Source organism: Heloderma suspectum, chromosome Z (assembly GCF_057233095.1).
Source record: "Heloderma suspectum isolate Gila_16-S chromosome Z, 16-S_ref, whole genome shotgun sequence".
Classification (NCBI taxonomy): Eukaryota; Metazoa; Chordata; class Lepidosauria; order Squamata; family Helodermatidae; genus Heloderma; species Heloderma suspectum.
The window spans coordinates 4709749-4851418 of NC_139476.1; the positions used below are offsets into that span (position 1 = coordinate 4709749).

At 46.4% G+C, this 141670-nt stretch overlaps 6 protein-coding genes across 21 annotated transcripts; 3 read left to right on the plus strand and 3 right to left on the minus strand.

Annotated features, from left to right (window-relative positions):
- The first annotated feature begins 16524 nt into the window (after positions 1-16524).
- Positions 16525-37693, plus strand: LOC146333529 (tumor necrosis factor alpha-induced protein 8-like protein 1). Of its 4 annotated transcripts, none has more exons than XM_084825685.1 (2): positions 16525-16796; positions 33734-37687. In XM_084825685.1, exons 1-2 carry the CDS (start codon positions 16721-16723, stop codon positions 34297-34299), a joined length of 642 nt encoding a protein of 213 aa, XP_084681811.1. In that variant the 5' UTR covers positions 16525-16720; the 3' UTR covers positions 34300-37687. The 4 variants fall into 4 exon arrangements, with proteins under 4 accessions (XP_084681811.1, XP_084681810.1, XP_084681812.1 ...); XM_084825684.1 differs by having other exon boundaries at positions 16640-16820; XM_084825686.1 differs by lacking the exon at positions 16525-16796 and adding an exon at positions 18292-18625 and having other exon boundaries at positions 33734-37693.
- Positions 37694-40891: 3198 nt separating this feature from the next.
- MYDGF (myeloid derived growth factor) lies at positions 40892-50887 on the minus strand. Its single transcript, XM_084825689.1, has 6 exons — positions 50696-50887; positions 45944-45994; positions 45312-45373; positions 44521-44602; positions 43990-44062; positions 40892-41465 (listed from the first exon to the last, which is right to left on the minus strand). Exons 1-6 carry the CDS (start codon positions 50861-50863, stop codon positions 41386-41388), a joined length of 516 nt encoding a protein of 171 aa, XP_084681815.1. The 5' UTR covers positions 50864-50887; the 3' UTR covers positions 40892-41385.
- Positions 50888-53836: 2949 nt separating this feature from the next.
- Positions 53837-67802, minus strand: LOC146333531 (procathepsin L-like). 9 transcript variants are annotated; one of them, XM_084825680.1, is made up of 10 exons: positions 67754-67802; positions 64166-64248; positions 63782-64008; positions 62896-63033; positions 62178-62300; positions 60680-60838; positions 58024-58248; positions 56593-56752; positions 55450-55564; positions 54674-54956 (listed from the first exon to the last, which is right to left on the minus strand). In XM_084825680.1, the coding sequence occupies exons 4-10, from the start codon at positions 63022-63024 to the stop codon at positions 54857-54859; spliced, it is 1011 nt and encodes a 336-aa protein (XP_084681806.1). In that variant the 5' UTR covers positions 63025-63033; positions 63782-64008; positions 64166-64248; positions 67754-67802; the 3' UTR covers positions 54674-54856. The 9 variants fall into 9 exon arrangements, with proteins under 9 accessions (XP_084681800.1, XP_084681806.1, XP_084681808.1 ...); XM_084825682.1 differs by lacking the exon at positions 67754-67802 and adding an exon at positions 66719-66853; XM_084825681.1 differs by lacking the exon at positions 67754-67802 and adding an exon at positions 66638-66702.
- Positions 67803-83013: 15211 nt separating this feature from the next.
- Positions 83014-101514, plus strand: LOC146333532 (cathepsin L2-like). 3 transcript variants are annotated; one of them, XM_084825690.1, is made up of 9 exons: positions 83014-83163; positions 83781-84005; positions 85558-85689; positions 87324-87446; positions 88458-88613; positions 90239-90463; positions 91550-91715; positions 96225-96315; positions 98732-101508. In XM_084825690.1, exons 2-9 carry the CDS (start codon positions 83955-83957, stop codon positions 98829-98831), a joined length of 1044 nt encoding a protein of 347 aa, XP_084681816.1. In that variant the 5' UTR covers positions 83014-83163; positions 83781-83954; the 3' UTR covers positions 98832-101508. The 3 variants fall into 3 exon arrangements, with proteins under 3 accessions (XP_084681816.1, XP_084681818.1, XP_084681817.1); XM_084825692.1 differs by lacking the exon at positions 96225-96315 and having other exon boundaries at positions 98732-101514; XM_084825691.1 differs by lacking the exon at positions 83781-84005.
- LOC146333533 (cathepsin L-like peptidase) lies at positions 93761-117248 on the minus strand. Of its 3 annotated transcripts, none has more exons than XM_084825694.1 (8): positions 117188-117248; positions 114810-114941; positions 114306-114428; positions 112479-112634; positions 111319-111543; positions 108866-109031; positions 107871-107979; positions 93761-94336 (listed from the first exon to the last, which is right to left on the minus strand). In XM_084825694.1, the coding sequence occupies exons 2-8, from the start codon at positions 114936-114938 to the stop codon at positions 94309-94311; spliced, it is 936 nt and encodes a 311-aa protein (XP_084681820.1). In that variant the 5' UTR covers positions 114939-114941; positions 117188-117248; the 3' UTR covers positions 93761-94308. The 3 variants fall into 3 exon arrangements, with proteins under 3 accessions (XP_084681820.1, XP_084681819.1, XP_084681821.1); XM_084825693.1 differs by lacking the exon at positions 93761-94336 and adding an exon at positions 105418-106390; XM_084825695.1 differs by lacking the exons at positions 93761-94336; positions 114810-114941 and adding an exon at positions 105418-106390.
- Positions 117249-129319: 12071 nt separating this feature from the next.
- Positions 129320-130249, plus strand: LOC146333534 (vomeronasal type-2 receptor 26-like). The gene has a single exon (XM_084826367.1). It carries the CDS (start codon positions 129320-129322, stop codon positions 130247-130249), a length of 930 nt encoding a protein of 309 aa, XP_084682493.1.
- Positions 130250-141670: the final 11421 nt, after the last annotated feature.

Below are 141670 nucleotides of genomic sequence, written 5' to 3' on the forward strand. Positions count from 1 at the left end.
TCTCTCTCTGTCCATGGCTGGGTGCTCAGGACCCCTCTCAGCTGGCCAGGAACAGGCTCCCAGTACGGCGTCCTTATTTTTAGCCCGTCAATCCGAACAGATCACATTTGGTGGGCCCGCATCTGCCAAAACAGGTGTACCAGCTCCTCGGGACGCAGGCATGCCAGTTTAGATATTTCCTTCCTGACTGAGCAGGGTCTGATCTTTCTTCCTCTGCTCACACACACATGCAAACACGCACACACGGCACCCTCTCTTCCCCTGAATTATGGACGCATTTTCCGATGTAAAGTGATATCAAAGCGACAAGGCAGCCGGTGGGGGACGCGCAGGCAAGGGGGGATGTCTGTATTAAATTGACAGCGATGAGACAAGAACACGGGAGAAGAAATAGAAGATGTTTTTTCCTCCCTCTCTGCTCCAATCGCCCCAACCCACAGCCTTACGAAACTGAGCAGAACAGTCTTTCTGCAGCTGTAATGAGCTTACGAACCGCAGGATAACTCTGTCCCCTGCTGGTGGCTTGGCTCCATTTAATATTTCTTTAGCATTAAAGTAGCTCAGAGGTGGGAAAACGTTTTCCCATCAAGGGCCACACTGCAGGGCCGGCCCTACCATAAGGCACAGTAAGGCAACTGCCTCAGGCGGTAGCGGCTGCAGGGCAGCAGAAGGAAACCCCCAAGCAAGTCCTCCTGAGCCCCTTGGCTGTTTCCCTCTCTCAGAGGAGAGAGTTGTGTGTAGAGATGCTGGAGAAATCTGCACCGGATTCAAATGAGTTTGGATTTCTATAAATCCAAGATATGGATCCCACTACAGACTGGCTTGTCCGGAGTCACATGGATTCTGTGGACTTGCAGACCAGTTTTCCCCTGGGGGGTGGGGATTTGCACTAGTGTACATGAGCGCAAGGATACACTTGTGCAAGTGTGCATTTGCAAAGGGGAACAACATTCTCATACATCACTAAAAAAAATCTGATTAACTCAGCTAATGTGAATTACCACAAGTAGAAGGAAATTCTGGGGGAAACATCAAATTCTGTCAGTGAGCGGACGATGGAATGAAAGACGCTTGACAATACACAAAACACAGACATAACAGATTTGACGAAATCTGTACATTGTAGCTGTTGTGTGCGCCACACACAGTCTGTTCTACACCCTCTAAATTGTTGTTCAGTCGTTCAGCCGTGTCCGACTCTTCTTGACCCCATGGACCATGGCACGCCAGGCCTTCCTGTCCTGCGCTCTCTCCTGGAGCGTGCTCAAGTCCATATTCATTGCATCGGTGATGCTATCTAGCCATCTCATCTTCTGCCATCCCCTTCTCCTTTTGCCTTCAATCCTTCCCAGCATCAGGGTCTTTTCCAGTGACTTTTCTCTTCGCATTTGGTGGCCAAACTAGCAAGTTGCTAATGTAACTTTGCTAATTTGCCCCCTTTTTTCTCTCTCTTTTGTCCATCCCTTATCTCTCTCTCTCTCTCTCTCTCTTCCCCCCACCCCATCTCTCTCTGCCTCTCCCTTTCTGACACCTCTTTCCCCTTTCTTGGGATGGATGAATCTTTCTGTTTCACTTCCATAATGTTTGCAATTTTTATCACCAAGGGGACATCCCTTCATTCCATCCCATTTCTTCATCCCATTGTGAATGTGTTTGTTTTTTTAAGTCCCTGCTAACATTCGTACGCTAACATTCATACACACAATGCTTCACACACAATTTTGTATGCAATTTCCCCCAATATATGCACATAGACAGTTTGCAAGTGCTTTCTCCTAAGAGATGCCTCTTTTGTTTTGTCTGCTTTTTGTACATTTCTCAAATGAATGCCTTTTTCTGTATGATTTTCCCTAATGTGTGCATTTTTGCTTGCAGGGTTGATCACAAAATTTGAAGGAGTGTGAAGAATGAAGAATAATTGTGTTCCATTTCGCATGTTCATTTGGCAAATGCAAATTAGGATGGCTCACATTAAATCGTGAACCAAACAAATTTCTCCCCTATCCATGATTCACTCCAGGTAAGGGGCTGCTTGCTCGTATATTTGGAGAGACATGGGTTCTTCTTCATTTCAGGCTATCCGTGTGCCACAATTGGCTACTACAGATTGTCAGGTGGGCTAGTGAAAAGTCTCCTGGCATGGTGAAGGATACAAAAATCAAATCAAATGCCTCAAAGAAAAAGTGGAAGGCAGGTTGCAAAGTAGCCCCTCCAGAGGAGAAGAGAGTTCCATAAACACAATTAAAATTGTGCCAACACTGAAAAGGGGGAAAACACAGTTTCCTTCCCCCACCCCTTCTTCCAGTTGACCCTGAACATCCCATGGCTATTGAGCATACCCATCTTCATTGGGGTGTGTGAGAGAGGTGTTGCCCCCTTAGGGATGCTTTCAAGGACATTTCAGGTACTCCTACAAATCTCCAGATGCTGGTATTTCCCTCTTGTTTCTTGGTGGCCCCATTTTGCTTCTAATTCTATCAGCACTTAGCAGCTGATTTGGCTCTTAGAGGGAGTGGTCCCTCTGGGAATGGAGGTAGTCATATAGCTCTTGGTGTAGACCACCCCTCCACAAATTTACCTAATCTTTTTTTTCCTTTTTTTTAGCCATCTGAATTAGTTGTCATTGCCACACCATGTGGTAGATTTTCCATAACCTAATCCCCTGTTTGGTGTCTGTTCTGCATCTACTGCCCAATGCTTTGGGAGGATTCTAGTCTTGGGTCTGTTTATCTAACCTTCTACCCAGAAGGCCACACCCCTTTTCCCAAGGCCACACCCCCTTTCCCCAACCACCAGTTTTTTGGTAGTTCCTCAGTTTTTGTGCACTTTTTTCCCTTCCCGAAAAATTGAAATGCCTTTCCTAAAGCTTAACTTCTGGCAGGAAGAGCTTCAAGCTAAAATAGGCTGGGGGGGGGGGTATTTCAGCCCCTCCTCTTTTCTTTTGGCCATGCCCAGTTGACCTTCAGCCCCACCCACTGCTGGAATGTGACCCCAAAGAGTTTCTAAAATTGAATTTGTTCCTCAGGCTGAGTTTCCCCTCCCAGCTCCACACAATGCTTAATTTTCTAATGCTTATGACCCACTTTTCTTCTCTTTCCTTCCTGATAATGGATAATGCCCTTGCCGGTTTGAAATTTTGGTTGATTCCACTTGGGTCCCCATCCATTATCTTGATAAAATAGTTAAGAGCAGAGACATCACACTGACAACCAAGGTCCGCATAGTTAAAGCAGTGGTATTCCCCGTAGTAACCTATGGCTGCGAGAGCTGGACCGTAAGGAAGGCTGAGCGAAGGAAGATCGATGCATTTGAACTGTGGCGCTGGAGGAAAATTCTGAGAGTGCCTTGGACTGCAAGAAGATCAAACCAGTCCACACTCCAGGAAATCAAGCCAGACTGCTCACTTGAGGGAAGGATATTAAAGGCAAAACTGAAGTACTTTGGCCACATCATGCGAAGACAGGACACCCTGGAGAAGACGCTGATGCTAGGGAAAGTGGAAGACAAAAGGAGGAGGGGCCAACCAAGGGCAAGATGGATGGATGATGGACTCGACCTTGGGGGAGCTGGGGGTGGCGACGGCCAACAGGAAGCTCTGGCGTGGGCTGGTCCATGAAGTCATGAAGAGTCGGAAGCGACTGACTGAATAAACAACAACAACCCCATCCATTTAAAACTATCAGTAACCCTCCCCTCCACACCAAAAAAAGAGTAAAGATCCAACCCAGGTGTAGCTATTTTAGCTGATAAATAGCATGGTTTAAGTTCATAATCCGGGTATAGCTTTGTGGAACAGATGGATGACTGTGCAGGAGGTCAGGAAAACTGTTGACATGGATGGCATTTTTAAGCTCCTTCTTGCAGCTCAGTTTCAAGCCCAGTGTCGCTTCTTAATCTGCCCTCTAATCCGCTATAACCACCCTGGCTTTAATCCATTTAAAACTCCACTGCTCCAAATTAGGGGGGGGTGTAAAATGGTCTCCATGTTAGTTGTGGGGTCAGGGAGTGGGATAGGGGCTAAGAAAGCCTGTAATGTGGAAATAAAGAGAGGCAGGGATTAGGAACATAGGAAGTTGCCTAATTATATTGCCTAAGACCCTCGGTCCATCTAGTTCAGCACTCTCTACATTGCAAGGAAGGAAGTCCATGGTTTCAGACAGGGTGTCTACCTGAAGACATCAGCGACAGAGCTGGGGGCTTTCTACATGAACTTACACCAACTTTGTAATGACAACATTAGGGATGTCGGAGAAATCTGCAACTAAATCAAATGGGTTTGGATTTCTATGAATCTGACCTGCCAATTCCACAGCAGACCAGTTTTCCCCGAGTCGTGCAGACTCCATGGACTTGTGGACAATTTTTTTTTAATTTGTTGGAATTTTGCGCAAATTTAGAAATAGAAAAATATCTTTTTTAAAAAACCAGAAGTTGCTTAAAATCTGCATTTCCCCATAGGCTAAAATGTGAAAATACACATTTTGGAGGGATTTGTGCATTCGGGGGAATTTGCACTTTTTCGCAAGTGCGTGTTTGTGCCCGTGCAAATTTGTGCCAGTGCAAATTTGTGCCAGTGCGATTTGTGCAAATTCGGGAAATTGAAAAATCCAATTCTGTCAATGAACAGTCAACCAACGAAAGGCATCTCACAATCCATGAAACACAGATGGAATGGATTTTACACAATCCGCACATCCCTAGAGAATGCTCTGATTTAAACCGGTCCTTTATTCGGAATCATGAGAACTGGGATCGTAGATGATTTTTCAGCTCTTGCAAATGAGAGCTGGGAAAGAAAGAGCACCATCAGAGACCCTGGAAGGGTGCGGTCAGTCAGTGTAGATGGTATTAAGTGAGGTGGATCAATTACTCCAGCGTCTTGCTTCCCATAGGATCTAATCCCATTTGAAGCCATCATGGGAGTAGCAGATCTGTTGGCTTCCACGTATGGTCTACTTCTATACATGTAAATCTTATACACTAGTCTTCCCCAGCCTGGTGCACTCCATATGTGCAGTTGGAGATGATGGGAGTTGTAGTCAAAAGCATTTCGAGGACGCAATGCTGGGAAGACTGTGCTGTACGCTCAGTGTTGGCTCTTGGTTTTGGAGGTCCCTTGGGCAAGACCCCCCACATGGGTCCCCTCCCTCAGTGAGTCCCCCTTCTCACCACCATTGTCACCAGCTGCTCTTGCTCGTCTTCCTCTTCCTCATCATGCTTGCTTGGCAGGCAGAGAACCAGGGAGCAAGCGGGCCACAGCATCTCCTGCTCTTCACCACTGCCATGATCTGGGCCAGCGCAAGAGGCAGGGGAACAAGCAGGTTGCAGTGGTGAAGGAAGTGAGGCAGGTGGCTACTAGGAGGAGGGGCTTTTCTGCTGTGGCTCTCCAGCTGGGGAATGAGTTCCCTAGAGAAGTTCGCCTGGCACCTACATTGTTCTCCTTCCGGCACCAGGTGAAGATCTTTTTATTCTCCCCAGTATTTTAGCATGTTAGCTTCCTCATCTTTTAGCTCTGGTGTTTTAAATCTGTATTTTAAATCTCTGCATTGCTGCTAGGTGTTATTTTGGCTGTACTGTTATTACATTGTGGTTTTAACCTTTCATATTTTATATTGTTTGATGCTGCACTTTGTGGTTTTAATGTTTGTGAACCACCCAGAGAGCTTCAGCTATTGGGAGGTATAGAAATGAAATAAATAATAAATAAGTAAAGGAGAAGGAGCAAATGCAGAGGGGGATTCTTGATAGCAGACCCCTGCTGGGGTGTGTGCTGTCATCAAGTGCCGAATTGTGCCTACCCTCAGCACCAGCCCTGTATATGCTAATAGTGAAGTCATCCTCCAAGTGTGCCACCTTATGTAGCTGAAATGGGCGGCACCATCTGCATACAAGAGGGAGGTATTTAAAGGCCAGGTCAGAGAAGGGAGCTCAAAGGTTTGCAGAAGTACAAAAAAAAAAAAATCTTTAGGGGAGAAATCCCAAAAACAAGGGGAGAGGACCCAAAAGAGTCCAATAGGGAGTGAACATACCCAGCGACCACAGAATGCTAGCTGAATGGTTCTTTTCAAGGATGAGGGGGAACGGAGTGGAGTATGGTGCAAAAGCTTCTTGGCTGGCTGGAACCCTGAACAGGAGCACTTTACACTGCAACATTTTGCTGCAGGATGGAATATCAAAACTAGACAGATAAATTTCAATATTTTTGTCCAGGGGTTATGCAAGGACAGAAGTGTGCCAGTCTGTTGCTGTTGTTCTTAGGCTCTTCTGCTCACCAACTCAGGAGACATGGTTGGAAGAAAAAAGTTCTACAAGACCACCACCTGCTGGTAAGAATGGTTAAAAGCGCTCATGCAGGCCCAGACGCCCACGATCCAAGCATTCATAAGGCTACGATGCTATGTGCGCTTACCCAGGAGTAAGCGGCAATGAACAAAGTGAGACTTTCTTTTGAGTAGACATGCACAGGATCGCAGTGTAAATGAATTGATGAAGGTAAGGCAGAAGATGGGGAGGGAGCTAAACGCACCCACATTTTGAAATTTGCATCTTGGCCTTAAAGCAAGGATGTGGAAAGGTTTTGCTTTCTTTCTGTAGAGGGCAGCATTGCCTAGGGGATAATCTGTCACAGTGAGTGAGCAGGGCTGAAGTCAGCAACTGGCATGGCCAGAGCCAAAAGTGGGTGGGACATTCCTTTTATCTCTGTCTCTCTCTTTCTGACACCCCCTTTTCTCTCCCTTTCTTTCTGACAGCCCCTCTTCTCTCTCCCTCCCTCCCTCTCTCTCTCTGCCATCCCCTTCCCTCTTTTTCTCTCTCTCTCTCTCTCTTCCATCCCTTTCTCTCCCCCTCCCTCTGTCTCTTTCTCTCCCCCAGTCTCTCTTTCTGACAGCCCCTCTTCTGTCTCTCTCACACACAGAGACACACATTTCTCTCTTTCTGTCTCTGCCACCGCCTTCTCTCTCTCTCTCTCTCTTTGCCATTCCCTTCTCTTTCTGTCTCTGCCATCCCCTTCTCTCTCTTTTTCTCTCTCTATCTTCCATCACTTTTTCTCTTTCCCTCCCTCCCTCCCTCTCTCTTTCTGTCACCCCCTTCCCTCTCTGTCTCTCTCAGTGATACAGCTATGTCTGCACATCGGGAACCTGTAAGTCCACAAACCATCCCCCCCCCAATGACCACCCAGAGAGCAGCAGATGCTGGGTGCAGTGAAACATCAGAATTTGGGCCACCACAGGCATGCCGCTACCCACTGGGCCTAATGCAGCTCACCACAACATCCTTTCTGTCTTCTTTTTAAGTACATTTTCTAGTCTGGGGTAGGGATGGCGGAGAATTCCACCACAGATTCCAGTGAGGCCGGATTCTACAGAATTCTGTAGAATCCAGCCACCCAGAATCCGTGGCGGAATGGCTTCCTGCCCCCCTGCCCCCCCCCTTGCGGAATCCCCCGGGATGGCACTTACCTGTGGCAGATGCGGCAGATGCGGCGGCAGCAGCGGTGGTTCCGGCCGCGGCAGCTGGCCGGCCACCACCGGGCTGCTGCGGCCGCCATTGCCATCCCTCCAGGCTGCCATGATAGGCTATGTAAGAATTTACATGGCCTATTACGGCTACCCCCCCCAAAAAAAAATGGTGTACACAAATGGCGGCGGCTAAAGTGGCCACCATTTGCGTTCCCTATTTTTCGCCATTCTAGCCTACGTAAATATTTACGTAGGCAATTACGGTGAAAAAAGGGAACTGCAAATAGTGCCCACTACGCTATTTGCGGTTCCCTTTTTTTTCGCCGTAATTGCCTACATAAATATTTATGTAGGCTAGAATGGCGAAAAATAGGGAACGCAAATGGCGGCCGACGTAGCCACCGCCATTTGCATACGCTGGTGTTTTTTTGGGGGGGGTAGCTGTGATGGGCTATGTAAGAATTTATGTAGCCTATCACAGCAGCCTGGAAGGATGCAAATGGCAGCCGCTACAGCAGCCGCCATTTGCATCCGCAGCAGCCCATCTGCGGCCCGAAGTCCGGCTGCGGACGGACCTGGCCAGCTGCAGAGCTGCCGCAGAGCAGAGCCAGCTGGGCAGGATTCCGGGGGGTGGAGGACCGGATCGCCTCCCCCCCAGTCGAGGATTCCAGGGGGAGGGACGGAGAGCCTCCCCCCCACCAGCGGATGCCCCAACCAGAACAGGTAAGTGATTCGTACATCCCTAGTCTGGGGGTGGCCGGCTGGACACATCTGCAGTTCCAGGTTCCCAGTTGATGATTTCTAATTGTTTTCAAAATAGGTTATCCCTTTCTACCACAAAATGGCACTCACTCCTCACGAATTGTGCATCAGGGGCAGCAGAATCAAATGCCATGCTGTTCCTGTAGTTGTGCTGATGCCATGATTTAAGGGGATTTAAAATGTGAAATTGCACATGCTCAGAGGATTCCCTTGGGGAGGGGGGAGAATAAAAATCAGGACTGGCAAGCTGTTTTTGTTTGTCTTTGCTCTCTTTGAGTTGAATGCAAGGACGAGCAAATGGGGGCTCTGGGGCCATTGTCAACTGCCCCACCCAGAATCCTCCAAGGGCCACACCACCAATGCAGTCACCCACACTCATACACACTTCCTCCCCCCACCATCCCGAAATTGGATCATTATTGCTGGGTGGAGGAAGAGGTCAAAACCTCATCTTTCTCCCAAAGATCATGATGCAAGCCGCTGGGGTGGGAGTGGGGCCAGGTGGGGTGGAACTCTTTAATTAATTTAGGGTCCTGATGCTGGCTAGGGAATGCTGGGAGTTGAAGGGCTTTTTTCTGCCCAAACATGCATAGGATCTCACCCTTAATGTGCCTAGGGATGTGCAAATCAGCAAAGCCTGAGCTCACCAAATTTCTCCACATTCCACCTTGAACCTCATTGTAACTTGAGTTCGTATCAGATTGCAAGCTGTCCCCACCCCTTTTTGTATGAAAATCCGTGCGTGTTTCCATGTGCATTTTTCCAAATGTACGCATCAGTCGTGCGCAACTTTGAAATGTGCACATTCTTCTCCCATTGATTTCAGTGTATCTCTGCGCATTTTTCACAACTGCGCATTTTTCCATGCACAGTTTTCAAATGCACGCATGCTGTTGGATGCCATTTTTTTAGGTCCACAAATCACTCTGCAAGCTCAGAAATGTACTGACTTCGACAGCAGATTGCGTCTGAGTCTGTGTTCGGTCTAGAAGGTGCAGGCAGGGTAAAATCCTGATAAAAAATGAACTGAAATGAATTTCTCATAGATCCCTAAATGTGCCCATGCAGTTGAGGGCTGCAATCATCAGCCACTAAGGGCAGAATTCCCTAACTAGCACATAGCTTTACAGCCCATGCATTTTGAAGCCGCGAGAGGTTAGTAGGCAAAGAGATAGTATTTTATACCTGCCTATTGCCATGGGGCAGACCCCCACAGGTGTCAGGATTCCCTTTTTGCCTGGCTGAGAACTCCAAGAGCCAAATCAACACTCAGACCAGAGGCCGCATTTCCAAGGCTGCATTCCATTAACCTGAATGAGGCATACAGATGCAAATTGCTAGAGACGCACAAACAACAAAAGAAAATAGCCTTCAAGGAGTTCGAAAGGAAACTATGAAAGTTGATCTCCATTTGGGGAAAAAGGCAGCAAGCTCTCTGAACTTAAGGGGTGGGAGGGGAAGATTATTAGAAGACATTAGTTCCTTCTAATGATTAGCCAAAATCTGCTTCCCTGAATTTCGGAATCTAACACAGCAGCGGGCCACTCCGTCTGCCCGGAGGTGAGGGGGTTGACCCTCTTTCAGCCCAAGGGCCAAAAATCATTTTTGGAGAAGCCCTCAGGAACACATTCCATTGGCGGGTGGGTTCAAAGGCAAAGGGGCTGAAGGGACTTGGTATCATTGGAGGCTGGGGGCTCTGAATTTGGTGGGGCTGTGAATCCATTCTGGGTTTCAGTCTGAACCACCCAGAACTCTAAAGGAGCTATTCAAGTGGCTGAAACCATTTGGGGCTTAGGACTCAGCACTTTAGACAGCTCCTTTAGAGTTCTGGCTTGTTTTGGTTGAAACCCAGAACGCATTTACAGCCCCACCGAAATCGGAGCCACCAGCCTCCACTGTTTGGTGTTGGATGTTACCAGATGGCTGCCTTTACACTAAAGAAACCCCCTGCAGTCCTCCTGCTTTTGAGCCTTTCTGTGTTTACAGCGGGGCCCCAGACAGCGATCACACGATTGCTGAGAAGGGAAGCTTTTAATTTCCAAGGTTCCATAGAGATCAATGAAACAGCGCCATCTAGTGGCTGTTTTAATAGTATAACAATACAGCTTAAATAGATAGTTCATTATTTCTGGATTTTTTTGAGATGGAATAACCAGGAAATACTTCTGGATGTGCCCTGGAGGGGGACAATGTCATGAAAAGGACCCGCACAATTCCATGAGTGAGCAATCTCTGTTGCAGGATAAAAGCTTCATGTGAAGAAGCCCCCAGTCTTTACAGGATCCTGTACGGTGTTTTCCTGTAATGATCCAGTGTTTTCTCTCTCCCCACCCGCACATAATAAGCTTGTTCTCTTCTTGCCTGGTGCCGCCTCTTCCTCTAATCGCCCTGCTGCCGTTTTGCAGTTGAGGCAAGAGTTGAACTCTGGACTTTCACCTCGTCCTGTCAGCACTTCCCCCACTTTGCAAGGTCCCTGTTGTCTGATGAATCAATTGGTCAACGGGCTTTAACTGCTGGCCTGGGGAATTCTTTTGTCTCGAGTGCATTTGCAACAAAGGGGAACACTTTACAAGGCTGCACATTTTGGAAATCGCCCCTTGTCTGTTGATTTGGTCCGTAAGCCAGGGTGGTGATGTTTATTCTGTGGGCAAGCGACAGGATCCGATGGCATGGCAAGTGACAGCATGCCACCACGTTCTTAAGTGCTCAGGTCTTGGGAAGGAGGAGTCTGTTGTCCCAATGCTTCCTAATGTCTCCTAGCAGCCACCTGAGCAAATGTAATGGTCAAGAGAAAGTGAGAAAGGATCTGCAACAAAAGGTTGCAGTGCAATCTTGCCTCCTAGATTCCTGGCAACCTGCCCTCCTCCTGGATAATATACGCTGGAAGGAGTTTGAGCAAACCAGTTCACTCTTCCTCTGCCCCTCAGTTTTCCAGTTTTCTTTTCCAACATTCTTTGGCCACAGAGCATGTTTGGTCTTCACTGGACTGTGTTTTTCCCCCCCTCTCTCCATTTTTTGTGCCCCTTGGGAGGGATTTTGTGGGGACCAGGGTAAAATAGATTTTTAAAAAACCCTTTTGGAAACCTTAGGTTTCCCTGAGCATACTGATGCCCCACTCTTGTTTCTCCCAGCCCCATTTTGGCCCAGTCCTGTTGGCTCACACCACTTGGGTTCACTACTAGAGGGAGTGGTGGATGGAGAGGCGGACAGACTGAGAGCAGAGCACAGCCCTTGTCCATTTCAATGTGGCTCACAGGGCTAAATTTCCCAGCCAACCATCTGTGGTGTGGCTAATTTTAGACCCTTGACTTAACAATCTTACACTCCCCTCAGCCCCATTTAGACTGTCATGTGTATTACTTCAGTCATGAAGCGCACAGCGGACATTTCTCTTATCCCATCCACCCACCATTCCATTCATCACAACTCATTCTACATTCCTGATACTTTAGAGCAACGAACTTTTTTCCAACCCTGATGGGAAAGAAAGAAAGAAAGAAAGAAAGAAAGAAAGAAAGAAAGACTCTAAGCATGCACGGTCTTGTATTTTAAACTCCCTTAAATCATAGCACCTCTGGAAATAAAATGGACTTTGCTTCTACTGCCCTGATGCCAGAATGTACTGATTCAGGAATAAGCACCCTTTTGTTGAAAGAAAGCATCACATATTTTGAAAGTACAAATAATAAAATCAGCGTCTGTAAATGAGCATGTGCTTTGGAGGCCCTAGTTAAATCCCAGCTGTACTATGTCAGACTGTTCCCCTATGGACTGTTCTTCCATCCTTAAGATCCACACACACACACACAAATCTACCAACTAAGCATGGATGGGGAAAGAAATGTGCTTTGTCGAAGGTTATTAAAAACTTAAGAACCCCAGAAGAGCCCTGCTGGATCAGGCCAAGGGACCATCTAGTCCAGTATTCTGTTCACACAGTGGTCAACCAGCTGCCCACGGGAAACCCACAAGCAGGACATGAGCACAACTGCACCCTCCCACCCATCTTCCCCAGCAACTGGTGTACATAGGCTCACTGCCTCTGATACTGGAGGTGGCACATAGCCATCAGGACTAGGCGCCATTGATAGCGTTCTCCTCCAGGAATTTGTTTAACCCTGTTTTAAAGCTATTCAAATGGAGGGCCATCACTACATCCTGTGGTAGCGAATTCCATAGTTTAACTATATGGTATGTGAACAAGTCCTTTCATTCATTCATTCATTTAAAATATTTGTATATCGCTCCACATCCAAAGATTTCAGAGTGGTGAAAAGCAGATATGATAAAAGAATAAAAACACCATGTTAAAATAATTACTATTTAAAAAAAGAAACAGAGTTCTGATAAAACCCGTCCTGAATTTTCTCAACAATCAGCTTCATAGGATGACCCCGGGTTCTAGTATTTTGAGAGCAGGAGAAAAATGTCTCCTTATCCACTTTCTCCACACCAGGCATCATTTTGTACACCTCCAGCATGTCTCCCCTTTTTCCCAGCTGTTGTAACCTTACCTTATAGAGGAGTTGCTCTGCCTCCATCCCCTTGATCATTTAAGTTGCCCTTTTCTGTTGTTTGTGTTTTTACATCTTTCTTTACCAAATTTGTACCCCCATAGTGTTTCGAAGTTCTGAAATCCACATTTTCGTGAGCTTTGCGATGCAGCTCATCTCAGGGGAAAGACGTGCCCCAAATCACAGGTTAGGGGGAAATGAGTGCAATTGAGGGGGTGGGGTGCAGAAAATGACATTTCAGCCATCTAAAGGATAGCCATCTAAATAGGTGCCTATTAAAGAGCCATCTCTTCACCCAAGCCTTCCCTGAGTATTTGCACTGCCCATTTAGTCTTGCTTAATAACAGTGGCATAGCAGACAATTTGAAAGTGCAGATGGTCATCCTGATGGTCCCCAGAAGCACGCCCCCAAGGCAAGGCCAAAATTGCAGGCAGCTGCATACACCCATACCAACAAATCAGTTCTAGCAGTTTTCGACTCCACCAGGAGCAGGTCTTTGGCAAAGCAAATGGGTCTTCATTGCCCAATGAGGACCAAAATACTTCTCATTACGACAGGGAACAATATTCATTTCTCCCCAAGCTACTTTGAGAATCGCAGCTGAGCTCACAGGGAACAAGGAAGTCTGTTGGGGATGGCACATGACGTTAGCATCCTTGCTAATTAAAAAAAGCACTGGGGCTACCTCACTGTGAGGCCTGGGGCCACCACACCACTGCTTTTTTCATTCTTGCACTTTGATCTTTGGTTTTAAGTATCTTAAACATTTTAACTGACATGTTTTATTTGGTGACCCTGATGCTGGGAAAGATTGAAGGCAAAAGGAGAAATGGGCAGCTGAGGATGAGATGGCTAGATAGCATCACTGATGCAATGAATATGGACTTGAGCACGCTTCGGGAGAGAGCGCAGGACAGAAGGCCTGGCGTGCTGTGGTCCATGGGGTCACGAAGAGTCGGACACGACTGAACGACTGAACAACAACAATTTCCATCTCAGGTTCTACAAAGCACTTAGCGATATCTTTAGAGATGGTCAGCAGTAGATAAATGGACTAAATAAACGTGTAATAAAGAAGTGGGGGGGCATGCATACGTTTAAACATCTGTGTAAATATGTGACTATTAAGGGGGAAAACATGCACAAAAAATCTATATACAGACTACAAAAAAGAAAAAAGAAAAAAAAAAGAACATTGCACACCCATACAGAAATGGGATGGAATGAGCCTGAGTTCCAAAAAAAAAAAGGACCATGTCAGCAAAGATTGACAGATCCATCAATCCCTACAACATAGCTCTCTGAATGCCAGTTGCCAAGTGCTTTGGGACTTCCTGGAGGCATCTGGGAAACAGGATGCTGGACAAGACCAACAGAGTTCTAGTGGTTTCTCAGTCACCTCCAGATTTGCTCTTTCCTCTTTGTAAAGCTCGGAGGAAAAGAAAGCTCCCCCCTGCCCTCAGCAAGCCACACGTGTGGGCCCCTGTGAGTGAGAAAGAGGAAGGAGCAAGAGAAGTACATAGGTTGGCTCGGTAGCCTGGAAATGCCATCATTTGCCACGACAAAAAAAGATGGGAAGGGGAAAGAGATAAAAACGGAAAATAACTGTTATTTTAAAAGACGATATTGCAGGGGGCAGAGATATTGTCAAGCAGCAGAAACAGGAAAGAACAAGACTGTTTAATGTATTTAGAGGGCGTCGCAGAGGCCTTTTGCACTGTGTCCATGAGAAAATCATACTAGCAGCACTTTTCTTTTTCTTTCTTTCTTTCTTTCTTTCTTTCTATTTATTTATTTACTGATTTCAAGTATTTTTATCCTGTTCCTCAGCCAAAATGGCTCCCAGAGCAGCTTACATTCAAACAGTTAAACGTGATGGCTGTTGGCTGCAGGTTTACGAGCTAAAAAGACATGGCATACAAGGAAAAAGTGATGGTGGGGGAAGAGGAAAAACCAAGTCTTTTTGTTTGTTTACAAGTAGAGCTGGTGGAAAACCCCTGCTTGGCCATCTCACCTCCCTGTTACAGCCTGCTGGAATGGCTGCCAGTGGCAATGGCTGATGAAGGAGGACCCTTCTTGGGTGGGGGGGGGGGTCTTCACCAGGCCTGGTGGAAGGGCCCCACTTCCCCCTTTCTTCCGCCATGGTGCTGAGGGTCAGCTTTCAAAACTTAAATCTAGGACTGCCTTCCCCAACCTTGTGCCACTGGAGGCTGGTGTCTCTGATTTTGTTGGGGCTGTGAATCCATTCCGGGTTTGAGTCAGAACCTGCCAGAACTCTGAAGGAACTATCCAAAGTGCAGAACCCTAGCCCCAAAATGGTCCCATTTCTATCCCACCCTTTTCCCTCCAAGGAGCCCAAGGCGATATACATGATCCCCTTCCTCTCCATTTTATCCGCACAACAACCTTATGAGGTAGGTCAGCCTCAGAGTCAGGGACTGGCCCAAAGTCACCCAATGAGCTTCGTGGCCAAGTGGGGACTCGAGCCTGAGTCCCACTCCAACACTCTAACCCAGAAAATCAGGCCCAGGGGCTAAATCCAGCCCTGCTAAGGTTCCATTCTGCCATTCCTGGATTCCTCAGATGTTCATATACCCTTCCTCAGGACCCACTGCATTTTGCCCAACTGCCAATCATTTCCCCAGCAGGTTATTTTCCCCCATTCTAAAAGGCTGAAATGCCTCTCCTAAGGCTTAGTCACTGACAGTAAAAGCTTGAAGCTAAAATAGGCAGGTATTCTTGGTACTTCAGCTCCGGCCCCTTTCTCTTTGGCCCTGCCCACCACCAGAATGCGGCCCTGAGAACGTCCGTGAAATGGAATTCAACCTTCAGGCTGAAAGAGATTCTGCACCCCCATTCTAACCACTATACCACGCTGCCTCTCTAAGCTAGAGGGACTGATGGGCTGACAGAAGCACAAGGCAAGAGAGAGAGGGGAGGGGCCATAGCTCAGTGGTAGAGCCCTTGCTTTGCATGCAGAAGGTCCAAGATTCGATTCCTGACATCTCCAAGTAGGGCTGGAAAAGATTCCCATGTCTGAAACCCTGGAGAGATGTTGCCGTCGGTGCAGACATACCAGTGGTCCAACTAGCTATAAGGGAGCTTCCTTCATTCCTGTTTAAATGGCCCTTTCTTCAGAGCCATGAGGACTGGAGTCATATTCTACTTTGAAGAGAAGCACCGTAGCTCAGTGGCAGATCCTCTGCTCTCAGGTTTAATCCCCAACAACTCCAGGCCGGGCTGGGAAAGATTTCCATGTTTGGAACCCCGGAGAGCCGCTGCCAGTCAGTGCAGTCATCAGTACTGCACTATTTATTTTTATTTATTAAATTCCTTAATCACCCATCTGGCCGGACACCCGGCCACTCTATCAGACCAACGGCAGTGTCATATTTTCCTATATTTACATGTCTTTCTGGGGCATCTCCGGTGAAGAGAATTGGTGGCAGGACGGCTGTGGAAAACCTCTTTCAATCTTCCTGCGAACATGGAAAGCTCCCAGTAGTCAAGAGCCTCTTATGTGCTTATTACCTCCCAAAGAAATCCTGCCTCCCTATGGGGAAAAGGCATTCTGCAGATGCTCAGCGGTACTGTTTGCTTTAATGTGGCTTGCATGCTGGGGGCAGGGAACAAAAAAATAGTTCCTGGGGTAAAGAACTGCAGATTTAAAAGCCTTCATTCCCAGTCTGCAAAGCTGGAACAATGACGACTTTTCCCTGCCGCCCCCAGAATGAGCCGACGGAGACGAGGCAGGCACATCCCAGTTCTATGAATGTTTGTTCTCGTTGCAGAGCCGTGGGAGAGGAACGGGTGTGCAAGAAAGCCTCAGGAAGGGGCAGAGAGTGGCCCGAGGCCGGCTAAGCCGAGGAAGGAAGCGGCCGGCCGCAGAAGACAAAAAGGGTCACAGGAGGGCCTTGACCCCTGGTTCGACTGTGCTTTGGCGCACGGCTCTGTTTACGGTGCAGCCGGTGGTGCGGAGAACCCAGATGCTTCTGGCTCTGCAACTCGAGCACAGCTTGGAGAAGAGAAACAAGCACCCGCGCTGTTCTGCTGGAGGTAGAGGTGCGCGCCTGGTTCGGATGGGAGGTGCGTCGTCTGTGTGTGTTTCTTATTTCACTGTTGGTTCGGATGCTTCCAGATGCTCCCCACCCAAAGGCGCAGTGCAGCTGTTCTGCTTTTCCATCCTGAACAGAATTTTTCTGCTGTGCAGAAAAAAGACAAAACAAGAGTTACAGATTGATCATGGTGGCATCTGGATTCCCTGTAAAATTTCATGAATGGGGCGGGTCAATCGCATAATAAAAGCCTCAACTGGAAGCTGTCTTAGGGTGCAATCTTATGCATGTTTAGACAGGAAAAAGTCCTACAACTCCCAGCAGCTAAATAACTAAGTAACTAAGTGACTAATTGACAGACTAACTAATTCACTGTTTAACTTAATTAGTTGGTTAGTCTATCACTTTAGCTGCAATCCTAGGCATGCCCCTGCCAGCATGTTGGAGTTGTAAGACTTTTTCCCGTCTAAGCACATATAGAATTGCACCTTCAGTTAAATGGCCAGTCAATCAATTAGTTAGTCAATTAGTCACTTACTTAGTCAGTTTCTTAGTCATTCCCGGAGCAATCCTATGGCCGCTAGACAGCGGCTAGGCAGCCATAGGATATCTGGTTTTGCAGGAACCGACCTCGGAGCCCATACTCCGAGGTCGGTTCCCGGAGAACCGACCTCCCCCCACTTCTGCGCTGCCTTGGACAGCCATGTGCCTTGGACAGCAGTACAGGACAGCCCCGTGCTCCCCACTTGCAAGAGGAGTGTGGAGCGGCTGGGGGCGTTCCAGGGCGGGGAAGGCGGAAATGCCGGTACGACACATCCAATATGTCGTACAGCAGCCTCCTCCACCACTCAGCCCTCCCGCAGCTAGACAGCCACAATCAGCTGTCTAGCCAAAATTGCAGGGTGGGAGGAGTGCGGAGGGAGCGATCCCCTCTATGCTTCTCCTGCCCTGCTTTGGACAGGCGGTCGCCTCCGAGTTTGGAGGCAGCCGCCTATCTGAATAGGACTGTGCCTTTAGTGACCAGCAGCATAGTCCTATGCATTTGTACCTAGAAGTAAGTTCCATTGAGTTCTGTGAGACTTGCTCCCAGGTAATTGTGCACAGAACTGCAGCCTTAGGCAGGTTTCGATCCCACAGCGACAGGGAAAGAAAGAGGCTCACTTGTGTGCAGCCTGGAGAAACAGCCCAGGATGTTTTTTTCTGGCCTTTGCCCTCTCTGATTTGATGGTGGGGGGCTTCCTTTGAGCACACTGCCTTTCAAAGACAGAACAGGAGCTGTTTCAAAGAATGGCTTTCTCTCTCGCCTTTCCCCATCAGATCTAGACTCGGGGCCCTCCCACTTCATCAGGTTCCCATTGGCTGCTTTGTAGGTAGCCGTGCGCTGCGGTTGGTTGCCAGAGCCGTCACCCTTCTGCTCCTCCCCACCCACAGCCTCAACTTCTGATTAAATTTGAAACTTTGAGTGTATGTTTTAAAAGCATCAAGTTTCACCCTTGAACTGAAGAGGCAGTGCGGGTTTCAAGCTAGCAACAATCCGTTTAGGAGAGATCTCAGCATACAGCCGCAGGAAACGTCCTGGGCCTCTCCTTTTGCTTTCTTTGAGGGTTTGTTAAAAAAAAAAAAAAAATTAATAATCCATATATCGAGATCGCTTGCTATATATTATGCCAATTTATCCCCTCTCTTTAATCAGCAAAAAGGATCTGCCATTTTCTTTCCCAGAGTTTTTTGGGGGTGTTGTGGAGGGAAGCAAATAGGTACAGGGTCTTGTAGCTAATCCATGCTGTTTGAAAAAAGGACCGGATCCCTGGCACATCTCTGGATGCTGAAGATCAGGTAAGGCGCTGGAAGGAAAGGAATCTGGGAAGGGGTGGAGATGGTTTCTAATTCAAAAGATGCTGTAAGGCAGGGATGGGGAACGTGAGGTTCAGGGGACCAATTTGGCCCAGCTGCCTCTGACATTCAAGCTAAAATATGTGGAGGGGGGGGTTGTATTTTTGGCTCCACCCCTTTTGCTTTTGGCCCTGCCCTCTTCGCCTGCAGTTCTGCCAACCACTGCAATGTTGGCCCCCCAAAGCCTTTCTGAAACAAAATGCAGGCCTCAGGCTGAAAGAGGTTCCCATAACAGGAGGTTTGTTACTTACCCCTCCGCATTTTATTAGCTCAGGAACAAGTCGCCAAAGCGTTGCTGTTTTATTTTTGCTTTTGCTTTCATTGGTTCCTGTCTCTCTGCTTTCTATAAGATACTGTTTCGTTTTCCAAAACAAAGGAAGAAACACACAGGAATATGCTTCAGAACAGAGGGTGACCCTCAAAGCAGTCTTATTTCCCCCACCCCTCGGTATGTTTAAATCAAAGTGTGGAAATAAAAATTGAGTTTTGCTTATACAGAAGAGGGGGAGGAAACTTTTATTCTCTGGCAACTCAGGTTGCCAGAGAATAAAAGAAGAGCCAAGAAGGGTACATCTGAGAGGATGCAAAGTGCCCCGAATGAAGTAATTCCTCTTTTCAGTGTCACAGCCTCAGCCCTTGAAGGCATGAATGAATGGAGAAAAGGGCCTCTGGACATGTGCTTTTCACCCCTGAGTGCTTTTCACCCCTGAGTTCCCACAGCCAGATCCTTGAGTCTGGTATTAAAGGGTGGGGGCATCCAAACTGGAAGGCAGCCCTTCCATGCTGACAGATCAGTTTTATTCCATAATAAGAGTGCCTCTGAGCATGTGCAGGGCGCAACTCCCCCACCCCACCCCCCAGGGCGAACCTTTTTGTGCCAAAAAAGAGACCTAGGAGTCAGTGCACCTCTGAACGTACTTTGCATGGCATTCCTTTGTGAAGAGTATTAGCTTCTGCTGACTTTTTAATCAACAGGACATGAATGCTTCAGAGCACGTGCAGTTTGTCTATCCCCCTTTGATGGGCTGAAAAAAATCTTTTTAAAAATCAATCGACGTTACAGTGCCTCTTCGCATGAGTCTGCCATCACCAGTTTATACATTTCTTTTTTTACTCTGCAGCGGTCTTCCGTAACATGGCACCCTCTAGATGGTGCTGGACTACAACTCCCTTCATCTGGCTGGCCAAGGATAATGGGAGTTGTAGTCCAGCCCCATTTAGAGGGCACCACATCAAGAAAGAAGACTGCGCTACAACACAGAAAAACCCTAGCAGGAGCATATGTGAGTGGGCGACAGAAAAGAAAAAGAACATTGTGGGGCCGGGGAGAATAACATACCCAAAGAATCAACACCTGTAACAACATGCTCATAAGATTCCTGGTTCGGATGATTGTGGCTTAGAAGTAAACACTATTTCTGTATGAATTCCCCCCTTCTATTTGCCCGAGCATGTAAGGCAGACATACCAAGCGTAGATAGCACAAAGGGTGAATTGCTACGTAAGCAAGCAATTTTTTTTTTTGCTGCTGTTCTTCCTCCTCTGGGCACATATCTAATTGTTTGCTGATGAATCAGGTCATTGCTTGGAGTTATTCTTTCTGCCGGGATTGTCCCTAGATTCAAAGGGCCAACTTCCGGCTCGATCTTACGCATATTTACTCAGTATACATCACATCATGTATACATCACGTCAGTATATGTATAGGGTTGTGGTCTGATGGCACGATCTTACATTATGTGTTTGCTCAGAAAGTTAGTTCCACATGCATTGTATGGGGGTTACTCCCAAGTAAGCATGACTGGGGTTCTACTTTTTTATTTATGAATTTATAAGACCTGACTGCCCCAGATTACGCCCCAATGGCAACTTACAATTGAGACTTTAAAACAATTTTAAAATTTTAAAACGGCCTTCCCACCAGATGTTTGGGACTACAGTTCCTAGCATTCCTGATGCATCAGCTGGCACTGATGGGAGTCAAAGCACAAAATATCTGGGAGACACCAAATTGGGGAAAACTGTTTTAAAACATCACAAACCACAGAACAAAGAGCAGGACAAAATCCTTAAATCAGAGCACAGGGTTTAAAACAGCCATGTGGAACAAAAAAATGTTTTAACAGGCCCATCTAACTTCCTTAGGGAGACAGCCCTGCGTGCAGGCAAGGATTTCAGCCTTAGTGATTAACTTTGTCCATGCTTAAGAGTCAACCTCGCCTTTATGATATGCCCTGAGCGTAGGAAACTGTGTCGGGGCCTAAGCCACTGTGAAAGCTTAGCCTGGCGTTCACTTTTATTCTCCTCTTACTGTTCCCCCTTACCAATGAGCATCTATACCCTGATGGTTTACTTTCTCAATTGGCACATTCTAATCTCTGCTCGGGGGGCTGATCCTTGGTGTGGGATACAGAGATCAAATGCTCAGGGAACTGAGCTGGCCTCCGAAATGAACACAAGTTCTCACGGCTCAGGAAAGTTGCAGGCAGCACAGTGCCGTTTTGCTGCCATTATTTATGGGCCAATTGGAGAGGGCACCTAAGATTTGCCCCACCTGGCGTAACTAATTGGCTCATTATTACTGGCGATATTTACACTGCTCCAGAGCATGAGGGGCTGCACTCCAGTACAGCATCTGCTTCCTTTGGATGTGACCCTGCCTTTACAACCCAGGCTGGGTTTTCTAGAAAGCTCAGCCTCTCCAGCAGCAAACCTGCATCTGACCACATTCACACAAGCACTTCACTTCTCTAGGTGTTCTCTTAGAGTTCACCAGCAGTCACTGCTGCTTGGAGACCTGATGCTAAGCTCTTGATTTCTAGCCAGATCGAGCCACGAGAATTATATTTCTGCATCCAACCAAGGAGCCATCCATGCCAGCATATCCTGTTTCCGACAGCAGTCAGTTGGGTGCTCTGGGAAAGCTCAGGGAGGCTGGGGTCTGACGGACACAGGGAAGGAGCTACTAGCAAAACCTCCCACCCCCTTGATTCTGGCCCCTCCCCTTAGGTTTCACTCCTTCCCCCAGAGACCTTGAGAAGGAGTTTTAAAATGCACCCTAAAACATCTGAGATGTGGCTGGCCACACCCATAGAAGGGGGATAGCTACCCCAAGGATAAATGTTCTGGAAAGCAACCTTGGTGTCTTTCTTTTCTTGGTCTCCTCATTATGCTCCACTCCCCATGCTCACCCCCTCACTCCCCCCCCCCCGCAAGTCTGCAGGCTGACCTGTAAATTATTCAAATCCTTTTTGTAGGGCTGCATGAAAAATTTATCCCATCGTCGGCCGGGCACAGTTTATGGTTGCAAAAGACCAGCATCAGCAGTTGCTCTGGTAATTGAGCCAGACATAATCGTTGTCCCTAGAAACATAAAGGGTGCCCTCACATTTCCAAAGAAATGTGAGGGGGCGGGGAAGGGAGCCATGAGCCAAGAATGCCTTGGAGGAGACACAGCTTATAATCTCTGTTCCTCTCATGGATTAATTAATATTTACCATTTATAACAGCGCCACCGGTGTCCATTGCTCCGTAAGTATAAAAAATGGGACTCAGCCTCCATGGAGCATACAATCTAAATTTGTGATGGTGGGGGAGGGGAGGGGTTGTTTGGTGGAAAGATGCACTCTGCATATACTCAGGTGCACTCTACTTGATCCCTGCACGGTTTCTAGGACTGATGCCAAGCACTGAAAGACAAGGTGCAAGCTGAGCAGCTGTGCCCCTTCTTAAATCCCACAATCTTGCCTCTTCTTGGACCATCGATCAAAAACGGTTTCCCTGCTCCCCTCTCAGAGCTATATTTGCTTGCTACCCCCTTAATTTGAGCCAGGTTTGGTCGCCAATACCCATGGAAGGGGTGGTTAGCACTAGGGCTGATAGATGGATTAAATTTATATACCACCCAACAGTTTGTTGTTGTTGTTGTTGTTCAGTCGTTCAGTCGTGTCCGACTCTTCGTGACCCCGTGGACCGTAGCACGCCAGGCCTTCCTGTCCTGCGCTCTCTCCCGGAGTGTGCTCAAGTTCATATTCATTGCATCGGTGATGCTATCTAGCCATCTCATCCTCTGCCGTCCCCTTCTCCTTTTGCCTTCAGTCTTTCCCAGCATCAGGGTCTTTTTCAGAGAGTTTTCTCTTCGCATTAGGTGGCCAAAATATTTGAGCTTCAGCTTCAGTATCTGTCCTTCCAATGAGCACTCAGGGTTGGTTTCCTTTAGGATGGACTGATTTGACCTCCTTGCAGTCCAGGGGACTCGTAAGAGTCTTCTCCAGCACCACAGTTCGAAAGCATCAATTCTTCGGTGCTCAGCCTTCCTTATAGTCCAGCTCTCACAGCCATACATTACTACTGGGAAAACCATAGCTTTGATTAGACGGACCTTTGTCGGCAAGGTGATGTCTCTGCTTCTTACTATGCTGTCTAGGTTTGCCATAGCTTTCCTCCCAAGGAGCAAGCGTCTTTTAATTTCATGGCTACAGTCACCGTCTGCGGTGATCTTGGAGCCCAAGAAATTAAAATCTGTCACAGCTTCCGTTTCTTCCCCTTCTATATGCCAGGAAGTGATGGGGCCAGATACCATGATCTTCGTTTTTTTACTGATGAGTTTCAAACCAGCTTTTGCACTCTCCTCTTTCACCCTCAACAAGAGGCTCTTTAGATCCTCTTCGCTTTCTGCCATTACGGTGGTATCGTCTGCATATCGGAGGTTGTTGATAATTCTCCCGGCAATCTTAATTCTGACCTCTGTTTCATCCAACCCGGCATTTCTCATGATGTACTCTGCATATAAGTTAAATAACCAGGGTGACAATATGCAGCCTTGTCGTACTTCTTTCCCAATTTTGAACCACTCAGTTGTTCCATGTCTGGTTCTTACTGTTGCTTCTTGACCCTCGTACAGGTTTCTCAGGAGACAGGTAAGGTGGTCTGGTACTCCCATCGCTTTAAGAATTTGCCACAGTTTGTTGTGATCCACATAATCAAAGGCTTTAGCGTAGTCAATGAAGCAGAAAGAGACGTTTTTCTGGAATTCTCTTGCTTTCTCCATGATCCAGCGAACGTTGGTGATTTGATCTCTAGTTCCTCTGCCTCTTCGAAACCCCGCTTGTACTTCCGGTAGTTCTCAGTTCGCATACTGCTGAAGCCTAACTTGTAGGATTTTGAGCATAACCTTGCTGGCATGTGAAATGAGCGCAATTGTGTGGTAGTTTGAACACTCTTTGGCGTTGCCCTTCTTTGGAATTGGAATGTAAACTGACCTTTTCCAGTCTTGCGGCCACTGTTGAGCGTTCCAAATTTGTTGGCATATTGAATGCAGCACTTTAACAGCATCATCTTTTAGGATTTTAAATAGCTCAGCTGGAATACTCTCATCTCCGCTAGTTGAGATGACAGTAATGCTTCCTAAGGCCCACTTGACTTCACTCTCGAGGATGTCCGGCTCAAGTTCAGTGACCGCACTATCATGGCTATCAGGGACATTCAGATCTTTCCTGTATAGTTCTTCTGTGTATTCTTTCCACCTCTTCTTAATCTCATCTGCTTCTGTTAGGTCCCTGCCTTCTTTGTCCTTTATCATGCCCATCTTTGCACAAAACATTCCCTTGAGATCTCCAATTTTCTTGAAGAGTTCTCTAGTCTTTCCCATTCTGTTGTTTTCCTCGATTTCTTTGCATTGTTCATTTAAGAAGGCCTTCTTGTCCCTCCTTGCTATTCTCTGGAACTCTGCATTCAGTTGGATATATCTTCCCCTTTCTCCCTTGCTTTTCGCTTCCCTTCTTTCGTGAGCTACTTGTAAAGCCTCATCAGACAGCCACTTGGCTTTCTTGCATTTCTTTTTCTTTGGGATGGATTGAGTTGCTGCCTCCTGAACAATGTTACAGACCTCCATCCATAGTTCCTCAGGCACTCCGTCTATCAGGTCTAATCCCTGAAATCTATTCCTCACCTCCACTGTATATTCATAAGGGATATGATTTAGGTCATACCTGAATGGTTTAGTGGTTTTCCCTACGTTCTTCAATTTAAGCCAAAATTTTGCAACAAGAAGCTCATGATCTGAGCCACAGTCAGCTCCAGGTCTTGTTTTGACTGACTGTATAGAGCTTCTCCATCTTTGACTGCAAAGGACATAATCAATCTGATTTCGATATTGACCACCTGGTGATGTCCATGTGTAGAGTCGTCTCTTGTGCTGTTGGAAAAGAGTGTTTGCTATGATCAGCGTGTTCTCTTGGCAAAACTCTATTAGCCTTTGTCCTGCTTCATTTTGTACACCCAGGCCATGCCTGCCTGTTATCCCGGTGATTTCTTGACTTCCTACTTTAGCATTCCAATCCCCTATGATGAAGAGGACATCTTTTTTTGGGTGTTAGTTCTAGAAGGTGTTGTAGGTCTTCATAGAACCGATCAACCTCAGCTTCTTCGGCCTCAGTGGTTGGGGCATAGACTTGAATTACTGTGATGTTGAATGGTTTGCCTTGGATTCGTACTGAGATCATTCTATCACTTTTAAGATTGTACCCCAGTACTGCTTTTCCCACCCTTTTCTTGACTATGAGTGCTACTCCATTTCTTCTAAGGGATTCTTGCCCACAGTAGTAATTATGATGGTCACCTAAATTAAATTCACCCATGCCTGTCCATTTTAGTTCGCTGATTCCCAAGATGTCGATGTTCAATCTTGCCATCTCATGTTTGACCACCTACAGCTTACCTTGATTCATTGATCTGACATTCCAGGTTCCTAAACAATATTGTTCTTTACAGCATCGGACTTCCTTTTTACCACCAGACACATCCACAGCTGAGTGTCCTTTTGGCTTTGGCCCAGCCGCTTCACTCTTTCTGGCGCTACTTGGAAATACCCTCTGCTCTTCCCCAGTGGTATATTGGACACCTTCCGACCTGAGGGGCTCATCTTCTGGCATCATCTCTTTTAGCCTTGTGATACGTTCCATGGGGTTTTCTTGGCAAGAATACTGGAGTGGGTTGCCATTTCCTTCTCCAGTGGACCACATTTTGTCAGAACTCTCCACCATGACCTGTCCGTCTTGGGTGACCCTGCACGGCATAGCTTATGGCTTCACTGAGTTACGCAAGCCCCTTCGCCACAACAAGGCAGTGATCCATGAAGGGGACCCAACAGTTTACAAGCATTGAAAAAAAACCCGTAAGCAATAATGAGATATCAACCAAAACAATAAATGCAACAATGAAAAGATCAAAATATTAAAACATTTAAATATTTAAAAATATTAAAGAGATGGCAGTAAAGTAAATAAGCAGAGCAACAAATCAAAAGTTGAATGCCTGCTTAGAGAGGAAGGTCTTAACATTACCTGGCATCTAAATGTATACAGTGAGGACACCAGGCGGATCTCCTGGGGAAGGGCATTCCACAGACCGTGGGCCACAGCAGAAAAGGCTCTTTTCCTGGTACCCACCTGTCACACCATTGTTGGCAGCGGTGGCTATAGAAGATCCTCCAAAGGTGATCTTAGCAATGGGGCAAGAATTGTGAAGTATGCATACATTGCATTCCCTCAATGACATCAACACAATTTGGAACCGCCTAGTTTGGAAAGCCAATTTGCCTTCATTGTAATGCTCAAGTGTATTATGAATCAAGCATCATTTCCTGCATACTCTGGCTCAGAGTATAACCATTTCTGCTAATTTACCACTGGACAGGCTCTTTCACTGATGCATGGACAGAAGTTCTTTCATTTGAACCCTGTACTCTCAATGAAACTCATTGATGGTGGTGAACAACATGATTAGACCACTTGACCAGTTAGGATCCATTATCTCTATGGTTTTGTGCAAACATGCAGTCCAGATCTCAAACTCTATTTAGTTCACGAGGATATTTGTCTCAGAAGGGGGATGGTGGTAGAATTTCCAAGTCGTTCTCCATCATGGCTTCTGGGAAGTCAAAATCAAAACTACAGCTCCCAGGGGGCAATACAGTAAACACATGCACAGAGTACCATCCGTGTTCATGCACCAAGTTAAGAGGGGACTCTCAGAGAACAGAGGAGCTTTCCCACATCCTCTTCCAAGAAAAACTTGCAATTGCTGACCTCATTCTGAACAAAACCAGATTGAATGCTTGCCAAGCAAGTTCAGAATTATCAAGCTGATTCTGAACCAAGCCTAAATGAACATTGGCCAAGAAAGCACAAGATCAGCATGATGATTCCAAACTGGGTGGAACCAAATGCTTGTCAAGAAAGCTCATAAATACTGCGCTGGCTCTGAACCCAGATGAATTTCATGTTGGTCAAGGAAGTGTGGAATTGCTGAGCTGATTCCGAACTGAGCCAAAGGGAATGCTGGCCAAGAAAGCATGAAATTGCTGAGCCGATTCTGAGCTGAGCCAAATAGAATGATGGCCAACGACGTGTGTAATTGCCAAGCTTATTCTGAACTGAGCCAAACTGAATGCTAGCCAAGGAAGTATGCAATTGCGGAGGTAATTCTGAACCAAGCCAAACTCAATGCTGGCCAAGAAAGCATATACCAAGCTGATTCCAAACCCAGCTGAGGGGTGTTCATCCATCATTACTTTCCTTAAAGCATTGACTGGCCACATTACCCAGGACAGCTAGGCTTTTCTGTGGTGGTCCCCACTCTGTGGAATTCCCTCCCTGGTAGGGACCTCCACCATGCCCCCTCTTTGATGAGTTTCCGCCAGGCTTTGAAAACCTGGCTGTTCACATGGGCATTCGGGATGGGTTACAGGGGGGCTGGCTTACAGCAATGCAATTTTGTTCAGTTTATTATGTTGTATTTTGTGTTATTATTCGTACTGTATGCTGCCTAGAGTGGCCGGGTAGCTGGCCAGGTGGGCGGCTAATAAACACGCGCACACATACACACCAATATGGAATGAAAAATGAAGTCTTTGGAGGCCAGGAGGCGTGGCTTTCAGAAATGGCTACTTCCTGAATGGCTACTAGTCACTATGGCGCTATACTACTTCCAATAGCAGAGGCAGCAGGCTTCCCAGTACCGGTTGGCTGGGGAACACAAACAGAAGGGTGTCGCCGTGCTCATGTGCTGCTTCTGGGCTTTCCACGCTGGACTACAGAGGCCTTTAGTCTGATCCAGCAATGCTTTCTGATGTTCTCAAACCGCCCCCAAGCCCCCACACTTCTCCTTTTTAAAACATAAACTCCGATTGTTACTGTTCCATCAACTCTTCTGTTTTGACTTTGACGTCTACTTCAAATCCTGTTGTCGACCTCACTGCTCAAGTTATCAATGCTGCTTAATGGCACAGTGGTAAATTTGGAAGTGCAGGTACTCATCATCATGACTGTCCCGATAGCCACACCCCCAAGAAGAGTCCAAAAATTCAGGCAGCGGTGTGGGTCCCTATCAACAAACCAGCTCTCACAGTTTTCATCTCCACCAGGAGCAGGTCTTTTGTAAAGCAAATGGGTCTTACTTGCCCATTCAAGACCAAGCCACCTCAAAATACTTTGCATTACAACTAGGGATGTATGGATTTTGTAAAATCTGCTCTGTCTGTGTTTTGCAGATTGTCAGGTGCCTTTCGTTCCATCGTCCGCTCACTGACATAACTGGATTTTTCTCCAATTTCCCAAATTTGCACAATTTCCCATTTGCGAAAATGTGCAACCCCCCAAAATGCGCAAATCCCCCAAATGCACAAATCCCCCCCAAATGCACAAATCCCTTCCCAAAATGTGCATGTTCATGCTTTAGTCTATAGGGGAAATGTGCATTTTCAGCAGGTGCTTAAAAAAAATACATATTTTTCTACGACTAAATTTGCATAAGTAAACATACACACAACCACAACAATAACAATAATGGTCTGCAAGTCTGTGGAATACGTGTGACTCGGGAAAAGCCAGTCCACCACAGAATGTGCAAGTCGAATTCATAGAAATCCGAACTCATTTGATTTTGTTGCAGATTTCTCCAACATCCCTAATTACATCAAGGAACAACATATTGTTGCTGGGATAATTCCTTTTCCCCCAGCTACTGTGAGAATTGCAGCTAAGCTCAGGGGGAACAAGGATTTCTGAGGAGGTGACGGTGGCATTCCCCCTATTAAAAAAATGCCAGCACAACGTCCCTGCGGGTACTAGCTCTGCTATAGCACTGATGATGATGCAAGTTTCAGTGAGACAGAGACATACCCTGGATTGTCTGAGCAAAGAGGAAGCCCAGCTAAAACCACAGCATGTTACAAGAAAGCATGGTGTAGAATTTTGCCTGAGGGTAGCAATCAACCTTTCCATCTTCCTATTAGGAAGCACTGAACAACATTCTGGGGAGGTTAAAACACACTCACATCTGCTTATCTTTCCTCTCTTTGCATCTCTTCAAAGTCAGACATTTGCTCAGTTCCCATGTGATTAACCTAACAGTATCAATGTACATTTGATCAGACTTGTTTCCCCTTCAATTTGTTTCAAACGTTTGCTTTTTTAATGATGGGACACAGCTGGAATTTTGAGCCATCCAGGAAGGATGCCTGCTGGTTTTTTGTTTAGTCTCGCTAGCCTAGCAGAAAGGATGGTTGGAATCTGCTTGTCAAGAAAGCAGCTTTTCTCGAGGGAAAAATAATAATTTAGGAAGGCAAGTAGGACTTGCAAGTACATCTATGGCTCTAATAGATGCCAGTTAATTTCCAAAGAGTTAGAGGTAGGGATATATGGGAATGATGGATAGCTCAATAAAAATGCCAACCCAGTCAGTGGCCACTGTAAAAAAGGCAAACTCCATGTTAGGCATGATTAGGAAAGGAATTAATAAATTGCCAATATTATACTACCCTTATATAAATCTATGGTGCTGATTCTCCCATCCTTAGGAAGGCACATGTTTGTTTGCTTCAAGTTGCATAGTTAGTCAGCCAGATTTGATCAGGGCTGGGCAACCTTGAATTCACTTCATTTTCCGCAATGTATGTCCATTTAGGACCAATTGCAGATCAGTGCATAATTTTTTTAAGCTAACAAACAAACAAATGTCCGCATGTAAATTTGCATGCATTTTGTGCACATCTGTCCTAATGTATACATTTTTGACCACATTTCCCCCAATGCAATTTTCGCTAGCAACTTTTTCCTAATGTGTGCCTTTCCCCCTCTTTTTTGCAAGCTTCCCCCCACCTCATTCTCATGCATTTCTGTGCACAGCTTGCACAGCTATGTGTATTTTTTGTGCACACTTTCCCCCAATCTGGGCATGCTTCTTTTTTAGTGGAGAACTCTATCGCAAAATTCAGAAAAGGGCAAGTTTTGGTGAGCGCCAGTGTACTGGTTTATCTGTGGGAAACAGGAAGCTGCACATGATAGGAACCTTGCTCTGATCCACCAGGTCTCTTATTTCTGTTCTTGTCAGCCTCCAAGAATAGGAAGCGGGCCGGGGGGGGGGGGGTACACAAAATTATCCTCCTTGGAAAGCAAAGACTAAAGTACAACTGTTTCTGCTATGCTATTCCTCCCTCACACCAGTGTATTGCAATCTGCACTGGTTTCCAGTCTGTCTCTCTGCTCCTGTTTTATCTTTAAAGCCCTAAACCATGGGCAGGGAACTCTCCAGATGCTGTTTGTTAGTTTGCTTGTTTATGTACATTTCTGCCCAATAATTGAAGCTCTCTGGGTGGTACATAACCATAAAAAATCACTGCAGCTCACAACAGCTGTGGCCAATGGCCTTACATTGGACTCCAGCTCCCACCATCCCTGGTCAATGGCCATGCTGCTGAGGACTGATGGGAGTGGGAGTCCAACAACATCCAGAGGGACATAGGTTACCCCATCCCTGCCGAATGGCTTGGGGCCAGGTTAAAGGACGATCTACGGATGTACAGATTTTGTTCAATTTGTTCTGCCTGTGTTTCACAGATTTCATCTTTTGTTCCATTGTCTGTTCACTGATGGAATTGGATTGTTTTTTAGGGATGTATGAGAATTTTGTAATTGTTTGTTAATGTGTGTTTGCGCTAAAGTGTATTAGCACAAGGGTGCAGTTGCACAACCATTCATTTGTACAAATCCACTCCAAACCTTTTGTATATACATGTCTACAAATTCACAGAATCTGCGGACTTGGAAAAATTTGGTATGCTGCAGAAGCTGCAGGTCAGATTCACAGAAATCTGAACTTGTTTGAATCTGTTGTGGATTTTTCCAACATCTCTAGGATCATCTCCTCCTACTCCCTTCTCTTCTCTGAGGTGAGGTGGGTGGTTACTCATGAGAGGGCCTTCTCAGTGGTTGGTCTCGACTTACAGAACACCCTCCCCAGAGTTGTGATCTTCATGGCATCAGGCAAATACCTTTCAATTCTCCTAGGCTTTTTAGTTCTTTGGTTTTTGTTTTAACGTGTTTCAGATCCTTGTGGTCTGTTCCTGTTCCCTGTTATCAGTTTCACATTGCTTTTGTTCTGTGGCTGTTTAAATTTGCTTTCAATTTCATATTATGTTTTACTATACTTGTGTATCTTCACCTTTCTTTTCTGAACTGTTCAGAGAGCTTCAGCATTTTAGGGCAAGTACAGAAATGCAGTTAATAATTTTTTTAAAAAAAATTGCTTAGGTTGCCTCATTGGCCATATACCTGTCAGGCTGGTAAAGAGACACAGACCTCCCCTTTCTGCATTAAGTGGATGCCAGCAATTTTTCATTTTTATTATATATAGTTTATGAGCACCCACAGAGTCAAAACCTTGGCTTCAGCTCAAAGGGCTACCTCTGTTAAACTCAATGTTTTCATATATAATGAAACAGAACTAACAAACCCAGTGGGCCGTAAATAAAGCTGGGTGGAATGATATCACGCCTCTTAGGATTTCGCTTTTGGATTGCTCTGTTAAAGCACACTTAATTTATGAGGCCCTGTAGCTTTTCCGTTACTGGTTTCTGCACAGAACAGACTTTGGGTCTAGAAAGGCAAACTCACAGATCGGCTGTAGATACAGAAAAGCAGTGTACGCCAAAGTCACTGGGCCCTCTCCACTCAGGTTACCATGACCCCGCTGATATATATTCCTCCTCGAATAGTTGATTCAGAGTCATCTGAATTTTTCTGTGGGAATGGAGAAAGCACACACACGTTGTAGGAGTGTCCACCAAAGAGCCATCAGATTTTGCAGCTGTAGGACAGAACAGCATTTGAAAATGAGGGAAGGGGGAGCAATGGAAGGGGGTGACTATGCAACAAGGACAGAGCAGGAGTGTTGAACCTCTTTCAGCACAAGGGTTGAAGTTGATTCCGGGAAAGTTCTCCGGGATTGCATTTCAGTGCTGCTGCGCGTGGCCAAAGGCCAAAGAGGTGGGATCAAAATACCAAAAAAACACAAAAAGCAGCATATTTAAGCTGAAAGCTCTTATAGCCAGCAACTAAGCCTTAGGAGAGGAATTTCAATCTTTTAGAATGGGGGGAAAACTGCACAAAAACTGGAACCGGCAATTAATCGGTGGTCGGGGAAAGCGGGGGGCGGGGGGACTTCTGAGCAATGCACTGTACATGAGGCTGCCTTTGAAGATGGTTCAGAAACTTCTGTTACTTCAAAATAGAGCTGCTGGCCAATATGATCATGTGGTGCCAGTGCTTCGTCAGCTGCACTGGCTCCCCGTCCATTTCTGAGCCCAATTCAAAGTGTTGGTGTTGACCTTTAAAGCCCTAAATTGGCTTGGGACCAGAGTATCTAAAGGTGCATCTCCTTCCGCATTTCCCTGCTCAGACCCTTGGGTCGACTTCAGAGGCCCTCCTCTGGGTGCCCCTGCCAAAGGAAACTAGGCATGTGGCTACAAGAGAGAGGGTCGTCTCAGTGGTGGCCCCCACTTTCAGAATAAACTCCCCAAAGAGGTTTGCCTGGCACCGACATTGTTATCTTTTGGGCACCAGGCAATTTTTCTCCCAGGCATTTTAGAGACTTAGTTCTAGGTTATTATGGCTCTTTTATTGATTGCTGTGCTGTTTATTGTTTTGCATTATATTGTATTTTATTCTTTTAAATACCTGTATATTTTATATTTTTAACTTTGTTTTAAAATGGCATTTTAGTTTTTTAAGTGGTTGTAATCTGCCCAGAGAACATTAGTTATTGGATGGATTAGAAATGTCATAAATCAATCAATCCCTGGAGGGCCGGAATGGTATCACAGGTAGGGATGACTGTCACTACAAAATCTGGTTCTTTTTTTACTTGACAAGAGTTCTGCAGCATGGACAACTTGATTTCTGTTTGCGAGCTGAGTTGCAGACTTTTCTCTGAACTCCAGGAACTTTTTTTTGCACATTTTGGGGTCAGGTTCTCCAATTTGCCCAAATTTGTACCAATTTGCACAAATTGTGGTTGGATTTGCGCAAATTCAACCACAATTTGCACAAATTTGCTCAGACGTTGTGCGAATCGCAAAACCTGTGGGGGGAGGATGTACAAAATGCCCAGAAAATCCACGAACTGTTCTGACTTGCTGCAGACTGAGTTGGGTGCCACAGCGGGAACTGGAACAAATCTGGGGAAAACTTCAACCCCCAAACAGATTTGTCCAACATCCCTAACCACAGGGGGGTTGGTTTGGCCTCTGGGTCTGACATTCTACACCACTATTCTAAATTCACAGAACCTCTTTCCCCTGAAACCAGTTGATTTATCCCAACACAAATGTGTGCACATTTAACCAATGAATGGATTGATCATTTAACACTCCTAAGACTTATAGATGAAAGATTTCTTTGATCAGATTATATCACCTCACTAGAGATGTGACGGCCCAGAAAACAACGGAGTTGGGGGAATGGGAAACATAAACCCGTTCTTCCAAAGACAAAAAAACAGTCCAGGGGGGGTGGGTTCTTTTTTAAAAAAACAAATTGTCTTTGTTTTTCCCCAATTTTTCCCCCCAGGTTTTTTTTCCACATTTCCAAACCTTACTTAAAATCAATACTGAAATTTGATTACAGTTATAATAGATGAACAGTTTCAGAATAATTTAACTAGAGATCGAAAAATAATGACGTTATACTCAAACTGTGCTCTTTCCTCTCTCAGGGAAGATGGACCCCTTCAGCACCAAGAATCTGGCTCTCCAAGCTCAGAAGAAGCTCCTAAGCAAGATGGCATCGAAGAATATGGCAAGCATGTTCATTGACGACACCAGCAGCGAGATCTTGGACGAGTTGTATCGAGTCACCAAGGAGTTCACCCGCAACCGCAAGGAGGCCCAGAAGATCATCAAGAACCTGATTAAGATTGTTGTGAAGCTGGGTGTCCTCTACCGCAATGGACAGTTCAGTGCAGACGAGCTGTTGCTGATGGAGCGCTTCCGAAAGAAGGTCCACACTTTGGCCATGACGGCCGTCAGCTTCTACCAGATAGACTTCACCTTTGACCGCCGGGTGATGTCCAGCATGCTCCAGGAATGCCGCGACCTGCTGCACCAAGCCGTCAACACTCATCTGACAGCCAAGTCCCATTCCCGGATCAACCACGTCTTCAACCACTTCGCAGACTACGAGTTCCTCTCTGCTCTCTATGGGTCCTCCGAGCCGTACCGCACACACTTGCAGAGGATCTGTGATGGCCTCAACCAAATGCTGGATGAAGGCAACATCTGACCACTGCCGGATTCGCCAACTTTGGTACGCTTTAACCGAGGGAATGCTGAAAGAAGGCCATCGCATGACATGGGCAGTGTCTGCTTCGGACCTCTCCATCTCCATACAGTGCTAAGCTTCTTATGGTTCTCTTTTGGTTTGGTAATGTTTAAGAACAAGGGTTGCTGTTTTTTAATTATTATTCCTGGTTCGAATTGGTGGCAACTTGGGTTTTTTCCACTCCCGTCTCTTCCTTGACACCCAAAATGAATTGGTTTTTTCAAAGACTTTCCATTACCCCTGGACAGAAGACCCCCATCTCTAAGGCCGAGGGAGAGGGCAAATTGAGAGCAACTGTGGATTTCAATCCAATCTTATCCAGGAACAGAAGATGTCCTTTGCTTGATCAATCAGAGCAAAGATCTAACTAGTCTTTCAAGCATTTGTAGTCCAACAGTGGCCAGCCAGCTTCATGCAGACGCTGAATGTAGAGCTCCAACGTAATGATCAGGGCTGCTGATAAGACTTCTTTTCTCCATCATCCTTCCTGCTGGGTCTCAGACCAAAGATCCATTTTGCCCGGCATTCTGACGGCAGTTCCCAAGATACCTTTGCAAAGCTCACGAGCACATCACCAAGATGACACCCGCTTCCTGTTGCTTGGTCCCCAAGTAACATGGCATTTGGGGATAGACTCTCTGTCTGTGGGGGCACCATTGATACAGCATGACTAATAATATCCACGTTCACTACCCTCTTGTTCTCCTTGAATTTGTCCAGTCCAGCGGTAGGGAACCTTTTCCCTGTCGAGGGGTTGGATCTGGATTTGCCTTCTTCCAGAGGAAGGGCTCCACTCATGCAAAGTCCCTCTGCCCGATTTTTGGGGAGTCCCCCACACACACCACGGCTTGCCCCATTCAGCAGGGACTTCTGACTTTCTATCATTTTCAGGGAGCTGAAGGGGCTCCCATGGGAAAAAGGAGATGGGGAAACCCAGTTCCACTGGCACTGTTGATCCACCTTAAATATGGATCGAACCCAATGTCTGCATTACCTAGGTCAAAACCTGTCAGGGTCTACATTCCAGCAAACACCAGCAGAGCTGCGGGTGCAAGTCTTGCCTTTGCTCAGCACGCTACAACGAGGGATGGGCGAACGAGCCATGTTGAACATTGCCAGGGTTATCCGAGCATCGGATAGGCGCTCATCTCATTCCCAGTTCCCGTTTGTGATCCCTGCTCGCTCTGCATGAATGGAAAGCTTGTGCAAATTGATCAGCGATCTAACAGGAGATTTGCGCAAATCTCCCCTAATTTGCACACATTTCCTCCATTGACGAAAGCAGTGCTGGTTCGGTCTACTGAGGAAATTAAACTGGGAATCAGGAATGAGATGGGTGCCAGCCCGTGTTTGACAATTGGCAAATATTTGTGGCAGATGCTCACACTCGCGTTCGGAGCTTTGAACAGGGCACGCTCACATGTTTTGCAGCCAAAACCAATATTCTCATATATCCCTAACAACAACAAAAATCACTACGCCCTTCATGTCCAGCCTTCTCCTTCCCCACATCGTGCAAGTTTCTTTCCATCAGTGTTGTGGTTTGGGGACAGAGTGGGCCGAAGTAAATAAAATCAAAAACCTGCACAGAGGGGGTGTAGCTAGAGATGTCGGAATAATCCATCCAGGGGGTGCAGTTTGCTGAGCTTTCACCAGCTTGGCCCTCTGGACTTCAGCTTGCTTACCTGCAAGGTAGCCTGACTCGATCTGCATAGAGTCAGGCCACCTCATTGATTTTCCAGGGATTTTTTCCCCCTATCAATAGAAAGCTGTGCGATTTGTGGCTGTAAGTTGCATGATTTGTGCAAATTTCAGCTGGAATGTGTACAAATTTCAGCTGGATTTTGCACACACCATGGTCAGAATTTATGCACACTACAGCTGGAATTTGCACACATTACACAAATTGTGTCAGCGATTTACCCAACTATTGGTGAGAAGAAGAAGCAGCTACAAGAAGTTCCTGCATTTTGGGAAAAGCAGAACTGAGCAGGCAGCAAATGCAAGCAGAGCCGGGTGGGCTGCAGGGATCTGTTGGGCCCCCAAAAGGCTGGATTTTCAAAGGACAGACATCCCTAGGTATAGCCTCAGGGGAGGCAGAGAGTCTGGAAGTCTGAATTGAGAACCCTGGAGGCCTGGGCTAATTCTTTCTAAAGCACGTCATCGAATCTCCTCTGTGCTCACATCATTACACTGTGCACTCAAGTGCAATCAGCATCATTCGCACAACCAGCTGGTGATTTACATCAGGGGCAGGAAACAGGTTTTGCTCCAAGCTTTGATTCTTTATGGGAACAAAAAGCACTGGAATTGGGGGTAAAACCCACCCGGCCAGTGCTCCAAACCATGCGTGGCTCAACTTCCACTAACAAAGATTCCTTGGGGGTAACGATGACACATTTGGTTCCGCACTCGGTGGGGGGAATTCGACAAAGCACACACCCTGCCTCTACCCAAAATGATGTGGTATGTTTCACTAGCCATCTAATATGACAATGGCCTGTAACAAAATGTTACAGTGCAAATGCTCCTGGTCACTATTTCTGTTGGTAGGCCATGCTCTCATCCACACTACTCCATTCCACGTTTTTTCCAACAGTCAACATTCTGTGGCTACTAAGCATATTCAGCACTCTTTAGGTTGCTTTAAGAGGGGCTTAAGGGTTTGTTTCTTTCAAAAACGTACTTCTGCAAACCTCAGGGTTTATCCCAAGCCTCCAGATGCCTCTCTCTTTTGCGTGGGTTGTGCTATTTTAGCTATATAAGCATCGACATTCACGTGCCTGAACATCAGAAACAGAGGGAATGACTCTGCAACCCTCTCTGGAAGCAACTGTTTGAAACACAAAACACAAGGTCCGTGGAAGTTCTTTGCCACAAAAAGGGCAATTTGTGGAGACAAGATCATCATTTTCTTTCTATCTCCAGGATGACTGAAGCTCTTTGCAACTTTGGCTATGAAAAGAAGGGCTGGCGGTGTAGCCTATGCCTGGATGGTGTGCAAAAAGTAGCATTCAGTACAGATGCTGAAAATGTCAGTGTTGTTGTTGTTGTTTTAAAAGCCCCAAGTTGCTAGTCCTCAAGGCTGAAAAAGATGAGCTTCAAATGTGTGAGCATAATGTCAAGGGATGGCATGGAGGGACTTCAGGTCCCTACATAGTTCCACCCCTCGCTCTGAGAAGCAAAACGATGCAAAGCGACACTGTAGTCTAGCAGCTACAGCACCTCCAGATTGAACATAGTCTCCAGCTGGAACAGATGGGCTGGCTATTTTCTTGGATACCAAAATGAAACGAGGTGAGCGGTGGGGGAAAGGCCGTGTTTGCAGATATGAAATAAAGCAAAAACGTTTTACAAAATGGTTTTTCAGAAGGTTGTATTGGGATAGGGCCTGCTCAAGCCATTGGGCAAGAGGTGCTGTTCTTTGCTCTGTATGAAAAGATGCATACACATGCTTGAAATGCATGGGGCGTGTGTGTAGATGTATGCGCAGATGTACAGTGAAGAGGGACGTGCCCTTTGAGTTTCTGAGGAGCAAATTCATATATTCACATCTTCTAGGGTTGAGCCAAGCTGCTCAAATCTGGAGCCACGTTTGCTGTTAAAAGGCACGTCCCATTGCTCAGCAATAGAGCAACTATTTTATGTATTATTGCTGTGCCGAAAATTTCTCCCACTTTTTTATGACTATTCTCATTTAGGGAAGTCCACTGCTGTGAAATCTGCCCCTTTCTGGGCTCGCCAGATTTCTGCGCTGCCCCCAACCTGGCTTGTCTTGGCAAGCTGAGCCATGGGTTTCTTCCAGAAATCCGGGGACTTTGGTTGTTTTTTTTAAATTTCTGTAAATAACAATTTGTGCAAAATGCATTGGCGTAATTTGCATAATTACCCAAACTTTGACCGCCATTTCTGCACATTGCTATTTGCACAAACAAAAAATATCCTCAAAAATCTGTGAAATGGCCCGTCTCCATACAGATCAAGTCATGCTCACAGGAAAGTGAACCAAAGTCCAGGGGGCCGAGCTCATGAACGCTCACTTGAGTTCCACCACCTGATGAATTCCTCGGACATCCCTGTTCTCATTCAATTAGCTAGAAATGGCTCTCAAAAAGAAATTCAAAGGAGAAGAAAATTTCAGAGACATTCTCATGGGCTGGGTTTGGAGTTCCCGTGCTTACCTAACATAGGAGGTGGCCAAGGAGTTGGTGTCACTCTCCTGTCGCTGTGCAATCATCTCTCTGGCTTGGCTTCCCACACTTCAATTAATTCTATATGGTGGTAGGGATGTCATGGGTGTCTGGTTGGGGCTTGAAGTTCAGCGATTTCTCACTGGCTCAGCCCCCCAGATGCCAGTCCATGGACTCTCACACTTGCCTGACTCAGCACACGCCTAATCAGGCAAGCACGGCAGTCCCAGCTGCTCTACTAAGCCACCATTTTGCAGAAAATGGTAGCTTGTACTTTTCTGTAAGGGGCCCTTTGCATAAATGGTGGGCGTAAATAGGCCCACTAGGCCTAATTGGCCTAGACCATTGATGCCTGTAACGTTGCATAAATGGGTCTCTTTACAGCCACCATTATATAAAATAGCCTTTTATGGAAACGGCTGAGCCATGGTTTTCCACAAAATGGCAGTTCAGTGGAGCAGCAGGGACCACCCTGCTTGCCCAACTAGGTGCGTGCGGAGTCGGGCAAGCGTAGGGGTCCACAGACTGGCGGCTTGGTGGAACAGTGGGATGCCACATGCCCGCAAACTACATGGCACGCAGGGTCAGGAGGGCAGCAAGTGAGGCGGGCTGAGGTGAGTTCACCCATCCCACTGCTGTGGACACTCTCACAAATGGCTGCTGTGGGGGGCTTGCCCATTCTTAAAATGGCTGCCACGGGCGAGGACGACGACACATGGCTGGTCACAAAAACACTCCTTTCCCAAAAGGTGAACTGGTGAGGCTAAAAGAGCAGCAATTTGCCCAAGAACCAAAGGACAAGGCAGACGGCAGCACTTCTGAACCAAAATAAAGACGGCGCCAGAGGGGGGCACTTTCCTTTGGAGCATGCCAGCAGCCTCCCAGTTAAAAAATAATAATTAAAAAATAAAAATCAGCAGCAGCAGCAGCAGGGAGTGGGGTGGGCACCAAGACAGGTCTCCACAGGTACCACATGGGAGACCCCAGGCATCTAACGCAGACTATACTGGGCTAGGTGGACCCAGGGTCTGACTCAGTATAAGGCAGCTTCCTATGTTTTGGATTTGCCCTTGCGGCTTTGTTTTGGGGACATCTCCATCTAACTGGCACATTAACCTACCGCATTTCCCAAGGCCGGACCGCCCATCACTGTGTGGCAGGCAGAAGAACAAATACAGCTAGGAAAGTGCTCACGTATGTTTCAGGCATAGCTCTTAAGACTTACTTCCCTCTTCTATAAATGCCCAGCAAGAACCAGTAGGAGCAGCAGAGAAAGATCTCAGCTTTTCAACCTGTTCATAAATGATCTGGAATTAGGAGCGAGCAGTGAAGTGGCCAAGTTTGCCAATGACACCAAGTTATTTAGGGTGGTTCAAACGAAAAGGGATTGTGAGGAGCTCCAAAAGGATCTCTCCGAACTGGGAGAATAGGCATCGAAATGGCAAATGTGCTTCAATGTAAGCAGTGTAAAGTAATGCACGTTGGGGCAAAAAATCCCAACTTCAAATATAACCCGATGGGATCTGAGCTAGCGGTGACCGACCAGGAAAGAGATCTTGAGGTTGTGGTGGACAGCTCAGTGAAGATGTCAACCTAGTATGCGGCCACTGTAAAAAAGGTAAACTCCATGTAAAGCACAGAGAAGGAACTGAGAATAAAACTGCCAATATCATGCTGCCCCTACACAAATCTATGGTGCGACTACACTTGGAATACTGTGTCCAGTTCTGGTCACCGCACCTAAAATGATATTGTAGAGCTGGAAAAAGTCCAGACAACGGCAACTGAAATGATCAAGGGGCTGGAGCACCTGCCCTATGAGGGAAGGTTACAACAGCTGGGATTGTTTAGCCTGGAAAAAAAGGAGGGTCAGGGAAGACATGATAGAGATCTACAAAATGATGCATGGTGTGGAGAATGTGGATAGGGAGATGCTTCTCCCCCTCATAATACTAGAACCCAGTGGGGTCCTCCCATGAAGCTGATTGGTGGGAGATTCAGGACAGATAAAAGGAATTTTCTTCACACAGCACCTACTCAAACTATGGAATTCACTTCTGCAAGAGGTAGCGATGGCCACCCATTTGGATGGCTTTAAAGGGGGGTTGGACAAATTCCTGGAGGAAAGGCTATCAATGGCTACTAGTCCTGATGGCTATGCAGTACCTCCAGTATCAGAGGCCGTATGCCTATGTGCACCAATTGCTGGGGAACATGGGTGGGAGGGTGCTGTTGCACTCCTGTCCCACTTGTGGGTTTCCTGTGGGCAGCTGGTTGGCCACTGTGAGAAGAGAATGCTAGACTAGATGGACCCTTGGTCTGATCCAGCAGGGCTTTTCTTATGTTCTTAAGACTGACACAGGCAAACTTTAAGATATATATTCTGATTTATTCATACTTGTTGCCCTTTTTTCACCAAGGAAGAGAACACAGGGCTCTTTTGCCATGACTGAGCCAATTTAAGGAGGGGAGGCGTGGGGGATGGGGTGGCAAGAGAAACTCTTTGGTCCTAGGACATTCTGGAGGAAAATAGTATCCAATTTCTGCCATGCTCTCCAAGGCCATTGTGGGTTGGGCACCAGAGCGCCAGATTGGAAACAACTGGAAGTGAGAAAGCAGGTGGCACCCCTAATCCATTCCTGATGCTGTTTTTCAGGTTCAAGGCTGCTGACACAGTGGCACGCACCCAAAAACATCTTGACGGGAGCCTCCCAGTTTGGGATTCCAAGGCAGCATGTGTTTTGTCGAATGCCTCCCAAAGGCTCAAAAAGAGCGCCAGTAGATGGGAAAGTACCAGTATCAACATAATGGGCCGCCATATTGTCCCCATCAACGGCCCAGAAACGCTGGCGGCAGTTCACAGCTCGTCGTGGGCTGTCTTGGCTACGATTAGCACTTTGGAGAGCTCCGAGTGGAATTTGCCTTCCTTGTGAGTCACTGGAAGAGGAAGAAGACAACACACAAAGGATGAACAGAAAGGCAAGAGGATGATAATTATTAGCATTTGTAGCCTGCTCTTTAGCTGAAAAAGGCTCCCACGATGGCCTACAAAGATTATTATTAAGACAGCCCATACTTTCAGGCTTACAATCTAAAAGACATGGCACAAAAGGAAAGGAGATTGGGGGGGGGGTGGAGGAGGGAAAAAGCAAGATAGCGGAACCACTTGGGCAAGCTGCCATACCGGCCCCCAAGGCTCACAAACGGAAATGAGCAACCTGCAATGCGCGGCAGGAGATTCACCATTTTCCAGAAAACCCACATCACCGTGAGCAATACTGCTTCCTCCCCACACCACACCTGGTTTGGACCAACGGAAGCTTGGAACTGGTTTCAGGCCTCCCTGCCTCTGCTAAGGAGACAAGAGAGTAAGAATTCTCGGCTAGAAATCCTATTATTAAAGAAACAGGACTTGCAACAAATTGTTGCAGTGTGGAATGCGTCTGGTCAGGGTTCCCACCGGCCAAGCAAGCACGCCCACCACTAGGAAACTCCGTTCCAATCCCCCTCCCCCTTGGTTTTCCATTCTCAACTGTCAGTCAGCATTCTGTGGCAAGGGAGGGTTCTGCATAAGGATCCCTCCTCCTCAAGATTTTTTAATATTTCTGCAAAACTTGGGGTTCCCTCCCACTTGAGCTTCGGTGGTGCCGTTTTGAGTGCAAGAGCGGCGACACTCACCACGCGGACATCGGAAATAGAGGGGAAGAGGAGCAGAATAAACAGTGCCATGAGAATTTGGCTACTGGGCAGTACAGAAATGAAATGAAATTAATAAATAAATATGACCACTAGAAGCAGAGAACAAGCAGCTCCAGTAACTACCTTGTGCCACTAGAGGGCACAAGACGGTTAAAAACAGCACATGTATCTCCCAGCAACATGCAGAAACCATCATTGGCCTCAGGCCTCCACCATGACTAGGAGCATAAGAAGTCGTGGTAAGTAGCTCTTTCCCCAGGAGCAGGGCAGAAAGGCGACAGGCCTTCCCCTGTTTGCCCCCCAGGGGCCGGGACATGAAGTTCATCTGCCCCCTTTCCTCCAAGGAGCTCCAGGTTGCACATGTAGATCTGCCCAGTTTTTATATCCTCACAGCACCCTGTGAGGTAGGTCAACCGTGTTGCCCGAGGACGTTGGGACTTGCCGTGCAGCCTTCCCTAACTTGGTGCCCTCCAGGGTGGGAGGGAAAGAGGGTTGTTGGACTTCAAGTCCCATCATCTGGAGGGCGGGGAGTTGGAGAAGGCTTACAGGCTACAGTAGCTCATGGGTGGGCTGTTCCATTTCCCTGAGAGACTTTTCCCCCAAGAAGTTGTCTGTATAACAAAGGACAAGCCATTCTGTATCACTTCAAGACATGGAGAAAGAATCAAGATGGAGGTATAATTTGTATAGAATTCTAGAATGGAGGGGTGCCTCATAAGTCATTTAGCCCAACCCCTTTCTCGACGGAGAAACTAACTATCCCTAACAGATGTTGCCCAGCCTCTACCTGAAAACCTCCAACAAGGGAAAATGGCCCTCTAGAAAACAGATTCCACTGCCAAACTACACTTAGAGTTAAGCTCCTCCTAATATTCAGATGAGATCTACCCTCTGGTATGTTAAGCCCATTCAATCTAGTCTTGCTGTCCACTGTGGTGGCGGCAGAGAACAAGTCTGTGACCCTTCTTTTACCTGACAGCCTTTCTGGGATTCAAAGAGGGCTGCCACATTCCCCCTCCGTCTTCTCTTCTCCAGGCCAAACAAACCCAGTTCCTTCAACCCTTCTTCACAAGGGCTCCCCCGGCCCCCGCATATCCCTGTCTATTGCCCTCCTCCGAATCTGGCCCGATTTGTCCATATCCTTCTTAAAATGTGTGGTGAGGAACTGCAGGGGTGGGAAGGAGAGGAGATTAATTCTTAGATCTGCCACCTGACCATTTCAGGGGACCAGGGAGGGAAGTCTGGCTACGGACCACTCAAACTGGTCGGCAAGTGGAGCTATTTATTCATGCTAACATTTATTCCCGGCCCTCCTATGCAATGCATTTTTGGATAGCTGACTAAGTAGCTGAAGGCTGTTTATACCAGGGTGGGCTGTTTTTATGGGGCAGCCCTCCTAAAATAGCACCGGGGGACATTGCCACTGCTAATGCAAATGCAGCAGCAGGGGAGAGGTGCAGAAGCTGCCCACCCCAGTTTCAACTATTCAGTGGCTAAGCCAAGGCCAACTTCAGAACAAGACCACAGTAAAAAAAAAAAGTGCCACCAGTGGCCACACTAAGCCTGTTCCATGAGCCCAGTTTCCAAATCATAGCAAGGAAAAGGCTGATCCGTAGGAAACAGAGAGGATTTTTTTTTTACAGCCAATTTGTCCATGGTCCCTCTCTTAGCATTCATACCACACACCATGCGAGATTCCCCCAAGCAGCTCTCTGCCCATCAGAATGTCGTCAGCATCTCCCACGTCCCTTTGGTGACATACCTGCTGTTTCGGTTACGTGGAATTCCTCCTCCTTTAACGGGACGTCGCTCTGCCCTCCAACTGCAGCTGCGGACTACGGCAAGACAAAATGTGTTCAGCCAGGGCAGGGACACAGAAAAAGGTAACAGATACTCAGGGAGACATATCTAACTGTTTCCATCTCACCAAGTGTTGCAACCATTATTTGTAAACAACATAGGGAGTTGCCTTAGATTGAGTCAGGTCACTGGTCCATGTGGCTCACCAGATTGTATCCTTGGTGTAAACAGTTCTGATGATCCAACTCAGTATAAGGCAGCTACCTAGGCTTCTGAACACCCAATATTGGGGAAACTGAACACCTGCAGTTTCCCCAATAGCAACGCACAACACGTGACAGTAAACTACGGTTTGTCAGGTTGTCCAGCCTGGGTCAGTCTGCCCCACTGGACTAACAGCATAATATATTTCTAGCTCGCTTCCCCCCCCCCCCGCCACCCACCCACCCCTGCAGCTCACCTCCTCCCCAGCCAAGAATCTGACAGGACTTACATAGGCCATGCCATACTCAATCTTTGCGCCTTTCACTTCAGCTTTAAACTGGGTAAAGAATAGATAAGACTTCCCCTGGGGCCTGAAAAAGAAAAACAAAAGGTGACAGCTATGGCGTTCAGGAAGAGATTATTTACAGCAAATCGCATCATGTCAACAAGCCAGAGCGAAATGGGGCCATTCCGCCAGCCCTGCTAAAAAAGGACTGCTTCATTTTTTCGTCTTCCCCACACATCCCTTTTTCCTTGTGTGTCGTGTCTTTTTAGATTGTAAGCAGGTGGGTAGGGACTGTCTTGTTTGACTGATTGTAAGTCACTCCAGGAGCCTTTTTAATAGAGGAGCAGGATAAAAATACATTAAGGACACAATCCTATGCATGTTTAGACAGAAAAAAGTCCTGCAACTCCCAGCATTCCCCAGCCAGCATGGCTGGCTAGGGAATGCTGGGAGTTGAAGGACCTTTTTCTGTCTAAACATGCATAGGATTGTGCCCTAACTAAACAAACAAATAATATAAACAAATGAATAAAGAATGTGTAAAAGACACATATCCACAGGTTTGACAGAGTCCCCGTGGATTGGTGTGGAAGAAAATCCACTAAGGGTGGGGGGAACTTGATGGCCACAAAGTACTGACTAGCTGTTGGGGAAAGGGAGAGGCAGAAAATTAGATGGGAGAGGAGGGGACTAAGGCACAGCTGGCTGACTAAACAGGAGCATTGCACACTGCAACATTTTGTAATAGACCCCGCTTGTTCACATTTTTAAAAAGGATAGGAAATGATACACACCTCCAGACTGAGCAAGAAAACAGCAAATTGTCTTCGCTGACCCCAATGCTCATCTGCCATTGCTGGGAAGAGAAAGAGGGGAGATCTCGGTATGTGCACGAACACACATATTTCATGCCAGTACCACCACCCCTGCACTCCTTGGATAAGATGGGTAGGAGGGTGCTGTCGCACTCATGTCTTGCTTGTGGGTCTCCTGTCGACAGCCGACTGCCCACTGTGTGAAAAGAATGCTGGACTGGACAGCCCCTGGTCTGATCCAGCAGGGCTCTTCTGATATTCTTAGCAAGCAGCCAAGGATCCCCTTAGCCAAGAACACAATATGGGCAAAAGCACGCTGGGAAATTAAACTACGCATGCACGCCAATCTGAATACTCAACCATAGCTTTCTCAGCAGTGAGCCCCAAAACACATTCCACCCATCACACTACAATTACAGCTGAAAGCGTTTTTCCCCCCTCCCAGCCGAACTGATAGTTTGCTTCCCTCACATGTGTACACACAAACACTGCTTGTCAACTTTCTGTAGCTGACACCTTTCATCTTGCAGAATTTGGGCATCACTCTCATCACAGAATTCAGGCTAGCAGAGGGCTGAAACAAAACTAATCCCAAAATTGCAGCCGCTTACTTCGTTGGTTCCACCCTGCGCAGCATAGGTAAAAGTGCAGGTATAGTCTCCCTGAAAAAAAAAAAACAGAAACAAAAGCTTTAAAGCTCTTCATGTTCCCTTTCTAGCACAAGACATTCTTGGTTACAGGGCGTTAAAATAGAACATCCAGCAAAAGCAAACTATGATAAGCAACAGTTTGATTATGCGGGTGAGATCAGGAATACAATTAGGAAACATGAGCCTGGTTATTTTCTTTCTACTTTCTGTGTGTGTGTGTGTGTGTGTGTGTGTGTGCGCGTGCGCGCGCGCGTTAATGCATGTTTTCAAATGGATTGGGCTTTTCCCCATTATTTCCCCATCTGCCTAGCCCAGGGGTGGGCAGAAAATAGCTCTCCAGAGGTTTTGGACTTCAACTCTCAGCATTCCTGACCACTGGCCATGCTGACAGGGGCTTCTGGGAGTTGAAGTCCAGAGGTTACCAGGTTGGGGAACACTGACTGAGGGCAACCATGCTTTCCTCTTGTATTTTTAACCAAAAGAACACTCTCTCAGCTCAAATATCAGCAGAGGAAGCAAGAAACCTTGCTGCAGGATTTGAAAGCAAAAGCCACTCTTTTCCCATTCCTGATGCTTCTGAGATGGGGGGAGGGGGGGAATCAAGCATCTCACAGCAAAATCCTAGACATGTCTACTCAGAAGCAGTCCTATATATTTCCAAGTGTATACAGGACTGCAGCCTCAGTGAGGCTACTACAGCTTCTCCTGTAGGGTCAATAAGGAGTGTGCTACATCCCAGAGCTGTAGCATCCACATTTCTGGTGATCTCTTTGCTGCCCCAAGCCTGGGAAACCAAGGCAGCCTTGTAGGTAAGGCCCAGAAGTTACTAGCCTGAATTCTTTCTCCTTTTATTACTAGCCTCTCAGCAGTTTGAAAAGAGAAAAGCAGGCTAGCAGAAAACCTCGGAGCCCTCCATTATCCAATGTCTTACTGGCAAGAGCTAGGCAGGTTGGGAAGAGGATGGAGGTTTTTACCTCTGCTGATTAACTATTAATCAATACTTGATTAAGTATTAATCAATACTTGATACACAGAAAAATGAAATAAATGTAATAGACGTAATAAACACATACACTAAACAAAAATGAAATTTGTAAATCAATGTGCTACTTTCGAAAACATGAAACCAATGTAACAAACACATAAACAGAAACAAAAATACCCAATACATTTTATTTCATTTTTAGTTATGTATTAATCTCTTTTTTTCATTTTGTTTAGCATTTTTGTTCAGTATTTGATAAGGTGGCTGTAATGCAACCAAAACTCTTCCCCACGACCTGAGTTCGATCCCAGCGGAAGCTGGTTTTCAGGTAGCCGGCTCAGGTTGACTAAGGATGGGGGAGAATTTCTCCCTGAAACTTCGGGGGGGCCGAGTGCCAACGCATTTGGCCCCCCGAAATCGGCGGTGAAATTCTCCCCCCCCCCGCCCCGGGATGGGACTTACCTTTCACGAATGTCCCTCCCGGCAGTGGGTCCCGGCGGCGGTTCATCGGGTCTTTGTCAGGGGCGGCAGCCGGTCTTTTGACCGGCTGCCGCTGCCGCCGCCATTACAAGTGCTGTAAAAAAAGTGCAGTAAAAAAAAAAAACCCGTGATAGGCTACGTAACGATTAACGTAGCCTATCACGGCTAGATCTCCAAAGTCAGCCGTGATAGGCTACGTTAATCATCACGTAGCCTGTCACGGCTGACTTTGGAAATCTAGCCATGATAGGCTACGTTAATTGTTATGTAGCCTATCACGGGGGTGGGTTTTGGTTTTTTTTTCGCGGCTGGGTAGACGGGGCGCTTGTACCCGGCCTGAATTTCGCCAGCGAGGGATGGGGTGCCTCCCGCCCGGCCTGAATTTCAGCTGGGCGAGGCGGGGTGCCTCCCCCCCTCGCATGAACTTCAGGGGGAGAAGCGAAGCGCCTCCCCCCCCACCGCGAAGCAAGCTTCGAGGACAGGTAAGGGACTTTCGTCCATCCCTAGGTTGACTCAGCCCTCCATCCTTCCAAGGTCGGTAAAATGAGTACCCAGCCTGCTGGGGGAAAGGTAGTTAGGTCTGGGGAAGGCCATGGCAAACCACCCCACTATACAGTCTGCCAAGAAAACGCTGAGGAAAAACGGTGTCCCTCTAGGGGTCAGTAATGACTCGGTGCTTGCACAAGAGGAAACTTTCCTTTTTTTCCCGGAATTTAAAGCATGTATTTACTTCGTATTTGTTACACTTTTCTGCACGTATTACATCTATTTGTTTATTTATTTAATCCTGGTTTAGCGTAACACGTTTATTTTATGCTGTTTATTATGCTTTTATGCGTGCATTACATCTACTTAATTTTTTCCATTTGGATTTAGCATCACGTTTATTTTATTATGTTTTTATGTGTGCCATACATCTGTTCATTTATTTCATTTTTGTTTAGTGCAATAAACTCATAGTTATGAAAAATAAAGAAGTAAAGAAATAAGCAGATGAAATATATACACTAAACAAAAATTAAAATGGGCATACTATTTATTGTTTTATACTGTTTAAATTGATTTTATCTGTATGCTGCCCTGAGATTGTAATGATACAAGTAACAAAAAAGCAACAAAAAGGCTTTCTTCAGCTACGTGCATAGTAAAAGGCAGAGGAAAGAAATGGTGGTTCAGCTATTAAATAAGGATGGCAAAATGATAACAGATGACAAAGAAAAGGCAGAAGTGCTCAATTCCTACTTTGGCTCAGTCTTCTCCCAAAAGAGTGTCTATAACCCCCTGGCAAAGGCGAAGTACAGACTGAAGGGGCAAGATTGCAGCTTGAGATCGATAGGCATATGGTCAAGGAACACCTAATTACTTTGAATGAGTTCAAATCTCCAGGGCCAGATGAACTGCACCCTAGAGTAATAAAGGAACTGGCAGAAGAACTCTCAGAACCGCTGTCTATTCTCTTTGAGAAATCATGGAGGACGGGTGAAGTGCCAGATGCCTGGAGGAGGGCTAATGTGGTCCCTCTCTTCAAAAAGGGCAAAAAGAAGGAACCTGGGAACTACAGACATCGATTCCTGGGGAAATTCTGGAGCAGATTATAAAGCAATCCATCTGGAAGCACCTTGAAAACAATGCAGTGATTACTTGAAGCCCACATGGATTTGTCAAGAACAAGTCCTGCCAGACAAATCTGATCTCATTTTTTGATCAGGTAATCTCCCTTGTGGACCGTGGGAATGCTGTGGACATCATATACCTCGACTTCAGCAAAGCTTTCGACAAAGTGCTCCATGATATCCTGATGAGCAAACGAGCTCAAAGTGGGCTAGATGAAACAACAATTCAGTGGATCCACAGCTGGCTACAGAACTGGACTCAAAGAGTGCTTATCAATGGGATCTTCTCAAACTGGGGAGAGGTAACGAGCAGGGTAGCGCTGGGCTGTCTTGGGCCCAGTGCTCTTCAACATTTTTATTAATGACTTGGAGGAGGAGGTGGTGACACAAAATTGGGAGGGATAGCTAATACCCTGGAAGACAGAAACAAAATTCAAAGTGATTTTGATAGACTGGCGTGCTGGGCAGAAAACAAGAGAATGAAATTTAATAGGGACAAATGCCAAGGTCTGCGCCAAGGAAAAAGAAACCAAATGCACAGTTACAAGATGGGGGATACGTGGCTCAACAACACTGTAAGCAAGAAGGATCTTGGAATTGTTGTCGAGCACAAGCTGAATATGAGCCAACCATGCGATGTGGCTGCAAAAAAGGCAAATGCTCTTTTGGGCTGCATTCATAGAAGCATAGCTTCCAAATCCCGGGAAGTACTACTCCCCGTCTACTCAGCACTGGTTAGGCCTCATCTGGAATACTGTGTCCAGTTCTGGGCACCACATTTTAAGAAGGATGCAGACAAGCTGGAGAGGGTTCAGAGGAAAGCAATGAAGATGATCAGGGGACTGGAAACAAAGCCCTGTGAGGAGAGAGTGAAAGAACTGGGCATGTTTAGCCTTGAGAAGAGAAGACTGAGGGGAGGCAGGAGAGCGCTCTTCAAGGTCTTGGAAGGTTGTCACAGAAAGGAAGGCCAGGATCTCTTCTTGATCATCCCAGAGTGCAGGACACGGAATAATGGGCTCGAGTGACAGGAAGCCAGATTCCGGCTGAACATCGGGAGAAACTTCCTGACTGTTAGAGCAACACGACAATGGAGCCCATGACCTAGGGAGGCGGTGGGCTCCCCAACACTGGAGGCGTTCAGGATGAGGCCGGACAGCCACCTGCCGGGGATGCTCTGACTTGGATTCCTGCGCTGAGCAGGGGGTTGGACTCGATGATCTCGCAGGCCCCTTCCAACCCTGCTATTCTGTGACTCTGTGATACAGGGCGGGATAGAAACGCTTCAAATAAATAAATAAATAAATAAAAAATATCCAAAATGGAGAAAAGAACTGCACCGGGCGCGTGGCAGCAGAGCCTCGCCCCGCCCTCGCTCCCGGGGCAAGACCGCGGATGGGCCAGCAACAGATGAACCAAAGTTTCCCCAGTTGGCCACTTTCTACGGAGCGCCAGCAGGGACAGGCCGGCCCACTCGCGGCCGCTCGGGCTCGCAGAACCCTCCCGGCGCCCAATCAGAAAGCGAGAACCCTAGCCCCGCCGCCGCGCACGCCAATCAGAGCGCCGCGCTCCCGGGGGGGGGGGCGAAGCGCCGCTCAGCCAATCGGCAGGCGCCACCTCTGCCGCCCGCGTCCTTACCAGGCTCTTGGAGAACGAGTGGGCCATCCCCCCGGGCCTCACGTCGAACTCGGCCGTGCTGGGGCCTCCCTCCGCCCCGACCGCCGGAGGAAGGAGCTGGAGGAAGAAGGCGGCGGCCACCACAGCGTCCCAAAGTCTTCGGCCGCTGACGAACCTGGGCGCCGCCATCTTGGGAGCAGTAACGGTGAGGGGGGGATGACTGGGCTACGGCGAGCCGGAGCGGCCAAATCGCGCTCTCCTGCTCGCGCAGCCTCTTTACTCCGTCGCGACGCCGAGCAGCCATGTTTAAAGCGGGCAAAGCGGCGTTCCTCTGGGGCTGTTAACCCTTTAGTGCCGCTTTTCCCGACGTGGCGCCCTTCCGGATGTTCTGGATTACAGCTGCCATCCACGGAGCTGGCTGTGGAATGATGGGAGTTGTAGTCCAGCACATCAGAAGGGTGGGGGAAAGCTGCTGCAGGCTGCAGTTCTTATGCTCACCTCCCTGGGAGCAAGTGCCATTAAGTACAGTAGGGCTTACTTCTGAGTAGACCTGCATAGGATGGGGCTGTGAGTGACTAGTACGCACCCAGCTACCTGGTTTAGAGTAATCGGCCTGCCCCGTTCTAAAGAAGCTCATGGTGGGTACTAGCATCATCATTATTAGGTCTGATTATGGAGAGGCAGCGTGGTGTAGTGGTTAGAGTGCTGGGTTAGGGCCAATTGCTTTCCGCGCTTGAAGAAGTTTTTCCTCAAAGCAACATAAAACAGATACACCCAGCAAACTGGAAAACGTCCAGATAGGTGTTTTTTTTTGTGTGTGTGTGGCTGATCTTAGAACATTAGTAATGTTGCCCTACTAATGCAACATTATTTGATTTCCCCTTTATTGAAAGCACATGGCAAATTCTACACTTAATCCTTTGAATAAGTACACCTCGCTCTTTATCATCCAAACCTCCTTTTTTTCTCCCCCTATTCTGTTCGTTTTTAGTGGTTTACAGTGCAGTCCTATGCAGGTCTATTCAAAAGCAAGCCCATTGAATTCAAAGAGGCTTACATCCAGGCAAGTGGGTAAAGGATTGTAAGACAATATCAAACATCATTTTCTGCAGTGTTTTTGTTTGTTTGTTTTTGCTTTTAAACTCCTCTATTTATTTTGTTTACTTACCTTGCAAACCTATACATGTCTATTCAGTGGGAAGTCTGGGGTGAGTAATTTAATTACTCATTACATGTTACTGTCCTTTTTTCCGTTACGGGGTACGGCGGGTAGTAGCCGATGTTAGTCCTACATAGAGTGACTAATGCAAGACTCAATCGTTTCAGTGGGTCTACTCTGAGTAGAACAAACACTGGATACTGCCCATAATTGTTCTGTACCATTCTTATATAAGGGTACAATTCTATGCATGTTTAAACGGAAAAAAGTCCTACAATACCCAGCATTCCCCAGCCAGCTGGGTGTTCCTTTTGCTGTCATAGAATTGTACTCTCTAAATGACATTTAAAAAAAATATTTAAAGGTGCAATCCTGCGTATGTTTAAACAGAAAGAAGTCCTACAACTCCCAGAATGGGAGATGTAGGACTCCTTTTTCAGTCTAAACATGCACAAGATTGCACTGTAAAAGAGTGTTGGACTAGGGATTGGAGAGATCCAGATCGACTCATTGCCTCTGTGAACCCAAACCAGCTTCCTGTAGGGACAGTGCTGAGAGCAAGATGCAACCCTCCTTTGGCTGTCCCTCCCTGGGAATTCAAAGACCCACAGTGGTCCAAGATAGATCTTCATGCCAATAGCAGGGGAAAGGGGGGGTGCCTCTCTCCATCATAAGCCAGAGCCATCCAGATGTTTTGGATGATAACACCCATCTTTTCTAACCATGCTAGCTGGGTGTTGTAGCCCCAGACATCTGAAGGGCACCTTGTTGCCCACCTCTGTGCCAGAGGGTCAAAGGCATATGTAGCAGCTTCCCAGTAGGATCCAAGATGCTGGCTGGCAAAAACAGACTGCGCCTAATTAAAACAGCGCTTTATTCAGCACCATGAGGACAGAACTCTTACTTTATTCTCTGGAGATGGATCATAGGATCGACCTCCTTTGCAGCTCCTTTATTTTATTCACTAGCTTCCCAAGCCCATGAAAAGATGGCTTTGGAAAGGGTTATAGCTCCAATGCAATGAATATGGACTTGAGCACGCTCCGGGAGAGAGCGCAGGACAGGAAGGCCTGGCGTGCTCTGGTCCGCGGGGTCACGAAGAGTCGGGCACGACTGAACAACAACAACAATAGCTCCGTGGCAGAGCACTTGCTTTATATGCACTGCATGAGGACTAGAACCTTACTTTAATTTAGGGAAACGACCACAGCTCTGTGGTAGAGCACCTGCTTTTAGGGATGTATGAGAATTCGGGGGAGTGGTGAAAACTTGACGGATTTTTCCAGTTTGGCCTTGGCGGATTTTGTTCTGTTCCCCCCGCCCGCTGGCGTCGTCTCAGTCTGTAACTAGTCAATCCAATATGCTAATGGGGGGGGGAGTAATGGTGGCAATTTGTACAAATTGGATTGGGGGAACCTTGAAATTTGCACAAATGGGATCGTATTTTCCCCACAGTCCATTGCAGGTGCACGAGAGCGCGGATTCGGCTGTCCATAGGTGTAGCCTTGCCTTGTCGATTTCCTTGTACGTTTCAACTGTCAGTGGGCACACTGAACTGGAGTAGGTAACATACAAGGAAATTCAATCCCCAGCATTTCCAGGTAGGGCTGGGAAAGACCCCTCCCTTGAGACTCTGGAGGGCGGCTACCAGTCAGTGTAAACAAAGCTAAGCTACAGGAACCAGAGGTCTAGCTGTTCCTGTTTAAATCAGTCCTTTATTTATCACCATGAGGACAGGAATCTTACTTTGTTTTCAGAGGAAAGACCATTTTGCACATGGAAGATTCAGTCCCCAGCATCTCCAGGTAATACTGGCAAAGACGCATGCACACCCCATCCTAGAGAACTGCTACCACTCACTCCAGACCATACTGGATTAGTTGGACCAATGGTCTCACTCAGTCCAAGGCGGCTTCCTAGGTTTAGGTTGCTGGCCGAAAAATGAATCCTCACTTTTCAAAGTACAAGGCACTTCGACATTTTACAAACATTTTGACACCCCCTTTTGAGGCACTTTTACCAAGTAAAACAGGGAAATGATAAAATACGAACTACAAGGAACTCCAGCAGCAGCGGGAAGCATTTGAAATAGGGATGGGTGGATTCCCTGCCTGTCGTTCCACAAGGGAATCTGCCCGCAGCGGGAGGCAATCCGTCCCTCCCCCTGGAATCCGTCCAGGCCGGCTCTGCACCGCATCGATCCTTCGGAGCCGGCCACCAGCTCCATATCGCTGGCGAATTTTGTCGATACAGGGGGCCGGCAGCCATTACCGTGCCATATCGCTGTATAAGTAAGTCTCTGGACGGAAATATTTGCGTAGCCTATTGCGTCAAAAAACAGCGACGCAAATGGCATAGTGGATACCATTTGCGGCCGTAAAGCTGGTAGATTGACTAAATGGCTGCATTTAGGCTAATCTACCAGCTTTACAGCCGCAAATGGTGCCCACTACACCATTTGCGTCTGGAGACTTATACAGCAATACGGCACGGCAATGGCTGCTGGCCGTATCGACATTCGCCAGTGATGCGGCCGGCTCCATAGGACTGATGTCAAGAAGGAGCCGACCGGACAGATTCCGCGGGGAGGCAGAGGTGAGTGCTCTGTGTTGCCACAGACTCTGGGGGGCTGGATTCTTTAGAATCCGGCCTCATTAGAGTCCGTGGCAGAATTCTCCACCATCCCTAGTTTGAAATAAGAACAGTGGCATACAGTTTTCAAATAAAAATGGGTATCTGTTCGTTGAAATGCAGACTGGGACGTTCAGGTTTTCAAGGCCCTTTTAAAAACTGTTATATACATGGAGAACTGTGTTTGTTTGTTTGTTTGTTTGTTTATTAAAAAATGGGTATGTCCCCTTACATCATTTGGTTTTATGGCAGTTTGCAAGCTAGGTCTTCATTTCGGCTCTGTCAGAAATTGAAATTGGAAGAAAGAGTAGTAGGAGGAGAAGCTCATGGGTCTAATGTTGCTTTGTAGCTGGGACAGTTCCAGAAGATGGGATCGAGGCGCCCGTAGCTGGTTACAGGATGGGGTAGCTTGCATCGCTTGCTACGCCACATTGATTGTGGACTCCTTTCGCCAGCCGCATGTAGCCTTTCTCCCCCCAAGTTTCAGACCAGCTGTCAGATGGAAATATGAAAAGAGAAGGTGATCACAATGCCAGGAGGTCTGATGAGTCTAACTGAGATCAGATAGTGATGCTCAGCCTTTTGCTGTGACAGCCAGGGTTGTCCAGTAGATAAAATATTGGAGGATGGGGTGGGTGGTAATTTATCTATGCAAATAAAGGGAAGGGGCTATGCTGACAGATGGTGCTTTGGTTCATAATTGGTTCATAACTCCATCTTCTCTTTAACATCAGAAATAGAGGAGTGAAGCATCTTCACTACTATGGAAACTGGGGAAAATGGCATGTTAGCGACACAGTTATGATGGAGGCATAATGTGCCCTACTCCCTCAGCTCGGAGGAGCCTGGTCTCCACTGACAAGAACCCTATGCGGAATATATCCCTCCGTCATAATGGTCAGCGTTTTGCCTATAGAAACCAAAACCGGAAGATGGTTGCCTGTCCTTTTCTGGCAGCTCTGCTTCCCCCGATCCTCTTTCTCACCTGTTCTTCAAGATCCAATATTTTTTTATTTTCCTGTCTTCCTTGGTAATGCCATAGCCGACCGCCAGCATGCCATGGTTCAAGAAATCGCCACACCCCTTGTGGTAATAGATTCCTGGACCAAGGAGGAGTTGGGTGAGGGTGGGTGGCGGAGGAATCGAGGAAAGAAAACGGAGCACACTGTGAGTTCACCTTGCACTCCATTTCTGGCTCCATCACTCCATGCTGCATCTCTCATTTCACTCATCTCTCATTCTTTCCTCCGTTTTGTTGCTCATCATGCCTTCCCCCTCACCTCTACCTCTGCTCCTGTGCCCTGCATCGCTTGCCCCTCTAACTGCTTCCCATCTTTCCTCTTCCCAGTGTGTGCACACGGTCAAGAGCCTGCACCATGGCTTTTCAGAGGCTGCCACATGATTCCTGTTCTGAACAGAACTGGTAACAGAGCGGGATTGACTCAGCAACACTGCAAAGTTGCATTCTAAGCCTTTGGGGGACATCTGGGTTTAGAATCATAGAAACATATAATAGTAGAGTTGGAAGAGGCCTTCAAGACCATTGCGTCCAACCCCCTGCTCTATGAAGGAGTCCAAGTCAGAGCATCCCTGACAGATGGCTGTCCAGCCTCGTCTTGAATGCCTCCAGAGTGGGAGAGTCCACCACCTCCCTAGGTCACGGGTTCCATTGTCATATTGCTCTAACAGTCAGGAAGTTTTTCCTGATGTTCAGCCGGAATCTGGCTTCCTGTCACTTGAGCCCATTATTCTGTGTCCTGCACTCTGGGATGATGGAGAAGAGATCCTGGCCTTCCTCTCTGTGTTTAATTTTTAAAAAACATCTGTATACTTTGGGGTTGCTTTGGGTATGTAGTAATGTCCATTTTGTTTGTAGGCGGTCCTGTTCTGCCTACAAAGTGATTGGAACGAGTCCACCTGCATCCAGCATTAGAAGGAGTGATTTGATTTGTGTGGGACATTTAGCAAGTTTAGCTTGCCTGTTCACAATTGGTAGACCATATATGCTCTGCTGTCCTAAATTTCCAGTCTTGCCCTTGAGGGTTGCTGTGCTTTGAAGATCACCAAGAGGTCACCCTCCTTGTTTTAGCAGCAACACGGCCTCTTTAATATATAAATGGCCCCTTACCCGACTTGTAAAGCAGGAAGTCACTAGCATCCACTGCAACGGAAACTGGGCCAACCTTGGCCACAGCTCGTTCTAGGTCGCTCTCATTCTTCTTTGCAATCTTTACTCGTGAAGTACAAGTAGCTGCCGGGTCCGAAGGTTTGTACCGACATTTTCCATCCTGTGAAGAAACAGCAACCATGGCTTCCTCTCTGTGTATGGAAGGGCAGAAACCTTTCCATCTAATATTTATTTATTATTACATTTCTATCCCACCTTATTTCCCTCTTCCGAGGAACCCAAGGCAGCTTACATGATCCACCTCCTCTCCATTTTAACCTCAGTACAACTCTGTGAGGCAGATTAGGCTGAGAGTCTGTGACTGGTCCAAAGTCACCTAAGTGAGCTTTGTGGCCAAGTGGGGACTCTGGTGGAAGACTCTGATGGAGACCAAGATGGCTCTTCAACCTTCAGACCAGGGGTGAGGAACCTCTTGCAGCCCAAGGCCAAATTCCATTTTGGGGAAGCTGTTGGGAGCTGCATTCCAGTGGTGGGTAGGGCCAAAGGGAAATGGGGCAGGGCAAAAGGGGCGGGGTCAAAAATACCAGCATATTTTAGCTTAACACTCTTCTAGTAACTAAGGCTTAGGATAAGCATTTCAACCTTTTAGAGCTGAGTTGCTTCTTGAGGTGAGAAGAATGTCATGTGTCCTTTCTATTTTCTTCTCAGCTAAATGCAGCATAGGGGAAATTGCCAGTAAACAACTCTGCAGGTTGACTATATACTTACACTATGTTTTATTAGGTTGGAGAATAGGGCTTTATATACCAGAAAGAAATAAAGGAGGTAGAAGGAAAGAAAGGGAGGTTAAAATGGAGAGAGGGAGAGAGAGAGAGTAGGGATGTCAGAGAAATACACAACGGAATCAAATAAGTTCAGATTTCTAAGAATCCAACCAGTGGATTCCACAGTAGCCTGGCTTTTCCTGGGTTGCACAGATTCCGTGGACTTGCAGACCATTTTTTCCAAAACTTTCTGGAATTTATTGCAAATTTAGTCATAAAAAAATACATGAAATCAAAAAACACCAGCCAAAATGTGCATTTCCCCCATAGGCTAATGTGCATTTCCCCCATAGGCTAAAGCATGAAAATGCACATGGGGGCAGGGGATTTCTGCATTTTCACAAGTGTGAATTTGCACAAATTCAGGAAATCAGAAAAAAACACGATCCCATTAATGAGTGGACAACGGAACAAAAGGCGCCTGATAATCTGCGAAATGCTGACGGAACGGATTTTACAAACTCTGCACATCCCAGAGAGAGAGAGAGAGCGAAAGGAAGGAAGGAAGAAAGGAAGGAAGGAAGGAAGGAAGAAAGAAACCTGAGATTCTGTTGAGTCCTGTGCATGCATTACAGATCACAAAATTGAGGTTTTATTCAAATATTACCACTGCTTCGTAGGGGTAGGTTTGCTCCGAGTTGATGCCCTTGTTAATCCAAACGTACTTGAAGGCCCAGTTCATGTACCCTCCCATGCACCCCATGTTGCCCTGCTTCCTGGAGCAATCAACAAGGTTCTGTTCGCTCAGTGAGACCAGCTTCCCAGTCTTCTTGAAATGCAAGCCCTCCAGGGCCCCGGTGGCACTGAATGCCCAGCAAGACCCACAGTCGCCCTGCGGAAAAGGAAAAGCAGTTTGGTCCATGGATTGAGGCTTGGTCTGGGTCTGCACTCCACATCTGGGCCACTGAGGGCCTTCAAGGCGGCTTACACCCGAGTCCCTTTGGGCTGTTAGATGACTGCATTGATTGATAATGGATACCTGAAGGTCTGGACATAAATCAGTGGTTCTGGCTCGCTTGCAGTGGTTGCTAGTACGTTTCTGGGCCCAATTCAAAGTGCTGGATTTGACCTACAAAGCCTTACATGGCTCAAATCCACAATACCTGATGGACCACTTCTCCCAGTATGAACCTACTCATGCACTGCAGTCAATGTCTAAGGTACTTTTCAGTGGCCGTCCTGCAATTCTGGAAAACTTTCCCCACTGAGGCCCACTTGGAACCGACACCATCATCTTTTTGGCACCAGGTTAAGACTTTCCTCTATTCCCACCCAGGCATTCGACGTCATGTGATGGGCCTTTCTAAAGTTAGTTATCTTATCAGGTCCTGGCATTTTATTGTTAATCATTTGTACTTTTAAAAAAATGTTTTAAATGTGTGTATGTTGAAGGGTTTTGTATTATGTTCTACCATGTTGTAGTTTAAAGTTGTAATTTTTGTGAATTGCCGAGACAGCTTTGGCTATTGAGCAGTAGAGACATGTAACAAATTATGATGGCAGTGCCTGGCCCTAGGCTGAGCTGCTAAATATTGCACACATGCTGGGATCCCAGAGTCGGAATGGAGCTACAGCAGGAGGGAAGTCTAGCAGAGAGGAGAGACTTTGAGTGGTTGTGAAAGAAACACAAGCAAAGCCTAGGCAAGGGAGGGTTAGAAAACTTCCTTAGCAGGCTTTGCATAATACGGTGTCGTGTGGACTTCAGGTAGCTCCTGGGGATAAAAGACCCCAGCAAGAGAGTTGCCACTAAATTGCCCCTACTATGGGCTTCCCTTCTCAACCTGAGTGGCCCACCAACTCCCACCCTCAAGGTGGGCCTTTCCATGGGGTCACCTCCCTTGCTACAAGTCTTTCAGAGCGCCCCATGACCCTGCATTGCTCCTCCCTTTTCATCTGACATCTAACCCTCAGGTCTCTTATTCCTACCCCCTCTGCCTCTTTGTTCGGAGCTTGCATCCCTACAGATTCAGTGGGCCTGGCCTGACTGTCATCCAAATGATTACTCAGGAGCTGGGCTTCATCCTCCCTGTCACTGCAATTCTCACTGGCCCCCTGGCTCCCACAACCGTGGGGCCTCAACAATGCCTTCCACCACCACCCATCCCCGTCTGACTCAGAATCAGTTCCCATGTTTTCTTGGGCTGCCTCTGCAGAGGTGCTGGGCCCAACCCCTACACCAATGAAGAAAGACAAGATGCTGAAAAGTCAAGGGAGTTTTAAGAGAACCTTAAATCTTGTCATCTCAAGATGGGAGCATTTGATTTTGGGATCCAACATTGGGGCCAGCTGTGAGTTTGCAGGACTCCTCAGTGTGATCCAGCACCCCTCCAATTGCAGTATGTGGTCCTGGTTCCTTTCGCCCATTCTCCTGCTCCTCTGTACTAGTTCAGTTTATCCCTCAATAGCAATCAAGCTTTTGCATATACATCAAAATCAAAACGAGATGAGAAAGCATACAAAATGTTGACATACGAGAAAATCAGATTAAACATCATAATAAGAAGAGAAGAAATTTGACAACCCATTGACAACTGATTTGCAGACTAGCATGATTTAAATTAAAATAGCTGAATGGCCCATGTTATCCTCTGTCAAAAGAAAAGACTTCCTCTTCCCTAGAGCTAGCTTAACAAATTTAACAGTGTGATATGTCAACAAACCAATCTGTTCCAGCCAATCAGAATAAAATTCTGTTGAAAGGGGAGTTATCTCTAATACTGGCAAGGACAGAGTCAAGATACCAAATCCTCGAATCTAAATACAATGGACTCTCCAAAAGAAAGGGAGCAAAATCCCCTATCTTTTGGGATCTAACTGGACAATGTCTCTCCACTGTATATTTGCCAGTGTAGCCTCCTCTTAACCTTAAATGTTTGGACTGCATTTAGTTAAGACCATCAGAAACCATATGGTCAGATAAAAGACACATATGGGGCTGTTTTCCAAGAGGGAAACTCTTGAAGTCCACTTCTGGTGACCAGGTAGGATCTCCTCACAAACAGTAGGGAGGAAGTGGACAAGGAGGCACAGAGGAGGAAAAAGCAGCGGGCCCAGATAGGGGTTGGACTTGATGGTCTTATAGGCCCCTTCCAACCTTGCTATTCTATGATAACATATAAGACACTAGTGTCCAAAGAGATATACATGTTTATGAGTGAGGGTCTTCTTTGCGCTTGGACAGATGATACTGATGGCTGATACAGAACAAAAATGAAAGGTTACTTGGAGTTTACTAATGAATGAAAGGTTACTTGGAGACTCACCTGGTCTTTCACTTCGGTGACGTAGCCTTTGGTGCGCCAGTCGACATGCTTGGGAATTTCCAGAGTGGATGACTCTTGGAACAAAGTGTCATTGCCACCATCTTGTTCTGCCAGGTCACGACGGAAGCCATTTAGCCTCTGGTTAAACTCTTCTTTAGTCTAGGGGATGAAAGCAGAGTCAACATCAAAGTTCAAATGCTGCCTCAACCATGGCCTCATTGGAAGCTTAAGGCAGCAATCCAATTCACACTTACCTGTGAGTAAATCCCACTGAATTCCATGGGACTTAGTTTTGAGGAGACATGCATAGGATTGCACTGTTAAGCAAGTGCTGCTATTTCTCAGTCTCCCTTCCACATTCACCCCCTACAATATTGAGATAATATCAGTGAGTAAGGGCGCAATGCTATCCATATGTCTGTCAGCCTCTGAACTCGAAGGATGATGGGCATCATATGAAGAGCGGGAGGAGCATGGAGGCAATTGTCCCCTCTGCACTGCTTCTGCTCTGCATTTTTGCTAGACGAGAGTGTTTGCCCATCTAGCCAGGGCTCTTCAGAGGGGGAGGCAAGGAGGCTAGGAAGGGCTGGGGGTAGCTCATATCCCCGCTTCCCCAGTCCCCACCCACAGAACCGCCCCCTTTCTGTCCGCTCAGAGATCACTTTTGTGAGCTTGGAGAGGCAGCCAGTGTGGTTCTCTTTCTGCAAACAGCGAGGAGGCAGGGAATTCAGGCTCCTGGGTCTGAGGTCAGCATGCTGTTTCTGACCTCAGATCCAGGAATCCAAACTATCCTGTGACCACCCAGACACTGTCTAGGGGCCATACAATTGCTTCCTAAATTTACAAGACTTTTTGTGAGAATGACTATTTTTATTTGTTTGTTATCTGTATTACTATTGTTGTTATTGTTGTTGTTGCCAGGTCTGCTTACAAAAGAATAAAACAAGGCACACTGAAGTCATATCATAATCATATATAAATGTTATTACATTTTAAAAAAGGGAAAGGGAACAATCCCCCCATTTCCCCCTATTTTCTGTCTCCCCCACCCCATAAAATACCGACACCAATTGTGAGATCCTCATAATTGCCCAGTTGTGGGTAAGCATTTTCAAATACAATTTATATCATAATATCTGTCTGTCTGTCTATCTGCAATTTCCTGCTTTTAGGGAAACAGTGGACACCCAGTATTCAGCAACCTATGCTCCAAAATGAAATCCAGATTTCTGACCAGTATTAAACTGGAGGAAAACCAGGCAGATATCAAAGTCTCAGAACAGTAATGGAATAGAAATATTCTGTTCCATTCATCCCTACACAGGAACAAAGGAACAAAGTGCTTTGAAAGTCAATTGAAACAGAATACAAGAAGACCAAGGGAGCTGTCGTAGAAACTGGAGGACTTGACTGCACCTATATCACCATATGGATTGGGATAAGAGAAGACACAATTAATTAGCAGCAAAGCCCATGACACAAGCTGGAGTTGGCTTACCAAATCACCAAGGTGGTTCATACCCAACTCATAGGTGTGTTTCCCCAGGGAAGCTTCATAGTTATGCTTGTCAATTATCTGCAGATTTTTCTCCCAGATGGCTCTCCGGAAGGCCTCTTCCCCCTGCAAGGAAGATGCTTGGCTAAGAACAAACATGCTCCGTGGTACCAACTGCCTCGAACAACAGTATTCAGAGGCCTAGGGCCAGAAGAGATCAGTTCCAGAAAATAGTTTCATTGTCAGGATTTGACTGCCCCAGAATGCACCAGGACTAATGTTATTTCTAGCTGGAGAGGAGAGTGCCCCTGGGCATGTGCAGAGTTTTGCTTCATGCAATTCTTCTGGAGTTAGAGGGCAGAATGGTTGCCCTCTTGTGGGCTTCTCCAAGCCGTATTTTGCTGGCTATTGCTTGCCAATACTATGCAAGCTGACCTGGGAGTATTTTTGAGTAGACATGAACAAGTTTGCAGGCATAATGAACTTTGGTCTGATCCAGCGAGACTATTTTCAATGGCACAGCTCTGCTTTTGTTTTTGAAAGGAAACTCATCCCAGTCCCAAAAGGCAGGGATTCTGCACATACACAGAAGTGTGTTGTCTTCATATCTTGTTCTCTGGAATGGCACTCTGCACATGCTCAGACACACGTAGCTCAAAATGCTGGACTTTTTGAAAACACAAGCTGAGTGCCAACTGTAGTTATCCCAGAGCAAACTCACCTCGGGGTATACTTTGCCATGGGTGCTCTTCCAGTCTCTCCAGGCTTTATCCAGGCCCGGATCCAGTGCAGCAGAGAAAGTCCTCAGGAAAAGCAGCCAACTCACTGCCACCACTGAGATCGAGAGCATTGTCTGTATCTAGGAGACCAAAGCATCCCCATGGCTGACTGTTTTGAGTTATTTTGTTCCCATAATTACTTGTTCTATGTCCCGCAATTAGTCACCCAACATCTAGTCCAGGTGAGGAGAACCTCAAGACCTGGTTCTGATCCTCTGAGATTTCCCAGAAGGCCCCGCCCCTTCTGATGGCCTTGCCCCCTTTCCCCCAACCACCAACTGTTTGGTGGTTTCCCGGCTTTTCTGCCGTTTTCCCCCATTCTAAAAGGTTGGCGTTCCTCTCCTAAAGCTTTGTTACTGGAGCTTTCAGCTATAGTCTGCTACCATTTGGGGGGGTTGGCCTCACCCCTTTTCCTTTTGACCCCTCCCTTTTTGTCTTTGGCCCCTCCCCTCACTGGAATACGGCCCCGAAGAGCTTCTCCAAAATTGGATTTGGCCCTTAAGCTCAAAGAGGTTCCTTACCCCTGATCTACTCCATGGGTGGGGCACTTTTGGCCCTCCAGATTTTTTTTTGGTGGGGAAGCCTAGAACTCCCATCATCCCTCACTGTTGACTATGCCTTCTAGGGCTGATGGCAGTTGCAGGCCAAAACATTTGGAGGGTCACAGGTTGGCTACCCCTGATCTAGGTGTTGGCCACTGGGGGAAAAGTCGAACTCCATGCCAAGGGTGAGCACACTGCAGCCCTAGGACCCCAAACAGCCTTTGGTCACATTAAGTGCAGCCCTCAGTCTAATCTGAAAAGCCCTCTGCATGCGATTAATTCAGACCTCTGGCAAGAATGATCCTTCCCTTAGTAGCTCAGGCTGAGCCAACACTCGGCGCTCAGTCTCTCTCTTTTCTGCCACCTCACTTCTCTCTCTCTCTCTCTCTCTTTCTTTCTCTTTCTCCACCCAGCAGGCTGCCAGGAAAAGGAATGGTTCCCTTTTGTCCAAGTTCTGAACTCATCGCTTTCAGAGAGGGCTTTTGAAATTCAGCATTTGCAGGTGACACAAAACTGGGTGGGATAGAAGACAGAAACAAACTTCACAGTAATCTTGATAGGTTAGAGGGCTGGGAAGGAAATGATAGAATGAGATTTAACAGAGACAAGTGCAAAAGTTCTTCACTTGGGAAAAAAGAAATCAAATGCACAGGTAGAAGATGGGGAATACCTGGCTTAGTAATAGTACATCTAGAAAGGAATTTGGAGTTGTAGTCGGTCACAAGCCAAATATTAGCCAGCAGTGTGATGTAGCTGCAAAAAAAGGCAAATGCGGTTTTAGTTTGCCTCAATAGAAGTGTAGTTTCTAAATCATGGGAAGTGATAATTCTAGACCTCACCTTGAACATTATGTCCAGTTCTGGACATCACACTTTAAGGAGGATTCAGTTAAATTAGAACAGGTTCAGAGAAGGGCAACAAAGATGATCAGAGGACTAGAAACTAAGTTCTACAAAGAAAGGTGGAAGGAAAAGTACACATTTAAATAGGTAGTCAAATACCTATTAAATATGTGTTTTGAGAGAGTTGTTTTTTTTAAAATCCCAGATATGGAGTTATTGGGCAAAACATGCCAAAGTGAGGTGGACTGGAAACAGATTCCCTCATAACTAAGTACTGCTGCATGTCAGTTGTCAGGATACTGACTTCACATTTTATTTATTATTTTAGTTACTGCATTTCCATGCCATCTTTCTGAAACCAACCAGGGTGATTAGCCAAACTTTCAAAACATAAACTTTGTTCTGAAAACATAAAAACCATCATCAAATAAAAACAGCAAAAACAAGCTTAAAAAGCCATAATCACCATAACAGCTATTTTAAAAGCCAAGTTAAAATGATGTGTCTTGAACCTGAAGGCAGAAAGAGCAGGGACCGGTCACAACTCCAAAGGCTTTGGGAGTGACTAGGGATGGTGCGGACACACACCTGGGTCCAGGAGGCCATTAGGCTCCCCCCTTCCTGCGCCCCCAGACCACGTCTGCCAAGCCTCTGGCCTTGCTTGCCCCCTCACACCATCCCGAACATTCCCCATACTCACCCAGACCCGTCCACAAGTGCCTGCCATTTTGCCAAGCTTAATATTGCATTTATCACCCTTCCACAGCCCAAATTTGCACATATTTAAATGCACAAATTGGTGGGCAAAATTGTGGGTGCATGCAGACGGGATCCAGGGTGAGTGCAGGTGGCTTGGCAAGCTCGTGGGGGCTCAATCGTGGGTACTGTGGGACTTGAGCGGGGATAGTGCTTCAGTGGGCATCCGCTGATACAGGACGTGGGTGGGTTCGTCCATCCCTAGAAGCGACACAGGAGAAAGCTCTTTCCCGCATGCCTGACGACAAGTGGGTCTCTGCAAGCAAGGATGTCTTCCAAAGTGCCTCTCCTGCTGATCTTAATAACTGAGCAGGTTCATACCAATGCAGGTGATCCCTCAGATACCCAGGCCCTAAGCCTGGCTGGCTGGGGCATGCTGGAAGTTGTAGGACTTCTTCTATCTAAACATGCATAGGATTGCACCCTTAAAGGTTCAAACCAACTGCTTGAATTGAACCCGGAAAACTAGCTAGTACAGATCTTTCAGCATCAGGATGGTATAATAACCATGCACTGGTTAGCAGCCTAGGATCCACGCTGTCAGGGTGGAAACTGAGCCCAGAGAGCCTCAGAGCAGTTTGGATTCTGAGGAGGAACAGCTATCCGTGGGAGGGGGGCCAGCTCATCCCTCACAGGCTCAGCACCTGGCAGAGATTCCTCCTGCCAGCATTCCAGAGATAGAGAGCGACCCGGGTATTGAGGAAATGCAGGAGGGGGGCTTCTTAGACACTCGACGCAGACGCAGGGAGCGACGAGCGATGGAGGGCGTGGAAAGGAGGCATAGCACCCGTTTGGTGCGCAAGCAACGGCCGCTTCCTGTGGACCCAAGGGAAAGAGAGAGGATCTCTCCCTAGCCCATAAGTTCTGGGTCTTCAAGTGACTCTCTTTCAAACGGGGATCAACTGCCTATTCGAAGCTTAGGCCACTCTGCTGTACATGCTTTAGTCGTTGCTGGTGATTAGCATCTGAAAGAGTCATTAAGTTGTAAAAGGATTAAAGCTTTGAAAAGAAATCCTTTCGTCTGTGGCTTGCGTTGGCTATTGGAATCTACTGGGAAAAGCCTCCAGAGCGCTCCTGACACACGCTTTGCACTGATGGAAGCTCACCAATGCTACATCCATCCAAAAATCGACTCTTCCTGTATGGTAACAGCTAGATATCATTAAGATACTGGTGGCTCCTGAAATCCTTAGATAACAGTTGCCGGTTTGCGCCCCCCCCCTTAACAAACTGAGCAGGAGGGGTCCTCCAAACACAGCAGAGTTGGCATGGCACATTTTGAAATAATTAGAGTGATGATCTAAAGACCACCCTCCACCCCAGCTAGACTAAAATGCATACTGCATACTGCCTCTTTAACAACGCAGTCCTATACATGTCTACTCAAAAAGAAGTCCCATTGAATTCAAACTGGGTATAGGGTTGCAGCTTAAAGCTTGAACTCAATTTGACTTACTTTTGGCAGACCTTGTGATGTAGCCTCTTTTTCCTATGTTCCTCATCACCCTCCAAGATGGCTTTCACACCCTCAACACATGCCTTACCTCTCTTTCTAGCTGACAGATAAGAGAAAGGATCTTGCCCGTCTCTGTGTTTCTCGGTGCAAGAGGAAGAAAAAACCCTACCACTCTTTTTTTATTGATCGCCGCTCCACTGAACTTCCTCTCCACAATTCCCGACAAAGAAACTTATGCAACTCGGCTTCTTGGGAAGAGCTCCATCAGACCTTGACCCAAAGAAAGCAACACTCTGGGAACAGCAAACTTTTTCACCAGGAGGGTGTGGTTGTTTACTCCCCATGCTGGTCTTAAGACCTGACTTTATAGTCATGCAGGAAAAGCCACAAATGGGAGTTTTGGGTGCTGGATTCAGCAGCCTAGAATTAAGCTTGCACCCTGTTTTTCCTAAGAAGACCACACACAAAAAAAGGAAGAGAGAGTTTTGTTGGGCTTTTTTCAGTTTTGTTTTGGGCTTTTTGCCCTTACGGTAGTGTGAATGTGTTTGAGAGTGTGCGGGCAATGTGCCTCGTCAGATCTTGGAAGGCAGAAGTTTTCTAGCTTCTGTAGGGCAAGGGGTTTCACCAGATGGTTTAGTACGTGATCTCTTCTCCTAGGCCAGTAGAACAGATAATGGAAATGAAGTCCACTTGCTTGGGGCTGTCCACAAACAGCATCTGGAAACTTCAGATGGGCCAGAAATAAGGGTGAGAGGATTACCCCCGTTCCATTCCTTTATTGTTCCAGTGGGAGCAGTCCTATATCTCCATTTCAGTCTTGGGCCTAGAGATGTCTGTCCCTGGGAAATCCAGCCCTTTTGGGGACTGACGGATCCCCACAGCATTCCTGAACTGGCTTGCATTTGCAAGCCGAGCTGGCAGTTTGTTCCCAAAATCCGATAACTGGGGGGGGGGGGTGTCTAAGTGTAATTTTAAAAAAAAATGAAAATCTGTGAGCTGGCCCAACTTGATGCAGATTAAGTCAAGTCAGCTCATGGGAAAGTGAGCCAAAGTCTGGTGGCTGAGCTGACTAAAACTCAGCAAGCTTCACCCCCCAGATTCCTCCAGTATCCACGCTTGGGTCTCCTTTGGCCATAACAGTAAATCATTATTTCTTTTAAGCATGGTTTGCCAAACAAGACAGCTCAAAGATATAGGAAGTTACCTTGTATCAGCTCAAACGGTCTGTCCATCTAGCTCAATTCTTCCACACTGAGCGACAGTAGCTCTCCGGGGTTTTAGATAGGATTCTTTTTTTCCCCACCCCTACCTAACCTATAAACTTGGGATTTTCTGCATGCAAAGCAGATGCTCTAAGTCGATCTTTGGACTCTCAAACTGAAAACATAACTGGGAAGTCCCTAGGATAGATCTCTCCACAGCCACAGTTTCATTATTTGTTTTATGATACATTTAACCCACTTTTCTTCCGAAGTCCACAGGGCAGCCTATGGGAACTTCTCCCCGTTTCTTGTATGCTCTGAGGGAGGCTAGGTGAAGAGACAGTGACTGGCCCCAAGGCCACACAAAGAGACTGTAATGGCTGAGTGGATTCGAACCTGGATCTTAGTGGGGAAGAGCATTTTGTAGTGTTGATGCACCATTTTGCACGCGTTCATTGAACTGTATATGTGCACCCATGTCTGGATCAGATCATGACCTCTCACAAGCATGCCACTGGCTGAATAAACACCGACGCAGGTGTTCTTTTATTGATTTTCACTGTTAGTGCAACGCTACCCATGCAGCTCAACGTTGCCAGCTTTTACAAAGTGAACATGAACTCTTGGTTGGTTCTCTTTTTCTTTCATTGGTTGTGCAAAGGGTTGAGTAGGTAATCCCAGGGCAGGCCATCCCCTCAAACCCAACACCCCTGATGGTCATCCTAAAAGCCCTGGGTTAAATCTTACCTGCGTTACGCTTCTCTTGAATTCAGCTATAACTAGGGAAATCTCTAACATTAATTCCAGTATCTGAGCATGCATCATTTGTCTCTGCTTTCATTTCCCCCTTCACATTCATTTACATCTGCCCACCTCAATCCATGCACAGACACACACACATTATCATGGGTGCACTGAGAAACACACTGCTGAAAAGCATTATTGGTGCTATTGTATGCTTGGTTCCATGTTCCTTTTCTTAGCCTGGTTTTTGCAGGTGCACCTCTGTGCTTCTGCACATCAGTAAATCATGAGACAAAAATAGGCCCCCTTCCTCAGTGAGTCTGCCTTCTCACCACCATTGTCACCAGCTGCTTTTGCTCCTTGACCTCCTTTTCATCGCAGCTACCACCACAGATGTCACTGGGAAATCCATCTCTCTTTTGGCTCAATGGAGTTCCACGGCCTGCCCAACTTGGTCTGCATTTGTGGGCCAAGCAGCAGCTCTTTCCTCAAACTCCATGAGCTTTTTGCCTTTTTCTTTATTTGTTGTTTGTTTTATAGTAAGCCACAATTTGTGCAAATAGGGATTTGCACAAATTGCGGCCAAACTTTGTGCAACTTGCAGCAGCAATTTGCAGAAATTACACAGATTTGTGCAAAATTCAGCTGTAATTTGCACAAATTAACAACAACAACAGAAACAGAAACACTGCAAATGGGTTAGATTCACTGCAGACCAAGTTGGCCTCCATAGAGCAAAACAGGCCAAAGTTCAACTGGGCGAATCACTGATCAATCAATCAACTGGGTGAATCACTCATTGAGCTCCATCCCCCAAACATTCCTCCAGCATCCCTGGCTACTACTTCCTTGCTGGGCAGGCAGAGAGCCAGACAGCAAGTAAGCCATAGCATCTTATGCTCCTCATTCTCACCATCACCATTGTCTGGGTGAGGAGGAGAAACTCCAGGGAGCTCTAGGCTCCTGGCTGGTGCTCAACTATGCCTACCCTTGACACTAGTCTTGCCCTCACCCCTGCTTTTTTACCAACTCAGCTGATCATGAGTTCTGGAGAACCTGAAAGCGTACGCATTGTTTTATTTTATTTTTACCTTTTCATCCTAATAAAGGTTAAGGATCTAAGAGAAATCATTTTGATTCATTTTGTCCAGAATTTGCCCAGCTCACATCTTCCAAACTGAAAACGGACTCGGATACAATCTGCCATCAAAGTCGGTACATTTCCAAGCTTGCAATGTGATTTTTGACCCAAAGACAAATGCACTCGACCGAACATGCATGTTTGAAAAATGTGCATGAAAAAATGTGCACAAATACACTTTAATTGATGGGAGAAGAAGGCATACATTTCAAAGATGGACACAACTGATGCGTACATTTGGGGAAATGCACATGCAAATATGCACAGATTTTCATGTGGAAAAAACCAACGGTTGCAATCTGACATGGACTAGAGTTGGAACAAGCTTTGAGATGAAATTCTGAGACTTTTGGTGAGGTTGATTTTTGCTGATCCACACATCCCTAATAAAAGTAATAAGGGTAATGCCCAAGTGATATTTCGGAGGGAATTTCCATTGATTGACACAGCTGTCATTGTTTTTTGTTTTTGTTTTTTAATTTCTTTTGGGGATTTCCCCTTCCACCACATGGCTTTGTGGATCCCTCAGCTGAGCTAGTAATTTTGTCAAGAGAAAGCATCACCATTTTTTACAAAAACCTCGCAACCCTATATTTTTTAAAAAATGCAAATCAAAATGTCTTGATGCCAAATTTTAAGTATAATTTTTTGCCCAGAATGCCGATAACCCTGTTGATATTTCATCCTAGCAGGATGATGTCTCTTGGCTTTATTTTTCCATTGCTGTTCATTCTCTGCGCCCAGCCCAAGAGGAAAAATGTCAACTGGAATGCTGGTGACACCTTGGTTCCACCTTGCTCAGATTAATGGGAAGATCAGGAAACTGTTGTCACAACAGTAAACATTTGGATCCAGAAACTGATGGGGGATCAGCAAGGGGTTGGCCAGGAGACTGAAAAGGGTCCAAGCATGAGAGCCACAGAGAGGCAGGTCACAGAGAGGTATTCACCGGAGAGGCCTAGTGCAGTTGTATGTAAATAACCATCGTTTTAAGGAAATGAGCAGAAAGGAACTGAGATAGGCAAATGCCCGTGAAGTTTCAGCCCCAGTTACACTATAGGAAATAGAAAACTCTATTTCAGCAGCTAAAAACTTGGCAAAGGAACGGTTGGGAGGGTGTAAGGCAAACAATTCAGTAGACCTTTTAAATTGTAAGCATTGCTGGGGCAGGACATGACCTGCCTTTCCGTCATTTCTTGGTAAAGTGAACGAACAGCACAATCTACACCATCATAGGAATGTGTATCAAAGGGGACTAATCCTTCTGTTTAAAGGGAGAAAGGCAACTCTTTGGAGGGTGTTGGTGATATTGCTGTAGTTACTGTTGTGTGTTGTTTTTAATGCTCTTAACATGCACAAGTTATTTGGTTGTTTACATGAAATATATCCAGGAACAAACCTTTAAACGCTTGTTGTTGTTAACTCTGCTGCATTTCACAGATGCCAAGAATTACCTACTTGTAATGCCCACATTCTTATTTCAAGGCTTTGCATTTATTCATTTGACGTTATTTCTGAACCTCTTACATTAAAGACATTTCTAAGCAATGAACAGATATGGATGTGGGGGAAATCCATTTGGAGGGTGGAGTTTGATGAGTTTTCCTAGGGTTGGCCCTCCAGACTTCATTTCAGATCTTGCTGCCAGTGCCTAGGATGATCTGCAGTGAGTAAGGCCAGTTTGCGGATTTTTTTGGAATGTTGTGCATTTTTTTGAAGGTTCTACAATTTGCACAAATTTCTGAGCCATTTGCATGAATTCTGGCCCAATTTTCACAAATTACAGGTGAATTTGTGCAAATTGCAGCCAATTATATGCGCAAATCCAGCCATAGTTAGTGCAAATCCAGCCATGATTTGCACAAATTGTAGAACTTTCCCAAAAAATGCACAAAAAGGTTCTAGGAGTTTGGGGGAAAGCCCATAGCTTGGCTCACAGATGCAAATTAAGTCATACAGGCCATGGAACTCTGTTGAGCCAAACAAAGAACCAGATATCCCAGCAACTGACATCCCTATGTACAAAGGACAAGATGATCTCATGGGGATGCCTGTTGGGAAAGGCATGTTTTCAGTATCTGCCAAAAATCCAGAAGAGTTAATTTGTACTGGGAGGGAGTGCCAGAGAGTGGGTCTTATGAGACTCAAAGCCCTGTTCCCAGCCATGATGGACTAAACATCCAATATCTTGGGTATGACCAGGGGAGCATCTCCTGATGAACACAGGAACCAAACAGGCCAGGAGGCAATCAAGTGATCCCTTACGTATCACTCTTATACCTGAAGCATTGTTACGTATTGACTTCACGTATGAGAGGGCATAGGTTTGAAAACCCAACAAGCCAATGTGAATGGGGAGAATATATTTTAAAAATGGGTGGGTAGGGAGGGTAGCTCAGTGGTAGTATAACTGCTTCACATGCAAAGACTCCCAGGTTCGATCCCTGGCAACTAAAAGTATTTTGTAGATGGGCGGATTCCCTACCTTCTTCTCTAGTTGGGGAACCTGCCCTTGAGGGGAGGTGATCCATCCCTCCCCCTGGAATTTTTGCCAGCTGGCTCTGCTCTGTGGCAATTCCGCAGAACCACCAGCCAGCTCCAGAGCGCCAGCAATATGGCCACCATTACCATGCCTACAAATGCAAATGGCGTCCACTATGCCATTTGCCGCCGTAAAGCTCTTAAATTAAGCTCAATGCAGCCATGGCTGCATTTAGCGTAAGTAGGGATGTACGAAACACCTACCTGGCTCCGCGCCGGGCAATCTGCGGTGGGGGGGAGGTGCTCCGTCTCTCCCCCTGGAATCCTTGATGGGGGGGAGGTGATCCAGTCCCCCCCCCCCGGAATCTTGCCCGGCCAGCTCCACTCCGTGGCCAAGCCGCGGAGCCGCCGGCCGGCTCCGGCCACCCGCAACCGGACATCCGGCTTCTGGGCAGCCCTGCAGGGACGTAAATGGCGGCTGGCGTAGCTGCCGCCATTTGCATCCCTGTATTGAGCCGGGATAGGCTATGTAAATATTTACGTAGCCTATCACAGCAGGGGGGAAAACCCCAGTGTATGCAAATGGTGGTAGCCACCGCCATTTGCGTACGCTGGGTTTCCCCCCCCCCGCCGTGATAGGCTACGTAAATACTTATGTAGCCTATCATGGCCTCCGCAGGGATTCAAATGGTGTCTCTGCGTTAGCCGTGATAGGCTACGTAAGTATTTACGTAGCCTATCACGGCTCTGAAGAGCAGGAAGCGAATGGCGGCCGCAGGACGGCCACCATTCGCAAAGCAGCGCGGACGGGAGCAGGTAAGTGCTCCATTTCGTGCACCTTTCGTGGGTTGGGGTAGGCGGGGGCTTCGTTCCGCGATGGATTTCGGGGGGCCGAATGCACTGGCATTCGGCCTCACCGAGATCCGTTGCTGGATTCTCTGACATCTCTAAGCTTAAACTAAGGGCTTCATGGCCACAAATGGCGTAGTGGACGCCATTTGTGTCTGTGTTTTTTCACGCAATAGGCTGTAAATGGCTGCATTTAGTTTGATCTAAGAGCTTTACGGCTGCAAATGGCGTAGTGGACGCCATTTGCGTCTGGAGCCAGCCTCAGCCAGCGATACGTCATGGCAATGGCAGCCGTATTGCTGGTGCTTCGGAGCCGCTGGCAGGGAGGATCCTGCCGGGGAGGATTCCACAGGGAGGTGGAGGTAAGGGATCCTTTCCACCAGACTCTGGAGGCCAGATTCTATTGAATCCGGCCTCACTGGGGTCCGTGGCAGATATCTCTGACATCATTGTCATCATTATTATCTGCTGACCATATTTCAAAATAACTCTAAGCAGTTTATAAGAAAATTAAAAACATTAAAATCCATTGTGACGTGCATTAAAATGCAACTAAAATACATGCTGATACTATATAAGACATTGACTTGAAAAACACATAATTACAAACAAACATACTGGGTAGCACATTCACCCAGGGAAAGCCTGGGTAAAGAAATTGGTCTTAAGTGATGCCTAAAGCATGCTATGGTTGGTGCCTCCCCTATACCAGAAGGGAGGTCATTTCATAAGGCGGGTGCCACCCCGGAGAAGGCCCGCTTCCTGGTTGCTGCAAGATGACAGTCTGCAGGTCATGATACAACTGGCAAGACCTCCTCCAATGACCTTAATGATCACACACGTCTGTACTAGGGAAAGTGATCTGCCAGGTAACCGCTGTTCAGGCCTTTAGATGCCAACAACAGGACCTTGTACGTGGCTTGGTAGCTAGTGCAGTTGCTCTAACACCGAAGTATTTTGTGTAGGGCAATTGAAGATCCTTCTCTGTCCAAGAGCCCAGAAAGCCACTGCCAGTCATAGTAGACAACAGAGATGTCAGAGAAATCCATTTTGGGAGGTGGAGTTCAACATGTTTTCCTAGGTTCAGCCCCTCGGACTTTGTTCTGCTTCTTGCTGCAGCGCCCAACTCTGTCTACAGCGAGTCAGGCCAGTTCAAGGATTTCCCTGGAATTTTGTACCATTTTTCCTGCAGGTTCTACAATTTGTGCAAACTATGGCCCAAGCTGCGAGAATTTGACTGAATTTGGGCACATTCAGCTGTAATTTGCACGGATTGCTCAGACATTTGCCCAAATTGCTTAGAAATGTGCAGAAATTCTGGAACCTGCAAAAAACGTGCAAAAAATTTTCCAGAGTTCGGGGAAAAGCCTGCAACTTGGTTCCCAAATGCAAAATGAGTTCTCCGTGCCACAGAAATCTGTTGAGTCAGAAAAGAACCAGATTTCCCAACAACCAACTAGGAGCCAAAAGGTCACTGGGATTCAATATAAGACAGTTCCTGTTTAAAGAAACCCTTTCTTTAGAACCATAATGACTAGAATCTTAATTTATCTTTAAGGAAACAGAAGGGCTTTAGCCAAGCGGTGACGCACCAGCTTTCCTTTCAGAAGGGCCCAGGTTAAGCCTCCAGCAATACCTCTATTTAACAAGTTGCAGGTGAAAGGGAAACCTCTCAGCGCTTGAAGCCACAGAGAACTGCTGCTGGTCTGAGACTCTGAGTAGACAATGCTGGGAATAATCTGACTTGCTTTTATTGACTTCCTATGGTCCCCTACTCCTATCTTCCCATAGCTTCTTCCTCGCTGATTTGCTCCTTTGATTAAAGATATATTGGAGGGGAGGAGACACACAATTTGTCAGATATCATTAGTCAAAGTGGGATGGGATGTAATTCCACTAGTTTCTGCCATACCCAGAACACCAAGGTTTCCCCCGCCCCCAACAAACGTAATTGAGTTTCTCCTTGTCTGTCTGAAATGAAACCGACCAACTTCTGTTTCTCTCTCAAGCAGAAAACATCTTGCTTCCTGTTTTTTTCCCCACACGCTGTATTTTTCTTTCTCCCTGTTCTAACGCTGTTTATTATGTACACCCAGAGATCAAAATACAATTCTGGCGGCGGCAGTGTGTATCTGTGTATATGTTTGAAAGGGCAGGTTGCTGCATACCACATGATACCTCCATATCTGTGTGCATAGGACTGTATGAGCATTTAGTTTTTGCCTCCAAAACATGTGAGCCTGCGCCATTCCGGGCCTCGAATATGAGCGCAAGTGTGAGCTCATGCCCACCAAAAGTTTCCGCAAGTTGCCACACACGTGATCATGTCCGTCTCGTTCCTGATTCCCAGTCTGATTTGCACTAATTTCCTAATCAGCACAAATTCCCTCAGTAGATCAAATCAGCCCCACTTTAATCTACTGAGGCAAATTATGGCATTTGCACACATTTTGGGAGATTTCACTGGCTGGCGGCTAGGGCTGATGGGCATTGTAGGCGAAAACATCTGGAAGACCATAGATTGCCCACCCCTAACCTATAGGGACAGCTGCTTCATAAGGACCTTATCTAGGTCCTAATTGTAGCAGACAAAAAGCTTGAGATTGCCAAAAGCACAAATACATAAACCCTTTATATTTACCAGGAGTAGGTGATCACAATAAAACGGAAATGAATATGTATTCATCAAGACACCAGCGATGGCAAGCTGAGGTCTCATGGGGCCAGCTTTACCCTTAGGCATAGTGAGGCAGTTGCCTCAGCTGGCACATGCCATAAGATGGCAGCAAGATGTTGGAGGACAAAGCTCTGTGCCCTGTGGCCGACGACCATCTGTGCGGGGGGGGGGGGGTTGTGCTGTCCCATCCCCCAGTATTGAAGTAAGATTCAACTGCCAGTCCATTTAGCTTTTATACTTGGAAGGAGGAGGGCTGCCCTTTTGATCTTTTCCTCAGGCAGTAAAATGTCTTGGGGTTTCATATCCACAGAGGTCTTTCAGGAGACCAAACTATTCTCATGTGGCTTTCAGTACAATTGCTTGCACATGCTGATGGCTTCCACAGTCCACTCCATCTGAAGAGAAATCTCTCCCCAATGTAAGCATGGAAATCTTCCCAAGCAATTTTAGTAACTCCCACCCCACCCTGTGTCTCTAAGCCATTTGAAGACGGTGCTTATAGATCATTATTTAAGAGTGCAGTCAACTTGTGTTTATTGCTTTCTTTGTGTATTTGAAGATGGTCCATAGAAACTGCTTGTTAGGGGTCATAGGAATCGTCCCCTAAAGCCACTCTGTAAGGCAGAGTTGTTTTCAATGAGAAACAAATGTTTCTCTCTTGCAGGTATTTTGATTTGAAGATGGCCCCTAAAATCTTCCAGTGATTTCTTATGGCCATTGGGAATGAACCAATGCATTTCAGTGGCCATTCAGTGTCCTACATCCCAATCTGCCTAGGACCATTCAGAATGAAATAATGCATTCCCATGGCCATTTGGTGTCCTTCCTTTTGGTACATCCTAGCACAGAAAACCAGGCAAAATACACATCACACCAGAGCGAGCAAACAAGCCAGCTAATGGACAGCAAAAAAGAGAAAACAAAACTGCAGGCAAAACACACATTATGGGCAAATACGGCCTACCTCCCCATCACCTGCAACAGACTTTCTGGGTGGCCGGCCTCCAGCCACTGCAGCCTTTCCAGGATTAAATCTCTAGTGAACCAGGGGAAAGAATTCACAGCTGGAAAACAGCTGGAAAAGTGCAGAGAACAGCTGGGAAAAGTGCAGAAAATGATCAAGGGGCTGGAGCATCTCCCCTATGACGGAAGGTTACAGCAGCTGGGATTGTTTAGCTTGGAAAAAAGGAGGGTCAGGGGAGACATGAGAGAGGTCTACAAAATGAAGCCTGGTGTGGAGAAAGTGAATAAGGAGACATAACATACTAGAATCCAATGGGGTCATCCCATGAAGCTGATTGGTGGGAGATTCTGGATGGATAAAGGGAAGGACTTCTTCACACAGCTAGAGTGAAACTGGGATTCGGTACAGCAAGGTGCAGTGATGGCCACCAGTTTGGATGGCTTTAAAAGGGGATTAGACAAATTCCTGGAGGAGAAGGCTATGCATGGCTACTAGTCCTGATGGCTGTATGCTATGCTACCTCCAGTATCAGAGGCAGTGTGCCTGTGTACACCAGGTGCTGGGGAACATGGGTGGGAGGGTGCTGTTGTGCTCATGTCCTGCTTGTGTATTGGTGGTCAACAGCTGGTTGGCCACTGTGTGAACAGAATGCTGGACTGGATGGACCCTTGGTCTGATCCAGCATCAGGGTTCTTCTGTTGTTCTGATGTTCTGATGTTCTTAAGTTGAGCAGCTTCCAGCAAAAGGCAAAACAAACAAAAAGTGGGGAAAGCAGGTTTACTGATGTACTGGGAGTCAGGAATGGATCATGAGGATTACCTCTCATAGATTAAAACTTCTTAAAACTCATCTCTTCACATGAGCTTTCCCTGAAGTGTGACCGAGCCAGCTACAGTTTGTAGCCCACAGCAGAGTGTGTTGCTCAGTTCGCATTGTGTTGTTTTTATTGTTATATTGATTGTAAATTTTTAGGTCATTGCATTTTATGTTCACCACTTTGAGACCTTTGTGAAAAGCAGAGTATAAATCTGAACCATCATAAGACATAAAAGAAAGAAATCAATTGGGACAGTTAGATGCTCTAGCCAACATTTCTCAGAAACCTTTTTTTCCTAGAGAATTCCTGGAATTTTCCTTTATCTCCCTCTGCTAGAAAAAGAGGGCCTCTTTGTAGAATTTTCTCCAAATATTCTCCAACCTTTTTTGTGTGTGTGTCAGCTGCCATCCCACCCCCTCTCTCTCTCTCTTTCACACACACACACACACACACACACACACACAATGCCCTGAAATGATGCTAGGCACAGGGCATGAATTTGAGCACACTCCGGGAGAGAGCGGAGGACAGGAAAGCCTGGCGTGCTATGGTCCACGGGGTCACGAAGAGTCGGACACGACTTAACAACTGAACAACAACAGGGCATTGTGGGGGACGCAAAATGGCCAGGTGGCCATTTTTTGTAGAGACCACAAAAAAAGATGGGGAGGGGTGAGCTTCTCATGAGTCAAACCAGCCTCTCATGAATCCAGCTAAACCAACGCTTTGTGTCACTGGCTTTTGTTTTTCCTTTTAATACCTTTTCCTTGTAATGCTGACTGGGCCAGACATCCACAGTGTGTTGAGTCAACTGCTTCAGTTCCTAAAAATCAATTTCCTCCGAACTCAATTTGTCCACGTTCTAGATCGTCGTTGCACAATTCTGTATCTGCTCACCGAGAATGGCCATCTCAGCCTAGCTCAAGTTGGTCCCATGCAAAGCCATTCAGTCAGGCTTCACACCTGGTTTTGGAACAGAAACAGCCTTGGTTGCCCTGTGTGTGGGAAGACCTTTGCAGAAAGAGGGACAGGGGGAGTGCGACCCTGTCAATTCTCTGGGACCTTTCAGTGGCTTTCCATACCATGGACCATGATGCCCTTCTGGATAGGCTATCTGGGCTCAGTGGTGGAGGTACTGCATTATGGTCCTTCTGCTCCTACTGGGATGGCACATTCCAGAAGATGGGGACAATTATGCAATGGGGCTGGTGTCTCCAATGCAGTGCCTATGGGTGCCAGATCCCTCCTGATTTTCATTTTATTATTTAAGGGGCTTTTAACTGGGAGGCTGGCATGCTTGCAAAGTGAAGACCTGCCCTTCAGCACCATCTTTTTGAGTTTCAAATAGTGGTTTTGTGTTTTGCAACAGAGACCGCACCTCTGCCTTTCTGAACAATGGGAGCAATTCCAGGAGGGAGTCTCAGCAGTGGGCAGTACAATTAGGGATGTCAGAGAAATTCACAACAGAACGAAATGACTTTGGATTTTGATGTAACCAACCAGTGGATTCCACAGTGGTTGAACATATTCCATGGACTTGCAGACAGTTTTCTAACTTTCCCAGTTTTGCACAAATTCTCCTCATAGAAAAATAAATAAAAAATAAATAAACGGGCCAAAAATGCACATTTCCCCCATAGCCTAAAGTGTGAAAATGCACATTTTGGAAGATTTTTTGTACATTTTAGAGGAATTTGCACATTTTCACATGTGCAAATTTGAGCAACTTCAGAAACTAAATAAAAATCTGATTCTGCTGATGGGAGGACAATGGAACAAAAGGTGCCTAAGAATTCGTGAAATGGGTTTTACACACTCCCTAAGCAAAATACAAAAAGAAAAAAGTGGCAGATTATGCTGCGGGTCCCCCATGGCACCGGACAAAAACCATCTGGGATGGTGGCGTTTAGGTTTCCTGAGAGAGAAATGCAAAGTGACTCCTGCAAAGCTAATTTCTCTCTGCTGGTGACACCAATAACACCAGTCACCGAAATCAGTGGAGCTGGTTTCTAATATTTCTAATTTGAACAGAGTCTCTTGTCTCTTGTCTCAGGTCTCCATACTGGGGGAAAAAAACCTAAAACTAAATCAAAGGGGAGCTATTTCCAGCTAATAATTCACCCATTTCTTCCAAGTCAGAAACATGCAATTTTAAGCATTTTTTTTTAAACAGAAACCACTCCAGAGTTTGTCCAAATGGAAATGTCACCCAGCTGTTCTCTTGATGTGACACTTGGTTCATTATGGCAGCCATTTTGTGACAGTGCCCATGAGACTGCCTCAATACTCCAAAGGTACTCATGAGTCCAAAAGGGTTGTAGGGACCCCTGGCCTGTCCAGACATAACCTGTCCAGACTCCAGACACACTCTTAAATGGAAGTCTTCTTTATTTCTGAGGACTACATTGGTTCTCCTCTTTCCTTGGTATTTTGCACCTCCCCACCCCAAAAGAAAATGAACCTAGAGAATAGGAGAGTGTTAGGTTTAAACTAGGTGATAGGTTAATTCTGGAGATGCAATTAATGTGCAAAGAGATAGGAGTAAGGATGGCAAAGGAATCCATCTTGGGGGTGTGCAGCTTGTCATATTTTCATCACCTTGCCACCCCCAGACTTTGGCTCACCTCTCCACAAGCTGCCCTGATTCGATCTGCATCAAGTTGCACTGGTTTGCAGATTTTCATGGTTTATAAACATTTGCGCAAAATTCAGCCATGATTTGCACAAAATTCAGCCATGATTTGTGCAAATTTTGGCCTTGATTTGTGCAAATTACGGCCTTGATTTGTGCAAATTACATGAACTGAGGCTGAAATTTGCACAAAATACACAAATTACCACTGCAACTTGCACAAATTGCTATTTAAGAGGAAAAATTAAAACCTGAAAAAGTTCCTGGATTTCCAAAACAAACCCACAGCTTGGCTTGCAAATAGGAGCAAAAGATCTATGGAATAACAAAACATGACCTCTGTCTGTACTGGGAATGGTGGGGTGAGGCTCACATTTCCCCCTGTTTTCTGTCCCTGATCCTGACACTTCTCCCCCCCCACCCCGAGTCTTTTTTCTTGAGGGATGTGGCCTCAAAGTGAAGCCAAACCACACCATACTAGAGGTTGGCTGTGGCACCTCTGAGGAAGAAGGGTAAGACTGAAAGAGGGAGGCAGGCAAGTGGCCAATCCACCAGCAAAGGCATGTAGTTCAGAGATTTCATGGATTTTGTTTTGATTCTTGACCACGGCCAGCTCCACGTTTGAGGGAACCCTGAAAAAGGCCCCCCAGGCAGGTCCTCTCCTCTCTTGGTGGGACCTGACTGGATTTACCCAGCACCTGTGGTGGGCAGCAACCTTCTTAAATTGCCCCAAAGTGATGCCATTTTCATTTTCCACAATGCCCCAGGTGAATGCTGTGTTGAGCCACTGTGGGAGGTTCTCAGAGGCAGCCGCTTGGAGCATGGGATGGGCCCACTGGGACAATCAGGGCCCTGGCATCTGCCTATGGATGCCAGATGTTGATGCCATTGCCAGCCTGACCAAGGCTGACTCCAGGGCCTGGATTGATTTGGGCAAGATGTTCTCAGTGGTCCGAGGCACTACAGAGACCATTGTGGGTTTTGCTATGCAGCTTCCCAGTAAGACGCTAGTCATTGGGGTGAAGGGTGATAGGATGGCAGGGATTCCACCTGGAGAGCACCTGGGATTCCACCTGGAGAGCTCAGTGGCTGAGCATTTGCTCTGTATGCAGAAGGTCCAAGTTTCTATTTCCAGGTAGGGCTGGGACCACTACCTCTATCTAAAACCCTGGAGAGCTGCGGCCAAGCAGTGTAGGCCCACCTTCCTCCACCTGGTGCCTTCCAGATGTTTTGGACTTCAACTCCCATGAACCCTAGCCAGCTTGGCCAATAGCCAGGAATGCTGGGAGTTGTAGTCCAAAGCAACAGAAGGGTATCAGGTTGGGAAGGCTGCATGTACACCGTACTGATGAGTTTGACTAAGAATAAGGTAGCTTCCTGAGCACACTCCGGGAGAGAGCACAGGACAGGAAGGCCTGGCGTGCTATGGTCCATGGGGTCACAAAGAGTAGGACATGACTGAATGACTGAACGACAACAACAAGGTAGCTTCCTGTTTGAATCAACCCTTGATTCAGAACCATAAGGACTGGCATCTTACTTCTGCATGCATGCAGTTGTTCCCAGGTTCACTCACCAGGTAGGGCTGAGAAAGACACACTGCTTGAAACAATGCAGTTTCTTTTTCTCTTTCCCTCTTGGAACCCCAACTCAAATGATCTCCACTACTCTTTATTTCTATGTAATCTATTTTCACCCCACTCTTTCTCCAAGGCGTTCAAGATACTCTGCATAGTTTCCTCCCTGCCAGCCCATCAAGTTTATCTCCATAGCAATCCTAGCACAGCAGAAGATCATTTAGTATAATAAAAGAACCATTTGACAGATCACAGTATAAGAATTAAAAATATAACTGATTTAATTGTTGAAAACAGAAGAACTGAAGATGTATCGGGCTGGATCAGACCAACGGCCTATCAAGTCCAGCATCCTGTTTCCTACACTAGTCATCAAACAAATCACCCAGCGGAAAGCCCACAAGCAAGACACGAAGGCAATGGCACCCACCTGCTGTTGAGGGAAAGGAATTGGAAATAAAACTGCCACCCTCATAAAGTCTTTAAGACCTGTCTATGTGCCATGGTGTGTGGAAGACTGTGCATGGATCTGACTGGCACACCTCAAAAAGGACATTGTAGATCTGGGGTGGGGGGTGCAGAAAAGGGGAACCAAAATGATTAAAAGGCTGGAGCAACTCCCCTATGAGGAAAGGTTGCAGAATGGGGGAGAGGGATTAGCTTTACAAAGGTGATGTGACAGAGGTGCACAAAAGGATGCCTGGAGTGGATAAAGTGGACATGAAATTATTTTCTTTTCGATATACAACCACATCAGGAGGGCCACAGGTTCCTCCACTCTTGTCCAACTTCCACCCATTTCCCACATCTCCCCTCTAGTCATTTTTACCATCTCCATTCACAACAATAACATTTTTTAAAGAATGAGTTGGTTAACATTGGTATCAACTAGGGATGGACAGCTTTTGTTAAAACAGATCCATCTGTATTTCATGGATTGTCAGGCATTTTTCATTCCATCGTTGGCTCATTGACAGAATTTGATTTTTTAAAGATATTTACCAGAATTTCATTCCAGTTGTTCTCCAACATCCCTAGTATCAATAGCTGCCAGCTATTGATGAAGATTCCCCTGATGAAGTGGAATGAATTGCATTGGGAAGAATTGTTTCCCCATAAAAACTGCATGTATTTCAGCCTTTTATGTGTGTGTGTGTGTTTTCCCTGCTGCTATCTACACATACATTCTGCAAAAACAATAGGTTGTCTCTCACTCATGTAATGTTTTAAAATGAATCACTTATCCATAATAATTGAACATATTTCAGCCTTTCTTCTTATGTCTGTGTGTGTCTGTTTGTGATCTATGCATTCATTCTGCAAAAATGCTGGGTTCTCTCTCTTACATGCAAGATTAAAAGATGGCCCAGGAAGCACGGGTGTGAGATGTCCCCAAAGATTTCTGGAGAGGAAGTTGGGCTGATTGGAGACCTTCTAGATAAAAGGCACTGCGATTTCCCCCTTCCCCCAAAGAGATGCAAGGACAGACAGACAAGATCCTTTCCGTAAACCTTTCAGCAGGAAAAAGAGGTAAGTGTCTGTGTATTGGGGAGACACTGAAAACCATCTTTGATAGCAATATCTATGTAAACCTTTATAAACCACCCAGAGAGCTTTGGCTATGGGGAGGTATAGAAATGTTAATAATAATAATAATAATAGTATGTGTGCATTTAATTTACTACAATACATTTCTCAAGGCATTTTACAATTTCAAACATAAGGGTACTATGGAATCCCAATGAAAATGATCCAGAATATATAACTAACAAAAATGCCAGCATGGCATAAAATATACTGTCAAATATGAGATGGAAAACCATGTCAGAGGGACTAGAATAGTCCAAGAGCCAGTGTGGTGTAGTGGCAAGAGTGTTGGACTAGGAGCTGGGAGATCTGGGTTCTAGTCCCTGCTCGGCCATGGAAGCTCACTTTGTGACTTTGGGCCAGTCACAAACTCTTAGCCCAACCCACCTCACAGGGTTGTTGTTGTGAGGATAAAATGGAGAGGAGGAGGATAATGTAAGCCGCCTTGGGTTCCTTGCAAGGGAAAAAAGGCGGGGTATAAATGCAATAAATAATAATAATAATAATAATAATAATAATGAAACATTAGAGTACTAAAATATTTACAAATACTTAAACAGATTTTTAAAGCTGGGAAGGACAGGAAAGTCTTAGCTACACACCAAAAGCTGTCAGGAAACCAGGTGAGCTTTCCATGAGAAAGAATTCCAGAGATCGGGGGCCCACCACCAAAAAAGCTCTCTTGTTGCGACCCTCTGAACCTCAGAATGGAGGAAACTTGAAAGAGAGCTTCCATGGATGACTTAAACTACAAGCAGGTATATCCTGTAAGTGTCTACTCAAAAGTAAGTCCTATTGTCCTGTTGAAGTAAATGGCTGATGGGTGGAGCAGTTTGTGGGATCAGTTTAAAGCCAAAATAAATTCCCCCCTTAAAGTATGAATAGTATATTTATCGAATATTTGATTTTCAAGATAAACATTTGTTATGCAATGATTTTCCGGTAGCTCTTAACATCAGACAGAAGTCATTCTTTAGCAGTCGATGGCTGATACAGGCACAAACCTGTGCATGTGTAGACAGAGAAAAAAGTATTGGAAAGCGTTTCCTTGTATAGTTTTGAAATCCACATAGCATTTTGGGTATATTCAGAGAACAAACATTTCCAGAATGTTGTTTCGACAAACCCGCATAGAGTGAGTGGGGGTAGAGAGGGTGAATAAAAAGAATTAACTATCTTGGGGAGAGGGAACTCATGTACAACACTGTACGGTGGGATGCAAATTTTTTAAAGTCAAGGACATGGCCCCATCCATGGAAATCCTTAAGCATCAGGGTGGAAGGATAAAGATAAAGATCAATATGGAGGCATATATCTTTAAGAGATATTCAGCCTGTGGAACTCCCTGCCACAGGATATTGCAGTGTTTGCAATGGCCCCATTACATTGGGGGAAGGGGTTTACTATGGACTGAGAGGCTGTATTTGTCTGAAAAGATAGGAAAGTATTTACACTGTCACTTCAATTTCCTGCCTTTAGTTATTTTGGAAAGAGGGTTTAAAGGCCTTCTAGAAGCAACTATGTCCATATGACATGTTATTTTTATAGAAACAAAGACCAGGACGTATTTCTCCTTGGAGAGTTTTTGCAATAGTATACTGGCTTTCTAAGTAATCAATATGCAATTTTATACAAGTCACTCCATAGCAAAGTTTGAATTTCAGGCTGTAAAGATGTGTAAGCAACTTTTATTTTATAAGGGGCGCTGGATTGTACTAACCTGTTTCTTTAAAAAAAATAATGAAAAAAATGAAAACAAATATCTTCTTCGTGGGCTTTCTTCAGGGATGGGCAGCTTCTAGGGGTTCAACTTCTAGAAAATTCAGCAGCATGGCAATGAGGATGGCAGTGGAAGTTGCAAGAGGGAAAGCATGGGCACATGCCCACCCCAGCTTTCTTGGGCTTTTGCGTCTACACACACACACACACACACACATTGTATGGTATCTAATATTGTTTGGGGAGAAGTTGAAAGTCTATGCATTATTAATAACCTTGAAAGTGATGGCCAAAGAAAAAGGTCTGAAAAAAGATTAGGCTAACATGCTAACTGAGAAAGGATCTTAAGAACTTAACTCATGTAGTTCTGATGGGCCTATTTTCAGCCCCAGGCTGCTGTGGACCAAGAGAGGGAAGCGAAGAAAAGAGAAGACAGCAACAGAAACACAGCACGCTAGCTAAAAATGCAGCTAAAATATAGTCAGGCACGGGGATGCTTTGGTCTCCTAGGGATGTATGCAATGGGATGTATACAAGGTTTATCTAACGATCTGCCCAATTCATTTCAACGGTTCTGCTCTAAGTAGGCCTAATATTGGCTGCAATCCCTCCATACAGACAATGCTCTTGATCTCGGTGGTGACCGTGACCTGGCTGGTCTCCCAGAGGACATTCACTGCTGCTCTGGATCTGGCCCTGGAGGAAGCCTGGAGAGACTGGAAGGCTGCCTGCTCTAAAGAATACACTGAGGTGAGTTACGAGAGGGGGCCGTGAGCCACTGAGCATAGGCAGAGTTGGAGTGCCGTTCTAGAGAATGACACTTTTGTGAAAGGAATAAGCATCCTGAATATATATTCCTTAATACAGGTAGGCAACCTGGGACCACCACCCCTATCTAAAACCATGGAAAGCTGCGACCAGGCAATGTAGACCCACCTTCCCCCACCTGGTTCCCTCCAGATGTTTGGGACTGTAACTCCCATAAGCCCCACCCAGCATGGGCAATGGTCAAGGGCTGTGGTAGTAATAATCCAAATGATCTGAAGGGAACCAAATAAAGGAAGGGTCCTCTTATTTATTTTATGTAATTAATTTATTACACTTCCATAGTGCCCAATCGCCAAAGCTCTCTGGGCAGTTCACAAAAATTAAAATAATAAAATCTAAGGCAATAAAATTAATATAAAAGTTGAAAACTACAGTATGAAAATAAGCAACAGAAACTAGCAGTAGTATAAAGATTTAAAATACCAGATTTAAAACAGAGACTGAAGAACTAAACTTTATCTTGCTAGAGCGAGAAAGGGAAAACAGCAGGCAGCGCTGACATGATTTTTGGTGGTGGTGGTAGATGTAGGAGGGTCTGTTAGGCCACAAAAAATGGCTTGGTGAGTATAGTCTGCAGACTGCACTTTTTTCACCTGTGTTTTCTTTCTTTCTTTCTGTCTATCTATCTATCCATTTCAGGAGTCACCAACAACCTTCCTTGGTGCCCACCAAGAAACCCAACTCCTCCCAATTTTTATTTTAAAAATATTCTCTTACTGGCAACTGGGATTGCTTCAAAACTGGGATTGCTTCTTAATTTCCCATGAAAACCTCTGGAAAGGTCACTTGTCCTTTGTGACTAGCCATGCCCATGCCCTACCCCTGGCAGCCATTTTATGGTTGCATCCAGGACAGGTTCCTACATTTCCCAATGTGCCCCAAAGTTTCCCTACTATGATCTATTTGGCACAGAAATCACTTTTGCCGGATCAGGCCAAGGCCCACTGAGGCTGCAATCCTGGTCATGTCTACTGATACCTAAGTCCCTTTAAGCTAAATAGGGCTTACTTTGAGACAAGCATGCTCGTGTGTGTGTGTATGCGTATATTTTGTTGTCGTTCAGTCGTTCAGTCATGTCTGACTCTTCGTGACCCCATGGACATAGCACGCCAGGCCTTCCTGTCCTGCGCTCTCTCCCGGAGCATGCTCAAGTCCATATTCATTGCATTGGTGATGCTGTCTAGCCATCTCCTCCTCTGCCGTCCCCTTCTCCTTTTGCCTTCAATCTTTCCCAGCCTCAGGGTCTTTTCCAGTGAGTGTGTGTGTGTGTGTGTGTGTGTGTATATGTTTTTAGACATGAGTCGGCAACTGCCAGCAACTTTCTGCCCTGTAAATCCAGCTGAATTGTGTGTTGCAAAACCCTTTGCATGCTCAGGGGCACTCTACTATACAGCAGGAAATAAAAACAATCCTGCTGCATTCTACTGCAGCCAAATCCTGGCACTAAAATCATTTGCTGGAGCTGAACTCCTCTGCCTCCAGGCCTTGAAACCTGTTGCTCGATGGTGGTGGGAAGCTAGGGCGTTTCCGTTCTTAACCGACTGTCTTCTTTGCAGGGAGAAGAGGCTTTCCGGAGAGCCATCTGGGAGGAAAATGTGCGGATGATTGAACAGCATAACCAGGAGGCTTCCCTGGGGAAACACACCTATGAGCTGGGCATGAACCACTTTGGCGACTGGGTAAGCACCCTCTGGGTCATTTCATGGAGAGTTTCCTTCAGTCCAACCATGTGGGCTCTGTTCAGGGCTGGCCCAACACGCGTTGCTGCTGGAGGCACAGAAAAAGGTGGCATATCATTCCACGCACGAAAGCTGACCATACTGGCAGTAGGGATATTGTGGGAGTCCAGGAAGGGCGTGGGGACTGGCGGACCTCCCCTTGCCTGGCTGCTCAGACTCCATCTGTGGACCACCATGTTTACCAGACTCAGTGCATGCTGACTCGGGCAAGCGTGGCAGGCCCCCCTGGTCTGCCGAGCCACCATTTTGCACAAAAATGGCGGCTTAGCCTTTTTCATAAATCCCCATTTACGCAAATGGCGGCCATAAAAGGGCTGTTTATGCAAGATTACAGGCATGAATGGACCATTTATGCCTGTAGGCCATAGAGCCCACAATCAGGGATGCAGGAGAAGTTTGTTTTTGCTCACAAAGCATGTTAATGTGCCCTGTTCGAAGCCCGGAATGTGAGCATGAGCATGTGTGCACCAAAAACATTTGCAAATTGCTGAATGAGCTCACAGGATCAAAGCACTGAGATATTTTGAATAGCGGGGACACTGATGCCATCTGCCACCCTCCACACACTTCCCTGTCCCTTCTGAGCTTAGCTGCAATTATTGCGATAGCTCCCTTGGTGGAGAGGAGAGTGGATTTTCCCAGAACGCTATAAGTGGTCTCTGTTGAGAGCAGTTTCTGTGACAGGACTCCTCAGGTTTCCCCATGTCATCTGTGGGAGTAAGGAATGCTGAGGGACCACAATTCTCCTCCAAAGAGGACTTCCCTTCTGGGTTTGGGTTGACTGGGAACCTGACTTTTTTGAGGTGGGGGGCAGTTTGCCAAGAGGGAATATTTATGCCTGAATTGGAGATGCTGAGCTGGCGATTAACCATGAATCTGAGGGGGGGGGAGAAGCTGTGCTATTGATGCTGGTCTCTACCCCACCCCACCCCACCCCACCCCACCCCACAGACCGATGAAGAGTTTAACCGGCTAAATGGCTTTCTTCCTGACCTGGATGAACAAGATGGCGACAATGTGACCGTGTTCCGAGAATCAGCCACTCTGGAGACTCCTCCAGCTGTGGACTGGCGCACCAAAGGTTATGTCACCAAAGTGAAAAACCAGGTGAGTGGAGAAACATCTGGGAAGACTCAACGGTGAAGCCATGAGGAAATATTCCGGTGTGTTTGTTTTTTAAAGGTAGTTAATTTATTCCATTGCTTTATACTTGATTAAATCCATTATTCAATGGTATTAATTTAATTGTATTAAGGGTTGTTTTTTTTTTAACCCTGTAACTTAAGAGAGCAGTGTGGTGTAGTGGTGAGAGTGTTGGACTGGGACTCAGAATGTCCGGGTTCTAGTCCCCACTTGGCCCTGGAAACTCACTGGGTGACTTTGGGCCAGTCACAGACTCTCAGCCCAACCTACCTCACAGGGTTGTTGTGAGGATAAAATGGAGAGGAGGAGGATAATGTAAGAAGAGCAAAAAAAGTGAGATATAAATATAATTAATAAATAGATACTTTTAATACCTTAATAAATTATTTTATTAAGTGAAATGAAGTTGACTGTAGTAACTGTATTAACACCGGAGTTATATGTTCAGAGTGCCTCCTTCCAGACAATAGTTTGTACCGTTGCATTCTGCACAAGCTGCCGTCTCTGAACTTTCTTCAAGGACAGCCCAACATAAACTGCATTACAATAAGCCATATCCAGTGTTCACCCACGTGTGGTTTTAGTCGCTAGGCCTTAAGAAATGGGTGTTGAACCACCTTCGGCTCAACAGCCAAATCAATTTTGGAGAAGCCTTCAGGAGCCATATTCCAGTGGTGGACAAAGGTAAAACAGGGAGGGGCCGAATATCCAAAATTCCCCAAATACCTGCATATTTAAGCTTAAAGCTCTCCATGCTGGTAACTTAGTCTTAGGAGAGAGATTTCAACCTTTGAGGGGGGGGGGGGGACACAAAGATAGGGAAACCCTGATTGGTTGGGCTAAATGTTGTGGGAGTAGAAGGGGCGTGGTCTTCTGGGGAAGCCTAGAGGCCAGATTTGGATTCCCAGTTGGCCAGATTTATTTATTTGTGGCATTTATATAACACTGAATATAATAAAAATAATATAAAACATAATATAGAACATAATATAAAATAAAAACATCTGAGTGGTTCACACAACATTAAAACACAGCATTAAAAACACTTCCAACTACAGTAAAAAAAATAATCAAGGAGCAGTAAAATGGAGCAGTGTGATTAATTTACTTGGAGCCCAGGGAAAACCTGGGTGAACAAGAGTGTTTTCACGAGGCATTTGAAAGCTGTCATGTTTTCTGCCTCCCAAACTACACAAGGGAGGGTTTTCCATAGGGTGGGTGACACTACAGAGAAGGCCCTGACATCGGGGTATTGTGTGGTGACATGCCGTTAGTTTCGGAATGACCAGCAAAGCCTCTTCTGCTGATCTTAAAGGTCCCCTAGGTTTATTCTGGAGGTGACGGACTCAACCTTGGGGGAGCTGGGGGTGGCGACAGCTGACAGAAAGCTCTGGCATGGGCTGGTCCATGAAGTCATGAAGAGTCAGAAGCGACTGAGCCAACAAACAACAAAAGTTTATACAAGGGGTATGAACTTGAGTTTCAACAGCCCTGCCTTAAGCTGCTCAAAGTAGGTGTGTGGCAGAGGTGGGATGTGGATCTTGCTCCAGCCTTGACCAAGAGATAAAACTGCTTCTCCTTTACCGCAGGGCAGCTGTGGGTCTTGCTGGGCGTTCAGCGCCACCGGAGCCCTGGAAGGTTTGCTTTTCAAGCAGACTGGCAAGCTGGTCTCGCTGAGCGAACAGAACCTCATCGATTGCTCCCGGAAGCAGGGCAACCATGGATGCAACTCTGGAACACCAATTAATGCCTTTAAGTATGTGATAAAGAATAAAGGCATCAACTCAAACAAGACCTACCCCTACAAGGCAACGGTAACCCATCCATGAGTCTGTACTTGTGTTCCATAACCCTGCAATCATGCACAGATAACGGCCCACAATGTTTGAATCATCTTGTTAGCCAAGCTGAAACATGTGGTTTGCAGAATCCATCTGTTCCCCTTATCCTAACTGTAACGGACAATTTCTTGCTCCTGTCAGGGTTCCCCTTATGACCTGGACCCCCTGAGCAACTCCTTAAGGATTTCTTGCCTCCTTAAGAGTCCCACCTTCCTTCTTTTAAACTTCCCCTTCCCAGTAATGTGGGGTGTAGGATTAGGCTGTAGGCGTGGGGTGATTGACACTCCAGACCCCTGGGGTTTAAGGGCCGATCTACATTGCTCCCACCATCGCAATGAATTCAGTGTCCTGTCGGGTTAAACGCTCTTGCATTAAAACGTGATTATCCACACTCACCCATTTTCCCCGTTGCAGTGCTTCATTGAATGCGCGAGCTTGGTTCACACTTGAGCACTGTGCTGTTTTCCTGTTCTTAAAGACAGAGGCTCTCATTGGAGGATCAGAAACTCTTCGTGTTTCTGCTGATTCCACGCCACCACGCTCACAGCTCTCGACGGCCCCATGTCGTCTTCTGGCTACTGATCGCATAGCTTCCTCAGCACTCAATGTTTCCTCAGCAACAAGCAAAGGGCTAGATGTGCATGCACTTGTCTGATCTCAGAAGCTAAGCAGGGTCGGCCCTGGTCAGTAGTTGGATGGGTGACCGCATGGGAATCAGGCTTCCTGCACTGAGCAGGGGGTTGTTCTATCCCTTCAAATGAGACTACGTTTTACCCCCTTCTATCCCCCGCTTCAGATTTTTTTTTAATTAAGGTGTTATCTTCGAAGAATCGTGGCTTCTCCGCCATGTTTTTTTTTCCCTAATTCAGGCATGATCTTCGAAGATTTGAAAATTCAAAGCTTGTGCCAGGGACTTGCACCATTTAACTCTGCACTGTGTGAAGTGATATAAGTCTTTCCTGTTGTCTGTAACATGAGAATGATTCCTCAGCTGAGGGCCTCTCTCCATGACATGCACAGAAAAACCCTAGTTGACCTCCCCTTCCCTCCCCTTTATAGGATGGACCATGTCATTACAACCGTAAGAAAGTAGCAGCCCGGTGTACATCCTTTGTACAAATCCAGAAGGGGAACCCCAGAGCCCTGGCACAAGCTGTGGCAAATGTCGGTCCAGTTTCCGTTAGTTTCGATGCGAGTAGCAAAAAGTTTGAGTTATACAAAGCAGGTAAGGTTCCCTTTGGGGAATGCAGGAGGCTCTGGGCCTGTGGATTCCCATGGATGCTTCGAGATGGACACTTCCTAGCACAGCCAATCAAAAGACATTGCACAGCTATTCCAACTGTCCATCCTTAACAGATATTTTTCTGGTACCCTACTCCCCCTGTAAAATGTGGCAGTGCAATTGCACAATAAAAGCCTCCTCTGAAAGTAGGGATGTACAAAAGTCACTTACCTTATTGCAGTTGTGATTCGCGGTGGGGGGGAGTTGCTCCCCCCCTCCCCCTGGAATCCTGCCTGGCTGGCTCTGCTCCACGGCAGCTCCTCGGAGCCGCCGGCCAGGGCTGTCCGTGGCCAGGCTGCTCTGGACGCAAATGGTGGCCACCGTAGCGGCCGCCATTTGCTTCCTGCCAGGCTGCCATGATAGGCTATGTAAGTATTTATGTAGCCTATCACAGCAAAGAGCAGGAACGCAAACGGTGACCGCTACACCATTTGCGCCGCTGCTCTTTTCGTGATAGGCTACGTTAAGTATTTACGTAGCCTATCATGGTAAAGGCAGCCACGCAAATGGTGTAGTGGCCACCATTTGCGTGGCTGCCTTTACCGTGATAGGCTACGTAAATACTTATGTAGCCTATCATGGAAAGACCAGCCACTGCTGCCGGAGCTGCTGCCACCGCCGCAGGTAAGTTTTATTCCGGAGGGAATTCCGCGGGGTGGCAGGGGGGTGGGAGGCCATTCAGCCACGGATTTTCAGGGGGCTGAATGGCAGTGCATTCAGCCTCACTAAAATCCGTGGCGGAATTCTCCACCATCTCTGTGACTGAAAGCACTCTCAGATACTTCCCACCCCGCACAGCAAATGCTCATTCCATGTCCACTGACAACACTTAGTCCTCCTTGAGCTGTTCTGGGTTCTCCTCCCCTTCATTTTAGAAACAAAGATTTCTTGTACTTAACCCAACCTTGGAGTCCCCCTCAGTCTGCTGACACCTTCCTCTTTATGTGGGTCAGGCATTTTGGCTACAGCCTGCTTCGCACTTGAAGAATGACTTTGCTATATAGCAGTGATAAAATATTGCTAATGCTGATTAGCATTATGTATGAAATTAGGTATGAAAGACATAAAAGTGTCAGTGGAAAAAAGAAAAAAAAGAAAGCCCACTCCCACTCATAGATTAAACATGTCTCATGGACTCTGTAGTACTGGCTTTTGTTGCTTGGTTTCCACCTTGCTCCAGGTTAAGATCGTAACTTTACCCACCTGTGATCCTCTGGCCCATGCATTATTAAATAAAAATAATACCTCCCAATTGCTTATTTTCAATGTATATCTTCCACCTCAGAGTAGCAAAGCAGAAATACCAGCCCAATGGAAAAGATTAACCCAATACATGATAAAATTAAAATCTCAGTATCCATTTGCTGAAGTTCTTTTGGCCAGAGACCTTAATGCAGGATAGGGATGGCCATGAATTTCTCCACGAATCTCGGGGAGGCTGAATGCCAACGCATTCGGCCCCCCGAAATTGTTGGTGAAATTCTCCGCCACCCCCCCCGCCACCCCGGGATGGGACTTACCTCCCTCGAATGTCCCTCTCGGCGGCAGGTCCCAGCAGCATTTCGGCAGCGTTTTGGCGGGGGCGGCGGCCGGTCTTCTGACCGGCTGCCGCCACCACCATTACAAGGTGAATGAAAAAAAAAGCACACACCCCCGTGATAGGCTACGTAACGATTAACGTAGCCTATCACGCCTAGATTTCCAAAGTCAGCCGTGATAGGCTACATTAATCATTACGTAGCCTATCACGGGTGACTTTGGGGGGGAAAAAAAGCGCATAGGCTATTTGCGTTGCCCTTATTTTCGCCATAGTCTACGTAAATCTTTACGAAATAAGGAACGCATTTGCGTACGCGCTTTTTTTTTTTCCCAAAGTCACCCGTGATAGGCTACGTAACGATTAACGTAGCCTATCACGGCTGACTTTGGAAATCTAGCCGTGATAGGCTACATTAATCGTTACGTAGCCTATCATGGGTGTGTGTGTGTGTGTTTTCATTCACTTTTTTATTTCGTGGCCGGGGAGATGGGGCGCTTCTCCCCGGCCTGAATTTCGGCCGGGGGAGGCAGGGCACCTCCCCCGCCCCCAGCCTGAACTTCAGGGGGAGAACCGAAGTGCCTCCCCCCCACCGCGAAGCAAGCTGCGGGACCAGGTAAGTGACTTTTGTACATCACTAATGCAGGATAGTGACTCCTCTCTGATACAATCCAAATTATAGAATTTTAATGACTCAATTGAGAGTCTTCTTACCTATACAAGGTTCTCTAAAGATTCACAGATAAATCAGGTTGGAATTTGTTTAGCAAAATTCTCTATTTGTCTTGATAAAACCATCCAAAATGGATCTTTTCCTACCAACAGTCCAAGTGAATATACATTTACCTCTGTAAAAGGTAGAAGTGTTATTGATTATGTTCTTATTTATCTCAAGTGAAATGTCAAATCTCTGACTTTTTTGTAAGAGACTGTACAGATAGAGATAATTAAATATGGGAATGAATCATTTTGTAAAAACCTGTTCCCTCCCTTCTCTTGCTATGTAAGATGCAGACATTTTTTCTTCCTGTAAATTAGTCAGATGGACAAAAATTATAGACAGAAAGATTATAGAGATTCTTAACTATCCTGTTTCAAATACTCTGAATGAACAGATAACCCACACTCAAGATACTGACGATGCTTTATATTCTTACACTTATCATGCACAAATATTTCAAATGGCCCTGAAACAACAGACCAGTTTAAAACCTTGGTATGATAAAGTTGACATTTGCAAAATCAGATTCACTCCCATTACTATTTTTATTGCAACGATAAATTAAATTTTCCCCTGAAATAATATTATCAGCTTAAAAAGAAATATGAAAGTGTTATTGTCAAAAAAAGAAAAGAAAAGTGTGGCACAGAGAGAATAATGGGAATTATTGATAAATGCTTCACTAACGAACAGTAATAAACTATTTGGGGATTATGTATGTATGTATGTATTGCATTTCTATACCACCCAATAGCCAAAGCTCTGTGGGCAGTTCACAAAAATTAAAACCATAAAGTACAACATAAAACAATATAAAATATACAAGCGTAAAACTGCAGTATAAAAGTACAACCAGAATAAAACCTAGCAGCAATGCGGAGATTTAAAATACAGATTTAAAACAGCAGAGCTAAAAGACTAGAATGCTGAAATGATGGTAAAATAAAAAGGTCTTCACCTGGCCCTGAAAGGAGTACAGGGTGGATGCCAGCCAAACCTCTCTAGGGAGCTCATTCCACAACTGGGGTGCCACCACAGAAAAGTCCCTCTTCTTGGAAGCCACCTGCCTCACTTCCTTGGGCAGGGGCTTCTGGAGAAGGACCCCTGAAGATGATCTTAGGGTCCAGGCAGGTACATATAGGAAAAGGCAATCCTTCGGATAACCTGGCCCCAAGCCGTTTAGCGCTTTGCCTGTTAATACAAGCACCTTGAATTGGGCCCGGAAATGGACTGGCAGCCAGTACTGCTGGAAAGGTACTGGCATAATGTGATCTTGTGCAGTCCCCATTAACAATCCCACTGCCCTGTTTTGGACCAGCTGAAGTTTCCAGACCATTTTCAAAGGCAGCTCCATGTATAACTAGTTACAGGTGCTTTAAAAATCAGGACAGCCAACTGTGTAGGATATGCAGCCACATGTTTGGAAACAGGGGTAGGATTTGCAGAAATTAGAGCATGAACTCAGGCACTAAAATTCTGGCTACATCTCCGCTTTTCTTTCATCATCATCCGCTGTTGTACAACTTATGCTGGCAGACCCATATTCTAGGTCTATTACAGGGGTGCTGAATTCCCTTACAATTCCCCTACAGTTTGCCCTTCCCTGGCAACAAATGAAGTATGATTCCAGTCTCCACGATTCTAAATGAAGGGCTGGTTGAAATAGAAACACAGGAATCTGCCTTAGACTGAGTCAGCCATAGGTCTATCTATCATAGGTCTACCAGGGGTGCAGAACATCAGGCTCAGGGGCCAAATCTGGCCTCTGGAGTCCTTCAGAGGGCCGCACACCCAACCCTGGCTCCACCCTTTTCCTCAACTCCCAGTTCCCACTTCTTTGTCACCCCCCCCCCCCAAAAAAAAAGGTTGAATTGTCTCATCTAAGGCTTGGCTACTGCCATGGAGAGCCTTAGGCTAAAATAAGCTGGTGTGTTTGGTAGTTTGGGTCCCACCGCTTTTCACTTCACCTGACCAACCACTAGAATGTGGCCCCTGAGAGCTTCTCCAAAACGGATTTCGGCATCCCTGGTCTACCCCAACCAGCAATGGCTTTCCAGGGTCTTTTCCAGGTGTGTGTCTTTCCCCAGGGACTTTTACATGCAGAGCATGTGCACTACATCACTGAGGTATGGTTCTTACTCTGTTTTCTATTCTGTCCCTGATCCCTCTCATTCCTCACCTGTCCTCTGTCCAGGGGTCTTTTTCCTCAAGGGGTGCGGCAGAAATGTGGACCATGCCATGCTCCTGGTTGGCTACACCAAGGCTTATTGGATCCTGAAGAACAGGTGAGATCGAAAGTTGGAGGTGGGCAGCAGGTGGCCGATTTGCCAGCAAGGGACAGGCAGGGCAGAGATCTTGCAAGTTTCCTTTTGATTCTTGAAATGCCAATCATTGTGCCCAGGGTGGGCTCCAAGTTTGAGGGAACCCTGAAGAAGACCTCCCCGCTGTAGGAACTCTCCTCTGTTGGTAGGGCCTGGAGGGACTTCCCTGGTAGTGGTCGTGGGCAGCAACCTTGTTAATTTCCCCAGATGGGATGCCATTTTTATTTCCCAGAATGCCTCAGGTGGATACTATGTTGTGGCATTGTAGGAAGTTAAACTGGCCACCAGCCCACCACAAGCAGTTCCTTTGAGCACCAGAAAGGGCCCACTGGGGTGTTCGGGCCCTGGCATCTGCCCATTGATGATGACAGACGTTGACACCTGAGCTGACCAATTTTGGCTCCAGTCTCTGGCAGGCTTTGGGCAACATGTTCTGTGGGGGTGCCCTCCTTGTCACCAATCAGCCACTGCTGATTCACTTGTCCGTTCCTTCTGGGCCTAATCCATCCTCCTGCTCAGAAGGAGCATGAAAGGCAAGGGGAGGAAAATGTGATGTCCTTTAGCATGTCCCAAAGGGCACGTGCCTTTTGTACACCTGTGCTGTTTTGCCCTGGCAGTGGCAACTGAATGATCTTTCAGAAGAGGGAGTTTCACTAAAAGTCAGGGGGTTGTAGCTTCTGCAGTCTCAAAGCTCTGCCTTAGAGCTCATCTCATTGAATTCCTTCCTATGGCTTGCAATGGGTGGGATTATTTTTTCTTTCACCAGAAAACCCCTGCAGAGGGGAGGGGGAGGTAAAAAAAAAAAAGCCTGCTGGTGCTGCTGGGAGAATTTTTTTTTTAAGGCTCCATGCTCCCTTCTAGGGCCTGCATTGCTTAGGACAGATCAGGGGCTGCAATATTGGTGTGCCCAGTCAGAGAGTTTAGGATTGCCAAGTGCCTAGAACTTTCCTAAAGCAAGGGCTGTTCGTTACTGGTCAGAAAAGTGTTTTTCTTCATGACTTGGAAGGTAAATGTCCACACTGTTTTGGTTAACACATTCATAATTTGCATGGTAATAACTACAATTCTTGACTTGTTTGACCTTTATAAGGCTTGACCTTAGAAGTTTCACAGTTGTTCTTTATATAGAAGAGCAGACTTTAACTCTGTTTTTGATAGTTATGGATTCAGTTTTAAGAAGTTGGGTATAGACCTGGATATTTATATTACATTATATTATATTTATTATATTATGTTACATGCAGATGTCATTCTAAGCTATTATTTTTAAGGGATACTTAATACAACCAAAATTTTAAATAGAGGATGGGGATAAAGTGGCATTTGCCTGTGCCTCTATTTGAGAGAAAGCAGCTAAGGGACATAATCGCATGGACACCCCCCCCCCCCAGAAGCTAAGCTTGAGGCTAGCCTTGGGTTGGGTTGGGTTGGGTTGGGTTGGGCTAGCCCTGGTTCACTGGTTGCCTGTGTAAGTTAACATCCTTGCTTTTCAAATGGCCACTGGAGTCTTGCCTGCTGATCCTGGCTCCTCAGTGTCGAAAAGGGCATGTAGCGGAATAACCATCTGTAGCCACTTTGGAAGTCACCATGTACCACGCATGTACACTCGTTGTACACTCTTAATCTGAAATATGCAAACTGCCCACTGGCTGGCCTTGGGTAGGTCAATATCTTGCCCTAGGGCATCTCTGCACCAGCCTAAAATCCTGCATTTAAAATAGGGCTTTCTGCTTCCGTTTTAAATGCAGGCTCACGACTCCGTTTGTCACGTGACGTGCTTCCTTTCCCCCCATATCTGAGCCTTCCATTCTCTTTCATCGGTCTCGCTCCTCTTCTTGCCGCCTTTCCTCTTTTCACAGAGGAAACTGAAGCGGAACACAACGGGCTAATGTGATAGCTCATGATCCGCGGTCTATTTAAAAAACAGGACAAAGGGCATTTAGTGCAGGAGGGTCACGGCAGGGTCATGGCGTCATGTAAAGAGCCTGCAAACGTCTGTGAAGGTAGGAGCCATCTCAATCACAGGATAAAAGCCTGGTGTGAAGGAGCCCCTAATGTGCCTCACGAGGATTATTCTTAATGCTTCTAGACACTGCTATTGCGTTTTACATATCTGCACCACTGCTAGGTTTTACTGTGGGTTTTTTTTTTATTCTGTAGTTTGAATCTATTATATTTTATACTGTATTTTCCGTTGTATTTTTGTGGTTTTAATTTTGTGAACCACACAGAGCGGCTCGGCTATTGGACAGTATAAAAATGAAATACATACATACATACATACATAACCCTTGGCATCTTCCCAGCTCATGGCCCACCACAAGAAGTGAATATATATATATTATTGACTTGATTCTTTCTTCATGTTATTCTTCTGCAGCTGGGGCACAGACTGGGGTGAGAAAGGTTACATACGTTTGGCAAGAGGAGTCAAGAGCATCTGTGGAATAGCAAGCTCGGCTACCTTCCCCACCCTCTAACTAGCCAAGAGAGCTGGGACCCCATCTCCTGTAACCGCCATTCCTCCCATGCCCCCTGCCAACAAAGGAGGAACTGCTGCTTCTGACTATACTGCATGCAACAGAGCTGCAAGCAAAACCTTCACCGGCTGATTTGACATGTAGCATGGATGCACCAAAGCTTATGCATTGGAGGGAGCAATCCTATGGCTGCTAGTCAGTGGCTAGATGGCTGTAGGATATGTGGTTTTCCGGGAACCGATCTCAGGGCCTGCGCTCCGAGGTCGGTTCCCAGGGAACCAACCTTCCCACCCGCGCTGCCTTGCAAGCAGCACGAAACAGCCCCGCACTCTGTGGTCGGAGGAGGAGCATGGAGCGGCCAAAACAGAGCATTCTGGGGGGGTGTTCCAGGGTGGGGAAGGTGGAACTGCCGGTACAACACACCCTATGTGTCATCTGGCAGCCTCCTGCCCCGCTCTGCCTTCCTGCAGCTAGACAGCCAAAATCGGCTGTCTAGCTGCAATGTAGGGCAGGAGAAGCGCGGAGGGAATGATCCCCTCCGTGCTTCTCCTGCCCTGCATTGGATATGTGGTCGCCTCCAAGTTCGGAGGTGACTGCCTATCCCTATGGGAGTGTGCCCTTAGGGTGTCAGGATGGAACCAGGCTCTCTGGTTTAGTTTCAGATTCTGAGTCAGATTCAGAGGCAGAGCTGGAAGAAGCCCAGTCGAGACAGAGAGCAGGGGAGGAAATTCCCTAAGATTCTCCAGGAGTCAGGGATTAATCTTCCCAGGAGCTTGTCAAACAGGAGACCCAGGTTCAGAGACCATCTTCCCCCTTCCCCCAACCCCCACCCTCCATGGGAACTCAGCCTTCCTTGGAGTGGGGAGGGGGCACCAGAACTGACAGACCCCAGAGTCTGCCCCAAGGTTGCACAGGTGGAGTTGAGAGGAGGTGGGAGGCGGCCCATCAAACTGGCTGCATGTCAGAAGTTGGGTCAAGGATCCTCCCTGAAGGAGGCATCCAGTGAAAGCCTGTAGGGCATGGTGGGAAACTGTTCCTTTAGTAGATAAGCAACTGCCTTGCTTTGTTTAGCTAATTAAGCTTAGACGACAGCTTCTAGCCTTCACAGACGCTACAGGTGTGAAGACGTGTTTAAACCGAATAAAGACTCTGTGGATTGCACAGCAAGTCTCTGTTGCCTCACTACTCAGTGGGAACCCTGACATAGGGAGATGTTTTCCTAAGTTTATATCTGGAGTGAGCAGTTCTGGTAGACTTCCCATGCCTTAAGAATTCCCAAGGAAGGTAAAATTCCTGTCATGTTTTCAACATAAGAGCACCACAACAGCCCTGCTGGATCAGACAAAGAACCTCTCTAGTCCAGTTGACTTTTTTTGCACAGGTGCCCCAACAGGAAGCCTACAAGCAGAGGCCGATCTACATTGCACCCGCCATCGCAATGAATTTGGTGTCCCGTCGGGTTAAACGCTCTCGCATTAAAACGTGATTATTCACACTCACCCATTTTCCACGTTGCGGTGCTTCATCGAATGTGCAAGCTCAGTTCACACTCAAGCGCTGTGCTGTTTTCCTGTGCGCGCTTGTCTGATTTTGGATGCTAAGCGGGGTCGGCCCCGGTCAGTAGTGGGATGGGCGACCGCCTGGGAATCAGGCTTCCTGCACTGAGCAGGGGGTTGTTCTATCCCTTCAAATGAGACTAAGTTTTACCCCCTCCTATCCCCCGCTCCGGATGTTTTTTTTAAAAAAATTAAGGCTTTATCCTCGCAGAATCAGGGCTTCTCCGCGATGTTCTTTTTTCTAATTCAGGCATGATCTTCAAAGATTCGAAGTTGTGAAGTTACTTCCCTTTCCTGCTTCCCCCTCCCCCTGAAATTGGTATTTGGAGGCAGACTACAGCCATTTCAAACTGCCCAAAGGAGACCGTCAGTTTCATATTAAAGATGTTTGCCTGAACCAGGGGTGGGGAACCTCTTTCAGCCCAAGGGCCTAATTCATTTTCAGAAAAGCTCTCAGGGGCTGTGCTCCAGTGATGAGTGGAGCTGAAGGCAAGATGGGGCAGGGCTAAAATTAAAAAGAGCATTTGTTTAGGTGAAAGCTCTTACTATAAGTAATTACTACGAGACGCATTTCAGCCTTTTAGTATGGAGGGAAGCTGCACAAAAGGGGTGTGGCCTTTTGAGGACCTCTGGAGGGTTGATTGGCACCCCATAAGGGATGGGTTTGGTCCCCATGCCTCAGGTTGCCACCCTTGGGCTGTTAAGGGGCAAGACAAATACCTGTCCTTGATGTGCAGAGATGTTGCAGAGAGAGAATAATGATGTTGATGTTGCAGAGAGAGAATAAGGGCACAATCCTATGGCCACTAGACAGTGGCTAAATCACCATAGGACTGGTCGGTTCCCAGAGAACTGCCTCCTTGTAGGCGGTGTGGATTGTCCCCATGCTTTGCGCTCATAAGAGCAGCTTGGAGTGGGGCAGAAGGGGGCGTTCCTGGGGGCAGGGAGGGTAGGGTAGGGTGGAAATGCTGGTACGATACTTGTTATGTGATGTCCAGCCTCCTCCTCATCCCTTTGCTTTCTGTAACCCAATAACCCACCCATCCCATTTTCTTTTGTAAGGACCTTAGTCGTTGCTAATGCCTCTTCTTCTGCTTGGTTTCTAATAAAGTTTTAGCAACGAATTGAAACAAACCAAAACAGCTTATGCATCTTTATTGAAAATGTGACTGTCTGCGTCCAAAACAGGCACTCCGCCCCTGAGTTATGGCCTTTCGTCTAAGGAGCAAGTAAGAGTTTAGCCCCCGAGACTTTGAATAGGAGGCTAGTTAAAATAGGAACCTGGAGAGCTGCCTTACACCGAGTAAGAGCTTCCAGCTCTAGGATTGTCCGCACCAGGGGTGTTGAACCTCTTTCAGTCTGAGCGCCAACTTCCTTTTGGAGAAGTGCTTGGGGGGGCAGATTCCGGGGTGGGGGAAAGCAAAGGCTAAAGGGGATGGGGCCAAAAATACCAGACATGCTCCAAATTACCAGCATATCTTAGCTTAACACTCTAACTGCCAGTAATTAAGCATTGGGAGAGACATGTCAACCTTTTAGAATGGCAAGGAGAGGGAGGAAGTGCAAAAGTTGGGAAGCCACCCAATGATAGATGGTTGGGGGAAAGGAATGGGGTCATGGGAAGGAGGCATGGCCACCTGGGAAATACAGGAGGGCTGGGTGGGACTGCGGCAGCTCCCCAAGGTCTCAGGCAGACCCCCCTCCCGTCCCCGAGATGCTAGGGATCGAACTTGGAAACTTCTGCTTGCACAGTGAGGGCTCTACCAATGAGCCATGGTCCCCTTGCTTGTGCTGTAAAATACAGCCCGGAAAGATTTTGAGAGAGAGCACCTGGTCTCATTCTTATTGCTGTTTTGGCTGTGCTTCATCTGTTTGCTCATACATCCAGTGAGTGTGCCACAGTTTCAGGGGTGTGAAGTACCAGTGACCACACACTAGCATTTCTCAACTGCTGTGGGGTGATGGATGGGTTGAGGGGGGATCTTGAAAGAGAGACTTCCATTCCAAGGGGCTCTTTAACATCTGGTGGTCTGTCCTTGTTGTGGCATAGCCCTCCACCTCTCCTGTTCTCTCTTTCTCTTTCATGTTCTCTCTGTGGTTCTGTCTACACACCCATAGTCTGCCATCTTCAAACCACAAGCCTGCAACTCTGAAACCACTTGCTAAAGTGCTCGCTGTGGGTAGAAAACAGAAGTTACAGAGACAGTTGTACTATTTAAGTCATACCAGTACGAGTATGGAATTCAACCTTAGGGATTTGAATTCATTAGAAATATAGGACCTCAACTTTTCGTTTGTAGGAAATAAGCTGCTAGTCCTTATGGCTGTGAAAATAGGTTTGGGGGAAAGTGCAGGTTATGTGTTCTTTAAAGGTCATTCCATGATGGGGGCGTCAACAAAGATTACATCTAACTGAATTTATTAAGAACAAAACGACAGTGGTTTTCTTCTCCTACTGCTGGGGCTCACCGAGGGCTGACCCCTTGAATGATGGGCCTGGCTTTTTCAAACCTAAGAGGGAGGTGCCCTTAAAGATACAGTCATATATTCAACTAAACTCTACTTTCCTATACCTGGCAAAATTATACAAGCTGGACTTTATCGCACTGGTATAAATAAGGACTCTTGGCTTTCAATTGGGGCAAAGGAAACTACTAGTCCTCATGGCTGTGAAGATAGGTTTGAAAAATGCCCGGAGAAGAGTCTGGCACACTTTAATCCCTAGATGGGGTAGATGAGTGCCTGCCCGCAATGCCCATCCTGTTACCCTAGGCGTCATCATCATGTGGACAAATCATCTGGGAATGGGCCAAGTTCCCATGTAATCCTCTGGATGGACTTTACTCCTTGGGTTTCTGGGGAACATATCCCTGATGGCCAACTGCCTTCCATGACATAAATAGTACAACTGTCTTTATAGCTTTTCTTTTTCTACCCACAGTGATTATTTTAGCATATGGCTTTGGAACTGGAGAATTGTGGCTTGAAGATGGCAGGCGGTGGTCTGGCAGACAGAGCCACAGAGAGAACATGAAAGAGGAAGAGGGAATGGAAGGCATGGGGAGCTATGCCACAACGAGAAAAATAACAGTCGGATGTTTAAGAGCCCCTTTGAATGGAATCCTCTTGTTCAAGACCCCCCTCCAGCCAGCCATCACCCCACAGCACTGCCAACAAATGCCAGTGTGTGGCCACTGGTATTTCACGCCTCTAAAACCGTGGTGCACTCATTGGATGTACGAGGCATGCAAATGGCAAAAATATGCACAGCAAAAATAGCACTCACGGTGAAATCAAGGCCTTTGTCAAGGTCTTCCTGGCTGTGTTGTATGGCACTAGTAGAGTCGCCTCTCAGGGGGAAATCCAACACTTTGGGGGCCCGATGGATCCCGTGATGGCCCTGGCTCAGCTTACATTTGTGAGCCAAGCGACACGATAGTTCCTGAAACATGGGAATTTTGCTGAATTTTTTTTTGTGCAAAATGGCGGTGGCATCGGCAAGGAGAGGGCGAGGGGTTTGTGCACAGTGGTGCTGGGCAGCAAGTGCTGGGCGGCCAGTGGCAGGTGGAGGAAGTCTCCACTGCCACTACCCGCCGCCTGCCACCACCCAAACTGCCACCACTGTGCGCAAATGGTTCCTTCTCTCCCTCCTGGTTCCCGGGAGGGGGAGAAGGAGAAGGGGCCATTTGTGCACAGCGGTGGGGCTGCTATGCATGAGTCTTCCCTTCTCCCTCTCAGGGCTGGGAGAAGGAAAGACTGTGCACAGCAGCCCGCTGGAGGATGAGAATGAGCAGCCATGCAAAGACGGAGTGTCAGAGCCCTCGCTTTGCAACCCAAAGGTTCCAGTTTTGATCCCCAATATCTCTATTGTGGGGCAGGGAAAGACCCCTTCCTGAGACCCTGGGGAGCTGCTGCCTGTCAGTGTAGACCACCTGCAGGCCAAATCAGGCCCACCCAGGGTCCCAATCCAGCCCGCCATGTTTCCCCAGATGGCCATGCCTCCTTCCCCTGACCACAGCCCTGTCCCCCAACCACTGATCATTGGGTAGTTTCCCAGCTTTTGCACCACCACCACCCATTCTAAATGGTTGAAATTCCTCTCCCAGTGCTTAATTACTGGTGGTACGAGCTAGGGATGTCGTAGAAATCCTCCATGGACCCCAATGAGGCTGGATTCTATTGAATCCGCCCCCCCTGAAGTCTGTAGAAGATCAGATCTCTTACCTCCGCCTCCCGGTGAAGTCCTCGCTGGCCGGATCTTGCCTGCTGCCGGCTCCGAAGCCCCAGAGATACAACCACCATTGCCGTATCGCTGGCTGGACTGACGTACTGTGGATGCAAATGGCATCGGCTACGCCATTTGCGTCCCTGCTCTTTGACGTGATAGGCTACGTAAATCTTTAAAGATTTACATAGCCTATCACGTCAAAGAGCAGGGACGCAAATGGCGTCTGCTACGCCGGACTCCATTTGTGTCTGTGGTATGTCAGTCCAGCCAGCGATACGGCAATGGCGTCATATTGCTGGGACTTTGGAGACAGCCGGCAGCTCCACAGAATTGCCGCAGAGTGGAGCCAGACGGCGAGGATTCCAGGGTGAGGGATGAATCGCCTCCCCCCACCACAGACCCCTTCTCCTGCCGGAATGGCAGGTAAGTAATTCGTACATCCCTAGCAAGAGCTTTAAGCTAAAATGTGCTGGTAATTTGGACTATTTCTGGTAATTTTAGCCTTTCAGCCTTTGGCCCCACCCCCCACTGGAATGTCGCCCCCGAGATCTTCTCTGAAATAAAATTTGGACCTTGGACTGAAAGAAGTTCAACCTGCCTGGTGCGGACAGTCCTGAGAAAGATGGTCTAACTCAGTCTAAGGCAGTTCCCAAAGTTCCTATTTAATCCAGTCCTTTATTCAGAGCCATGGGGACTAGAATCTTATTTGAATTTTAGAGGTGGATAACCCCTGAGTGGAGCAGCTTCTTTGCATGCAGAAAGTCACTCTTTCAATAAAGATGCACACTGCAGTTTTTGTTTTGCTTTGCTTTAATTTGTTGCTAAAGCTTTACTAGACAGGAAGCACAAGGACAGGCAGTAGTAATGACTAGGGCCCTTACAAAAGAAAATGGGATGGGTGGGCTACTGAGATACGGAGACCAAAGGTGTCCTTTCAGCATACATCCCTCCTTAACTATGGACAGAAGTGCCGGTGGTCTTCCCATTGTAAAATGTCGAAATGCATCTCCTAAGGATTCATTGTTGGCATTAAAAGCTTACACCTAAAAAAATTGATATTTTTGGCATTTTAGCCCTGCCCCATTTTGCCTTTGGTGCACCCACCAGCAGAATGCAGCCCTGGAAAGTTTCTCCAAAACTGAATTCAGTTCTCAGGCTGAAAGAGGTTCTGCACCCTTGGTCTAGGCAAACGTCTATGAATTAGAAATTGATGCAGCTGCCTTTGGACATAAAAATGGACGTTGCCCACTTTCTGGGGATCAAAACTGGGAAAGGGCTCTCACCCTCGTGTCCTGCTTGTGGGCTTCCAGTTGGGGCATTGTGCTGGCCTCTCTGCAAAAAAAAAAAGGGGGGGCGGACTAGAAAGGCCCTGGGTGTAATCCAGCAGGGCTGTTGTTACACTCTTATGCTGAAAACGCGATGGGTATTTAACTTCCTGCAAACTTCTTGGGAATTGCTCAGGGAACTGATCACCCCAGGTACAAACTTAGCAAAATGTCTCCCAAAACTGCACATGTTACTGCAGTTGATGCTAAACGTCAAATCAGGCAGTGGAGATTTTCCTTGTGGCTCTGCTGCGTGTGGTGTTCAGAAGCAGCATATCCTCCTCCATTAGCGGTGGGGGGCAGGGGGGAGTGGAGGTTACAGGAGGTGGGGTTCCAGCCCTCTTGGCTAGTTACAGGGTGGGGAAGGAAGCCCTGTGCGCTATGCCACAGTGATCCTTGACTCCTTTGGCCAAGCGCATGTAACCTTCCTCTCCCCATGTTGCTTTCCAGCTGCAGAAGAATAACATGAAGACAGATTCGAGTCAATACCCTCACTGCTTATGGTGGGCTATGAACTGGGCAGGCACCAAGGGTTGGCATTTTCAGGCACCTGACGAGGGTCATGATCCTTCAGGGGACCCATTGCCAGTACTGCCTGGCCCTGCCTCTTACCCTCCTTGCTCTCACTGAGTGAATGAGTAGAGGAAGCAACATCCTCCACGTGCCTTTTGTGCTCCTTCTGGGCAGGTGGATGGATTGGGGCCAGAGGGAAAGGAAAGTGAATCAGCAGTAGCAATTAGGGATGTACGGACTGTATAAAATCCACTACATCTGTGTTTCACAGGTTGTCAGGTGCCTTTCATTAGGTCGTCCGCCCATTGATGGAATCACATTTTTTTTGTTTCTGAATGTGGGCAAATTCGCACATGCAAAAATGCACAAATTCTCCCAAAATGCGCATATGTACACTTTAGCCTATGGGGGAAATGTGCATTTAGGGCCAGTTTTTTTAGTTTGCATATTTTTCTACAACAAAATTTGTGCAAAATTTGGGAAAGTTAAAAAGCCGATCCGCATGTCTGAGGAATCTGCCCAATGGGGAAAAGGTGGTCTGCTGCAGAATCCATGGGTTGTATTCATGAGAATCCGGATTCATTTGGTTCCGTTGCAGATTTTCCTGGTAGCTCTAGGTCAGGGCCAGTGTTAGGGATGTCACAAGAATCTATTTGGAGGGTGGAGCTCGATGAGTTTTTGTCAGCTCAGCCCCCCGGACTTCAGTTCATTTTCCCGCTAACTGACTCAGTCTGAAGTAAGTTGGGCCAGTTAGTGCATTCTCCGTGTTTTTTCTTTGCGCAAATGACAGGCGTTATTTGTGCAAATCTGCACAATTTGCATAAAGTGCAGTGGCAATTTCTGCAGAGAGAGATTTGTGCAAATTGTGGCCGACACCCCCCCCCCCCAAAAAAAATATGCAAAAAGTCCCAGTAGTTTGGAGAAAAGCCATGGGTTGGATCACAAATGCAAGCCAAGGTGGTGGGCAGCGGAAATCCGTTGAGCCCCCAAAGTGCCAGATTTCCAAGTGATGGACCAATAGCTGTCATCTATGGGCAGATGCCAGGGCTCCCAAACCCTGGTGGGCCCTTTCCAGTGCTCAAAGGAGCTGCCTGTAGTAGCCATTTTAACTTCCTATAATGCCCTGACATAGTATCCACCTGGGGCATTGTGGGAAATAGAAATGGCCTCCCATCTGGGGAAATTAAAAAGGCTTCTGCCCATCACCAGTGCCAGATAAGTCCTCTGAGGTCCCACCAACAGAAGACAGGACCCACCAGGGGTCATCTTTTGGGGGGGCTCCCACAAACTTGGAGCCCACCCTGGCCACAATGATTGGCATTTCAGGAATCAAAAGGAAATCTGTGGGATCTCTGCCCTGCCTGTCCTTTGCTGGCAAATCGGGGCCCTGCCACCCACCTCCATCCTTCAATCTCACCTGTTCTTCAGGATCCAGTAATTCTTGCCTTCCTTGGAGGTGCTATAGCCAACCAAGAGCATGGCATGATTCAATTTCGTGTTGCTGCACTGCTTGTGGTAAAATACCCCTGGAGAGAGGACAGGTGAGGAATGGGAGGGATCACGGACAGAACAGAAAACAGAGTGAGGACCATAGCCCAGTGGTGCAGAGCACATGATCCGCATGTAGATGTCCCTGGGTTCAATCCCCAGCATCAACAGGTAGGACCGGGAAAGACCCCCTGTCTAGATCCCTAGAGGGCCACTGCCGGTTGGTGTGTTTAACCTCTTTCAGCCTGAGGACTAAATTCCATTTCAGAGAAGATCTCAGGGGCCACATACAAAAGGGGCATGCCAAAAGTACCAAAAAATACCAGAAGGCTGTAGCTGCAAGCCCTTACTTCCAGTGACTCAGCCTTAGGAGAGGCATTTCAACCTTTTAGAATGGGAGAAAAACTGCACAAATGCCAAGAAACCACCCAACAATTTGTGGTCAGGGAAATGGGGGGGCAGGGGCAGGGGCTGTGGCCATCTGGGTAGCACTGGAGGGCTGGATTTGGCCCCCAGGGCTGTGGTTCTGCACCCCTGGTGTAGACAATCCTGAGCTAGCTGGACGGATGGTCTGAGTCGGTCTAACACACGGACACCGCTTCTCTCTCTTGAATATTGTCCAGGGGTTCTCCTCACTTGCTGAGGGCACTCTCAGATTAGGCTTTTATTACCCTGCCTTGCTTTACAGTATATGTGTGGGTGTGCCTTCCATTTGTAACCCCTCCCCTCCCCTCCCCTCGTGTTTTCCTACTGCTTCTTCCTCTCTTCTTTCTTACTAGAAAAATATCTGTTAAGGAGGGGAAGATGGAATAGCTGCACAATGTCTTTTGATTAGCAGCACTTTCAGCTGGCTATCTGGAAGCACCCTCAGTAATACCTCAGGGAAGCTCAGAGACCTTCTGCATCCCTCAAAGGGCACCTTACCTCCCTTGTACTGTTTAAACTGGGTGCTACTTGCATCCAATGAAACTGAAATTGGACCGACATTTGCTACAGCTTGTTCCAGAGCTCTGACGCTTCCTTTCTTGATTTCTACAAAGCTGGTGCACCGGGCTGCTACTTTCTTGCGGTTGTAATGACATGATCCTTCCTGCAAAGAAAAGAGGGAGATCAGCCAGGGTTTTCCTGTGCATGTTGTGGAGGAAAGCCTTCTACTGAGGAGTCATTCTCACATTACAGACAATGGAAAGGACTTACCAATTCATACAGCGCATAGTCAAACTGTGGGATTTGCTACCGCAAGATGCAGCGATGACCACCAATTTGGATGGCTTTAAAAGGGGAAAACACAAGAATGGCCAACAGATTGGAAAAGATCAACTTATATCCCCATACCAAAAAAGGGAAGCACCAAAGAATGTTCAAACTATCGAACGGTGGCATTTATTTCACATGCCAGTAAGGTAATGCTCAAGATCTTGCAAGGTAGACTCCAGCAATTCATGGCATGAGAATTGCCAGATGTACAAGCTGGGTTTAGAAAAGGCAGAGGAACTAGAGACCAAATTGCCAATATCCGCTGGATAATGGAGAAAGCCAGGGAGTTTCAGAAAAACATCTATTTCTGTTTTAGTGACTATTCTAAAGCCTTTGACTGTGTGGATCGTAACAAACTGTGGGAAGTTCTTGGTGGGATGGGGATACCAAGTCATCTTGTCTGCCTCCTGAGGAATCTGTATAACGACCAAGTAGCAACGGTAAGAACAGACCACGGAACAACGGACTGGTTTAAGATTGGGAAAGGAGTACAGCAGGATTGTACACTCTCACCCTACCTATTCAACCTCTATGCAGAACACATCATGCGACGTGCTGGGCTTGATGAAGCCAAGGCTGGAGTTAAAACTGGAAGAAACATTAACAATCTCAGATATGCAGATGATACCACTTTGATGGCTGAAAGCGAGGAGGAGCTGAGGAACCTCATGATGAAGGTGAAAGAAGAAAGTGCAAAAGCTGGGTTGCAGTTAAACCTCAAAAAAACCAAGATTATGGCAACCAGCTTGATTGAGAACTGGCAAATAGAGGGAGAAAAAAATGGAGGCAGTGACAGACTTTGTCTTTCTAGGCGCAAAGATTACTAAAGATGCTGACTGCGGCCAGGAAATCAGAAGACGTTTACTTCTTGGGAGGACAGCAATGACAAATCTTGATCAAATAGTGAAGAGCAGAGACATCACACTGACAACAAAGGTCCGGATAGTTAAAGCAATGGAATTCCCCATAGTAACCTATGGCTGCGAGAGCTGGACCATAAGGAAAGCTGAGCGAAGGAAAATAGATGCTTTTGAAATGTGGTGCTGGAGGAAAATTCTGAGAGTGCCTTGGACTGCAAGAAGATCAAACCAGCCCATACTCCAGGAAATAAAGCCAGACTGCTCACTTGAGGGAATGATATTCAAGGCAAAACTGAAGTACTTTGGCCACATAATGAGAAGACAGGACACCCTGGAGAAGACGCTGATGCTAGGGAAAGTGGAAGGCGAAAGGAGGAGGGGCCGACCAAGGGCAAGATGCACGGATGATATTCTAGAGGTGACGGACTCAACCTTGGGGGAGCTGGGGGTGGCGACAGCTGACAGGAAGCTCTGGCGTGGGCTGGTCCATGAAGTCACGAAGAGTCAGAAGCGACTGACCGAATAAACAAACAAACAAACAAAAACTCATGGAGGAGAATGCTATCCATGGCTCCTATACTGATGGCTATATGTTACCTCCAGTATCTGAGGTGGTATGCCTCCCTGTACAAGTTGCTGGGGAACATGAACAGGAGGGTGCTGTTGCACTATTGTCCTAGCTCCAAGGAGGTTAACCCTAACACTAACCCTACAATAGTAGGACAATGTTGTCTCAGCAAAGAGCTATGCCAACTGATGCCTTATGTAGGCTGTCAGCTCTGCCTCTCTCAGAGGTCCTAACAAGGCTGATCAAGGATCCTCACCTGATTTTGTAGCCTGACATCACTGTTGGTTTTATTGTTGGCTTTTATTATTGTTTTTATTGTTTTTATGTTTTTATCACTTCTAATATTTTAACTGTTTTTATGTATTTTATTGTTGTAAGCCACCTTGGGAGGGCGTCTGCCCTGAAACGTGGCCAAGAAATATTTTAAATAAATAAATTATAAATAAATAAACCCAAGAAAGCAGCCTATGCCTCATCCTCATCAAAATTTTCTGCTGCACACCGGAAGGTCTGAAGGCTGGGTGTCATGATCCTGGGAACAGCAGCAAAGAACTGCCCCTGAGAAGGGGAGCAGGCAGATCCTGATTATCACAAGTTTTGGCTTGGCTAACAAGATGAGCCAAATATTGCAGGCAGTTATGTGTGCATGATTGCAGGATTATGGAATACATGCAGCCTCGCTCATGAGTTACCTGTGCCTTGTAGGGATAGGTCTTGGCTGAGTTGATGCCTTTGTTATCTATCACATACTGAAAGGCACGAGTGAATCGCCCAGATTGGCATCCGTGGTTGCCCTGCTTCCAGGAGCAATCGATGAGGTTCTGTTCGCTAAGTGAGACCAGCTTGCCGGTCTGCTTGAAATGCAAACCTTCCAGGGCTCCAGTGGCACTGAATGCCCAGCAAGACCCACACTTGCCCTGCAGAAAAGGAGAAGCAATTGTTTCCTTGGTCAGGGTCCCCACCCCACCTCGGCCACAGACCTACTTTGAGCGGCTTAAGGCAGGGGTGCTGAAACTCAGGTTCACGAGCCAAATCCTGCCAACACAGGTTCTATATCTGGCCTATAGGCGTCCCCAGAAGAACACGCCCCTTCCTCTGTCCCCACTCCATTTCCCCCAGCCAACTTCCAGGTTTTCCCAGGTTTTGTGCATTTTTCCAGATTCTAAAAGGTTGAAACACCTCTCCTAAATCTTTGCTACAGGCAGGAAGAGCTTTAAGCTAAAATATACTGGTATTGTAATTGGTCCTGGATGTGTCTTTAGTTATGACTGACAGTTCAAAGTTGTTTTTACTAATATGTTGTTTGTGTATATTGTCTGTGTGCTTTTATGTAAAATATAACTGCAGCTCATGCAGAATGCAACAGCTAAACTACTGACTGTCATAGCAATCGACAATGGAACCGATTACCTAGGGAGGCGGTGGGCTCTCCCACACTGGAGGCCTTCAGGACGAGGCTGGACAGCCATCTGCCAGGGATGCTCTGACTTGGATTCCTGCATTGAGCAGGGGGTTGGACTCGATGGTCTTGTAGGCCCCTCCCAACCCTACTATGATTCTGTGATTCTATGATTCTATGAACGGGGCATTCTGACATATAACCTCGGTGCTAATATAGTCAGTACAGTCAACTTCATTTCATTTAACAAATTAATAAAGTATTAAAAATTTAATAACTTAATAATTAATTTAGAGGAGTATAAATTTAATGTAATTTAATTAATATCATTCAATAATGAATTTAATCAAGATTTTAAAAAATGAATAAACTAACTAACTTTCAAGAACAACCAGACCTGATCTTTTCCTCGCAACTATGCCATTGAGTCTTCCCAAGTTGTTCCCTGCTCACCTGGCTTTTCACTGGGGTGACATAACCTTTGGCACGCCAGTCCACTTTCAGAGGCGTCTCCAGAGTGACTGATTCTTGGAACACGGTGACGTTGTTGTCACTTTCTTCATCCAGGTCACGAAGATAACCATTTTGCTGGTTAAACTCTTCATTCGTCTGTGGGGTGGGGTGGAGAGCAGCATCCACACCATAGCTTTTTTTTCCCTGCCTCACAGCTGCCATAGTGTCATGGTTAATCCCAAATTCAAAATCTCCAATTCAGCCATAACCACTCCCTCTTGGCAAGCAGCCCCCACCTACCCCATGTCAGGTTCCCAGCCAACCCAAGCCCAGATGAGAAGAGGAGGGGAATTTTGATCCCTCAGCACTCCTTGCTCCCACAGAAGACATGGGGAAGCCTGAGGACTCCTGCCACAGAGACCACTCACAACAGAGATCACTAACAGCAATATATTGTTGCTGGGAAAACCCACTCCTTCCCCCATCACCCAATGCAGCTGCTATGATGATGGCAGCTAAGCTCAGCGGGAACAAGGGAGGCTGAGAGGTCTGGCAGATGAGATCAGCCTCCATGCTAATCAAAAGGTCCCAGTACTTTGACCCTGAGAGCCCTGGCTTCACTATGCCATCTTTTTCATACAGGAGTCTGGGACCTTCTATATGCAAAGCAAATGCTCTACCACTGAGCTATGGTCCTTGGTCTAAAAGCTAAAGTGAGATTCCAATCCTCATGGTTTTGAATAAAGGGCTGCTTTAAAAAGGAACAAAGGAAGCTGCCTCATCCCAAGGCAGAGTCTGGTCCATCAGGCTCAGCGCTGTTTACAGTGATTAGCCACAACTCTCCAGGGTTTTAGAGAAGAGTCTTTCCCCACACAAAATGGAGATGCCATGCTTTACCATTGAGCTATGTTCTCCCTCTCCTTATCCAACCTAACTGGACGGGATTCTTTAATCTACCCTTGAAATACACCAACAGAAGGAGCCACGGAAATGTCAGAGGGTAGCGTGGCTTGGCACAGCACAGAAGAGGGAGGGAGCTGTTGGGAGATTCAGGGTGCCAATGCTTCAGAGGCAATAACTTACATTTGAATTAGAATATGGGAAGAGCGAGGGAGCCACCACAGCGGATGGGAGCCACAAGTTCATAAACAGAATGAGGACTGGCTCTACCACAAAGCAGAGTGAAGCACTTGCATCCCAGATGACAGAAACTGGGAGACGGCCTCAAGGTGTTTGTGGTTAGGAATCGGGAAATGAATGGAGTCTGAGATCGCTAGCATTCTCTTGCTGCTCACCTCGTGCCTGATTCCTGCTGACATTTGTGATCCCTCCCTCCTTGCTCTGAGGAAATGGGAAAATGGCATGAACCCCAGCAGTGATCGAATGTGAAATTTGTGCAAATTTGCCCAGATTTTCACAAATTTCCCAATTTGCACAACTTTCCTTGATTGGCTAAAGCAGGGCTGATTCAGTCTATGAGAGAAATCTGTGCAAATTAGGAAATTTTTGGAAACCACACTGGAACAATTCTGCAAATCAAAACAAGTGCATATTGGGCAATTTGCAAACATTTTCAGTCAACATGTACTCATGCCCATGATCGTGTTCGGGGCTTCAAACAGGGCATGCTTGCATGTTGGGGGAGCAAAACCAAAATTCTCACACATCCCTTGTTGTGGGCCTTCTCTGTTCCCACTTTCATATGTGGAACACGATGCCATCTTTTTCTTTCCCTCCAGCAGCAACATTTGTTGGGCCAGCCCTGAAGAGAACTCATGTGGTTGGATGGAAGGAAACTCTCTGTGACATGGTCCAGTGTGTGCTTACCAAATCACTAAACTGGTTCATGCCCAGCTCATAGGTGTGTTTCCCCAGAGAAGCCTCGAGGTTATGCTGTTCAATCATCCACAGATTTTCCTCCCAGATGGCTCTGCGGAAAGCCTCTTCTCCCTGCAAGGAAGAAGACTGGTTAAGAACGGAAGTGCCCCAGGTACCCACCAGCCTCGAACAACAGGATACAGAGGTCTGGAGCCAGAGGAGCTCAGCACCAGAAAATGATTTCAGCACCAGGATATGGCTGTACTGAAATGCACCAGCAGTATTTTTATTTCCAGCTGGGGAGAAGAGCGTCCCTGAGCATGCACAAGGTTTTGCTATGTACTGTTCAGCTGGAGTTAGAGGACAGAATCTTGCCAACTATTGCTGACCCAAGTCTGTATTAAGGAATAAATGTTAAGGATGCTCGTTCCATTCACAAAAGTGCCATTCTGTAGAATGGCACTCCAGCTTTGTACATGCTCAGAGGCTCACACTGCCCCTCCCATAATTCACCTCAAGGTATTCTTTGTCATTTGTTGCCTTCCAGTCCTTCCAGGCTTCCTCCAGGGCCTGATCCAGCACAGCAGAGAATGTCCTCTGGGAGACCAGCCAGGTCATGGCCACCACTGAGATCAAGAACATTGCCTGTATGGAGGTGTTGCAGCCAATGTTAGTCCTACTTAGAGTAGCTCCATCAAAATAAATTGGACTTAAGTTACACTAACGTTGGATGCAACCCCCTGTATATGGCCCTAAGAGATCAAGATCCCTGAGGCTGTCTCTTGTTTAATTTCATTTTTAGCTCTTGTGCTTCTGTTGAATGACTTCTTTAGAAGTTTTCTTAATCTCCCTCTCTTGGTCTGCAACAACGGAGGCTGAGAGTAGGCCAACCTGTCTCCCATCAGAGCTCACTGTGACTTCTAAAGATCCTTTCCCCATGAACATATTAATGTAATTTTTTTTAACCTTTTTCTTTGGCCATCACATTCAAGTTTATTACTACTCCATAGACTTTCAAGTTCCCACCAAACAATATTAGATACCATACAATGTGTGTGTCGGGGGGGGGGGGGGCTCAAAATCCCAAGAAGGCTAGGGTAGGTATGCACCCCTTCCTTTTTTGCAACTCCCACTTTTTCCCATAAAAATTCAGAGGCATCAAAAAGCAGCATTTATTATTTAAATCAAAGCACCGAGAGAGTATGCACCTTGCTTTAAAGAAAAATCATAACTTTCTTGTCCCCACCACGGTGGCACAGGAAAGGAGAAGCCCCTGGAAGATTCTGGGGGAAGGGGTGAATTCTCCCCCAGACCCCTAAAAGTTGCCCACCCCAAAGAAAGTTCAGCAACAATACAACCTTTTTCATTATTAACTTTAAAAAGCCAGGTTAGGACAATCTGACACCACTTATGAATTCTGCAGAAGTTGCTTACAAGTCTTTATAGCCTGAAATTCAAACTTTGCACTGAATTGCATATGATTGCATATCAGTGACTAGAAAGGCCCGTATCCTGCTGTAAAAACTATCCAAGGAGAAATAAATCCTGTTTGTTCATTTCTGTAAAAATTGCACATGTCGTTTGGACATGCATGCTTCCAGAAGGCCTTTAAACCCTCCTTCCATAATAACTAAGGGCTCAATCCTATGCAGGTTTAGACAGAAAAAAGTCCTACAACTCCCAGCATTCCCCAGCCAGCTGGGAATGCTGGGAGTTGTAGGACTTTTTCTGTCTGAACCTGCATAGGATTGTGCCCTTGGGGAGAAAATTAAAGCAGCAGTGAAAATTCTTTCCTTTATCTTTATCCTTCTACCCAGATGCTTAATGGTTTCCATGGATGAGCCCATGTGTTTGATATTTAAAAATTTGCAACCCACCATAGGGTGTTGTTTATGGGTTCCCACTTCCCAATTTTTCTATTTGAAGAAAATTTATTCTATTTCTTCACCCTCTCTACTACGCCACTCACTGTGATTCAGCTCTAGGGGGCGGTTTCGAAACAACATTCTGGAAATGTTTGATCTCCTAATAAATCCAAACTATGGATGTTGATTTCAAAATCAGACAAGGGAATGCTGGGAGTTGTAGGACATTTTTCTGTTAAACATGCATAAGATTGTGCCCTTAATGTGTCAGCTGTGTTGACTGCTGCAGGATGTCATCCATCCAATAATGACAGCTACCAGAAAAGCATTGCATGACAAATGTTTATCTTGAATATCAAATACTTCACAAGTATACTATTAACACTTCCAGAGGGGAATTTATTACTGATCCCACATACCACTCCACACATCAGCCACTGAACTCAGCAGGACACTAGGACTTACTTTTGAGTAGACACATATAGTATATCTTAAAGTCATCCACAGAACCCCTTTTTCAAGTACATCCATATTCTGAGTGTCCAAGGGTGACAACAAGAGAAAATAGTTTTTTTGGTGGTGGCCCACCCATCTCTGAAATGCTTTTGCAAGGGAAGCTCACCTAGCACCTTTATTACTATCTTTTTGGTGTCCTCCCCAGCTAAGACTTTCCTGTCCTCCCTGGCTTTAAAAATCTGTTTAAGAATTTGTACATAGTTTACTCCTTTAATGTTTAATTATTCTAGTCCCTCTGGTGTGGTTTTACCTCTTAACCCAATATTATATATATATATATATATATATATATATATATATCCATTTTGGCATTTTTATTAGTTGTATATTTTGGATCATTTTCATTGGGATTTTATTGGTATCCTTATGTTTGAGATTGTAAAACACCTCAATAAATTTATTTTATGAGGTGTTTTGGTAAATTAAATACATACATGCATGCATACGTACATAGATAAATGTTGCTTTCAGAGATGGCTTTCGAGGTCTCCCTAGTACACAGACACTTACCTCTCTTTCCTGCTGAAAGGTTTAGGGAAAGGATCTTGTCCGTCTGTCCTCACGTCTCTGTGGAGGAAAGGGGAAAATTGCAGCACCTCTTATCTAAGGTCTCTGATCAGCCCAGCCTCCTCTCCGGAAATCTTTGCAGACATCTCACACACCCGAGCTTCCTGGCCCAGCCAAAACCTTGTGGGTGTGAGAGAGAATGCAGCTTTTTCACAGAAAGTTTGTGTAGATCCCAAGAAACGCACACATTAATACACACACACACACACGAGGGAAGTGTGAAATATGTGCAGTTATTATGGATAAACAATTCACTTAAAAACCTTGCATGTGTGAGAGAGAATAACTTGTTTTTGCAGAATATACGTGTAGATAGTGGGAGGTGGCGGGGGGGGGGGGGTCCCACACAGAAGATATAAGGCTGAAATACATGCAGTTATTATGGAGAAACAATTCTTCCCAATGCAATTCACCCAACTTTATCAGAAGAATCAATAGCTGGCAGCGATTGATATTGGAGAAATCTGCAGTAGATTCAAATGAGTTCAGATTTCTAGGAGCCTAACCTGTGTGTTCTGCAGGGGACTGGCTTTTTCTGAGATACTCCGATTATGCGGACTTGCAGAGCCATTTTTCAACTTGGGGGCGGGTGGGAATTTGCCTGTGTGATAATGAGTGCAATGTGTGCTAATGAGCAACATTACAACTCACATAACACCTTACCTGTAACCCTGGGGCTGATGGGCATTGTAATCCAGAACATTTAGAATTCATCAGGTTGCTCATCCCTTCTTTGATCTCTTGTTTTTAAATTGAGTGTTCTCTGCTGTTTGATTATGCTTGTATGGTTCTGCTTTAAGACCCCTCTGTCTTCATGCAGTTTGCAGTTGTATATGTAATGTGACTGCTAGCTACCTTCGGGGTCCTTTGAAGGGGTAAAGAGTGGTGTGTAGAAGTGGTTTAGAAATAAATACAACCAGGGCTCCCCAATCTTGGGGGGTGGCATGGGCACATTTGGAATTCTGACAGTGTTGTGGGTGCTCTTGCAAAATGGGAGCCATGGGGGTGGGGTGTTGACCATTTATAAAATGGCTGCTGTGGTGGGCATGGCTGGCCACAAAACACTCATTCCCCAGAAGGCAAATTGATGAGACTAAAAGAAAAAAAGTCACTTGCCCCTGAACCAAAGTCCAAGGCAGAGGTGGGGGCTGAACTCCAGAACATAAAACCCACTATTTTGAACCTAAATCAAGGTGGTGCTAGAGGGTGGCGCTTTGTGCCCTGCCAGCCTCCCAATTAAAAAACTAAATATCTTAAGAAATAAAATTAAAATGAGGCATGGCAGGAAGCAGGCCCCAAGAGAGGGGTTCATGGGAAACAGTTCAGGGACAGGGGGAGCCAAATGTTGCTAGTTGCTCTGCATGGCCAATGGGACGGGGCCCGCTGTTCCATCCCACCGTCTGCTACAGCCAGTTGGGATGCTTGCTGGAAAGTGAAGGTTGAGGGACATAGAAAAGGCAAAAGAGAAGGAAAATATGACTGATATTTGTCTCAAATCCCTGCAGATAAACCTGGTGACTGGTGTAAACTGCAGATAAGGGCAAGATAAGGACAAAACCACCAGCATTTTTACCATAAAATGATAGTGCATCAGTTCTGGCACTCCAAACCACATCTACTTCTGCAGAGATACAGATTTTCATTATCTCCATCTGCAACTATCGGCTCCTCCCAAACGTTGCTTGAAGAAAACAAATTTGAAGAAGAAGAAGAACTACCACCACTACCAATCCAGCTGTCCACGGTTCTCCAGATGACCACACCCCACACATTATGCCTCTAATATTACGTAGGTGAAGCCCCCTGCCCCTGTTCACCCCCTGTCTGCACTTGGCCTGCACTCACCCTGGCAACCTCGTCAAGCTTTGTGATCACCATTTTTTGAGAAATCAAATGGCGATCACGAAAAATGTGCACATTTGAGTGTGCACGAAAATGCACATTTTGCGAATGCACATATGTGTGGATGCATTCAGTCTTCTTGGTGACCCCTCAGCCTACAGATAGCATTGACTCTACCAGCCTTCCCTAACCTGGTGCCCTGCAAATGTTTTGGAGTGGAACTCCCATAATCCCTAATCAGTCTGGCCATTGGTGGCTGGAAATGATGGGATCTGCAGTACAACACATCTGGAGAGCATCAGGTTGGGGAAGATTGGTCTATACCAATTATACCAGAGATGCAAAACATGTATAGATGCCAAGATGGCAGCATCCCATAAAATACAGGGCCCACTCTAATAGGAGATGTGTCACCATCAGGAATTATCAAGCCATCCAAGAGAAATGGAGAAATCCAATTGAGATGGTGCCAAAACCTGGTAGATTGGCCTGTGTCTTCCATGGACAAGATTGGGATGGGGTGGGAGAGAAGGTGCCCCCCAGTGGTCCTCCAGCACACCTAAGTGGCTCATATTATCTCCTTGAGCACACACCTTCAACATGCCTCTATTTGCCCTCTCCATTTATTCTGATATTAACCTCTGGTCACATTATATTGGGGCTGTGAAGGCTCAAAGTCAAATTATTGGAATTACTGCAATAAAAACCTTACTGAAATGTGAGCCTCAGTTTTCGGAAGTCAGGACTAGACAGTGGGAACAATAGCATAGAACAGAGTTACTCACCAGAGTTTCCCATTACATAATGGATCACCAATTTAGGAGGGCCAAATATCTTCTATATGCCTGTAGGTTACTTAGAACTGTATTAATAGAGGCCCATATAAAATTAGGGATGTGTGAACCAACCCCCGTCAGGGATCGGCAGGCACCCACTGAAGCACTGCCCCACTTAAGCCCCCCCCCAAACCCTTACTCAAGCCCCCATGAGTGCAGCAAGCCACCCACAATCACCCCAGCTCCTGTCTGGCGCATGCCCGCCATTTTGCTGACTTGTTTTTTTATGAATAAAGGGAGCTCAAAAAACTGTGCATATTTAAATATGCATATATTCGGGCCAGGAAAGCTCCATCTATGTAATATTAGAGGCATAATGTGTGGGGTGTAGTCATCTGGAGAACCATGGCTGGCTGGATTGGTGGTGGTAGCAGAGGGTGGGATGCAAACCTGTTTTTCTCCTTCCAAAGTGCAAAGGAAGCTCAGCGTTCTGGGCCTGTGGTTCTTTCTCTAGCCTGGAATTATCAAAATGACAGTAATTCTTAAGGAATCCCCCATGGATTTCCATCCAGCAAGTCTGTGAGAAAGAAATCCTAGAGAAAACATGTTTAATATAAATACGTCCTGAGCCCTTCTGCATGGGGCTGGGGTGGTGTCTGAACACTTGGTGTCTGGTCATTTCTGGCTAAGATCTAATTCCCTTGATGGGGCCTGAAAACTCGGCTCTCTTTCAGGCTCTGTTTGGTTTGGTTGCTGCCCTAGAAAGGAAGGTCTCTCCATGCTGATGATGATTTTGCTGCTGCTGCTCCTCTTTTGGCTCTTTTCTCAGGCCACCGAGACAATGCTGAGGACCATGTGCCTCTTGACCAGGCTGAATGAACTGTCAGAAGACTACTACAGGCCAGGAGACCTCATTATCGGTGGGAATTTACCACTTGGCAGTTATCAGTATAAAACGGCACAAGACTTTCGTAGTTTAGCCCCATCAGTGTTCTCCTCTATTCCAGTGTAAGTTTCCATGAGAGAGAGCTGGGGGAGTTGCTTGCCTGCTTTGCTTTTGGGTTACAGGGCTGTTTCCAGGGATATGCCTCAGAGATGCTGCTGACATTCAAAATTTTCTAGTTTGATATGTGAGTCTCAGAGTCTTGTCACCATTGGCTAGGGATGGAGCTGGTGCCCAATTCTGTTGGGGGATCCAGCAGAACCACCCCTGCCCGCACCCCCGAGCCCCACTTGCTGAGCCCCTGCCCCTGTTAACTCCTTGTCCGCACTCGGCAATTGGCCCGCACTCACCCTGGCGGCCTCGTCAAGCTTCGCGATCGCCATTTTTCGAGAAATAAAATGGCGATCACAAAAAATGTGCATATTTGTGTATGCACGAAAATGCAAATTTTTGTGAATGTGCAGATTCACAAATGCGAAAATGCACAGTTTTGAAAATGCACATATTTGTGGAAAAAGTGCATTTTTGCAAAAATTCGCATTTTCGCACATCCACAAATATATACATTTGTAAAACTGTGCATTTTTGCCCCTATGCAAATATACACTTTTTGCCATAGCCATTTCATTTTTCAAAAACTGGTGATTGTGGAGCTCAGTGAGGCTGCTGGGTTGGGTGCGGGCTGCTCAATGAGCACAGGAGGGGCTTGAGCAGAGTTTGGGGACCAGCGAGCAAGGGCAGGGGCTGAGCAGGCATCCAGAGAACCCAGACAGGGGTGGGTTTGCACATCCCTACCATTGGCTTCAACACTTGAAGAGAGTCAGAGACTTGAAGGATCTGACCTGGCTTCATTCTGAGGGAGTTTGTGCAAGGTGCATGAGTGGAGCTAACTGACCACTGGGTTTCATATTGGCAATCTGATAACAACTAAAAAGTGTCCCCACCCAGCTCTGTCCCTGCCCCAAACAGACTTCATCTAAGTCACAGGTGGAGAAGGTACGTCTGTATCTACTGGTAGATCACTGGGTGATCAACAGTGAATAAGCAAGCATTTCTCGCTCCCAATTCTGTAATAAAAGCAATAACAAATGACTCCCTCTGACCCTACATTATGCAGCTGAAATGAAGAAAACTTCAGGAGTGATGTTTTGTGTCCCAGGCCTGTGGCCTCTGTGCAGTTCAGGTGCTCAAAACAAACTCCTGAGCTCAGAACGTTTTAATTCTAAGCACATACCTTTCATTCAAAGCACAGATTCCGGCTGAAGGATCTTAGGGTGCTTGTAAAAAATGAAGTTGATCCTGAAAGTTTGAAGTCTGCCCACTCCTGATGTGATTCCCAACCTGGAATTCCCAGCTGTTGCTTGGAGCATGACTCCCATCCTCCATGGCCCAGTGCTAGGGATAATAGGGGTTGTACTGGGGACTCAAGGTTGGGAAACACTGAAAGCATGGGCACAGCTGGATGGTTCAGGCATTTTGCAGGGTGGGAATGAGATTCTGTAGTAAGTGATAATTATGTGGTTTTTTTATAGCTGCAGAAATAAGGACTCTGATAATAAAATACTAACGTGATTAACAGTTAATCATTAGTATATTCAACATAAGGAATAAGCTTTCACAAAAAGTCAAAAATCCTGAAATATACATTAAATGCAACAATGACAGATTAGCCCCCCTCTCCAAGAAGAAAACCCAAGAAGGGAAAATCAAAGCAAATCTTTATACTCAATTACCCTTATAGCCTTCTCCATTTCTATGCACAAAGCCCTTTCACCACTAAATAGCAAACTTTTCAAAATATGCATCTATCTGTATCATGTGCCGTGTGTGTATATCAAGATATATTTTGCATCGCAAAAGACTCAGCAGTGCCTGCGTAGCTGCTCTGTGAAGAGAGCAAAGCCACCCAGAAAGCATCCTTGTACCAACTGAGTGGCAGGCAGTGGATTTCCTTCCCTGTCCTACCTAGGAATTCTGGTGGGGATAGAAACTGGGGGATTCCACATGAAAACAAGGTGTGCTCCTTTGGTCCTTGGCTGAAACTAAAGCGAGATACCCGTCCTGATGGCTCTGCATGAAGGGATGCTTTAAACAGGAACACCAGGATTGCTGAGTCATCAATCCTCTCTAGCTCTGTATCTAGCTCTGTATCTAGCTCTGTATCTAGCTCTCTAGCTCTGTATCTAGCTCTGTATCTAGCTCTCTAGCTCTGTATCTAGCACTGGTTCTCCAGGGTCTCAGAGAGGTCTCTTTGCCTGTATATGCAGAGGATTGACCCTGGGACAAGTTGCATTTGAAGGATGTGCTGTATTATTGAACTATGGTCCTTCCACTAGATAGAAAACAAGTTTCCAGCCCTCATGGTTCTGAATATAGGCTGATTTAAGTCAGAAGCCGCTTTTATACCATGACAGAACTCTGGTGCAGTTAGGTTGATATTGCTGGCACTGATTGTCTGCTGGATTACGTTTGCTCTAAAAGGATAAAATTCCTGGAGGAGAGGACTATTGGTGGGTCTTAATCATGATAGCTAAAGAGATAGAGATTCCATTATGAGAGGAAATGTGCTGCTGAATGGGAATTGTTATGTGAGGGAGAAGAAGAAAGGAGGTCTCTTGCCTTCATCTCCTTCTTGTGGGGCTCTCTGGGAGCATCTTGGCTGACCACAGGTGGAGACAGGATGCAGAGCTGGATGGACCACCTTGGTCTTGCTCTTCTGATCTTCTTCAGCAAATTTATGGAGGAGACTGGTCAGTCAAGAGCAATCAGCCATTGTTGAGCCTGAAAGAGCAGGCCTGCACGAAGATTGGTTTTACCTGCAAGTCAGCCTGGAAGCATTTGCATCCTGAATGGTGTAACATAAATAATGGAATAGATAAGAAATAAATACATTATCAATGTGCTGAATTAGATCTCTGATCCAGCAGAGCTTTTCAAATGTTCTTATGAAATGTAAGGAGCAGGAGTTTCTGCCTCTGTGTGTCGGCAGAACAATCTTAATTTCTCTCTGAATTCATTCTGGAGATGTCTGTCATCTAGAAGGTTGGGTTTGTTTGCTTCTCCAAAGAGAGTTGAACCAGATGGACTCTTGGGGATCCTCACCCACCTCCCAATGTCACTCTCATCATTGCAGGACAATAATCAGGAACTACCAGCACTTCCTGGCCTTGGCGTTTGCCATCACCGAGCTCAACAAGGATCCGACTCTTCTTCCCAACACAACGCTCGGCTTCCGCATCTATCAGCACATGGACATTGTCAAAGTGATATATTTGAACAGCCTCTCTCTGCTTTCCACTCGGGGGCGGACATTTCCCAATTATAAATGTGACAGGCAGGATAAACTGTTTTCCGTTATTGGAGGTCTTGACTCCAAGCCCTCAAGGGAGATCGCATCATTAATGGGAATCTACAAGATCCCACAGGTAAGGGGAGTCTTCTGGGGAGAGATGTGGGGGACCTGCTGATCTCAGGATCACTAAGATGATCAGGACAATCTCTGAGAACAGATTTGCCCATTCATACTCCATTCTGGATAGCAGGAATATGGAAGCCTTCTGACTATGGCTAACCTGCCAAGTGAAAACCTTGGTGGTGGCCAGGAATCCCGGGTGGCTATTACATCACTAATCATAGCCAGCAATGGGTCTGTTATATGTAAGAAAAGGTTTTGGGTTGGGAAAACTAACAAGGAGTCTTCTGACACCTTAAGGACTCCCAAATGAACAAGGTCCTACATAACTCCTCATCCTTGCTGCAATTGACTAATGAAACTATCCTTCTGGGGATTGGGGAAAGCCCCCAGCCCCCCCCCCGGCAACAATTTAAAATTTGTCAGTCTTTTATGTAATGGGTGATCAACAATGTATTTGGGGAGGTGCCCTAAAATGGACATCTTCCTTCTGGATAGCATTTCATGCATCTGAAGTCGGCTGTATGAGTCCTGCTTGTGGGTTCCTGGTCGACAGCTGGTTGGCCCCTGTGTGAACAGAACACTGGACTAGATGGACTCTTGGTCTGCTCCAGCAGGGCTCTTCTTATGTTCTTATGGAAACTGATGCCATAAAATGTGCTTGTCTTTATAATGTCACGAAATTCTGCTACAACAGACTAATAGGAAATTCCTTCCTTCAGCTTGGTTATGGCTTGTTCAACCGTGTTCAGGGAGTAAAAAAGAAATTTCCTTCTTTCTGCCGGATTGATCCCAGTGAAACTCCACAGTATGTGGGCTTAATCCAGCTGCTCCTGCATTTCCATTGGAACTGGATTGGGCTGGTTGTTCACAATGATGACAGTGGTGAAAATTTCATCCAGACACTGACACCAATGCTCAAGCAGAAAGACATCTGTGTGGCTGTCACTGATGTGTTCAAGCTAACAAACCCACTCCATCGACTTCGAGTACAAACTGGGTCTATTCCTAGTTCTTGGTTTGAGCCTCAAGTTATTATTGTCTTTGGGGACTCCATTGTTATAGCACAACTAACAGCATTGCTGGGTATTCATGAACAAAAGACCAAGATCCCATTTAGGAAGGTCTGGATCATGACATCACATTCGGAAATTGCAGCAACTACGTCCCCCTTGGGCAGGCGATATCTAAAAACCATCCATGGTGCTTTGCACTTCAGAACCAACACAAGGGATGTGCCAGAATTCAAGCATTTTCTCTGGGCTTTAGATCCCCTCCGACCACAAGGAGATGTCTTTCTCCGTTTCTGGTAAAGGGCATTTGGTTGTCAGTTTCTGAAATCAGACCAAGCCTCTCCAAGGGGAAAGAGTAACTGTACTGGAAAGGAGAAGGTAGAGAACTTGAAGTACTCTATGTTTGAAATGAGCATGTCCCATTTCAGCTACAGCATTTACAATGGTGTTTATTCTTTGGCACATGCATTACATGCTGTGTCCTCATCTGGATCCAAGCCTGCAGTGACAGGGGAAGGCAAGAGGCTTCTGAAGATTCAGCCTTGGCAGGTAACACTCTCCTTCAGATTTGGGAATCTAAAAAAAGGTGCCTTGGTGGTTTCTCAGTGGTCTGATCCTGGAAGCAAAGGGTGAACCTGGGAGAAGGGCCAATAGTCCCTTCTATTGATCTATTGAATGTCTATTGAAAGAAGACATTTCCCATGGATTTTTTTTCATGGCTGTCATTTCACTTAAAGGCCATTAGGAAATGTGTAACGAGTAACTGAGACTTATAGTGCTTCTGAAATAATTATGTATTTACAACTGTGGATATTGAGCAGGGAGGAATCAGGCAAGCCACTATACCAAACACACTGCTCTAGTCTATAAAGCAGGATTGGTGCCCTAACCCTCAGAAGAAAACAGCAGGCATCTCCCTTCTCCTCCTCATGTTCCTTCTTGACAGCCAGCTGGAGACCACCAGATGTTTGTTTGTTTATTACATTTATATACCACCTTTCTTCCATCATGGAACTCAAGGTGGCTCCCAGGTGGTCTCCCCTCCAAGCACTGACCAGACCCAGACCTGCTTAGCTTCAGCAAAGGGGCTGCCCCATGTGCCTTCAGTATGCTCTGGGACCTAAATGTTGGTCTCTTTAGTGCTATGAGCAAAATCCCTCCAGTTCCAACTCAAAGATATGAGTATTGTAGCCAGTAGATACCAGCCCCCAAACCCCAGACTACTGGGCAAGCTTATCCAAGCACATACTGCCTAAAGAAGATGCATCTTAAGCATTAAACAAAACAGCAGAGTACGGGCTGCAGTGGGAGGACCATCCTAACTTGATGGCCATGGTTGAGGGGTGCAGTAACTCTCAAATAATCCATGGGCCATTGGATGGGTTGGATGGGTTGGAGGGTTGCTGCCCCCACAAAAAAATCCATGCTGCCTAGGTTCAGATGACATGGAGAGCCACGCCAGCAACGGTAATTAGGCAAATCTGGCCGGCACATGACCAGCTTGTGCTGAGGGGTTAACAAGCCACCGTGGCTTGTTAACCACACTGTGATTGTATGAATCAGCGTAGTATGTTGGAAGAGGCCAGAACTCACTCATCTCTTCCATTTCAGATCCTTGCTGCTTTGGCGAACGTCCATTTTAACAACAGTGCTGGAGATGAAGTCTCTTTCAATGAAAATGGAGATAGATATGATATCCTGAATTGGATCTTCTTCCCAAATTCGTCACTTGCTCCTGTGAAAGTTGGACAGGTGTATCTGGGAGTTCCCCCTGGCCAAGATTTCACCATTCAAGCTGATGCGATCAAGTGGCCTACAGAGGTGGGATTGAAGTGAATGTTCTGGGGTCATGGGAGAACTAAAGCATATTGCAAACAGAAGCTATCTTTCTAGATGAGTCCAGAGGCCTACTGAGTCACTGGGCAGCAGGGAGGATTATTGTCCACTTATAAAGTATAATCTTTGCATGAAAAAAGATCCCAAGTTTGGTCCTGGGCCTTTCTAGGAAGGGCTGGAAAAAGTTCCCATGCCTGAAACCCTAAAGAGGCACTGCCAGTCAGTGCAGTCAATATTGGACTGGTAGACCAAGGGTCTAACTCAGTAGAATGCAGCTTCCAAAGTTAATGTTTCTGTCTCAGAATATATTTTATGTGGGCCTCTATTAAGATGGTTCTAAGTAACCTGCAAGCATCCAGAAGAGATTTGGCCCTCTTAATTAGATTATCCTATCCATCAAGTAATGGGAAACCCTGCTGAATAACTCAGAGTCCTGCTGAGTGCATTTTCTTTCACATGGAAATCTTCAACTCTTTGTCTTTCCCCTTTTAGAAGACACCTGTTGCGAGGTGTGTGGAGAGGTGCATTCCAGGGCACTGGAGAAAAGTTCCAGAGGGGAAGCCGGTTTGCTGCTACAGATGTGAGCGTTGTCCGGAAAGGACAATTTCTAACAGGACAGGTAGTTCAAATTTTGAGAGCCATATAAAGGTGCAGATCATGCTGGGGTCAGAGTGGAGTGGAGACAAGAGGGAGACCATAGACAAGGAGAGGGTCTGCCATTTCCCCTAGGAATATTTTCTGTATAAATTCCATTTTGGATGGCATGCCTCTGCAGTTTACTGGTTTGCAAAGTATTCACATTTTTCTGAAGAATCCTCTATGTAAAGAATAAGATAATGGCTCCCAGTATATTATTAATACACATGAGTACTGAATCTGTTGGGTTGTCTTCTGTATTTGCACTGGATAACCTTTTCATGTATAATGTTTTAAAGACCATGTCTCCTTCCTCAGTTGTTGGGGTGGAGGGTTGCATCAGACCTGACGGTGTCTGGGAGGAACACTGATCAGGACAGGAGGTTAGTCATCCTTGTAACACTGGAGAGTGTTAAACCATTGTCAAACAGACTGCCCGTTTCACCTGTGGTGATTTCTGTTCCCTGTTCCCCAGCCTCTGCACCAACACATCTCCTCAGAGGACAGTGCGTCATCTTAAGAGAATGACAGATAGTATCTGTTTGTTTGCCTATTCAGATGGTACTGATGGTGATTCAGCTCCAGTAATTACCAGGTTTACATTTTGAGTTACAGAATTTGGGTTGTTCTTCCTCACACATCATTGAACATGAATCTGCTACAGGGGCTGTCATATGAAAAGAAACCTATTTTTCACCTGTCCTGACTCTCGTCTTATAATTGCCAAAGCGTAAACAAAAAAATAGATTATTTTGTTATGGCGACATGCTAGAAGCTAAACACGTCAGCAATGTTTTTTGCAATGTCCTTAGAGTGTCTAATATATGGACATTGTCCTATCATATGGTCAATTCCTTGAAGATGTTGAAATTCTTCTAATGCATGGTCATCAGAACATAGCTGGGCATTAAAGTCTCTGGCCATACGGACCTGTGCTGATGGAAACTTTGCCTCAGTATAGGTAATATATTGTTCTAACTGTTCCCATGGAGCTTTCTTATCAGTATAACATTTAGTTGGAGGAACTTAGATATAAGCAATAAGACCTGCAGACAGCTATGCTCAATTAGAATTGCCACAGAAATGGCTCCAAAGCTGGGGAGTGCAACTACTTCCACATTAAGGGATACAGAAACCAGACAGAGCAGTTGCTCTGTGTTTGAGGGTTTAGTTGCTGCAAAAGAGGTAGCAATATACCCATTAAATATTTGTTCACTAACCCAAGTCTCCTGCAACAAAACAATATCAAAGGATCTGATGTAGCTAATGAATGAGCTGTCCCTAATTTTCCCCTTCCAACCCACAATGCTCCAGAAGAGACATCTAAGCAAAGAGGGTCAGCTACATGTCTTAGAGAGTCAGTAGATGGAGTTGAACTTCTCCAGCACTCTTTTTCAGTCAAAAAAGACACTGCCACTCTTAGTTGGTAAAATCTGCTTGTTTAAGGGACAGGGAGGAAGTTTAAGGGTGAGAGGTGACCCTAATTCATGAGTTTCCAGAAACTGGAAACTGACCCAATCACTACAAACAAGCAAAAAATAATAAACAAAGGTGTAAAAAGGGGTAGAGAATGGATATTTCCATCTCCTTCTTTGAGGGATTTGTATCCGGTTTGAGATGCTTCCATCCTTGTTGCTCATTCCAGATGTAGATCTCTGTGACCCATGCCAAGAAGATCAATACCCAAACAAGAAGAAAGATCAGTGTATCTCCAAGAAGATCCATTTCCTTTCATACCAAGAGGCACTGGGATTCATTTTAGTTTCTCTTACTCTTTTCCTCTCTCTGATCACATCTCTAGTGCTGGCAACCTTCATTAAACACCGTGATACACCAATCGTCAAAGCCAACAACCGAGACCTCACCTACGTCCTCCTCATCTCCCTCCTCCTCTGTTTCCTCTGCTCCTTCCTGTTAATTGGTCATCCCATGAAGGTCACCTGTCTTCTCAGACAAGCTGCTTTTGGCATCGGCCTTTCTGTTGCCATTTCTTCCATCTTGGCAAAAACTGTCACGGTGGTTCTGGCCTTCATGGCCACCAAACCAGGAAATATGGCAAGAAAACTCTTGGGGAGACAATTGACTAACTCCATTGTCCTGGCCTGTCCCCTCATCCAAGCTGTGATATGTGCTGTCTGGCTGGTGACCTCTCCCCCGTTCCCAAACTTGGACTTCCATTCCCTGGCTGGAGAGATCATAGTGGAGTGCAATGAAGGCTCAGCCACCATGTTTTACACTGTCTTGGGCTACATGGGTTTCCTGGCACTCATCAGCTTCACGGTGGCTTTCCTAGCAAGGAAATTGCCTGATAGCTTCAATGAAGCCAAGTTTATAACCTTCAGCATGCTGGTGTTTTGCAGCGTTTGGGTCTCCTTTGTGCCCACCTACCTGAGCACCAAGGGGAAGTTCATGGTGGCTGTAGAGGTCTTCTCCATCTTGGCCTCTGGTGCTGGTCTCTTGGGTTGCATCTTTCTTCCCAAATGCTACATCATTTTGCTGAGACCTGATCTCAATTGTAGAGATCATCTAATAAGGAAAAAGAACTAGGGAATCTAACACTTTGGTGTCTTCCCTGCTAATCAAGTTGCCAGTCTAAGATTGAAATCTGACTTTCTATCAAATTGGTCTACAGAGGAGAACTGGATGAAGGATTCCGAGAGTTAAGACCTTTTCAGAAATATCCTCCAGGCATAAAGGCAGACATATGGAGGAGGATGCCATGAATAAGCTCCATCTCATCAGCCTTGGCATGTGTGTAGGAGGGAAGCATCTCCAGTTCTATGTGAGAGATGTCCAGGTCCCGTCCTTGGTCCAGATGTTTGCCTTTCTGGCTCTCTGGAGATTATAGAATCAAAGACTTGGGAGATACCTTGGAGGCCATCTAGTTCAATCCCTCCTGCTCAATGCAGGTCTGCAATGCAGGATGAAGTTACAGCATCTCTCATAGGTGGGCATCCAGCCTCCGCTTAAACACCTCCAGTGAAGGATCCCACCATCTCCTGTGGTAGTCTATAGTTCTGCTGAACAAAGTCCAACTGACAAGAGAGTCCATCTTACCCCTGCCCTGATATATAACTGACCTGGAAGTAGCTTAGTTCACTTAAGTACAAGCAAAGGCAAATGTTTTCTTTTATTTAAAGTGTGTTGCTGAAGAACCTCAGCACTTTTTAAAATATATGCATCTAAACCTCTTGAACCAAATTTAAAAAGTGGTTTTTATTTCAACCTTCTTTCCTTCAGTCTGCCGCTCTACACTGAAATTCGCTCACCACATGTGTCAGCCAGTGGGCAAAGGCGCTGCCGGGTGATTTTAGATCTAAAAACCTTATGGGAGTTCCTTTTGGCACGGCCATGGATACGCCTTCAGCTCTGAAGCACACAGCTCATGCTCCCTTCCACCTCAACTGCCACTCCATGCTTTCCAACACCTTCTACATTCCTGATACATTATGAGAGGGAACCTGTTTCAGTGCAAGGGCCCTATTCAGTTTCTGAGAAGCTCTTGGTGTTTATGTGGGGAGTGCATTCCAGTAGGGAGTAGGGCTGAGAGCAAGAGGGGTGGGGAGGAAATATTATGGAGAAAATACTAGAGTTGTGTGCAAATGGCCTTTTGAAATTCTCCACCTTATTTGTGGGCAGAGAAATATGGGAGACAATTTCACCAAATTGTCCAGGGGGAGGAGAAATTCTCAACAGTTTCTCCTAGGTAGGGCTCTCTATTGGCAGGGTTTATTGTACAGCTTCTTTCTTTTTTCCTAATGGTTTTGGGGGTTTTCATGCTGCAACAGCAGCAACTGTCTAGGCAGGTCAGCCCCCAGTTTCTTATCCACCTCAATGCAGGTGGGGGCAGCATTGTGTCCAGCTCCAGGGATGAGGTGGGGTTAATGCTCTGCCAAAATCTGTCCCCCAATTTCCTGAAAGTTTTCTCCCCCCATGAAAGAGGCTTCCATTGTTCTGCCTCATTCAGGATGAGACTACTTTTTGTGCTGTTTTTGAGTTTACCTAATCTTAATCACCACTGGCATCCCAGGCTGCCTGCACCTCCTGATCTGAAAAAGCCCTGTGGGAGGAATTACCTCATGGTGCCTTAAACTGGGCTTTAATTGAAGTGTAGGGAGCTGAGGAAGCTACAGGTTACCAGAGAGATGATTGTACAGTGAAAAACAGGACACCTGTGCTCACTCCTCAGCCAACTCCTGAGTAAGGTAAGCCCAAGAAACCCAAACCAACCCATGAGAACTTCTCCGAAATGTCTTCACCATTGAATTTCTTTTTGAAAGCAATTTCTCTTCCATCAAATCGAATGAGAATGGTCAGAAAAAATGTGGGAGAAATTTTCAGCACAACGCTAGAAAATACCACTGAGACAAAACTGTGCAAAAACCAGGAAACCACCAAATGAACAGTGGTCCAGAGAAAGCCCCAGCCCTGTTGTGACAAATCTGTCCTTGCCCAGGGACTCTATGAGATGGAATTAGGGATGTCACAAGAGTCCAGTTGGGGCTAAAGGTGCAGCGATTTCTCACCAGTTTAGCCTCGTGGACACTAGTCCTTGGATCCCCATGCTTGCCTGACTCGGCATGCACTGAGTCAGGCAAGTGCAGGGATCCCCGCTTGTCCATGAGCCACCACTTTGCATCAAAATGGCAGCTCCACTACCTTGAACCCCAACTGGACTCTTGTGACATCCCTAACTCCATCTCATAGAAATAGAGTCCCTGGGCGAGGACAGATTTGTCACAACAGGGCTGGGGCTTTCTCTGGACCACTGTTCATTCGGTGGTTTCTTGGTTTTTGCAGTTTCTCCCCAGTGGTATTTTCTAGCGTTGTGCTGAAAATTTCTCCCACATTTTTTTCTGACCGTTCTCATTCAATTTGATGGAAGCTAAATTGCTTTCAAAAAGAAATACCACTACCTACGTAAATTGCCATTTGCATAAAATGGAGGTCGTAAATAGCCCCATTTTTGCATAAATGGCAGGATAAGGGGATGCCACTCACCAGGCACCCATGGCCCTTCCAGGAGCTTGCACACCACAATGAATGGGAAGGACAGATGGCAGGTTTCCGGCAAGCAGTGCACAAGGTGGGCTCTGGTCATGGAATACCAGTATTTATGGGGGCTGGCCCACCAGTTAACCATTCCCACTCCATTTTCCCCAGTGTAAGGTCTCACCAGGAAATGCAGATTTTTATTGATTTCTGATACTAGACACACAGAATTTTAGTTCAGTAAGCACTCTCACAGACCAAGTGTTTGTCTTTTCTGTCTTTTACTTATTTCAAGTAGATCCCTAGTACAGAATAAATGCTAAGTACACTATGCCAACATAAACAAAATCAAAACAACTTCAAGATACATTTCTATATTTTGATACTAGAATCTCCATTCTGAGCTATTTCCCACTCTACATCCTGGCACAGATGTTTCCCAGAATGTTAAGTATCACAGCAAGATTTCCATGGGGCTGTACTTGGAAAAACACTTTACTCTCGGCCTAAGAGGCCTGGTTGTGTGGGATTAGGTGCCGGGATAAAATCATGATATCGTAATGCAGAATATCTTTGGATGCATTTGTTCATGGGATCTCCTAACGGCTTAGCTAAATCAGGCAGAGCAAAATGGGTCCCAATATTTGCCGCACTATGTTAGAGCAAGAGAGAGAGAGAGAGTGCTGCAGCCTGTGCTCCCTCATCCAAGACTGTAAGATACGAAATAAGTTACAAGCAGGCAGATTTTTGTTGACCATGAGGAAAAACGTCCTAACAGTCAGGGCAGTCAAACAATGGAACCAACTTCTCAGAGAGGTGGTGGGCTCTCTGTCCCTGGAAGTCCTCAAGCAGAGACTAGACAGCCATCTGTCAGGGATGCTTTAAACTGAATTCTTGCACTGAGCAGGGGTTGGATTTGATGGACAAAATGGCCCCTTCCAACTCTATGATTCTATTATTCATTGCAGACAGGATAGTCTGTGAAAGAGCATCTTGGCCTCTAGTTATATGAAGGGTCCTCAACCTCTTTGGGTTGGTGGGCACACTGGGAGGTTTGGAGGAGTGTTGTGGGTGCTCTCACAAAATGGCTGCCATGGGGGCTTTCCCATTCAGGAAATGGCTGCCATAGTGGGCATGGCCAGTCACTAAACACTCATTTCCCAGACAGCAACTGGTAAAACTAAAAAAAAAAAAAAGTTACATGCCCAAGTGCTGTGGGCACCATCACAAAATGGCCTCCATGAGGATGTCAACAATATTAACTGCTGCAACAAAACACCCATTTCACAGAAATCAAGCCAAATAGTTTTCCCAAATCACGTCTAAATACATTCCTCTAAAATTAGTTCTCCAGTGATACCCACTCTGCCTCAGGACCTCCAGCTAAATGGGATGTGGCTTCTCCATTTTTCCTCCCTTTCTTCCCCGTTGACTCCTTCAGTTTTTCCTCCTTCCCCAGGCCTTGACCCCTCTGGGTTTTATTTCCGCACCGTCCCAGCTTCTCTATTTTATGTTCCTTCCCTCCCCTGAGAGTACTCAGCTCTTTCTCAGGGTGCTTCCAGATGGAGGGTTCCTGGCGCTAACAAGCAAAGGTGCTATCCAAGGTGCTGAACCTTATCTTTGAAATTTGTGCAGCACCTTGGACAGCACCTTCAGAGCTGTGGCCGGTTACTAAAACCCAGAATAAAATCACCGTCCTTTCGGAACTGAAGTCACCAGCTGCTACTGGTTTCAGACAAGGGGTCTCTCCCTATCCCTACCTGGCGATGAAAAGGATTTAACCTTCTGCATGCAAAGTAGGTGCTCTACCACAGAAAGATGCTCCCCAAACTAAAAATAAAACAAGATTCTAGTCCACATGGTTCTGAATAAAGGGATGATTTAAACCTGAATACAGAAAGCCGCCTTATACTGAGTCAGAACTCGATCCATTTAGCCCAATATTTTCTTCACTGACTGGCAGGATCTCTGCAGGGTATTTTTAAAAAGGCTCATTCTTTCCCAGACCTGCCTGGAAATGCTGGGCATTGAACCCAGGACCTTTCACATGCAAAAAACATCCTCTACCACTGAGCTACATCTCTCCCCTAAGTCACCTTCAAGTCACCTTTCCATCTTCACAACTCTAAGTAGTTTCTACATATGTTCTTCTGCTTGATGCCCCACACTGATGGCGATCTAAAGGGACATGTGCCAGAGTTTTTCCAACCAAGCCACATGGCAAATCTGCAGGTGTGTGTTTCATGCTGTTTTTGCCAGGGGGCCCTCAAAGGCAATTGTGGGCTCTGCCCCAGAAGATCTGATGCACCCTTGTACAGTAGCATGGGAGGCTGAGTGATGTCACTCAGTGGGCTTGAGTGTTGGGTAATCTGATGTGTCTCTTCTTCTCCAGACCATTCTTGCTCATGTACTTGGAAGTGAAGCTGGAAATGGCACTGAAAATCTAGAGAATGTGCTCAAGGGAAGTTGTTCAGCTACTCACAGTCACCTTCCATGCCAAGGAACGGGGAAGGGCCATCCTTTTCATGCAGGGAGTGATGTCAGATCCCTCCTTCTCACCACCAGAGAAATCTCACTAGACCTATCACAACTCTTCAGACCCCTTGACAATTCTCATTCTTTTCACCCAACGAGAAAGGAAGAACCTTCAAATTATTCTCTGTTGGGTGAAATCTCCATTCTAGCACTCCTTTAAACAGAAAAATAAAACCCATTTGCACAACAGGGCAGTTACATCACCTGCCGGCTTCCTTTCAACCACGGCACGCATCTTACACCATTACCCCATAGTCTGACACTGAGCACTGTTTGCCTATGGTTGTGAAAGAGCAAGAGCCAAAATAAATTATTCAATGCACCCCGCTTCTACAAGTGGTGAGAAGTTATATGGGCACAGTGCTTATCTGGGTTTGGTTTCTTTAGGAGGAAACCAAACAGTGAAGGATTATGGTGTTACCATAACATTTGAGTTAATTGACTGCTGGCCTTGAAAGCCCTAAATGGGTTAAGACCAGTGATATCTGAATTACTGCCTAGGGGCTGGGAATCTAGATATTGCTGGACTACAGTTCCTAAATCTTTGATTATTAAATGGAGCTCAGAATTGGAGTTCCCCATTATTGACCTACACCATTATGAGCACTGACGCATCAAAGAAAAGAAACAGGCAATGTCACTTGCTGTTTCAGCCTGTGACATTCAAGATTTCAATAATATTAACTCAGGATGTGTATCAGATTTGGGGGTGGTTGGGAAGTAATTGGGGTGTAGAGAACCAAAATGGGGATTTATTTAACAGGGGGAAGGGGGAAAGAGGGGACAGTGCAAAACTAACATTCCATTTAAAGTCTCTACACAATAAAATGAAGGGAATGGAGTCCAGCTCAATGAAGATGTCAACCCACTGTGTAGCCACTCTAAAAAAGGCAAATTCCATGTTAGGCATCATTAGAAAAGGAATTCAGAATAAAACTGCCAATATCATAGTGCCCTTATACACATCTATGGTGCAACCACACTTGGAATATTGTGTCCAGTTCTGGTCACCACACCTAAAAAAAGATATTGTAGAGCTGGAAAAGGTGCAGAAAAGGGCAACTAAAATGATCAAGGGGCTGGAGCAACTCCTGGATAAGAGAAGGTTACAACAGCTGGGAGACATGATAGAGGTCTACAAAATTATGCACGGTGTGGAGAATGTGGAGGTCCTCCCATGAAGCTGATTGGTGAGAGATTCAGGACAGATAAAAGGAAGGACTTCTTCACACAGCGCAGAGTTTAACTATGGAATTCCCTACCACAGCATGTGGTGATGGACACCAATTTGGATGGCTTGAAAGGGGGGTTATTCAAATTCCTGGAGAAAGCTATCAAGGGCTACTAGTCCTGATGGTTGTGTGCTACCTCCAGTAACAGAGGCAGTGAGCCTATGTATACCAGTTGCTGGGGAACATGGGCGGGAGGGTGCTGTTGCACTCACGTCCTGCTTGTGGGTTCCTGGTCGACAGCTGGTTGGCCACTGTGTGAACAGAATGCTGGACTGGATGGACCCTTGGTCTGATCCAGCAGGGCTCTTCTGATGTTCTTATGGTCCACAAAGGTAGGGTTATTTCCTAAGGCCTGTCTAGCTATGTAGCCTAGGACTCAGAGGCAGGTGAGAAATGACCAGAGAAGGGTAGAACTTGGCTGCTGCTGCTACAGCTGAGCTCCTTCTTGGACTTTTCTCAGCCTCCTCAGGATGTCTCTCCTCTCTCTCTAGGGATGGCACGGGCGCCTAATTCTGTCCAGGGATCTGGTGGAACACCCCTGCCTGCATGCCTGAGCCCTGCTTGCCAAGCCCCTGTCCCCGCTCGCCCCCCGCCCATGCTCAGCAAGCAGCCCACACTCAGCCCGATGGCCTTGTGGAGCTCCGCAGTCACCATTTTCGAAAAACACAACAGCAGTCCCAAAGTGCGCATTTTCGTGCATACACCAATATGCGCATTTCCGCAATTGCCATTTTGTTTTTCCAAAAATGGCGAACGTGGAGTTCAACAGGGCTGCCAGAGTGCGTGCGGGCTGCTCACCAAGTGTGGGAGCAGCTCGAGCGCTGTCTAGGGGCCAGCAAGTGGGGGCAGGGGCTGGGTGGGGGGGTGCCCAGAGAACTCGGGTGGGGATGGGTTTGCACATCCCTATCTGTCTCTGCCTCTTCATTATTTCCTCTGAGCCTTTCTTCTCATCTCTGTTTCCTTTTTTCTCCTCATATTAATCAAACAAACAAAAAACCCTACTTCTGGATCAAAAAGGGTTGAACTCGAGACTTTCCAGCAGAGGGCAGCACTGCACACGGTGACATGAAAAATATTTTGGCTTGTAATAGGAAGCGGCTTTACATAGAGTCAGTCCATGAGTCCACAGAGCTCAGCATCAGCCACACCATCTTTCCCCAACCAGTTGCCCTTCAGGTGTTTTTGACTTCAGGTCCCATCAGCACCATCCAGCATGGCCAAGGGTCAGGAATGATGGGAGCTGACATCCAAAACATCTTAGGTTAAGGTTGTGTGGAGAAGGCTGGTCTACACTGCCTGGCAGTGCCTCTCCAGGGTTTCAGACAAGATGCCCGGAGATGCCAGGGATCAAACCAGAAACCTTCTGCATACAGAGTGCGTGCTCCACCACTGACCCATGGTCCTTCCTTGCCCACCTGCCCCACTGAGGCAGCTCATCTGGCCTTCCCTCCCCTGTGAGCCGAGGTTCATATCAGAGTAAATAAGAACCTCAGAAGAGCCCTGCTGGATCAGACCCAGGGTCCATCTAGTCCAGCATTCTGTTCACACAGTGGCCAACCAGCTGTCAACCAGGAACCCACAAGCAGGACATGAGAGAACTCCTCCCACCCATGTTCCCCAGCAACTGGTGTACACAGGCTCTCTGGTTTTGGAGGTAGCACATAGCCATCAGGACTGGTAGCCATTGACAGCTGTCTCCTCCATGAATTTGTCCAATCCCCCTTTAAAGCCATCCAAATTGGTGGCCATCACTGCTTTGAAGACCCTTTTAGGGTCATTCCTCATCAAGGCAACCAGCTCCCAATGTGTCTCCGAGAAAATCATAGCATCTTCCAGCTGATCTGATGTGCCTTGGAGGCAAGGAAATTGCCCTTCATGGCCATTGCAGCAGGAATTGCGTCCAGCATATGGGGATTAACACCTCATTCTGTGGGTTCCTGGTCCACTGCTGGTTGGCCACTGTCAACCATATAGTTCTGCTCTGGAACTGTGGCTATTTCTCTACGCTGGCATTATCAAAATGGCAGTAATTCTTGGAGTATCTCCTGTGGATTTCCATCCAGCAAGTCAGTAACAAAGGAATCCAGGACTAAATGTGCTGAATATAAATACGTCCTGAGCCCTTCCAAGTGGGACTGGGTGGGGTGGGGCACGTTGACGTGCGGTCGTGCTGTCAGCTGCAGTGCTGCTCCTGCGACTGCCAACCCAAGAAGAGAGGTTTCTTTATGAAGCTGATGGGTTGGCATCTGCTGATCTTTTGGCTCCTTCCTCGAGCCAATGGCCACATGGTGATGAAGAGCAAATGCCCCTTGACTACATTTTTCCCAAGTGAGCGAGACTATTACAGGCCAGGAGATCTCGTTGTGGGTGGGAATGTACACCTTAGCAAGGAAAACATGCTTTCTTCCATGTCACTGCCAACATTTACAGATGAATTTGCATTGCGTTTATATTTTTCTGAGTCAGTTTCCCCAGGAAGAGTCTGAGATTCCATTTATAACCAATTGCATCTCTTGCAACCGTTATTAAATTAGTGTTCATTTCCCAGTTGTTCTTGAGGTACCTCATGCTTGACATACCCAAAAGAACTATGAGTGGGTCATGGGTCAGATTATATCCTGTCATTTCATTGATACTGTCTACTATCCTTTTGCAAAAGATCTTAATAAGGGCTGACGCTGCTCCAAAGAAGGGTAATTTTGGAGGCTGGCTTCAAGGAATATTGGAGAAGAAGTTCACCCTCTTCAGAAACACTTGATAAAAGACAGCCAAGATATATTTTCTGGTGTCGTGCCAAAAATGTCTGCCACAGTTTTTTCGGCCATTCTCATTCCATTTGATAAAGAAGAAATTCCTTTTGAAAAGAAATTCAAAGGAGAAGAAAACATCAGAGAAATTCTCATGGGCTGGGTTTGGGGTTCTCATGCTTACCTTGCTTAGGAAGTGACCAAGGAATGTGGGTGACTTTCCTGTCTTTCATTGTACAATCATCTGTCTGGCAGACATCAGCCTCCTTGGCTTCTCACACTTCAGTGAAATGTATATGGTGAACACCTCCCCCCTTCCCCCACAATGCCCTGGAACGATGCTAGGTATGGGGCATGGATGCAAAATGGGGGCTCAACCCAGACAAGATGGAGGTACTGTTAGTGGGTGTTTCTTCTGCCCAGCTAAGTCACGCTCAGCATATTTTGGAGGGGATTACACTCTCCTGAAATGATCAGGTTTGCAGTTTGGGGGTGTTCTTGGACCCAGAATTGTCACTAGAAGCACAGGACGACTCAGTGACACAGAGCACTTTTTAGCGGCTTAGGCTGATAGACCAGCTACATCCTTATCTGGACAGAGATAGCCTAGCTACAGTTATCCATGCTCTGGTAACCACTCGTCTCAATTCCTGCAATGTGTTATACATGCAGCTTCCTTTGAAAACGTTCCGGAAACTTCAGTTGGTCCAAAATAGGGCAACAAGATGATTAATGGGGACTGGCCAACTTTCTCATATTATGCCAGTACTTTTCCATCTTCACTGGCTGCCAGTCCATTTCCAGGCCTAATTCAAGTGCTGATGTTAACATTCAAAGCCCTAAGTGGCTTGGAGTGAGGTTACCTGAAGGATCATCTCTTCCCACATATACCTGCCTGGAACCTAAGATCATCTTCAGCAGTCCTTCCCCAGGAGCCCTCACTAAAAGAAGTGAGGTGGGTGGCTACTAGGAAAAGGGCCTTTTCTGTTGTGGCACCCTGGTTCCAGAATGAGCTTCCTAGAGAGCCTTGCCTGGTGCCTACCTGAAGATCTCCTGATTTTCCAAGGCATTCTAGTCTTTCATTTGCTGTATCTTCAATCTTTGTACTGCTGCTACAGTTTACTTTGGTTTTTATTTTAATTCTATACTGTTTGTTTTAAACTTTTATATTCGATTGTATGATTTACAGTGCTGTGCTCTGCCCGGAGAGCTTTGGCTATTTGGTAGGATAGAACAACAACAACAACAACAACAACAACTATGATGACTGGATGGAGTGGACGGTTGCAAATGGGGAGGATGTCAATTGGCATCTCTGCAGAAACAGTTGTGGTTTGGAGTGCAGAATTTGATAAGAACCAATGTGCTATCATTTTATGGTAACCGTGCTCGTGATTTGGGCTTTATCTGCAGTTTGCCAGATGTCTCCACAGGGGCCCGAGACAAATATGAGAAATCATTTCCTTCTCTTTTGCTCCCTCACCCATCGGTTCTCTGCAGCCATCTCAACTGTCTGTAGCAAAGAGAGCGATGGGGCGCATGGCCCCGCTCCATTCACCCTGCAGAGGAACCAATACCATTTGGCTTCTCCTCCACCTGCACTGTTTCCCATGGACCCCCTCTCTTGCGGCCCACCAAGTTTCCTTTCCCTCCTGATTTTTATTTTCTTTCTTCAGATTTTTAATTCATTATTATCTTTTTATATGGAGGGTGGCCTGCTGCAAAGTGCTGCACCATCTTTACTGGGCTTCAAAAGAACAGGGTTTGTTTTTTGACGCTCAGCCCCCAGCTCTGAAGTGGACCTCATCTCTTGGGCAAGTGACTTTGTCCCTTTATTCTCACCAGTTTGCATTCTGGGGAATGAGTGTTTTGTGACCAGCCGTGACCACCATGGCAGCCATTTTTGTGAGAGTGCCCATGAAACTCTCTCAAAATTCCACATATATGCACTGACCCAAGAAGGTTGGGATCCCCAGTTGTACTTATTGATAAAAACCACTTGTATGCACCACTCTTTGCCCCTTTAAAGGGCCGCCAAGGTAGCTAGCAATCACAATATGTATGCAATCTAATTACGATAAAGCAAAGATGCCTAGGCTAAACTCCAAAACATTAAACTACTCCTGTTATGTACCCTAGGTGGGGAATTGCGGTTAGTTCTTGTTTTGAACCTTGGCAGCTCCCTGTAGATCTGGGAGTAGCAACAGGGGATGGAGCTTCTGCTAAGCGGTCACTTCTGAGTGTGCCGAATTAAAGAACAGTTGTGCTTGAGCCCTGCCATTTCTGCAGGCATTCCGTCCACCTACACAACAACTCAGCTGAAAAGAAGTAGAGGTGATGCTGGAAGAAAACACTTGGCAGCATGCCAGCCTCCCCATTACAAAATAGTAATTACAAATCTTAAGAACTGCGATAAAATAAAAATCAGAGAGCCTGGCAAGTAACAAGAGAAGGTATTGTAG

Coding starts and splice junctions, on each gene's coding strand:
- LOC146333531 (XM_084825674.1), bottom strand. CDS start 63,024: ATGCTCTCGATCTCAGTGGTGGCAGTGAGTTGGCTGCTTTTCCTGAGG. Junction 56,753..58,023: donor CCTACCCCTACGAAGCAGTG/GTAATATTTGAA, acceptor GTTTCTTCACAG/GATGGAAAATGTCGGTACAA. Junction 54,957..55,449: donor TATTGGATCTTGAAGAACAG/GTGAGAAAGAGG, acceptor TCCATCTGACAG/CTGGTCTGAAACTTGGGGGG.
- LOC146333532 (XM_084825690.1), top strand. CDS start 83,955: ATGGATGACTTAAACTACAAGCAGGTATATCCTGTAAGTGTCTACTCA. Junction 85,690..87,323: donor GCTCTAAAGAATACACTGAG/GTGAGTTACGAG, acceptor TCTTCTTTGCAG/GGAGAAGAGGCTTTCCGGAG. Junction 87,447..88,457: donor TGAACCACTTTGGCGACTGG/GTAAGCACCCTC, acceptor CCCACCCCACAG/ACCGATGAAGAGTTTAACCG.
- LOC146333529 (XM_084825684.1), top strand. CDS start 16,721: ATGCTTCTGGCTCTGCAACTCGAGCACAGCTTGGAGAAGAGAAACAAG. Junction 16,821..33,733: donor GCGCCTGGTTCGGATGGGAG/GTGCGTCGTCTG, acceptor TTCCTCTCTCAG/GGAAGATGGACCCCTTCAGC.
- LOC146333533 (XM_084825693.1), bottom strand. CDS start 114,938: ATGTTCTTGATCTCAGTGGTGGCCATGACCTGGCTGGTCTCCCAGAGG. Junction 114,429..114,809: donor ATGACAAAGAATACCTTGAG/GTGAATTATGGG, acceptor TCTTCCTTGCAG/GGAGAAGAGGCTTTCCGCAG. Junction 106,391..107,870: donor TACTGGATCCTGAAGAACAG/GTGAGATTGAAG, acceptor ATTCTTCTGCAG/CTGGAAAGCAACATGGGGAG.
- MYDGF (XM_084825689.1), bottom strand. CDS start 50,863: ATGGCGGCGCCCAGGTTCGTCAGCGGCCGAAGACTTTGGGACGCTGTG. Junction 44,603..45,311: donor TTTTCTTGCTCAGTCTGGAG/GTGTGTATCATT, acceptor TTTCTTTTTCAG/GCCCCAGGGGAAGTCTTATC. Junction 41,466..43,989: donor CCACGTAACCGAAACAGCAG/GTATGTCACCAA, acceptor TTCCTCTTCCAG/TGACTCACAAGGAAGGCAAA.
- LOC146333534 (XM_084826367.1), top strand. CDS start 129,320: ATGCTTCCATCCTTGTTGCTCATTCCAGATGTAGATCTCTGTGACCCA.